General features: G+C 40.4%; 9 protein-coding genes and 3 long non-coding RNA genes across 15 annotated transcripts; 7 read left to right on the top strand and 5 right to left on the bottom strand.

Annotated features, from left to right (window-relative positions):
• The first annotated feature begins 12716 nt into the window (after window positions 1-12716).
• Window positions 12717-16090, top strand: LOC125561142. The gene is made up of 2 exons (XM_048724491.1): window positions 12717-13733; window positions 13765-16090. The coding sequence occupies exons 1-2, from the start codon at window positions 13087-13089 to the stop codon at window positions 14255-14257; spliced, it is 1140 nt and encodes a 379-aa protein (XP_048580448.1). The 5' UTR covers window positions 12717-13086; the 3' UTR covers window positions 14258-16090.
• Window positions 16091-16466: 376 nt separating this feature from the next.
• LOC125561252 lies at window positions 16467-19871 on the bottom strand. Its single transcript, XM_048725154.1, has 3 exons — window positions 19263-19871; window positions 18320-18634; window positions 16467-17782 (listed from the first exon to the last, which is right to left on the bottom strand). The coding sequence occupies exons 1-3, from the start codon at window positions 19330-19332 to the stop codon at window positions 16740-16742; spliced, it is 1428 nt and encodes a 475-aa protein (XP_048581111.1). The 5' UTR covers window positions 19333-19871; the 3' UTR covers window positions 16467-16739.
• An 11047-nt stretch (window positions 19872-30918) lies between these two features.
• On the top strand, window positions 30919-32759 carry LOC116609837. The gene is made up of 3 exons (XM_032370634.2): window positions 30919-31109; window positions 32067-32173; window positions 32278-32759. Exons 1-3 carry the CDS (start codon window positions 31061-31063, stop codon window positions 32602-32604), a joined length of 483 nt encoding a protein of 160 aa, XP_032226525.1. The 5' UTR covers window positions 30919-31060; the 3' UTR covers window positions 32605-32759.
• A 4992-nt stretch (window positions 32760-37751) lies between these two features.
• On the top strand, window positions 37752-49142 carry LOC5504145. 2 transcript variants are annotated; one of them, XM_048724927.1, is made up of 11 exons: window positions 37752-38095; window positions 39280-39492; window positions 40287-40673; window positions 40996-41147; window positions 41610-41753; window positions 42854-43013; window positions 43340-43425; window positions 45695-45911; window positions 47240-47369; window positions 48131-48173; window positions 48252-49142. In XM_048724927.1, the coding sequence occupies exons 1-11, from the start codon at window positions 38032-38034 to the stop codon at window positions 48336-48338; spliced, it is 1683 nt and encodes a 560-aa protein (XP_048580884.1). In that variant the 5' UTR covers window positions 37752-38031; the 3' UTR covers window positions 48339-49142. The 2 variants fall into 2 exon arrangements, with proteins under 2 accessions (XP_048580884.1, XP_048580885.1); XM_048724928.1 differs by lacking the exon at window positions 41610-41753 and having other exon boundaries at window positions 37753-38095.
• Window positions 49143-58209: 9067 nt separating this feature from the next.
• Window positions 58210-63826, bottom strand: LOC5504138 (probable G-protein coupled receptor 21). The gene is made up of 3 exons (XM_032372409.2): window positions 63526-63826; window positions 60324-60414; window positions 58210-59142 (listed from the first exon to the last, which is right to left on the bottom strand). The coding sequence occupies exons 2-3, from the start codon at window positions 60405-60407 to the stop codon at window positions 58210-58212; spliced, it is 1017 nt and encodes a 338-aa protein (XP_032228300.2). The 5' UTR covers window positions 60408-60414; window positions 63526-63826.
• A 5016-nt stretch (window positions 63827-68842) lies between these two features.
• On the top strand, window positions 68843-70660 carry LOC116611814. Its single transcript, XM_032372400.2, has 2 exons — window positions 68843-69771; window positions 69992-70660. Exons 1-2 carry the CDS (start codon window positions 69102-69104, stop codon window positions 70402-70404), a joined length of 1083 nt encoding a protein of 360 aa, XP_032228291.1. The 5' UTR covers window positions 68843-69101; the 3' UTR covers window positions 70405-70660.
• A 698-nt stretch (window positions 70661-71358) lies between these two features.
• LOC116611817 lies at window positions 71359-73961 on the bottom strand. Its single transcript, XR_007307408.1, has 3 exons — window positions 72448-73961; window positions 72239-72294; window positions 71359-71527 (listed from the first exon to the last, which is right to left on the bottom strand). It is a non-coding gene; the product is annotated as an uncharacterized LOC116611817 (long non-coding RNA).
• A 1382-nt stretch (window positions 73962-75343) lies between these two features.
• On the top strand, window positions 75344-100387 carry LOC116611820. Its single transcript, XM_048724605.1, has 11 exons — window positions 75344-75686; window positions 75909-76501; window positions 82953-83159; window positions 83396-83511; window positions 83756-83809; window positions 84036-84206; window positions 84588-84629; window positions 84707-84789; window positions 96846-96940; window positions 97144-97198; window positions 99123-100387. The coding sequence occupies exons 1-11, from the start codon at window positions 75500-75502 to the stop codon at window positions 99740-99742; spliced, it is 2223 nt and encodes a 740-aa protein (XP_048580562.1). The 5' UTR covers window positions 75344-75499; the 3' UTR covers window positions 99743-100387.
• LOC125561163 lies at window positions 99928-101404 on the bottom strand. The gene is made up of 2 exons (XR_007307173.1): window positions 100886-101404; window positions 99928-100206 (listed from the first exon to the last, which is right to left on the bottom strand). It is a non-coding gene; the product is annotated as an uncharacterized LOC125561163 (long non-coding RNA).
• A 134-nt stretch (window positions 101405-101538) lies between these two features.
• LOC5504143 lies at window positions 101539-128937 on the top strand. 3 transcript variants are annotated; one of them, XM_048724602.1, is made up of 29 exons: window positions 101539-101735; window positions 102845-102964; window positions 103685-103720; window positions 103877-103924; window positions 103991-104032; window positions 104173-104232; window positions 104505-104587; window positions 107374-107415; window positions 107598-107670; window positions 108069-108095; window positions 108529-109023; window positions 110092-110235; window positions 110504-110941; window positions 111470-111582; window positions 112108-112166; window positions 112259-112401; window positions 113289-113420; window positions 113747-114013; window positions 114267-114374; window positions 114692-114703; window positions 114967-114993; window positions 115407-115427; window positions 115778-115798; window positions 115875-115949; window positions 116245-116403; window positions 116753-116909; window positions 117377-117815; window positions 124482-124749; window positions 128117-128937. In XM_048724602.1, exons 1-29 carry the CDS (start codon window positions 101666-101668, stop codon window positions 128425-128427), a joined length of 3990 nt encoding a protein of 1329 aa, XP_048580559.1. In that variant the 5' UTR covers window positions 101539-101665; the 3' UTR covers window positions 128428-128937. The 3 variants fall into 3 exon arrangements, with proteins under 3 accessions (XP_048580559.1, XP_048580560.1, XP_048580561.1); XM_048724603.1 differs by lacking the exon at window positions 108069-108095; XM_048724604.1 differs by lacking the exons at window positions 108069-108095; window positions 108529-109023 and having other exon boundaries at window positions 101541-101735.
• LOC116611822 lies at window positions 105152-107038 on the bottom strand. The gene is made up of 2 exons (XR_004293677.2): window positions 106773-107038; window positions 105152-105832 (listed from the first exon to the last, which is right to left on the bottom strand). It is a non-coding gene; the product is annotated as an uncharacterized LOC116611822 (long non-coding RNA).
• Window positions 128938-136451: 7514 nt separating the features above from the next.
• LOC125561141 (uncharacterized protein DDB_G0290685-like) lies at window positions 136452-137423 on the top strand. The gene has a single exon (XM_048724490.1). It carries the CDS (start codon window positions 136452-136454, stop codon window positions 137097-137099), a length of 648 nt encoding a protein of 215 aa, XP_048580447.1. The 3' UTR covers window positions 137100-137423.
• Window positions 137424-141923: the final 4500 nt, after the last annotated feature.

Genomic DNA, 141923 nt, shown 5'->3' with positions numbered 1-141923 from the left:
TCCTCGATGAAATCTGCTCCTCTAACTCTCGAAGCTGCTCCGCTAGCGATGTCATAGCCGTGAGATGCTTCATTAGATCATCGTTTTCCTCCATTGTTGCGGCGTAAAATTTTTGTGAAAGTCTGACGATTTGAGTGACTGAGACAAATTCGAACTGGCACTGAAGTCTTTGCCACGCAACTAGTGGGTCGGTAATCGACGAGATATGGATCTGGATGTCCTTTTCCACGTTTAAAGCGATCAAAGAGTACGCCTTATCCAATCTCAATCGAAAGGCATTCCTAGCGGCTGCAGCGGCATCGTCAGCCGGCGCTATCTCCTGGTCTGGCTGCGTGAATCCCCACAGACCGCGTTCCATCAACAACAACTTCACGTTGTATTTCCATGACTGATAGTTCTTCCCGTTGAGCTTCTCGATCTTGGTTATTTCAGCCATAATGACAGATTATTTGTAAACAACTTCAGCAATTACTATTCACCAACGTCCTGGGCCCATAACCTGTTAAAATATTCTGGATATACAGAAACCTTGTAGTTTCACCGATAACTATTACTTTACTAACTCGCTCAAAGGCTACAATCAAGAAGAGTATTTACATAAGCCCACGAGGAGCTTCTATCTAAAAATCACATGATATGCATAGCACTTAATTATCCAATCATGATGCAGAGTCTTTTCTCTGATTTGCATATTATGACATCAGCATTAGTTATCATGTTTCCAACACTGTAGTTACACATAAAAAATGATTTTAATTTGGTTATTCGCAAAACAAGGTTTTATTTGTTCTACAAGCAGAATTAGGATCCTTTTTGAGTGGTACTTCATATTCTCTGTTGTACGTAGCAATTTTATTTTATTTTATTATTTTTGTTATTCTTATAATATTTATTATTATAAACTGCATTCTATGATAAATATTTGAAATGCAATTATGCTGGCTCCAGCTTTAAGCAGTGCCTACTGTAGATATATGTATTAATAATATTACCATGAAATTAGTTTTTGTTTTTTCTATTAGTAGAATACCACAAGTATTAAGTAAGGTGCTATTTAAGAGAATCTCATAAAAAAGGCAAACATCTAAAATAAGAATGGTTGGTGCAGTCCTTTTTGCAAATTCTTGAAAGAGAGCCGGGATCAGCTGATGTTGCTGCCGGGATGTAGCTCCTTGATCTTGGCATCCCCCATCACCTTTTCTCCCGGGTGTTCTGAGGTGTCTGTGCCTTTCGCTGGATGCTGTGACACTCTGGTCTTCTATTCTTTTTCCTCTTCCCCACATTGTCTCCCTGTCTCTGATTGGGGTTAGTAATATACTGTAAAAAAATGAATAATACAAGCATAACAATGAACTTTGAAATACCCAATTAAGAAAAGTGAATGATATTAAGCAATGATGTAAATAATTTCACAATCAAATAATCGCCTGTGTTTGTGAGCAACAAATTGATCTCCATATGGGCGAAAAAACTCGTGGAAGCAATCTAATGTCAACCAAGGCATACTGTATGGTGTAAATCGTAAGTCTTGTTGTCAAACCATGTATGTCGTCATGTATGCGTGCTTTTCTTTAACTCTTTAACGAAACTGTATCGTTCTCTGAGTAAAGGGACTTTGTATTTACGTATGGAACCTTATAAATACAAGACGCGTAAACAAACAACTGAATCACTTTGTATTCTGAACCTCGTGAGCGTGCTCTCACTCACGTGCCATGGCGTGACAGCGTTGTGTTACAAACGTTACAGAAACAAAACAAAAAAGTAGGGGAAACTATGACTTGAATGTTTTTTGTTTTTGCATTAAAGAAAGGCAAAACAACATCCTCTCTTGCTCAGGCTTTTTCATGTCAACTGTTGAAGGTTTCTCCAAAAGATATACTGATGCTATTAGTGCCAGTTCTTTTGTGGACTCTTTCTTTTTAAACTGCCTCAACTTGATGGATATTATGAAAAGATTGAAACCTTAGCAAGCATACTGAAGTACATGGTTGAATAATAAGTAGAGTGAAAGTGATTTGTTGCATGGCCAAAGGCTCCAAAGGTTGGTGGGACAGGTAACCAAGATATCCCACCCGTTCATAGTTTAACAGCTAGATTTTCGTTTATGGGATAGTTTCACTGGTTCCTAAAAAAACTAGCCGAAACTGGGTTCACCCTAATTGAACGATTTTGTCAATATTTACTGATGTTCACAAGGAGTGTTCGAAGATAAAAATGGAACGTGGAGCTTAACAAAGTCGCTCCTTATAAAAGCTAGCTAACAGAGAGTCCTCACACATGATTATTATGATTTGCAGCATTCCATCCATTTTTGCATATGCTGTTGTACTGATGGTACTCTTCTGTTAGTTGACAAGTACAAATGGTGGTATTAGATAACCAACTTTCAATTTCCTCTTGAACCGACTTGCTCCTACTTTTTCTTTTTTTTCGGATCTATTTCCTGCCCTTTGAGTTTTACAATTATAATAATAAGCTGACAATAGTATCTGCTTTATGTGCGTAGCATTTTTAGTGTGACAAGCAACGCCATTACTAAATGAAGGCACAGACTAGTTTCAAACCCCTATTGGGAACATAAGGGCGTCATGGCGTGAAACCATGAATACTGTTCTAGGGGTGATGAACTCAGTAGCTTCAGATGACATTGGAATAATACACTACGGCGCAACCTCTTTTTTTCTTACTTACAATACTATGAAACTGTGCTTACTTTAAAGGAGAACAAACGTAAACAACTGTACAGAAGTTATATCTGGGTGGACAAGCTGTAAATGTCTGGTGTTAAAAACAGTGACAAATAAAACAGTGACGTAGAGTGCACACGTGCTACACATATGTACATTCAAGTACACCATACTTACATGTGTACATACATACAGATATATACAAATTCTAACAGAAAAACATGTATACTATACTAACATGCGTAGATACATACATACATTTACAAATACATGTATACTATACTAACAGGTGTACATACATTTAGATATACACACAGTATACATAACATGGTGGCATGCATGGCTACCAATGGTACCATGTGTTTCGGTGACCAATTTCCTCCCTAAATCTTCTTCTGGGCTATTTGTGGATTGTGGATTGTAGAGTGGGAGAGAAATATATAAAAATGACAAGTCAAAGTGTAATCATAACAAAAGGAAAATCATTTTATCCTGCACTTAAATGTCTGGTATTGGCATGGGTTGCGGAGATGGTGTGAGCCTTCTTTCCTGTCGGGCAACAAATTTCTAAGAATAACGTTTGAATAGCTTCTTACATTCAGTTAGTCTTCGCTGCTCGAGGGTGGATAGACTTGTCAGAAGGATCCACGTTGAGTGTTTTTAAGGTCTTCTGAAAGGTACTGAAGTAGCTCAAATTGCCAGGCCCGGCAGGCTTACTCAAGAACAATTGTTGCAATGAGCATTTCAGTGTGCGCAAAGCATACAACGTTTTCCCAGCTTAAGTGCATATTTCATTGATGTGGATGTTTCAGGTAAGGTTGTAAGAAATAGTAACGCAAGGAAGCTTAAAGTGGTTTATGACCTCAGATCAATTCCAGCGAAAGAAAGGCTCGCCTGTATGGTTGTTTGTAAACAATACACACAGTAACAATGTACAAATAGCACCATTAAGCTGGGTGTAGTAATATTATTGCACACCTCCAGAATCTTAAATCGAAGTAGTATAAATCAGAGTAACTGGGGATGTGTACTGTATTCTTTCTAAAGTAACAAAAGCCTATAACTAAGACAACCTAACTAGTACTAGATGTAGTTAAAAATGGGAATGTTATAGAGCTCAATGGGGTGTATCTTTCTTGTAGAGGCTGAAAAGACGTCTTAAAGATTGGGGGATGTCAAGAAGATATCTTGAGTATGATCCAAATACCGTTAGATCTGCTATTACAGAACTTTTGGATGGACCAAATTCGATTGTTGGATATCGGTCAGTTTGGCATAATCTTCGAATGAAGGGTATACTGGTACCACGTGTAGTTGTTCAAGAAATGCTGAAAGAAATCGACCCAAATGGAGTTATTCTCTTTCTGTAAGCACGAGAAATTAGAGCCATTGTGTAAAAAAATCCACTGTTAATAGATGAGTGGTCTACAGAATGGCCAGGGAGGTTGATTACATCGTTGCGGTGTTCACCAAAACCTGTGCGGGGCATGGGACCAGTTTGTACAATGTCAATCATACCGCTATGCTCACATGAAATACAATAAATAAGATTGCTAAATGAGCAAGGAATCAAGTCTATACAGGTTCCACTCTCCATTAGATCTGGTTATGCATGTGGTAGGAGTAATGTTTTAACAAATGATACATTTCTTCCTAGTGCACTTGAAGGTGCCAGACCCTAAACCTGGTAGGACTCAAAGTGTTGCTGACAAGGAAGGTACATAAATTCTTGTCACATTGGAAAGAGAAAGGTTGTTGTTCAGGTATAATAGCTGCAGTTTCAGGGCCCTCCTGTAAATTCTTAAAGTTTTAAGAGACCAGATGTTTGATGGCTAAATCGGTAGGATGAGATGTGAGAGGAAAGGGAATTCCATCCTCCTGTTTGGGTTAGGAGGCATGTAACGCAACAGAACGGTCAATGGACATGGTTCTCTCAAGATCATCAGTGACCCCATGTGCGGGATATGCGCTGACACTGAAGAACTGACACATTTTCTCGGATTGAAAATGAAAGTCAGAATCGTCGCTGCGAAGTTCATTAAGTCAAAGAAATTGGAGTAATGGATAGAAATTTTGACATGCTGAAGGTGAGTGGATGAGTACAGTAAATAGCTGTGTAAATCGGTGGGTTTGTGGTACACTGAAGTGAATAGACGGTCGTCTTGGTTGGACAGTGAGATGCCAAGAAATGCGACTGAGGTTTCAGAAATCTTCTCATGTGAAATCTAGTTCAGGATGGAAGTTGCTAAGTTGCAGAGATCCAGATTGGAACAAGATGTTGCACAAATGAAATCACCGATATAAGAGCCGTAGAAGAGCGAGATGGGGTCTTCATATTTCTCAAAACTCTCTTCCTCAACGTATCCAACAAACAGGTTGGCGTACCATGATCCCATTTTAGCCACCAAGGCAACACCAGTGTCTTCCTTGTAAAGCCCCCTGGAAAAGAGAAACAGTTGAGCGTTACCACCAGCTCAGCTAACCTTAAAGAATAGCAGTGCTGGGCTGTTTCACACTCCTGCGATAAAAGCAATGTTTGAGGGCTTTGAGGGCCTAGCCATTAGGAATAATGGTTTGCAGAGATTTTACATTCATGGTAAATAAATCTTATGGGTGCTGCCAGGAAAGAAAGCGAAGATGCTGAAAATGTTAAGAGCATGGTTGGTGTCCTTGATATAGGAATGTAAAGACTGGACAAAAGGCGCCTTGTTCAGTCTCTACCTTCCTATATCAAGGACACCAACCATGCTCTTAACATTCTCATCAACTTTTCTTATCTGGCAGTATGTATAAGTTTTTTTTTCCCATGGACGTCAAATCTCTGTTAATTGTTATTTCTAATGTCGAGGCCCTCAAAGCTCTTAGACACTGTTTTGATCGCAGTAGTCTACAACAGCCCAGCACTGCTATTCTTTGAGGTTAACTGAGCTGGTGGTAACGCTCAACTGTTTCTCTTTTCCAGGGGGCTTCTACAATGAAGACACTGGTGTTGCCTTTGTGGCTAAAATGGGATCCAGCTACGCCAACCTGGTGTTGGATACGTTGAGGAAGAGATGATTGAGAAATATGAAGACCCCATCCCACTCTTCTACGGCTCTTATGTCGGTGATTGCATTTGTGCAACATCTTGTTCCAACGGGATCTCTGCCCCTGTTTTGGTTTTGTTAGCATCTTCCATCCTGCACTAGATTTCACATGGAAAGATTTCTGAAACCTCAGTCGCATTTCTTGGCATCTCACTGTCCAACCAAGGAGACCGTCTAGTTACTTCAGTGTACCACAAACCCACCGATTTACACAGCTATTTACTGTACTCGTCCTCTCACCTACAGCATGTCAAAACTTCTATCCATTACTCCAATTTCTTTGACTTCATGGACTTTGCACCGATGACTCTGACTGTCATTCTCAATCCGAGAAAATGTGTCAGTTCTACATTGTTCGCGCATATCCCGCAAATGTGGTCACTGATGATCTTGAGAGAGCCATGTCCATTGATCGTTTGGTTGCGTTACATTCCTCCTAACCCAAACAGGAGGATGGAATTCCCTTTCCTCTCACATCTCATCCTACCGATTTAGCCATCAAACATCTGGTCTCTTAAAACTTTAAGAATTTACAGGAGGGCCCTGAAACTGCAGCTATTATACCTGAACAACAACCTTTCTCTTTCCAATGTGACAAGAATTTATGTACCTTCCTTGTCAGCAACACTTTGAGTCCTACCAGGTTTAGGGTCTGGCACCTTCAAGTGCACTAGGAAGAAATGTATCATTTGTTAAAACATTACTCCTACCACATGCATAACCAGATCTAATGGAGAGTGGAACCTGTATAGACTTGATTACTTGCTCATTTAGCAATCTTATGTATTGTATTTCATGTAAGCATAGCGGTATGATTGACATTGTACAAACTGGTCCCATGCCCCGCACAGGTTTTGGTGAACACCGCAACGATGTAATCAACCTCCCTGGCCATTCTGTAGACCACTCATCTATTTACAGTGATTTTTGTTTACACAATGGCTCTAATTTCTCGTGGTTACAGAAAGAGAATAACTGTCCTTTGCTGAGATTATTAAGATTCCCTAAAACATGCCCAGCTCTAATTGGCTATTGATCCCTTTCAACTCGTTGTTGGCTCGCACTAGCAGGATCCGCCGACTGCCTATTGCTTGCATTCAACATTACAAGTACAAACCCCCATCCGGCCTTAGTCCCTTTTGCTCGTCTAAATACTTAGAATGTCAGCCAAACTACTCTCTTTTCACAGAGGCGTAAAACATAACGTTATTCTATATATATTCTTAACTTATTATTCTTTATTCATAACTTTATTATTTCAACGTTACGTTGATTTATTTCCCTGATGCCACCACGCCTATCACGGACACAATCTAGTAATTCTACAGCTTGTCTATATATTTTTTTTCTAATGATACCAGTTAACCAGAACACTGACACCACCAGAAAAAGATGCCGAGAGTCAAGACATTCTTCAATAATTTTCACCATGAAATCGTTTTTTTTTTAACTTTCCACCATAGCACATTAAGATAATAGTGTTAGGCTTAGCTTCCTTCGTATTCTCCAAGACTAGGTTTTCTATTGTTATTAATTTTGTAAGTCATTGTCTCAATGATAAGGTGTTCACTAAGTATTTTCGTATTATTGTTATCAATTTTACTTTCACATCCACGGTGACTCTGTTAAATAATTACACAACAAAGCATGAGCCTGCATCATCCTTTTGCGCTCCATTGTGCATACCAAGCGTCCAGGACCCAAACGCCTCTTGACGCTCTCGGCTTGCCTGTGTCCGTCCTACCATTCTAGTTTATTCTATATGTCTTAAGATATCTGAGCTTAAGGACAGGCTTTACAAATACTTCACTTACTGCACGACATGGTCATTTATCCAGCTTCCTGGTCCTACAGTTTCTACTTTTTCACCTCCCTAGTTCATGACACACTGTTGTCATTATTCCCGAGGACTTACCTCGCATTGAGTCTGAATAGTCCATTGTCAGTCAAGAGCTCAAGTTTTTCCGGTTTCCCAAGAAAAGTGATGAGTTTAAACTGCTAAAAATGACACTGGTTCTTTCCACTGACGAGTTAAGCTTGAAGCTTTCTGTCACATGAATTTGCCGATAAATATGACTTTGAAATGACAGTCGACAGAAGTCCCACTGGAAACCTAACAAGTGTCAATCCTCAGCTGTCGATTGCTTTTTGCCAGCCAGTGCTAGAAACTACGGTGGCCCACTAGGGTCACGGCAAATTAAAAAAAGCCACGGCAAATTAAAAAAAGCCACGGCAGAACAAAGCAAACGCACGGCAAAAGAAAGCGATCTCACGGCAAAATAAATCAAACTCGCGGCAGAACAAAGCATCTCACGGCAAAGAAAGCAATCCCACGGCAGAATACAACGAACTCACGGCAGAACACAACGAAAACGGCAGAACACAACTACGACCTGGCCCACAAGGGTCACGGCAAATTAAAAAAAGCAACGGCATAAAACAAAAATTTACGGCAGAACAAAGCAGACTCACGGCAATAGAGAGCAACTCCACGGCAGAACTCACGGCAGAACAAACAAAAGTAAATTGCCACGGCGGAAGTGAATTACACGGCGGAAGTGAAATACACAGTAGACCGCTGACAAAAGATTCTGGGCTCATGGTTGCGCTAAAGTCCCAGTCTTCCTCCATTTGCAAATTCAAAATGGCGGACAGCGAAAGCGAAGATCAGGAAAGAACCATCATAACACAATTATTTCACCTTGGGCATAGTTATGATGACATTGTTGGACTACTGTCGAAGTGTCATGGGATAAATATCAGCGTCAGAACGCTGAAAAGACGTCTTAAAGATTGGGGGATGTCAAGAAGATATCTTGAGTATGATCCAAATACCGTTAGATCTGCTATTACAAAACTTTTGGATGGACCAAATTCGATTGTTGGATATCGGTCAGTTTGGCATAATCTTCGAATGAAGGGTATACTGGTACCACGTGTAGTTGTTCAAGAAATGCTGAAAGAAATCGACCCAAATGGAGTTATTCTCTTTCTGTAAGCACGAGAAATTAGAGCCATTGTGTAAAAAAATCCACTGTTAATAGATGAGTGGTCTACAGAATGGCCAGGGAGGTTGATTACATCGTTGCGGTGTTCACCAAAACCTGTGCGGGGCATGGGACCAGTTTGTACAATGTCAATCATACCGCTATGCTTACATGAAATACAATAAATAAGATTGCTAAATGAGCAAGGAATCAAGTCTATACAGGTTCCACTCTCCATTAGATCTGGTTATGCATGTGGTAGGAGTAATGTTTTAACAAATGATACATTTCTTCCTAGTGCACTTGAAGGTGCCAGACCCTAAACCTGGTAGGACTCAAAGTGTTGCTGACAAGGAAGGTACATAAATTCTTGTCACATTGGAAAGAGAAAGGTTGTTGTTCAGGTATAATAGCTGCAGTTTCAGGGCCCTCCTGTAAATTCTTAAAGTTTTAAGAGACCAGATGTTTGATGGCTAAATCGGTAGGATGAGATGTGAGAGGAAAGGGAATTCCATCCTCCTGTTTGGGTTAGGAGGAATGTAACGCAACAGAACGGTCAATGGACATGGTTCTCTCAAGATCATCAGTGACCCCATGTGCGGGATATGCGCTGACACTGAAGAACTGACACATTTTCTCGGATTGAAAATGAAAGTCAGAATCGTCGCTGCGAAGTTCATTAAGTCAAAGAAATTGGAGTAATGGATAGAAATTTTGACATGCTGAAGGTGAGTGGATGAGTACAGTAAATAGCTGTGTAAATCGGTGGGTTTGTGGTACACTGAAGTGAATAGACGGTCGTCTTGGTTGGACAGTGAGATGCCAAGAAATGCGACTGAGGTTTCAGAAATCTTCTCATGTGAAATCTAGTGCAGGATGGAAGTTGCTAAGTTGCAGAGATCCAGATTGGAACAAGATGTTGCACAAATGAAATCACCGATATAAGAGCCGTAGAAGAGCGAGATGGGGTCTTCATATTTCTCAAAACTCTCTTCCTCAACGTATCCAACAAACAGGTTGGCGTACCATGATCCCATTTTAGCCACCAAGGCAACACCAGTGTCTTCCTTGTAAAGCCCCCTGGAAAAGAGAAACAGTTGAGCGTTACCACCAGCTCAGCTAACCTTAAAGAATAGCAGTGCTGGGCTGTTTCACACTCCTGCGATAAAAGCAATGTTTGAGGGCTTTGAGGGCCTAGCCATTAGGAATAATGGTTTGCAGAGATTTTACATTCATGGTAAATAAATCTTATGGGTGCTGCCAGGAAAGAAAGCGAAGATGCTGAAAATGTTAAGAGCATGGTTGGTGTCCTTGATATAGGAATGTAAAGACTGGACAAAAGGCGCCTTGTTCAGTCTCTACCTTCCTATATCAAGGACACCAACCATGCTCTTAACATTCTCATCAACTTTTCTTATCTGGCAGTATGTATAAGTTTTTTTTCCCATGGACGTCAAATCTCTGTTAATTGTTATTTCTAATGTCGAGGCCCTCAAAGCTCTTAGACACTGTTTTGATCGCAGTAGTCTACAACAGCCCAGCACTGCTATTCTTTGAGGTTAACTGAGCTGGTGGTAACGCTCAACTGTTTCTCTTTTCCAGGGGGCTTCTACAATGAAGACACTGGTGTTGCCTTTGTGGCTAAAATGGGATCCAGCTACGCCAACCTGGTGTTGGATACGTTGAGGAAGAGATGATTGAGAAAGATGAAGACCCCATCCCACTCTTCTACGGCTCTTATGTCGGTGATTGCATTTGTGCAACATCTTGTTCCAACGGGATCTCTGCCCCTGTTTTGGTTTTGTTAGCATCTTCCATCCTGCACTAGATTTCACATGGAAAGATTTCTGAAACCTCAGTCGCATTTCTTGGCATCTCACTGTCCAACCAAGGCGACCGTCTAGTTACTTCAGTGTACCACAAACCCACCGATTTACACAGCTATTTACTGTACTCGTCCTCTCACCTACAGCATGTCAAAACTTCTATCCATTACTCCAATTTCTTTGACTTCATGGACTTTGCACCGATGACTCTGACTGTCATTCTCAATCCGAGAAAATGTGTCAGTTCTACATTGTTCGCGCATATCCCGCAAATGTGGTCACTGATGATCTTGAGAGAGCCATGTCCATTGATCGTTTGGTTGCGTTACATTCCTCCTAACCCAAACAGGAGGATGGAATTCCCTTTCCTCTCACATCTCATCCTACCGATTTAGCCATCAAACATCTGGTCTCTTAAAACTTTAAGAATTTACAGGAGGGCCCTGAAACTGCAGCTATTATACCTGAACAACAACCTTTCTCTTTCCAATGTGACAAGAATTTATGTACCTTCCTTGTCAGCAACACTTTGAGTCCTACCAGGTTTAGGGTCTGGCACCTTCAAGTGCACTAGGAAGAAATGTATCATTTGTTAAAACATTACTCCTACCACATGCATAACCAGATCTAATGGAGAGTGGAACCTGTATAGACTTGATTACTTGCTCATTTAGCAATCTTATTTATTGTATTTCATGTAAGCATAGCGGTATGATTGACATTGTACAAACTGGTCCCATGCCCCGCACAGGTTTTGGTGAACACCGCAACGATGTAATCAACCTCCCTGGCCATTCTGTAGACCACTCATCTATTTACAGTGATTTTTGTTTACACAATGGCTCTAATTTCTCGTGGTTACAGAAAGAGAATAACTGTCCTTTGCTGAGATTATTAAGATTCCCTAAAACATGCCCAGCTCTAATTGGCTATTGATCCCTTTCAACTCGTTGTTGGCTCGCACTAGCAGGATCCGCCGACTGCCTATTGCTTGCATTCAACATTACAAGTACAAACCCCCATCCGGCCTTAGTCCCTTTTGCTCGTCTAAATACTTAGAATGTCAGCCAAACTACTCTCTTTTCACAGAGGCGTAAAACATAACGTTATTCTATATATATTCTTAACTTATTATTCTTTATTCATAACTTTATTATTTCAACGTTACGTTGATTTATTTCCCTGATGCCACCACGCCTATCACGGACACAATCTAGTAATTCTACAGCTTGTCTATATATTTTTTTTCTAATGATACCAGTTAACCAGAACACTGACACCACCAGAATAAGATGCCGAGAGTCAAGACATTCTTCAATAATTTTCACCATGAAATCGTTTTTTTTTAACTTTCCACCATAGCACATTAAGATAATAGTGTTAGGCTTAGCTTCCTTCGTATTCTCCAAGACTAGGTTTTCTATTGTTATTAATTTTGTAAGTCATTGTCTCAATGATAAGGTGTTCACTAAGTATTTTCGTATTATTGTTATCAATTTTACTTTCACATCCACGGTGACTCTGTTAAATAATTACACAACAAAGCATGAGCCTGCATCATCCTTTTGCGCTCCATTGTGCATACCAAGCGTCCAGAACCCAAACGCCTCTTGACGCTCTCGGCTTGCCTGTGTCCGTCCTACCATTCTTGTTTATTCTATATGTCTTAAGATATCTGAGCTTAAGGACAGGCTTTACAAATACTTCACTTACTGCACGACATGGTCATTTATCCAGCTTCCTGGTCCTACAGTTTCTACTTTTTCACCTCCCTAGTTCATGACACACTGTTGTCATTATTCCCGAGGACTTACCTCGCGTTGAGTCTGAATAGTCCATTGTCAGTCAAGAGCTCAAGTTTTTCCGGTTTCCCAAGAAAAGTGATGAGTTTAAACTGCTAAAAATGACACTGGTTCTTTCCACTGACGAGTTAAGCTTGAAGCTTTCTGTCACATGAATTTGCCGATAAATATGACTTTGAAATGACAGTCGACAGAAGTCCCACTGGAAACCTAACAAGTGTCAATCCTCAGCTGTCGATTGCTTTTTGCCAGCCAGTGCTAGAAACTACGGTGGCCCACTAGGGTCACGGCAAATTAAAAAAAGCCACGGCAAATTAAAAAAAGCCACGGCAGAACAAAGCAAACCACGGCAAAAGAAAGCGATCTCACGGCAAAATAAATCAAACTCGCGGCAGAACAAAGCATCTCACGGCAAAGAAAGCAATCCCACGGCAGAATACAACGAACTCACGGCAGAACACAACGAACACGGCAGAACACAACTACGACCTGGCCCACAAGGGTCACGGCAAATTAAAAAAAGCCACGGCATAAAACAAAAAATTACGGCAGAACAAAGCAGACTCACGGCAAAAGAAAGCAACTCCACGGCAGAACTCACGGCAGAACAAACAAAAGTAAATTGCCACGGCGGAAGTGAATTACACGGCGGAAGTGAAATACACAGTAGACCGCTGACAAAAGATTCTGGGCTCATGGTTGCGCTAAAGTCCCAGTCTTCCTCCATTTGCAAATTCAAAATGGCGGACAGCGAAAGCGAAGATCAGGAAAGAACCATCATAACACAATTATTTCACCTTGGGCATAGTTATGATGACATTGTTGGACTACTGTCGAAGTGTCATGGGATAAATATCAGCGTCAGAACGCTGAAAAGACGTCTTAAAGATTGGGGGATGTCAAGAAGATATCTTGAGTATGATCCAAATACCGTTAGATCTGCTATTACAGAACTTTTGGATGGACCAAATTCGATTGTTGGATATCGGTCAGTTTGGCATAATCTTCGAATGAAGGGTATACTGGTACCACGTGTAGTTGTTCAAGAAATGCTGAAAGAAATCGACCCAAATGGAGTTGAATTGAGAAAGGCCCATAAGCTGAAAAGAAGAGTTTATCGTAGCTTAGGGCCAAATAGTACTTGGCATGCTGATGGCTACGATAAACTTAAGCCATACGGCTTTCCTATGCATGCGTGTATCGATGGTTTCAGTCGCAAAGTCATTTGGTTGTATGTAACTCGATCTAATAATTATCCTGACAACATTGCTTCCTATTATCTGGACGCCGTCAAACAACTTGGTGGCTGTCCCAGAGAATGGTACTATGGCCGGTATACATTCTTTTTTTTTGGATGATCCCAACTCTCATAGATATGTTGCATCTCCACGAAATCAAAGAATTGAATGCTGGTGGAGCTTTCTTAGAAAAAATTGGTCAACATGGTGGATGAATCTTTTCAAAGACATGATAGAGAAAGCAGTACTCAACACAGCAGACAAGCTTCATTTAGAGTGTCTTTGGTTTTGTTTTGCTGAACTACTTCAAAACGATCTGAAAAGAGTGGGTGATTCATGGAATACTCACTATATAAGGAAATCCCGCCATGATACTGTAGCAGGAAGACCTGATGCAATTTTCCACCTTCCTGAAAGTTACGGGGGTATTGATAATTTACTTGTACCAGTTTCACAACATGATATGAGTTATGCTTACACTCATCTTGTACAACAGGACGAAGATGATGAATACCAAGAATATTTTCGTTATGTTCTTCACAGTCTCAATAAGAAGAAACCTGAACACTGGAGAGAAGCATTACAGATGTATGAAGAGTTGTTGCACATTGCAGTTAATGGTTGTTAAGTTACATTATTTTATAAGGAACGATTGAGAAACAACTTTCAAAAACTCATTAATTATTCATGAGGTATTCAACCAATCCCTGTTTGTAATTTGTACCACGTGAAGTAACTTGAAACCAGAGGTAGTACTCGTACCATTGTCGGCCTTTAAACATTACGTAAAACAAGGTCGAACCCCTCCTTCCCAGTCCCCTCCATAAAGGAAACAATTCAGTAAAAACCCACTTGCAAGATTCAACCAGTTGATTAAAAAGCACTAGGCCAGAAAAAGAATTATAAGTCACTGAGGTTCTCATATAAAGGGTGTCAAGATCAAGTTGACTGTAAATGAAACATTAGGTTATGTTAGCAAAAGGAAAACATGCCTATTTCAAAAATGGTTGTCAGAGGAGATTGCATAACCAAAAGGTTACAACCACTTAAAAGCTGTTCGACACACAAATTTGAGCTTCTTGAAATTGCACGAAAATGAACACTAAAAAGAGGTTAAGGTTAACCACATACTATCTTGTCATTATTTCATAGAAATGACTGCTTTTAACCATGCAATCACCATGTGACAATTGCCATTTTATCTTGCAGCTTTTTTGAAAATAGGTATATACTGTCACATGATTTACAATTTAAAGGTTACTGTTCACAAATGTGACATCAAGGCCTTGCAACACTGAATAATTCCCATGATTTAAAAATCTGTTTATAAGTTAATGCCTTAATCAGAATGGCACCAGCCTCAACACTATTATTGTGCATGTGTCAAAAAGGTTATGATTTCTTATAATACTTCATGAATTACAGATAATGGATAATGAAATAGACAAGTATTACTAAAAACAATATTCTTTTATTCTTAAAAATCTAATCAGCACTATTTTAGCTGTAATCAGTACTATGTGTTTCATGGATGGAGTATGCCCACTCTAATCAAATATCATTACAACTAAATCATAATTTGCAACTTCTAAATTAAGAACAGGAACAAACAACAATAACAGATAAAGCATTCATCAAGGCTCATCAAATTAGCTCATATATCTTTCTGTGCACAATCTATATAAACAAGGCCAAATACAGGGGTGCCGGAACCGGGGTTGGGGGTGCTAGAGCTGCCTCAATAAGTTTTGATTTCTTCTGAATTACTTTAAGATTTAAAAAGAAAAATACAGATAAAAAGCAAAATATAGCTAAACATATATAGAAAAACTACAAATGCATAGCTTAGCCCACACCCTCGCCCCCAATCAAAAAAATGCTCCGGCATCCCTGAAATAGCCTAAGTGTCCTGTATATGCACTTGTTTATTAAAGATAATTATAAAGGAAATACTGATTAGGCAGTGTCGCAAGACAGTACTTAGCTGTTAACTTTCATATTGAAGCATTATGAAATCACAAAATCAATTTGTTCAGTAAATCTGTTCAGTGTAACTACCCAAATTTCAATATGGCCAGGACCAATTTTTACATTATGTTTCAGCTGGTGTTTCACCGCTAAACAAATGAGGTTTTGAACCAGGTCCCCCTTACCTCCTCGCATTTTCGACCTTTCTGCTTGAGTGAGCACTGATATACTTGAACCAAATTCAACTTCGATAGAGTGAACGCAATGAACCCGTGAAATACATATTTGACTATTTATTACTTTTCTTTTGTGTCTATTTGACTATTACAGTATTAACTTTTACTTCACAGGTTCAATGCATTCACTCTAAACAATACCATCTACCAATAACTTGAGCATAATAATTTGGCTGGTGAGAACACAACCATAAAATGACATTGTAATTATGTCTTACTAGTCAAAACTAATGGAAATAAAAGCCATGAACATTAAACTGAAAACTAGAAATGAGAATGAGAGTACCAGTGTCCATTTTGAAAAAATATGTTTTAAGATTTTGAAAATGCCTGGCCCTTACAAAAAGCTAATAAAAAGTTTTGCTTAAAAGTATCTAACGATGCCATGTGGGCAACTGGAAGGGTTATCTCCCTCCCACATGCCCCAACAAGGGGAAAGCAAACTGTGTGCTTTGGGTTCCTCTTAAGGCAATCATGGTCAAACCTTACATGAATTGGAGAGATTTCCTTGCTGAGATTTCGGTGCTTTTGGCCAGTTAACCAGCCCATAACTGCACTTGGGCTCAGATCAACTACATTGAACCGTTCACCATCATCAGTATTGTGGTCTTCATTTTCATCATCATCGATATCTTTTCTATCAGCACCATAGGCTTTCCATGCCATCGCCTCTTGGTAGCTACAGACTTGTGATTTATCCTCAAGGCTGAATATGAAGTCTTGGAAGTTGTCCATTACTGACTCTTCTACGGTCCGACGAGAGCTTCCCACAGCTGAATACTGCGGTTTCATGAGAGAAAATAAGTAATTCCCGTCGACTTCCTCTTGGTGGCCCATAACAAACAGACCTTTGCATTTCTTTGGGTGCTTGGTGACTATGTCAGCCAATCCATACAGCTCCATTCCCTACTTTAGTTCTTTTAACATCAACTCCCGTCTGCTGAGCATACTGACAGTAACAGCAGCAAGAATAGAGTCAGCACATGCATCGGTTATGGGCCCTGTGTAGCCATGGTCAATTATAATATCAGTGCTACTGGCAATATCCTGCCTGATATTTTTCAACAGCTTACATTCTGTTTCAGTCAAATGTTTTTGAAGATCTTTGCTGTTGGAGTAGTCAAGATCTCCAAGTGACACCAGCGTGTCAAACACACAGGGGGCCAGAAAGTTTGGGGCTGGGCCTCCCTGGCCCAAGCTAGCTGCAACAATTTCCCCAATTGTTCTATAAGTGGCAATGTCATTGGTAGAATAAGCAGGACTTCCATCTGGGAAGAATTTTTTCGCTATATCGGGAATGATACATGAAAAAAACTCACGTGCCAAAGCACCATCATCGATTCCGTCTTCTCCTACAAACTTCACACGACACACATGAACAGGATTAACTTTCTTAGCTGCTCTTTGCCACAATGTGATAGCCCTGGTTACTGGTGTACCCCTTCTAATGATCATGAACATGGATATTTTCCCATCAGAGATGACCTTTTCTTGCAATAGTTCAATAACACCAGCTTCGCTTTCTGGGATAGGCGATTTTGTTTTGTTGTTGCTTGGTGGAGGGCTGTCATCATTGCCATAAAGACGTTCAATTTCATCATAGTAAAACCAGTCAGAACCACTGTTAATACTTATGCCTGAAGGTCCTGGATGATTGTTGGTTGGATGATTTGTTGTTAGTTTCTTGGCTGGTGGCTCTGTTGCTATGCAGGCATCACTTTCGTTGCTCCTCTTTACTGGACAAGAAGCTTCAGGTTCAGAACTGTCACTATCCCTTTCCTCTTTCCTAAATTCTTCTATGTCATTGACCGTACATAGATATAACGTTATGCGCTTGTAGTCCTTTAATGCTGCTTGCTCATACTTTTCCAAGGTGAAAAACTCTTTGGACGTTCCAGGAAGGAACAAAGCCTCTTGGCCGTCTTCGTAAAGTAGGACATATTCAGTTCCTTGAAATTAATTAATTTCATATATTTTAGTATTATTGTTTATATTTTAGTAATTTCATATACAGCAATATGCAGAAATTCTGATCTTGACTATCAAAGTATGTAACTATACAACTGTATGTGGGGTGCATCATGGGAAATGGACGTGCAGTTTGAGCAAATTGACCAAAAGTAATAATAATAATAATAATAATAATAATAATAATAATAATAATAATAATAATAATAATAATAATAATAATAATAATAATAATAATAATAATAATAATAATAATAATAATAATTTATTACTTACATGTCACAAATTCACATGAGAATATAATCAAATGGGCCGTGTGTTGTCATGTATGAGCATGTCCTGTGAGTTATATACTTTGCTAGATCAGAATTTCTGCATATTGCTGTATATACATTATTTAAACTTTTTTCTGTATATTTTAGTGTAATATTAATAGTCGAGTTAGTTTTTCTTAAATGTAAGAGCATTGAGACATCGTGCAATGCTCCAAAAACATTATTATTATTATTTATTATTACCTTCGGAATACAGGTTTCTCTGAAAGTCGGCCCATTTCGATTTCGCTTGTTCGAGCAATTCCTTATAGGATGCATGCTTGTTCACTTTTATTGCCAACTTCTTTCCTCTTTTATCCTTGAGCTCTTCCTCACTAAATACTTTCAACCCAATGTTAATGATTACATCATTAGCCTCCTCAGGTTTATTCTTGTCTTTTAACTGTTTCTTTGTCGGCTTGCCATCTTTTCCCTTCTTAAAACCAACGAATGATTTTATTGTAGATACATGTGAAGCAGGTCTACCAAATGGTTTGTTTTCAACTGCTTTGGAGAGTTCTAGAGAAATCAATAAAAACAAAAGAAATCTTATGATTAAAATGAAACTAAATGATCTTTGCCTTTTCAAAAAATTATCTAAAATATCTCATAATAATAATTATTATTTGAAAATTATTAAAAAAAATGATCATGAACAGTATAATTTAAAATGTTTTACATGTAGTTACTTAACTTCTTGTGGAAATAAAAGAAATAGACAATATGCAGTTTGTTTTGGAATAATATGGAAGATAGCTTGCTTGAGTTGGACTGAATTAAGCTTATAAATTATGAATTAAGCTTATAAGCTATTTACAACTATTTACTATACACTCAGTCACAAAATAGTGCAAATACAGTGTCTATGTCCATTAAACAAAATCTTCATGCCCCTCCCCTCCCCCCCCCCCCCCGACCACTTTTCCAATGGTCGATCCCTAAGTGAACTTTAAGGTTTTGCTTTAAGCTTATATCATCATTTGTTCTAACTTAAATGAGTCAGACTTTTCCAATTAGTTTTAATTCTCTTTAACGATCCTTTTTAAAGCGAGCTCTTAGAATTATTGGTCCAAAGCAGAGCTTAACTCTGTCCAAAGTGACCTGACGGCTGTGCAAGAAATTCCACACTTACACACACTGCTCTTACCTTTTCCGCAGAAAACACAAAACGTAGATCCATCATCGCCTAGCTTGCGACCACAATGAGAGCAAAACATACTTCTAGAGGTATTCTGCGACAAGGATTGTAAAAGCAACTAAATTTGCACACGAAGCAAGCGATTCGAGCGAGAACGAACGAATGCACGTGGTCCGTACATTGGTAACTGTCCAAAAAAATCGCGGGCTCGAGATCAGAATTAAAACAGCTTGGTCTTCCTGTGTTTAAAATGAAAGCTCACTTCCGCCGTGGCTTGGATTCTGTCGTTGTGTTCTGCCGTGAGTTCGTTGTATTCTGCCGTGGAGTTGCTTTCTTTTGCCGTGAGTCTGCTTTGTTCTGCCGTAATTTTTTGTTTTATGCCGTGGCTTTTTTTAATTTGCCGTGACCCTTGTGGGCCAGGTCGTAGTTGTGTTCTGCCGTGTTCGTTGTGTTCTGCCGTGAGTTCGTTGTATTCTGCCGTGGGATTGCTTTCTTTGCCGTGAGATGCTTTGTTCTGCCGCGAGTTTGATTTATTTTGCCGTGAGATCGCTTTCTTTTGCCGTGCGTTTGCTTTGTTCTGCCGTGGCTTTTTTTAATTTGCCGTGACCCTAGTGGGCCACCGTAAGAAACAGATTTTTTGAGGTGATGGCGAAATTTTCTAAAAATCTATTTCCAGCACTAGCTTAAAGTGGCTCTTTCACTTCTATAGACACCTGAATAGCCTTAAAATATAATTATTGATCTCATATCCATCGAAAAAATTACTGAAATCCATCAAAATATCTTTTTTTGGTGATTTTTCAAAATTCCCGCTTCTTTACACTTTTTTGCTACACCCTATCCGCTATCCGACAGCATGTAAATCGGCTCAATACAATTAGCCAATCATAGCGAGGTAAAAACAATAGGCTTTCCATCCACTTTCGGTTGTGACGTCAAAACAGGAACCCAAAATCTCACACTTCCAAGCAGTTCTTAGTTACTAGCAGTACGGATAGCTTTGAGCTAGAGAAAAATAAGATACGATCTCCTTAAAAACGTGCTATTTTTATCGCAAACGATGTCAACTGATGATGATGATTCGTCCACTGCATCATCATCTGCTTATAAACCGAGTTCCCAATCAGATACGCATGAGTTTGAGCCGGGCGCTGGACCTTGGAATCAGATAGAAAGTGACTCGGAATCGGAAGAGAACGGATACGCTGGTGAGCCATTAGCCGATCCAGAATGGCTGCTCACCTACAAAACTGAACAGGAACAAAAGAGAGAGATGGAAGAAGATCTCAATAAACGACTCACAAAAGCACGAGATGGCGAATGGTACGAACTACGCGGTAGTTGGAATCTCATACCTCGTTGCCTTTGACCAGTTAGGTCGCTGAGTTGTGATACCAATATTTACCTATCTTTTTTCGCTAGGTGTAAATACGAAAATTGTAACACGGAATTCGTAAGAAATATTAACGTACAGTGTGGCTTTTCAAATAGATTATTATCTTACTAGATTACACAATATTCATTGCTTACCTGTAAAAAACGATCAGAAACAGGGAGAAAGCCAGATTTCTTCACGATTTCATAACTTGTCCTTGTTTCACAACTCCGACAAATAGTGCTCACTTGTCCAATGTCTAGACTCCGTGTTCCAGTGTATCGTGGTAGTCTCTCCAGGTTTATTTATTTTTATTTCCAAAGTTTCTTTAATTTGATACCATTTAGTTTGAAAATTAAGAAATTAGTCTTTTTATATTTTCTACATAGCACGCTCTACATTTTATTTCTAAAAGAAAACGGCCCCGCGCGAGTTTATTGCTGTAATAAATCAAATACTAGCCGAATAAATCAAATACTAGTTCTTTATCTCCAACTAACATCGCAGATGGTTTCTCAGGACATTCGATAGTATTTCTTGTGGATTGATATCTGCTAGTTATCTCTTTCTTGAGAAAATTCCATTGTCAGGCGGCCCTGTGTTTTCGGGTTGCATCTTGCTAGAACCAATAGCCCTCTCAATATCTCTTATAACACATGGGAAAAAGTTTACCTGTATACCAGTGAACTAATTATATTTGTAGCATCGCGTTTAGAGATGCCAAGCCTGTACATTGGCCTTAAAAGGGTGGCCTATTTTTACAAGGCTTATATTTTCCGAGCGTTTATTCATTCTTAAGGCAATTTTCTCATCAATAATTATTATAGAAAAAAATAATCAATTACGTAATAATGATAAAAATCATTTCTTCATCTGATCTTCTCGTGTCTTGTGAATCAGATAAGAGACATTTCTTCATCTGATCTTCTCGTGTCTTGTGAATCAGATAAGAGACAATGAATGGGTGATCCTTGTAAATTTGTAAATTATGTCTCGTCTGTTTCTGCCCTGTGTAAAGCAATCAAACGATTCAAGGAAAATATATAAAAAAAAAATAAGACTGCCAATGGTGAATTGCTCTGCCTTTACTGCTTGGTAGGATGTTACTGTTGTTATCATTCGTTCTCCCCCCCCCCCCCCCCCTTTCACTGGGTTTGGACTGGATTATTTTCTCAATCTATGTTTATTATTTTTTAGACTAAAGATTTCAGCTTTTCGAAGGATCTTTGAGTTGGGATGTTCAGATTATGTGTTAATGAGAGGGGGCGTAGTAGTGCGTGACAACAGCCATGTAAACTGAGGAGACCCTCACCCACGACTACATGCCATATTTTCTTTTTTGGGCTTGTTTGACTGGGTATTGCTGAAGATTTGCCACCCATCTAGTATTACCTGGTGCTCTGCCTTGGATGCCATAAAAGAGTTTGCAGGCATGTGGTCCCTCGGGTCAAAAAATTTCGGCATCACAATCTGATTGTCCTGCTTAGCCTTAACCGGGGGAGTATCCAGTCCCGACCAGAAACGTCAACAAGCGGTCTAGTACCGCTTGATATTTTGGACTTCTCTGTTTGCTATAAAGTAGGACACGCTACGAAGAGGCAAGTGAGAGACGAGAAATCAGTCTCAAATACTTTGGACTTCTCTGTTTGCTATAATGTAACACACGCCACGAAGAGGCAAGTGAGAGTCGAGAAATCAGTCTCAAATACTTTGGACTTCTCTGTTTGCTATAATGTAGCACACGCCCCGAAGAGGCAAGTGAGAGACGAGAAATCAGTCTCAAATACTTTGGACTTTTCTGTTTGCTATAATGTAGCACACGCCACGAAGAGGCAAGTGAGAGACGAGAAATCAGTCTCAAATACTTTGGACTTCTCTGTTTGCTATAATGTAGCACACGCCACGAAGAGGCAAGTGAGAGTCGAGAAATTAGTCTAAGGGGGTGGGACTCGATCCTTAGCGAGCGCTGTCAGACTCTTCTCTAAATATGTCTAAATGAAATTCAAAAAGATTTTTAAATATTTTGATGTTTTAAGTTCGTTTCCGTCCCTATCCTTCATTTTCAACTAGCATCGCAGATGGTTTCTCAGCACATTTCACAGTATTTTTTTTGTAGATTGATATCTGCTAGTTGTTTATCTCATTATCTTTGGGGTGTTTAATTGTTAGGCGGCCCTGTATTTTCGTGTTGCGTTTTGCTGGAACCAATAGTCATCTGAAAATCGATAATTACACAAGAGCAAAATATTACTTTTATCTTAGTGAACTCAATTATATTTGTGGCATCGCGCTTGAAGATTCCAAGCCTGTAAATTGGCCTTAAAAGCGTTCCCTATTTGTACAAGACTTATACTTGCTGAGCTATTATTTCTTCCTAAAGTAATTCTCTTTTAAGTTATAATGATAAAAATCATTTCTTCATCTCATCTTCTCGTGTCTTGTGAATCAGATCAGAGACAATAAATGGGTGATCCTTTGTAAATTATGTGTCGTCTGTTTATGCCCTGAACAAAGCAATCAAACGATTGAGAGAACATGTAAAAAAAAAACTGGGAATGGTGAATTGCTCTGCCTTAACTGCTTGGTAGGATGTTACTGTTGTTATCATTCGTTCTCCTCCTGTTTTTTTTTTCACTGGATTTGGACTGGAGTATTTGCTCAGCCTATGTTTATTATTTTTTTATCCTGAAGATTTTAACTTTTCCAAGGTACCTGGGATATTTTGAGTTGGGATGTTTAGATTATGTGTTAATGAGAGGGGGAAAGCTACTTACCAAGGGTATAAATTTTCCAGCAGAAGAAATTCTCTATGGGCGAACGGACAGGGTTCAGGGGCCACACATTCCCCTTGTTCCCCAAAATACAGTACACCACCTGGGGTGACCTTGAACGGTCACAAGAAGTTTTGTCGACTGTATGGAAATAAGTTATTCCAAAAGCCAAAGTGACTCGCTTTCAAACTAAATCCGGGGGGTGTTAGACCACACCCCTTATTTTGGCGAGTATATGCCTCTAAACCTTGCAAAAACTGGGTGAAACATTGACTGCCTTCCTGCTCGTGGCCTTTTACCAATCTTCTTCATATTGTATGCGAGCGATATTTGTCACATTGTTAATGTACTTCCTGAGTTTTCTAACTTTCTGATAAAATCACGTTGCTGCAAACATTAGGTAATTAGTATCTGTATGGCGTGATTTTCGGTTAGGGTCAAATATACGATTTTCATTTGCACATATCTCCGATGTGCAACTTTTGTTTACGGAATAAAAGCTATCGTCTGAAAGCCCGTTTATCATTCTATCAAAATATGCAAAAAACATTTCCGGGCCTTGCTTGCACGTGTTCGTGACCACTCCCACGTATAAGCTCAGTTGAAAATGACGGAAAAAGTGAGATGAAAATCGATCGAATTTCTAATTCTTATTAAGAAATGAAATGCTAAATGTCAATTGTACTTGTTGCCTGACCAAAATTTGCGAATTTTAGGGTACCACCAATGTGCGTTTGAGTATTTACCACCATTGGGTCTGTTTCTTCAAGACTCTTACTAAAGATATCTTCTTTAACACTATACTTAACTCTATCACTTATTTGCTTTACGAAAAAAAAGGACCATTTTTCGGGCGGCGGTCACCACAGGGCTCCCGCCCTTAGAAATAGCAATAGAATTACATAATAATAAAAAAAATCATTCATTCACTGTGAACAAGCTGATTCTTTAAAAGTGAAGTCATATGGTGAAAATTTTTATTTATTTTTAGCCATTTTAGGTATCTTACTATCAATCAATTTTAAACCGTGGTTTAAACAGGCTTTTTCGTAAGAAAAAGAGGCTCGTAAGAAAATTCTGGCCGTGCAAAAACTGGACTTTTTTTCTCCCCGATCTCGCGCGACCAATACAAAAGAATGTGGCGGCCGCTACTCGAAGATTCGCATGAAAGACATCGGTCAAAGGCCTGCTTGAGTTGTCCCTGAACTTGGCAACGGTTATTCTTTATATCTTTATATCTCTACATCACGGAGCCACTCTGTCTTACTAAATAACTTTTTGCCGTCTTCGCCTCGTGCCGTTTTCATCTTCATGGCGACATCAGTAGCACTTGTCTTCATCTCAGTCTCCTCGCCATGTAAGAAGAGCTCCTTCAGATGATTTCTGACTTTCTCTGAGAAACGGGTATTCCGTTTTGATTTCTTGGTAGCCCATCCTTGCTCCATACTTGTTTCGTCAGTGGTTTTACTACCATGTTTTGCTGAGAATTCGCTCGTGGACGATTGGTAGGTCCCAGAGATATTTCTACATGTATCTGCCAACTGACGGCGGATCTGGTCATATTGATATTCACGCTCGGCTCGATGAGGTTTTTGCCGACATCAAGATGGCGCTCCAGAGCTTTAAAAGACTGATAAACCTTGATGCAGCCATTTTCGGGACTACAAATGTCAGGGGGTTTGTCGTAATCTGCGATGGTGGTGTCTTGTTTATTGGAATCAGGGTAGACCATGGTAGCTGGTACAGTTTCATCAGTAGACGTTGCACCACCAGATCTAGAACTCACCAAGACACCAGTCCTCACAGTGGGAGTACTGAAGGCCAGAACAGTACGCATCTCTGTCGGCCCTTGTGGAGACGCAAATCGCTTAAGTTGCTCTGCAGTGTATAGCTTTCCAGGACCGACGTTGCAAGCTTTCCATACCCTTATCGAACCATCGGGCCCAAAGCTGAAATTGTTGATCGATTGTATGCCACTCAGGGTGTGCTTGCTCATCGTCTGATGCGTTGGCTGGATCTGAACAACTGCGGAAAAACACCCGTTAACGTCACCATAAGAGTCTTCCGCGTCTCTGATGTTATTTCCCTCATTTACATAACGACGCATATAGCTCTTAATCGCCGTGATACGCCTGTCGCAGACATTTTTGCCTGCTCAAGGATCACTGAAGTCATACCGCTTTATCCTTATTCCGACCACGCGTATAAAAGTCAAAGCTTTTTACCCCATCCATCATCCCAGCCCCTCTTGTTGCAAACAAAATGGCTATGCAGCAGCCCGCACGAGATCCTAATGGTTGCGGATCGCGAGTAGTCTTTTTACCAGGTCCTTTATAAACGAGCCCGCACCTTCTTCCCGCTACCTTAGGCACACGCGTTATGCGCCCAGAGAATGAGGAGAAAGCAAATTGAGTCGTTTGTGTTTTTACCTCATATTCTCCCAAAGCATTTCTTGTGATGGCTACCGACATGCCATGGCTTGCCCTTCTTTCCGAAACAGTCACGCTGTGTTTACCTGAAGCTGACGTGAAAAAAATTCATCGCCCAGTCTATTATCATCATTACTTGATGAGGGGCCAGGCATTGAAGTATTCTACTCTTTCATCGCCCAGTCTATTATCATCATTACTTGATGAGGGGCCAGGCATTGAAGTATTCTGCTCTTTCATCGCCCAGTCTATTATCATCATTACTTGATGAGGGGCCAGGCATTGAAGTATTCTACTCTTTCATCGCCCAGTCTATTATCATCATTACTTGATGAGGGGCCAGGCATTGAAGTATTCTGCTCTTTCATCGCCCAGTCTATTATCATCATTACTTGATGAGGGGCCAGGCATTGAAGTATTCTACTCTTTCAAGCATCTCGATGTGCAGTTCGGAGAATGTGTGCTGTTCAGCTATCGACGTTAGAGACCGCGCTATCAACTTCATGTTGCTTCACTTCATCTCTTCGCGCTCATCTGAACAGCTAAAATAAAAATCATCCACATCATGTTTGCTTTAATATAACCATGTTATACTTTGATGCACACATTTATCTTTTGTTCTAATTCATTTACGCTTACCTATATCTGACTTGTTCGGAGTCTAAGGCTAGTTGGACATCGAAGATGGCGTTTCTGGCCTCCTCGCATCTATCGCACAGGAGTTTATGTCGATGATTACAGAGAACCTGAAACTCTGCATCCGAAGAGCTAAGGGCATACACACTGCAGTGGTCCACACATGGATCACTTGTGCTGATGTGCATCTTGAAGTCAGTCTTGAACTGCTGCTTGGCACTTTTGAGACGACTCATCATCTCAGTAGCGTTTTGTTTGCTGAGCCCTGTGAAATCATAACGTATATTTTATCGGTTATTATGTTTGTTTTGACGTAAAGTTCTGACCCTTTTATCCTTACCAATTTTACAAAGCTGTTCTGTCGCATTTTGCAGTGCCGCAAAAGCTAAGACACCATCTGTCTGCGTGTGCCAGCCAAAGACTTCTTCTGAGACGCTGCACACACCTAACGCAAATGTGAAAGTAATACGTCATCATCATCATCTTCACCATTATGAATTTACTTTACCTTTAGAATGTTAAATAGGGTTTACTTGCCTAATGGTGTGAATTCTAGTTCTTTGCAAAATGCCTGGTACAGCTATGGACCAGTCTTGAGGATATGACAGTGCGGACAACGTTAGGTATCTTTAAAGTGTCTCCGGTTGTTAGTTTTATCCTCTTTGTACCAAATGCAACATCTTGAAGAAACGCAGGACTCGATAAAAAATCGAGGAAATGTTCGACCTTGGCGGGATCCATCCGGGCTCTTCGCAAAGGCGTAGGCTCAATTGCTTTTACGGGATAAGCTACAAAGGCATGTTGACTCGCATCGTCTATCCTTCACTTTGTCAGCCCGGGGATAAGCGAGAGCAGTTCAGCTTTCGTGAAATCCTGAACAAAGATAGAAAGTATCTGCCGTCTCGTATGTGGGGATGTTGATTCTTTGTATAGCCTAATAAGCGTGGTTACCAGTGAGCTGCCTGGCCCTTTTTGATCTTCTTTACTGTAGTTATCCCTTACACAGTGAAACAACCAATCTGAATTTCCAGCTGCCATAGTTACCAGCACTGTCTTTACAACTTGGACAGCTTTTCGGGTGTAGTGCTGCTTTGTTCGTGTTGGAATGTCTTGAGTGTCGCTGCCTAGCTGCGAGGTCACAGGACGTATGCGCCCACCAGCGGTTCATAGGATGTTATTCAGCGACTCCAGTGCACGGTTGCGTTGAGGGGTAGGTGACCAGAATTCATGAGAGGTTTCTGCCTCAGGTATGTCTATACAACTGCTTTAGTCGAGAGCGACTGATGATGAGCTTGATTCACTAGCTATGTCATCTGCGAACTGCACAACTTTAGGATGGGTTGGGGGTAAATGATATTCCTAACAAAACAAAAAATGAAATAATAGCTTTGATAAAGCAGAAGCGCATGGTCTGAAGAAAACAGCTATAGCAGAAACTTGCGTGAGCGCACAACATCGCCCAGAATAAAACACCTGTCCTCTGCAAGGAAATAGTCTGACCGCTAATACAATCCACGGCCTTCTCGAAATTACCGGTGATACGCCTGACTCTAGAAGAGCCCTCTCATCTGAAGGTCCGGCATGTTGCAACAGTGCGTCCTCACTTTGGTCCTTCAGGCACTCCTCCGGTGCTATAGCCTTTATGGAAACGGCATGGTCGCTTCTACACACTTTACAAACCCCTAAGACGAATTATTTATTATTTAATAAATGGAGGAGAATGGCCCAGCACTCAACCCCCCTCCTCCCCCTCCAAAAAACAATAGTTCATGGTTATCTTTGTGTCACACCAACACAAGTATTACTAGAAGGGGGTCTCGAGGGTTTTTTGTGCTTGTTTTTTTATAATAGTACTTAATAGTACCGTTCTTATTTTTGGGACAAAATATATTCTTGATATGTTCTTAACGATGTTCTTAATATTTTGGTGTGGTATATAATACCACCCAATGAATTATTAGGAAGAGAATAATACTAATAAGCAATAGCAATAATAAGGTTGCTACTATGAGCACAATTTGATTCTGAATTTCAGAACGCATCAGGACTAAAAAAGAAAACAAAATCTAATAGAAAAAATATATATAATCTATAAATCTAAAATCTGATATGTTTCGTGTTTTTGCTTAGCTAATTTGCATTTGAATAGCACAATTTGATTCTGCATTTCAGAACGCATCAGGACTAAAAAAGAAAACAAAATCTAATAGAAAAAATATATATAATCTATAAATCTAAAATCTGATATGTTTCGTGTTTTTGCTTAGCTAATTTGCATTTGAATAGCACTTGTTTTCACTCATGCGAGTATAGACTTCAAATTATTTCCCCACTTCTGAAAAACCAAAATAGTGAAGCGAAAACATTTCTCTAGAATATTTGACAAGACCTTCACCAACTGGAACCAGGACATTCCACTTCGTCATGATCTCCTTGTTCATTTTCAGGCTCACTCCTCTGTCAGGTTTTCGTTTGCTACCTTTACTGTGCAATGGATGTTTACATTTTGTCTAGCCCTAAGGTTGCCAAAATGTTCCAAGTTCACCGCGATGCTTGGGACAAATAGTAAAGATACTGGATTTGCTGCGGTCGAATATTCCGACCCGAGAGAGCAAAAGATCCATCTCTGGAGTTTGCGTGACTTTGACCTTTCTCAAATGTGGCTTGATATCCGACTTGCATGACACTAGCGTGAAAAACTCTCGCCTATTGCGATATCTTGACGACGTTCCGCAACTGTTTTCGCAAAATGGTGCAAATGAGCAGCTGGATAACATGTCGCCGAATAATAAAAAAGGGGAAGATGAGTGCTCTCATGAAATGATACGTAAAAGCAATGTCATGATGCTTTTCAGACGCGTTCCCAGGATTGGCGAGGGGGGGGGGGTGCGTAGTCATAGGTATCATATAGGTATATAGTAGTTGAAGATTCCTTAATAAGAAATGACCCACTTTTCGGCCGCGAGGGAAGGTGCGCGCTCAGCCTGTGCACCCCCTGTGTACGCGCCTGTTTTTCATTACCTTATTTAGTAAACAAGTTACCTACTAAAGTTGGCATATCCAAGGGAATAATGTTCTTCATTTTTTCAATCATTTCATGCCGTTATTAGGTTGTTATAGAAAGTACGTATTATACAATTTTTGCGAAAAAGGCAAATAAAATATTGTCTCCTTTAGGGAATAAACAAGAAACGGAAAGTGCAAAACAAAATAAAAATAGATATCTATTGTTTGAGCTGATCACGGGTCTCAATAAAGTGTGCAAAATTGTTACTTTGCACTCGTGTAACTCCTAGATTAGATGAAACATGTCACAATATAAATGCATCAAAACTCGGCTTGAAGCGGATACCTGTTTTAGACATTGACGAAAAAGCCGTTAGGGATTTGCTAAAAAAAAAATCATTCCAATTGCCCAAAAAATGAGATGAAAAAAAATACTTATTATAAGATATACGATACCGAGGATGTCCGTTGCGCTTATAGATAGAATTGATTGCAAACAAGGAAAGAAATATAAACAAACAAATACATAAATAGATTAATGATAGATAGACAGATTTTATTTCGACATTTTCTATAAGTTGGGTGGTAATTAGGTTTGGAGGGACGTCGGTAAAGACTCAGAGATACAAGGCAAGGTCAAACTGATGCTAAGCACCCTACCCCGGCTGGTAAAATTTGGCATGGCGTGTATTGTCTTTTTCTCCACGAACGGCCCATCGAGCGTCGCTATGACGAATATTTTCAAATTCAAAAGAAAGATTCTCGCCGCTCAAACGGCAAAATGGGGATGAATAGACGATTAAAAGGTATGGCTGGAAAGATAAATATGTGTGCTATGATTCTGCGAGGTTTATTTTCCGTGCGAGTCTGGATTTTAAAAGGATCGGTGGATTTGTTGAGCACTTTGGAATTTGGAATTTTATATGCTGAAGGCGACGGGAAAAATTCGCAGCGGCTAAAACAGCAAAATGGCAAATAATGGCGGGTTTGAGTAGCAGCAACGTCAAGCTACTGTTTTATTTCCAAATCAGTATATTTATTTCAACGAGATTTGTTCGCTCATACAAACTCTGTACGCTCATACAAACTCTGTAATGAACCTACACTCGCCGTGAGCCTGGGCTACCTGTGCCATCAGCACACTAAAATCTGGACTACTGTGCAGCCATGTTACCATCGCGTGATTACACACTTGGCGACGACCCTTGACTTGAGTCCTTAATCGCTATCAAAAACATTAGCAAGCCTTAGTATCGCGTTACACACTTGGCGACGACCCTTGACTTGAGTCCTTAATCGCGATATCAAAAACATTAGCAAGCCTTAGTATCGCGTTACACACTTGGCGACGACCCTTGACTTGAGTCCTTAATCGCGATATCAAAAACATTAGCAAGCCTTAGGTGCGTGATGTGCATGCAATGGATACACTTGCGATGCCGCTAGACCAGTATCGCGTTACTGCTCACACGGCTTCACGGTGGTGACGACACGAACCTTTCCCTAATGGCTGGCACAAAAACACCATCTTCTCCGACATAAATACTTTAAATCGGTTTTCAAAAGCGCTTTGAGCCGCTTTAGTTGACGATGAACAAGCTGTTGCGTCTCGTGTGTCTCTTTGGGTTTTACAGTACCGGTAAGTGTGTACTTGTTTACGAGTTATCGCAATCGATCGCGGGTTTGGATGTATTCTTAACCTTTCTTGTTTTCGTCACTTCTCTGTGGTTTATGAGCGGTGATCCTTATCGTAATAATACAACACTGCTAACGTAAAGGAGTAATGTCGTGAAAAACTCATAAACGATTAACTGATTTGTCTTTTTGGTGGTTATTAGAAGTGTAAGTCTTCTGAGTCTTGAGGAGATCAGCGACTAATTATCCGAAAGCTTTTATATCGCAATGTACACGCATGTCGCACTTCGGAAGTCCTTTTAGAAATTACGAAGTATGCGCCATTGTGTTTGTTACCAACTATGAGCCTCAACTTTCTCTTCCTACAGAAAAAATTAGATAAATCTACATTATTTGTGATGTGTTTGAGAAATAACGACAAGAAAGGAAAGGCATAATGTAGAGCAAACTTCTTTCATTTAAACGTCAAGCACCTAAGTAAGTAAATAGAGAGAATATTTTGATCCAAGATGTTTTATAGATTTGTTCATTTATAAAACCAATATAGAAAAACAGTCGTGGCCGTACGAACCTTACACTTGACACTCTTAAACCACGCTTACACCTTTGTAAATGAAATGGAAAATTTCTTCGCTCTCAAAGGCCCGTATCCAGAGGGGGAGGGGGGGGGGGTTCTGGAGGATCTCGACTGGATGATCCGCTCTAAGAAAGAAAAGTTGAATACGCGAGCCAAGGCAAGTAAGTTACCTAAGAAAAACTGGTCGGCTATGTAGGTAAACCAACTCCCCCTCCCCGCTCAAAAACCTTGAAAAAAGAATTCGAAATTGTGGGTTTGTTCGTTATATAGAGCTAAGGTATCCGGAATATGGAGGTTTCACTGTGTATATTTCAGAACTATGAAGAACGGGCGAGTCAGCCCTTCATCGCCATTATTTCTGTTGATTAGCGCGTATCTTTGTAGTTGTGAGCCTGCAGTGCTTTACGTGTTACTCATCTGACTCGTGGGACGACTGCCATCGACGCATGAGCATTGTGACGTGCGGGTCGCGTCAGGACCGCTGCATCAAGGTACAACGCATGCGTGATAAAGCATTAGTATTTTAATATTCTAAGGTACACGTATTAACAAAACGTCGTGAAAGAAAGACTCAAGAGTGTTTCTATATTCTAAGGTACAACGCACCATGCTCGCCGCCAACAACGAGCGCTTTACTGTCCTCTCTAAATCGTGCTTCCATCACACCTCGTGTACCCTGGAAGCATGCATGAACCACAGTAATAGGTGGAAAGACGCCGAATGCTCGTTTGAATGCTGTAACACAACGCTGTGTAACGTCGGTTCCACAAAGCATGTGTCACGCATCACGCAACCTGTGACGAGTTGGCCTGTTACACAGCAAGTAGAGCGAGCTACATCTAAAAGTGTCATGTTTTTCATAGGAAATACTGAAATATTTATTTCATTTACAGTTTTAATGGTGATGCACCTTTGTGAGTAAAGTCATTAGCATAAATGATAAATGCCAATTTCAAATACCGTTGCACTCGAAAATCCAATTGGCGTGTATCGCAGTGATTCATGGGTAAATGACAGAATTCTAGCCTCTGAGGACCATGGGAATGTTTAAAGGAATATAAATAAGAATGCTAATAATTTCCAACCCTTGATTTTGCGAATACGTCATGGATTCTCACAACTGTACACAAGTACAGGCTTCCCAACCGCGCCAGTGAGGGATTTCTAAGGACATACCACAGGCTACCCACCAACGTTAGCGAAGGATTACTAAGTAAATACCACATACCGCGTCAGTGAAAGATTTCTACACTTACGAGCCGCACGCTCTTAATAGCAACGAAAAACAGAAAATTTGACCGAAGCCCCTGTGGAGATCGATGCTTTTTGAGCATAAAATTCTTCTAAAAAAAAACTCATTTACGGTATTCTAGTGTGACTCCGAAAAAATAATTACAAATTTCCTTGCTAACCTTTCCTTTATTCCCAATAGCCTCCATTAATGGGCCCCTGCTATTTTTACTATACATTGACGACATTCTAAATTGCTCCAAACTTTTAACGCAGTGGCTATATGCTTGAAAATCGGTCCTCAATTGACTAAATGCCTGACAGTTTGCACTTTATTCCAATAAGCCAGTAAATTATCAGCCTAGTGAGTTCAAAGTTACCTATATTTGGTTAGAAAGGGCAAGCGATTCTATATTGAGCTTTTTTAATAATCAAAACTGTAACAAAAACATGCGTTTAGGTCCGCATTGGTCGCGCTCCTGCCGTGTCGAATCTATTTGTATCGACACAAAATACATTCAACGTTGATTCAGACGTCGCACTGAATAAGTCGCGCTCAATAGGTTGTAGGTAGTAAAAGTTGACTCGATGCGGAGTTTCTGTTGCACTAAATGAAAAACAAATTGGTATTTGATTCTGCACATCAGAGGCTCGACGTTTGAATCGGTGTCATGCTTTTGCCATGCAGCACGAATGGTGCAGCCGCTTAGTTCCATGCCCAACGCAACTCAGTTCATAGATCCGACATGTCAATCACGCGCGCACGAATAGCCAATCAGGAAAGAGATGATGCAATAACAGCCATGTGGTCCCACAAATGTCCCACAAAAAGTCGGCAATCGACGGCAAAAAGATTGGTGTGATATTATCCTAGGTTACTTCAATTACATATAAGAATGATGAGACTGTCGTTTGTATTATTGCTGTAAATCTTGACGATATCTTGCGATAAAACTTGTAGTTACTTAAAAGTCAGGCGTAAACAGCGAATTCGGCATTCTCTTCTACTATTCCCCGCACTTAATTCACTGCAAGTTGACAAAATTAGCTTTGAAAGCACATAAACACATAGTACCTACCGAATAGAGCACCGCTTTATTTTATCATTTCCAAGTTTTGTATTTCGAGCTGGATTCGGGTAGTTTCCATTCAACAACGAAACTTAGTAGTTATCTATCCCTATGCTTCTCTACAAGTTTTTCACCAAACTTGGACAACAAATCAATTTCTATCATGTTAGGTGACCGTCTTTTATTTCCCAAGTCGCAGGAAAACCCCTATAAACGTCTATATTTTAGATAAACCCAAGCAGGATTCACAGACCCCATCCGACATTTTGTACAATTTGTGGGACATTTGCTGCTTTCTGATTGGTTATTCGTGCGCTCGTCGGATCTATGAATTCTGCCGTGCCCATTGATTCAGACTTCGAACGCGACGTATGAATCGGGCCTTAGAATCCTATAGTCAAATTCTTACGCGTGCTTTCATTTTTTGTGGAATTCAATAGTTGAAAAGTGTAATTCAATGAAAGCACAGGTGTATCGCGAAATTTTTCCCAACGCGAATCATATCTTTCAAACTTACGCTTAGCTAAGAAAATCAAAGTTCTCATAAAACTTATTCTGGTATGGAGAAATGGATTTAATTAGGAAAAAACTTTAGCTCTGAGATAAGTCTGAATTTGCCAGTAGTTGAGAAACTTTCTCAGCTCTTAACTCCTGCGAGTATGAAGCCGCGACGAGTCAAAACAAAACCCCAAATGTTTACTCCATCCGGAGAAAGTCATGATTCTAAATTTCTTTTTTGATTTGTAGTTTCTCAGGCTAGAACATCCAATCCTCACAGATTTGGTGGCGATTACTTCTTTAAGCGTTTGTGCTCAATCCGATATAAATCCAGCTATTAATTGTACCATCGAGTATAAAGATGTCTTCATAAAACCGTCGTCTCTTTTACTTGAGAACAAAATGGATTCAACTTGCTAAACGTGATGGATCGCATGTAAAAACACTAATAAAAAACTCTTTGACCATTTGATTCAAGAACGCGACTCGGTATGCGACTTGGTTTTTGTGGTCATCGCGCGGGTACCCTGTGTGTCACAATCCAGTAATCCAGCCGCGCAACTCCCAGGCCCCAATCAGTCTACATAATTTTTCTCATTAACATAACATAATAACTTACTGGCCTACCTCTACTAGTGTCCAGTTATTATCATTCCTATTCCATATTATTCTTATTATTATGTCTGGTGTTGTGTATCAATTTAATTTTTATTTGTATAAAAGAAAACCTACGAGAGAAGAAGAACTATGTTCAGAGAAGCAGTAGACTTTGTTACTTTGTGTAAATCGAGCCCCCAAAAATGTTTTGTTTGGTCTCAAAGGCTGTCCCCTGAAAAAAATAGAAAACCAAAAAAGGAGTTGACAGAGATACACAAAACTTTATTTTTCAGGGGACAGCCTTTGAGACCAAACAAAACATTTTTGGGGGCTCGATTTACACAAAGTAACAAAGTTTTGTGTATCTCTGTCAACTCCTTTTTTGGTTTTCTATTTTTTTCTCTAAAACATCACACTGCAAAATGACCTAATGCCCCTTTTTGTCCTCTGAGCTGGAGTAAGTTTTAGTGATTTTTATGTGGATCAAATTTAGTGGTTTTTTTACGCCCCTTACTTTGCTTGCTGTATTACAAATAAACCTAAGGGGAGATATGAGAGCAGGTGTAGGTAAAAAAAATATGCCGAAACCCTCGTACACAATACTCAGTTTGCAACATTGTTTTGTAAAAAAACGCATGAGAGGAAAATAGCTTGGCAGACATGTTTCCCAAAAGGTATTTAAAAAACACAAGGTATTTAAATAATTATAACTCTTGGTTGAATAATAAAAGTAATTTTTCCTGGCTTGTAGGTTGGTCTGAGTAAGGATGTTTCGGTTTAGAATAGGCTTACCATGGCCAAGGTATTTTTCCAAATACAGCACCCAAGCTTGTACTTTCATAAAAAAAACTATAAATGTAGCCAAATACATCAATATATAGATTTAGGCACTGCCTAAAACCGGAGCCAGCTTTATTACCATATGTTCATATGGAGAATCTTTGTGCAATTTAAGGGAATGACTCCCTGAAGAATAGCTTCTGGACTAGAATTTCTTTGAGAATAAAAATGAGATCCATAATAACAACATTCACCTCAGTCTATATGCTATATAAAGACTCAAGTGCTGTATGCTTTATATCCCCCCACCTTTCCATACATATATAATAATCCCTTTAACAGAAGACAAATTCTTACAAAAACATCCAAACTAAATCGACATAACAAATTATAACACGGTCAGCTAAATTAACGAGTCCTCCAGGTGAAATAAGCCAATCGAAAAATATGTTTTTCGTGCCTGTTTAAATGGCTCACGGCCTTTTTTGTTCCTAATTAGCTCGGGTAGCGAGTTCCACGCAGAAGGCGCAGCATGGGCAAAGGCCCTGTCGCCAAAGGTTTTGCATCTCGTGCGTGGTACTACAAGTACCAGGCCTTTGTTTGAAATGCAGCTTTCCATCGCTTTTTTAGCGTTATCTTGTGCACAGGGATTAGATGGTTTAAAAGAAAGGTACAGTTTCTCAAAACTCCCGGTAATAACCGGGCCCGTTATGGTACCGGGAGAGTTTTCGGGATACTTTTCCGGGCGAGGAAGAGCGTTTCTCAAAGCTAGCGGTAGCGTCCCGGTTGTTTAAGGGTTCCCGATAAGCAAATTATAAGAGCTTTTGAATAAATTTTTGAATATCAATAAAAATCGTAGATTTGTCTGTAGACAACTGGTACCCCAAACACTGCTGTGGCATCGACACTTTTCGAGAAAAAGACAAAGAACAAAAAGATAAAGTCTCATTTTGTAGCAAAACTTCCAATAACTTCGCAAAATTGTTTACAATTTTTTTAGGTGCACGGTGACAGATAAAGGTTCACATATGGACGTAAGCGCAAGCGGAACGCACGTAGTTTTCCGATTCTCACTAGAACATAAGCGCAAGCGGAAACGCAAGAGAACGCAACTGCTTGATTTTCTTGCGCTTGTGCTTGCGCTTGTGTTTGACCGATTCTCACTTGTGTTGCGCTTCCGCTTGCACTTGCGTCCTAGAGAGAACCCGCGGTATAAAAGGCGCAATGGCTTTAGTTTTCAGTAGACCTCCGAGCTGTGCGGAGAATGTTTGTAAATATCAATAGGGACAAATAAAGAGCTTGGGCTACCTGTGGTTGGGAGAATCGAGTCTGCCCCGTCGCGTATGGAATCGCAAATCTTTCCACGATGAAATACGGGGTTAAAATTCCTAATTGAGTATGACTTACAGCGATGGCATTATAGATAGCAAAGCCTTAATTCCATTCGCAGTAATTAAATAGCCAGTCTTGCCTTTTCCCAGTAATTATTACTGCCACGGAACATTTTGAAATGCTTTTATAGAAGATGTCACTGGCAAATCAACATCATTAAATGGATTTAAATTTAAATTTATTTATTTTATGTTTAATGCACTTACATTTAAAAATGGTTATCACCAGCTAACGACATCATTAGGCAATGCTGGCAGGAGCGCTTAATTTTCCCGTTTCCGAAAAAGAAAGCACCTGGTATTAAAAACCATTGGTTTAAAAAAAAGAAAAGAAAGAAAAAAGTAACCGGGAACGAATCCTCCGTCAAAACCCGAAAAATACGCTCTGCATACCCGAAAAGATTAGGATAGATCGCTAAGATGGGGGTAGATGAGGGGGATGCAGTCGCGGATTTACGGGGTGGTCATGGGGGCTTAGTGTCTTTTATAGTGTCATACATGGAGTACCAAGCTTGTGCCGTATTCTAAATATGGCGTCTGTTCGCGTTCTCTTCGTGTTGGGAAAATTAACACGTAAAGGTAGACATTGTACGGGTTACCCATCCACGTAAAACCCTAAAATCCATCATGTACCTCTTCTTCGCTCCTAAGTATTGCCCTTCGCATAGATTTTCAACTTTCCTTCATTAATTAATTTAAGTATGATGCAAATGAGTACAAATTTCCTGGAAGTCGGAGGGAAAACATTCCCCGAAATCTGTAGCATCTGATTGAAGGATCACAATGTGGCAAATACTGTACCTCGCCCTTATTTACGTCCTTTTGGATACTGTATCTTCACTGAATGGTAAGTTTTACGCGATTTTTTTTGTAGATTTGTTTTAAAAACGAACGAAGTTAACTCGTTTCACAAGACTCTCACGATAAGTAGTGTTTTAAGTTATTCCGTGTTTATAATAAAAACGTTTGTTTTCGACTTGCTTTAAAATTGCAGAGGATAAAATTCTCTAAGCTTTTAAAGCAATAAAGCAAGGTTATTACAAACATTTATTGCTTTCTTGTATTCTATGCCCTATTCTATTCTATGTCTTTCTTGTATACTATGCCTACTTTCTTGTGTGAGTAATTACTGTATTATACTAGAGCTTGGGGAAGGGGTCCTCATATCCTTGTTCCATCATATCTTTGATACCCCCTTTCCAGCCCCATTCCCTCCCTCACGCAAATCCTGCCTCTGCAGGATTAAACCTATAAACTTTGTTGTCAACCGGCTTCTACGCCCATACCTAGCCATCACATCTAAGCTAAGTTGTGATGGCTAATATATGCAGCGAGGCGCTTCAGTTGTTTTTACATGCAGGCTTGTCGTGTAGTAGCGAATCCAGTTGACAACAATCTTTTGTTAATTGACTGTATGCCATAGAGAAAAGCAGTTGTTCATGTGTTGGTTTTGGCATTCCACTTTGCCCCGGGTATACCTCTGAAAATGCAAATGTACCTGTTTACTCTCTTTCTATATTGCACAAAGGAATTATTACTAATCTACATAATTACTGTCTTTCTATAATGCACAAAGGAAATATTACAAGTGTGCTTGTTTACTGTCTTTCTATAATTCACAGAGGAAAAATTTCTAATATACCTGTTTACTGTCTTTCTATAACGCACAAAGGAAATATTACTAATGTACCTTTTTACTGTCTTTCTATAATGAACAAAGGAAATTATTACTAATGTACCTGTTTACTGTCTTTCTATAATTCACAAAGAAAATATTACTAATGTATCTGTTTACTGTCTTTCTATAATTTACAAAGGAAATACAACAAATCTACCAGTTTACTGTCTTTCTATACTGCACAAAGGAAATATTACAAATGTACCTGTTACTGTCTTTCTATAATGCACAAACGGAGATATTACAAATGTACCTGTTTACTGTCTTTCTATAATGCACAAAGGAGATATTACAAATGTACCTGTTTACTGTATTTCTATTATAATGCTTGTTATTCCCCATGGTTTCTATAGTGACTGTGAGGACTGGCTCAAGTCTCCTACTGAACTGTTCAATAACAAATGGGTCATGGTGGTTTCATGGAAAAGAAATTTCTTCTGCTTTTATAAGGTTACAAGATGGTCGTAGTCTGCTAAAACTGTATAATGTTACTGAGAATTCTCAAGGAGTATACACATGCAGCTTACCAGGCCAGCAGGGATATAATGTTGGTGTTACTGTTGTAGGTATGGCAACAGTTCAGTCTTATCTTTTCTGGTTTACCATGTAATAGAAAATTTAACTCCACACTTCAGTTTCTAGATTAAGTAAAGCTTTAGTAAGGGTTACATAATGGCTGCAACCGTGCTATTGGATTTAGGACACAAATTAGCAAAACAAATATGTGCGCTTAGAAAATTGCAGTTGAAACCTCCAAGTTCATTTATGTGATTTAGCCTAAAATGGTTCTTATTCAATGGAAAGTTCCCACTTCAACAAATAGGATTATTTCATAGCTTTGCAGCTTCACGACTAGAATATTGTGTTTAAAAATATAAGAACCTGTCTTTTGTTTACTAGGCTAATTTTTTTCCCAGTTAAAACACAAAGTTTACTCTACAGTAGTTATGATAATCCGTAGTTGTAAACACAATTTACTTTTTTTTTCTCTCGGATGTGAATCAGTAGAGCATTTTGAATAACGGACATTTACAGATTAGCATTCCCTAATGCAACTTAGGAAATACAGTACTAATCACTAAAAAGATAACCACTAACTACTGTCTTCATTCCCACTAATTCCCTATTGTTTAATGCCCTCACCCCTTGACACCTTAATTACTATGAGATTTAGGGGGTTCAAGGAGGGTTTTTTTTAAAAAAATAATGTATAAATAGAAATAATTGGAGTCAGGCTTTGCTTGGATTTTAGGTGACACTTACCATGTATTGACCATTTCGCATGTTTTTCCCAATCTATGCAGTTCTACAACTTAATATGTGCTTGATTTTTTTACAAGGGTGCAACTTTTTTTTCCAGCCCCACCCTCTCCGCCTAGAAATCTTGGGACGAGCATTATTGACAATAGAACAATTCTCAAGTGGAGTCCATCACTTTCAGTTGGCTTGTCTTTGCAGTACAGAGTCTGTAAACAGTGTCTTCATGTAACACATGAACAGCAGAAATGTGTGTTTAATGGTAACATCATGATGTGCAAATATAGCAATTGTACCTATGATGGCTATGATGCACAGATAGTGCAAGGGTGTAACAACATTTTTCATGTGCCTGGCAAACTAATGTATGAATGTGAAGTCCATTTGACTCCATTTAGAATGTTTAGCGTGTATGTGGAAGCCAGAAACTCTGCTGGTGTTGCTAAAAGTGAACAGCTTGTTTTAACTGGACCAGTTTTTCCTGAACAAAGTAAGTATGATTTGTTACTTTATGAGAAAGGGCAGAGGCCACACTCACACTGAGCTAAAGGCGTATAGACCAAGGGCATCTCCAGGAGTTTCTGTTTGTTTTTTTTTTAAGCAGAGAGAGGGGCAAAGCAAGAATTTTGATTATGATTAATAGCTGTTTTTTATACAGTAAATGTAATGTTAGATTGTGCAAGAAGGTTTGGTTGCTAACATGTCTTATATCTGATTATGGTCGTTTCTTAGGCATCTTAGGTACTAACATTTCTTGTAATATGATTATGATATATTTGTGCTGAATAACCTATTCTGAACATTCTTACCAGTGAACCCTGGGCCTCCAAAGGATTTGCATGCAGTGAGTCAAGGTGGAGGTGAGGTCCTGCTGAAATGGATTCCTAGAGACCTTTGGCAGAGCTACACCATGAAATACCAGATAACCTTCTATGCTGAGGGCATTATTCAGTCATTGAATCAGGTAAGTTTTTTTTTTCATTTTATTTCAAGAAAATTGAGGATGACCAGTGATCGCTGTTGGCTTGAGTGTTTAAAGTCCATTAAACTGACTCATGACTGTTTCTTGTTGACTTTCATCATTTGGAAATTTATTCTGTACCTTTCCTGCATTTTGATATTTGTATAAAAGATATTGAGCTGTTTTTATTGGATTGAATTTTACAGTGATTCAAGCAGATTGAGATCACAATAACTACAGTACTGACAGAAAGTAATGCAACCGAAAACTGACGAATTTCGCCGAAAATTTGTCTATTGTTTTAATCCGAAATTTCGGGTATCTTCGCCGAAAATTCGGCTATAGTTTTTTCGGCAGTTTGCGCCATCCGAAATTTCAGCATCCGAAATTTTGGCGAAGTTAAGGGTTATTGTTTTCGACTTTCGTTGTAAATGAACTCTTTTTCTGTACACTGTACTTTCTCAGGACAGACATTTACAGAGTTATCGAAAGCTCTCTGTTATTACGGCACAGACGACGCGCGATCAGCCAACAACACACGCGACGTCTGTGTTCACAATCAGTTCATGGCCGGTAAATTCTAAATCACGAAAGATAGACGAAGCCAGGGTAAGCAAATTATGAAAACACAACTTGTTCCCGTTAAAAGAATACACTTCATTTGTAAGAAAATTGTTTGGAGTTTCGCTTGCCTAATAACTTTCGTTTTGCTAATTTTACCTACACGATAGAGAGTCTCAAAAAATATATTTTACATGCAGAAATACAGTTGTTTCTAAAATTAATGTAAAGATTCTTTTGGTCTCTTTTCCAAACGGTTATTTTAAACTAAAACTCAGTACGCAAAGCCACTGATTATAAAAGTTTTTGTGGCCCGCGGAAAGCGTGTCGCCGTAGCGTGATCCAAGACAATGGAAATGTCACACATCTCTAGATTCAACTCGCCGTTCTAAAACTTCTCAATAACAATAATGGTATCTTATTCTGAAATGTTTTGCTTTTTCTTTGCCTGATAGTTCTCTTATGCAGCTCGGTCATAGTAAAGTGCGTTGTTATTATTATACGGGAATTCCCGGGATTGACTGTTGTTATGATGGTCACGTCACGGCGCGTCATGTCGCGTCATCTAAACATCGAGTATTCAGATAAATCAAATCGCAATCTTGAGCAACACACTACATTTCCGAAAAATAATAATTTACAGGATGTTTATTTTATTCAAAGTTCCTTTAAATGACTTACTTGTTGGTCGATATTTTGCGTAGAGGTGTCTTGGAGAGGAGCAATCGAAGTTTTCGTACGCACAAGTTTTAGAGACGACGGCGGCATTGGAGAGTAACAAGTTGTGTGACTATGTATTATGTGCTTTGGTTCCCCTTAAAACTTTGCTTTCGTATTAAACTATGATAAGAGAATCGAAGTTTGAGATTCCGATCAAGAAGAATCCTCTGCCTCTAGAAAAATAAAATTAAATGCTCTGCGAAATCGCTTAGCCAACCTTTAGCAGATTAGTGTCCGTACATTCTCAGGAATTTCTGCTGTATATATAAGTCTATCCGAAATTTAGAACTTTCTGTCAGTACTGTATGTAATTTAGCCTACCTATGCATCATGAAAACTAGATCAATGAATTCTGACTTCCCTTGTTTTGCAATTAATTGACCTCTAAAAGAATTCAAGTTGTGTCATTTGTATTTTTGGTTTTAAAGACATGGCCTGGCTTAGCTGGTACAACATCAGCCAGGATACGTGATCTGCAATCTGGTAACACCTACCATTTTACTGTGAGGGCTAAGATCTGTGCCTCAGAAGATTGCAGCATTTGGGGTCAACCTGCAAGTGTTTCCTACGAACCTGGAGTATTTACTGGTTTGTGCAACTTTCCTTCTTATATTGCTACAGTTGTCCTATTCATGGATCACAAGTTCAGTACTCAGAATAGCAGCCATGTGTCCTAGTTTAGCAATACCTCAATGGTGGTAAATAAAAGCTTCCTGTTGGTCACAGCTCAGCATGTCACTGTTTTGCTCACGGAAGCTCAAAACAGACCTGCCATCTCAGTGTAAACCAGTTGTCTCTCTGAATTCTCCACCAATTCTTACAAAGTTGTTTGTCAGGGTTTCTCATAATGATAAGAACTGTATGATGGATATGAATGACTTAATTAAACTAATTAAGTATTCGGCATGTGCTAGCACCGAGCCGGCCACCTTCCCAACTCAACTGCAGCCAATGGGTTTCTTATGGTGCAAACAGCAGAAATGTCACTGTTACATGGCAGGTTTGTATTGCAAGAAACCCTTCCTTTACAAGATTCAAGGCTCCACCTCGCCTGGTGTTTAGGATTGGGGGAGGGGGGAAGGGCTTGGGTGGAAATGGTAGTTATATAGTTTAACGTGGTGTTGTTGTTTAGGGCTTAGGGGTTGTTGTTTAAGGGGTGTTGGGGGTAGGTGGTGCTGCTTACAGTTTAAGGGGTTTAAGTGGTAGGGGTGTTTAGGGTTATTGGGGCTGGTAGTGGTGTTTAGGGTATTGGAGGCTGGTACTGGTGTTTAGGGTTATTGGGGCTGGTAGTGGTGTCTGAGGTTCTGGGGGCTGGGGGCTGGTAGTGGTGTCTAGGGTTCTGGGGGCTGGTAGTGGTGTTTAGGGTTCTGGGGGCTGGTAATGGTGTTTAGGGTTCTGGGGGCTGGTAGTGGTGTCTAGGGTTCTGGGGGCTGGTACTGGTGTTTAGGGTTCTGGGGGCTGGTAGTGGTGTCTAGGTTTCTGGGGGCTGGTACTGGTGTTTAGGGTTCTGGGGGCTGGTAGCGGTGTTTAGGGTTCTGGGGGCTGGTAGTGGTGTCTAGGGTTATGGGGGCTGGTACTGGTGTTTAGGGTTCTGGGGGCTGGTAGTGGTGTCTAGGTTTCTGGGGGCTGGTAGTGGTGTCTAGGGTTCTGGGGGCTGGTAGTGGTGTCTAGGTTTCTGGAGGCTGGTAGTGGTGTTTTTGGTTCTGGGGGCTGGTAGTGGTGTGTAGGGTTCTGGGGGCTGGTAGTGGTGTTTAGGGTTCTGGGGGCTGGTAGTGGTGTTTAGGGTATTGGAGGCTGGTAGTGGTGTTTAGGGTTCTGGGGGCTGGTAGTGGTGTCTAGGGTTCTGGGGGCTGGTAGTGGTGCCAAGGGTTCTGGAGGCTGGTAGTGGTGTTTTTGGTTCTGGAGGCTGGTAGTGGTGTTTTTGGTTCTGGGGGCTGGTAGTGGTGTGTAGGGTTCTGGGGGCTGGTAGTGGTGTTTAGGGTATTGGAGGCTGGTAGTGGTGTTTAGGGTTCTTGGGGCTGGTACTGGTGTTTAGGGTTTTGGGGGCTGGTACTGGTGTTTAGGGTTTTGGGGAGTGGTACTGGTGTTTAGGGTATTGGGGGCTGGTACTGGTGTTTAGGGTTCTGGTAGTGGTGTTTAGGGTTCTTGGGGCTGGTAGTGGTGTCTAGGGTTCTGGGGGCTGGTAGTGGTGTTTAGGGTTCTGGGGGCTGGTACTGGTGTTTAGGGTTCTGGGAGCTGGTAGTCGTGTTTAGGATTCTGGGGGCTGGTAGTGGTGTCTAGGGTTTTGGGGGCTGGTAGTGGTGTCTAGGGTTTTGGGGGCTGGTAGTGGTGTTTAGGGTTCTGGGGGCTGGTAGTGGTGTCTAGGGTTCTGGGTGCTGGTACTGGTGTCTAGGGTTCTGGGGGCTGGTAGTGGTGTTTAGGGTTCTGGGGGCTGGTAGTGGTGTTTAGGGTTCTTGGGGCTGGTAGTGGTGTTTAGGGTTCTGGGGCTGGTAGTGGTGTCTAGGGTTCTGGGTGCTGGTACTGGTGTCTAGGGTTCTGGGGGCTGGTAGTGGTGTTTAGGGTTCTGGGGGCTGGTAGTGGTGTTTAGGGTTCTTGGGGCTGGTAGTGGTGTTTAGGGTTCTGGGGCTGGTAGTGGTGTCTAGGGTTCTGGGGGCTGGTAGTGGTGTTTAGTGTTCTGGGGGCTGGTAGTGGTGTTTAGGGTTATGGTGGCTGGTAGTGGTGTCTAGGGTATTGGGGGCTGGTAGTGGTGTCTAGGGTTCTGGGGGCTGGTAGTGGTGTTTAGGGTTCTGGGGGCTGGTAGTGGTGTCCAGGGTTCTGGAGGTTGGTAGTGGTGTTTAGGGTTCTGGGGGCTGGTAATGGTGCCCAGGGTTCTGGGGGCTGGTAGTGGTGTTTAGGGTTTTTGGGAGTTTTGTTGGTTTTTGGTTGTGCTTATGTTTATTTGGGAGATGGTTGGTTGGTTGTGCTTGGTGTCACAGGGGTAGTGGCTGATTCACCCTTATCGAATGCCAAGTAAAATGTATCATACCGTTACGAGAATTTTGCTTTCAATTGTAGATTCAGGATAGGTCCAGAGGCTACTTGTCCTCCTTAAAAGATTTATGGGAGCTGAAATCCATCCATTTACCTCCTGCCAAAAGCTTTATGTACTGGAACCAGTGTCTCCCCCTTTAGAATGGTGCCTTTGCCCTCCCACCCCCTTTGAGAAATCATGGATTCACCCATGTGTTCGTAGGATGCTCTCTCTCACTGATTAATCAACAAATCAACAGGCACCTGCAAGGAAATACCAGAATGGTGACCTGACCCAGTACTTACTGACCTGGTCATACAGGGGAGACTCGTCCAACATGAGCCAAACTCTTCTTGTCAACGCATCCCAGCTCTTTGCTGAGTTGACCCACTTAAAGCAGGACAGAGCTGTTGAGATTCGAGTGAAGGCGTGCAATGACTTTGACTGTGGGGGCATCTCTAGCTGTGAGACTCCAGGTAAGGCATGGTTCCCACTAGATTTGCTGTGGACTTAAACGTTGTCAAAGAGCGCTATGCCGCACGCTCCCATACCACGAGGTAGTATGGGTGATATAAGTTGTTTCAAGCTGTGCCATCCTTCACCGCCGACACGAACTTCGTTGCACGCTATCAGAATGGAAGTACAGTCTGATAATTTTCTAAATAAATATCTGCGCGTCCTGAAACAAGGAAACAAGAGCAGGTTTGGCACCTATCCCGTAAGAGGTGTCAAACGGAGACTCCGTAGTTACACTAAAAGAAAACCTGTTGGCAAAGTGCCTGAACGAAATAGCAAAGACGACGGCGACCGACTGCAGGGAGAACCCAAAAAGCTTTCATACTTTGCGCTCAATTTTAAACTAGTTTAGATAAAATTGTCACTCGTGGCTCATGGCTTACTTGTGACTCGTGACTTGGGCTCATTGCTTACTCCATGGCTCATGCCTCATGGCTCATGGGTTACTCGTGGTTTATTGGTTACTCGTGACTCGTGGCCCATGTGTTACTCGTGACTCGTGGCCCATGTGTTACTCGTGACTTGTGGGATGCTCGTGACTCGTGGCCCATGTGTTACTCGTGACTTGTTGGATACTCGTGACTCGTGGCCCATGTGTTACTCGTGACTTGTGGGATACTCGTGACTCGTGGCCCATGTGTTACTCGTGACTTGTGGGATACTCGTGACTCGTGGCCCATGTGTTACTCGTGACTTGTGGGATACTCGTGACTCGTGGCCCATGTGTTACTCGTGACTTGTGGGATACTCGTGACTCGTGGCCCATGTGTTACTCGTGACTTGTGGGATACTCGTGACTCGTGGCCCATGTGTTACTCGTGACTTGTGGGATACTCGTGACTCGTGGCCCATGTGTTACTCGTGACTTGTGGGATACTCGTGACTCGTGGCCCATGTGTTACTCGTGACTTGTGGGATACTCGTGACTCGTGGCCCATGTGTTACTCGTGACTTGTGGGATACTTGTGGTTCATGTTTTACTAGTGGCTATTGGGTGACTCGTGGCTCATGGGTTACTCGTGGCTCATTAAATACACGTGACTCACGGCTCAGGAGATACTTGTGACTCGTGGCTATTGGGTTACTCCTGCCTTGTGGTCCATGAGTTACCCTTGGTTTATGGGTTACTCATGTGGTCCATGAGTTACTCGTGGTTTATGGGTTACTCATGTCTCGTGGTTTATTCCTCTTTGCTCAACAAAGGCAAACTCGCAAATAAAACACTGACCCATCTTCTCAGTAGTAGCATATACACAACTGCAACTGCATATGATCTTTTCCATTTCAGCTTCGTTAAACCTTATTAAGGAACCTGGAGAAAGCAAAGACTTAATAATAGCTGTCGGGACTTTAGTGCCCATTTCTATTATTGTGGCAATTGGTGTTGGCGTGTATTATTACTCGACAAAGAGAAGAAGGCAAGTTTATCATGAAAATTTTATATTATCATTCCTTCACAACACATAATGACCACTAATAGTAGCAGTCCCCTTATATTATCGTTCCTTCACATCACGTGACCACAAATAGTAGCAGTCCCCTTATATTATCGTTCCTTCACATCACGTGACCACAAATAGTAGCAGTCCCCTTGCACTCCCTAATGATAAGAAAAGTAGCACCGACTACTGAAATAAACCACAATTTAAAACACCTTGACCATTTAGAATTGTTAGGTTATTTTTTTTTGTCTAAAACTAGTTTGGTATTTTGATGTCACGCCTTCCTGGGCGTTGTATTGTTTAGTATTTTGATGTCACGCCTTCCTGGCCGTTGTATTGTTTGGTATTTTGATGTCACGCCTCCCTGGGTGTGTCACGCCTCTCTGGGCGTTGTTTTGTTTGGCATTTTGATGTCACGCCTTCCTGGACGTGTCACGCCTCCCTGGGCGTTGTATTGTTTGGTATTTTGATGTCACGCCTTCCTGGACGTGTCACGCTTTCCTAGGCGTAGTGGTCCCCATATGTGCAGCACAAATTTCCCAAAAGATGGCTCAAGAATTGTGACCTCTATTATATAGGGTTTTGGGTATAAGGTTTTGACCTTTTTACAATGCCTTCATCAGGATTAACGGATAATATACTGTTTCGTAAATTGCTTCTCTAGAAATGCCTTTGCTACACGTTACCTTCTTACAAAAAATTGCATAGATAGTAATTCCTTTGTTTTTTCATAACAGAGAGAAGATCGAACGAAGACCTTCGTTGCCTCCTATTGACGAGGTAGTATGTAGATCCAAGTTAGAAATTTCGTATGAATCCTTGCATGTTTTTATTTAACTCTCTTCCTTTCTATCACAGCCACCCTACCACACCCTGTACAATGATCTTCTACCGAGATCAGACGATGAAAACGAATATGACGAAGCTAGAGTGGCCAGCCTGTAAACTATGTTGAGTTTCGTCGGAATGTAATAACCCCCTCACACTGCTAGGTCTTATTTTCCCACCCCTAGCATACTTGAGTTTGAGCAGGATTTTCCCCACGCGAGCGAAAGGACGAGAGGTAGACAGCGGCGTAGCCGAAAAGGCCCTTTCAAGTCATTTTCTCCTGTATTTTAGATAATGTCTTATACATTTACTGTATTTTTGGCTGCTAGAAGGGGGTCCCGGGCCCCCTTGGCCACCCCCCTGGCTACAACCCCTGTTAGAATTTAGTACGGGTTGACGCTGAGAACAGTTAAGTGAAAAGATAAACTATAGTAGTACCGCCATTATACAAGCGCTGCACTAGAAATCACTTGATATGCATATTTATAGGGCCACAGTTTATTGGATTGTATGTCTCCAATTTTCTCTTTAGATTACTCTAAACAACACACGAATACCTATGCTGTCAAGGAAATCACTTATCTTACCGCGTAACTGAAATCGCACTCAGAATAAACTACAAAATCCTTATAGTGAAAAAAATGGAAATGGTGCAACATTGTTCAAAATTGTGGAACATTTATAAAATTTGATACAGTAATCGTGGAATCATGGAATAGAATCGTGCACTGAGCAATTCTAGATATGGACCCAACCCCCAAAGTTATATAATCACAGTTTTATACAAAATAGAATACATTATCCTTAATCCCTCAAAAACAACGAATACTTTCCAAGCTACGGTCACAAACCTTTACCAAGTGATAGATATTAACATTACCTTCAGTGTTAGGGAAAAAAAATAAACCAACCCTCCTGGGACTTTCTTCTGGCAAGGTTGATATAAGTTAAAGGTTTTAAGAACTTTAAACAAAATAATGGATTTCATCCCTGAAATAGTGCGAACCTGAGTGCTACTGGTGGCTTTGTGAATGTTCCTGTGCATCGTATTGAGTGAAAATTGATTTCGTCTTCGCCTTGCAGATTTTGTTATTTAGCTCCGGCAAGCGCTCCAACAACCATCCCCAAGGAAGTCGCCAAACGATTTTCAATATTTAAGTCTGTCACACGAGCTCAGCTTACACAATAACAACTTTAAATGGGAGTCATCAAAGCATAACATAATCAAATTACTTCCCGCGCCAGTGGACCGGTCAAACCTTTATACGCGATCTAAGTCGAGCTATCTGGTTTTGCTGTTTGTGTTGGCCGAAGACACACATCAACTAGAGTCCCGGCCCCTGCAAATTTCCATGTGGTTTCTGCAGTAAGGCTGTAAAAGAAAATCAGCCTGGGATTGAATGCGAAGAGTGCCTTCTATGGTATCACAAGTGTATTTTTATGCCAACACGATCATATACCAGATCATATACCAGATATACCAGACAATTCTAATTTGGTGTGGATATGCCGGGAATGCCAATTTCCTAATTTCTCAACATCTTATTTTGAGGGGTCATCCAGCTATCTGGAAACTTTAAATGACTTCTCGGTTCTAAGTAAATCCACAGAGGAACCCGGATTTACTTACTATAACATCAACTCCTGAGCGCTGCGATACGCGACGCGGGGTCAGCAACAGGAATGTTAAATTGATCACGTGACACGAAACCACCCTAGGGACAATCAGCCTTATATTCTCGTGTTAGGGGATTTTAACTTTAGGAAAACCGACTGGTCGAGTTGCCTGAATAAGAACGGAGCCGATCTCACACCATCTGACGGTCTCGCTCTTGTTGATATCCCCCGTGATTTCTATATAGAACAGCTTGTTGACTTTCCCACACGCGGACACAACACCCTTGATCTCATAATAACCAAAAGAACCGGCCTCGCGTTTGATGTGACCTCTCCGGCAGTTTAGCGACCATCACGCCGTGAGCTGTTCTATCACTGCGTCCATCAAGTTGCAGTATAAAGCCAGTATAAGTATAAACTTTGAAAAAATCCGAGCAGACCTGTCTATGCTACATCAGACTCTACCTCAACTCGATCCTGACCTTCGGTCAGTAAATGATGATTGGATCTCCTTTAATGCTGCCCTATCCAAATCAGTTGAAGAGAACGTACCCTCCAAGATGGTCAGTGGCAAAGATAAACTACCTTGGATTTCTCCTCGGCTGCGACGCCTAGTGATACGTAAAAGCAGACTTCAGGCGAAGTTTAAAGCGACCGGGTCCGGAACACTGCGTACCTTGTGGAGGCACATGCGAAAAAAGGTTACTCGAGCCTGCGTACCGCGCGTAATGAGTACGCAAACAACATCATCGGGGATATAAAGACCAACCCCAAACCTATTTGGAAATTCATCAGGTCCCAGAGGAAGGACAACCAATCAATGCCACCTCTGAAAACGCCTTCTGGAACACTCGCAGAGTCAGATAAGGAGAAAGCTGAAATCCTTAACCACCAGTTTCAGAGGAACTTCTCGACAGAAGATACTAATGCCATCCCTCTTCTACGCCCCCGCTTCCCTTCCAAACCCGACATCATTGTCACCGATGCAGGCGTGCTCAAGTTATTAGACTTAAAAACAACAAAAGCGGCAGGGCCGGATGATATCCGGCCTTAAAGAGGTTGCGCCGGTCGCTGCACCCTTCCTACGCTCAATGTTTCAGAGGTCGCTTGACACAGGTGAAATTCCACGGGATTTGCTCATAGCTAACATATGTCCTATCCACAAAAAGGGCAACAGATAAGATGCTGGGAACTATCGTCCTGTGTCACTAACTTGCAACGTCTGTAAGTTGCTGGAACATATTGTGTACTCCAAATTGTGATGCTCCACCTTGATACCTATAACATACTTACAGACCGACAACACGCTTTTAGAGCATCACTTAGTTGTGTGACCTAGTTATGCCATGTTGTCAAAGATTGGGCCCTCGCTCTGGATCGCGGTCTCCAGACGGACGCGGTCATACTTGATTTCGCTAAAGCATTCGATTGTGTGCCACACGAGCGCATAAAGGTCAAGTTACGTGGCTGCGGAATATCTGGTGCAACTCTCCAATGGCTTGACTCTTTTCTTTCGCATCGTTATCAAAGGGTAGTCGTCAATGGAGCCAAAAGCAACTGGCTAACGGTGAAGTCAGGCGTTCCTCAAGGGACAGTGCTGAGTCCTGTTCTGTTTAGTTTATTCATCAACGATATTGTAAAGGACATCGACTCAGAGATCCCCCTGTTTGCAGACGATTGCATCTGTTACCGTACTATTCGCACGAATACGGATTGTGATTTGCTGCAAAGAGACAACAAAGCTTGGGTCATGGGCTAAACAGTGGTCGATGAAATTCGAGCCCAGCAAATGCAAGATAATTTGTGTATCCCGCAGAATGCGCCACAATACACCGTTCTTGTACTATCTTGATGACACCTCATTGGAAACTGTGAGAGAGGTTAAATATCTGGGGGTGACATTAACTCACGACCTAAAATGGAATCGGCATATAGCGGACATCACAAAACATGCCAACAGGGTGCTTGGGCTACTTAGGAGGAACCTTTCAAACTGCCATCGCGAGCTCAGAGAGACAGCCTACAACAGCCTGGTAAGACCACTCCTTGAATATTTTATTTATAATCGACCGGGACTTCGCGTACTTTTTTCTAACTCTGAAGGTGTTCGAGGTTTGTGCTAATAGAGTTCTAAATGGAACAGATTTGTTGTAGTCTAAAACTTTTACCATTATCTTCTTCGGTTGGAATGGTTGGGTAAATTTGGCCACCTCTCGCTGGCGGTTTTGCTTCGTACATGTTGTCCATTATATTATATGGTTAGATAATCTCGATGTACGTTTCTTGTTTTTGGCTTATGTATTCGACAACGCCGGATAGTTCTTCGCATATCACGTTGCTAGTAAAAAGCGCAGGGTTAGCGCCTGTCTCGGTGTTGATGTGTAGGACGTTTCCATTAGCACCCCATACGTAAAGCATGTACCTCACAGCTGAAAGTGTCTGGGGGTTATCAAATACTACACCAGTGCTCGTGTGTAGGTGGTTTTTCGGCATGATCACACCCCAAGAGGAGCCTACTTGGTTACTAGACACTAGAATGTTCAGCCTAATGAATTGATAAGAGGCGCCCCCAACGCTCCGCTTCCAAGCGAAGTAGAACCTCGGGTCGGTGGACACACCAGTGATCTCCGTGCAATGTAGGGCTAAATTCGCGGTTAGTTTGAGTATTTTTTGGCTTTTCTTCAATCCTAGGCTGATGTTAAAACCAGTTACCTCTCTCCAACCATCATTGCTGAGTAATATTTGGGGTTGGTGTATATGTTTTGCTCTTTATGAGGCTATACGGACACTGTTCCCTATGTCGTCAGCGACTGACTCACTTACTTGATAGTTCGCCGCTGTCTCACCCTCGATGCCGAAGGCATACACCTGGATTTTTTGGGGGCTTGGTGAGTTATGTGAGACGGTGAAAGTTATAGTACCTATGAAGTTACCTGTGTCGATTACAGCCTCAGTGAATTGGTAGCCTGGCTTCCCATCCATGGCGCCTCCCTAAATGCTATCCCCACGGAAGCCCCACACAGCCGTTTGGATGTTGATGGTCCCCATCGTAAGCATCACATTTGGGTCTATGCAGTAGCACTCAATTCGAATGGTGTAGCCTCTAGATGCTGTCCGTTCGGTAGTGCTATCGATAGGTAGAGAGATGGGCGTTGATTTGTTGGGATGTTAGATTATCGTATGTTAGTGTATCACCTTTTACTCCCTGTGCGCCCTGGTCTCCTTTATCACCTTTTTCATCCTTGACCCCTTGCATGCCTTGGTCGCCTTTATCATCTTTATCGCCCTTATCACCCTTTGGTCCCTGTAGACTAGCGTGGTAACTGGACACCTCGACCACTTTGATATTGGCACTGCCGACGCTGTTTGCTACGAAGTTGAGCACGACGCCCTTTCCTACCGTTTCCAGCTCGAAGGTTACATGCTGGGTCGGGTTGTAGGTTATTATGTACCTATTTTTTAACGACACTCCATTGAAAGAGTGTCTGTAGTCGTGCCATACCCCAGAGGAGTCCTTGAGTTGTGTGTCGACGAAGAAGAGCCTCCCCAAAAGTCGGATCGGTTGGGTTGTAAGTCAGTAGCTTCCCATTCCCCACGTCTGTATTTAGCGCCGTCATGCTGGTCTTAGCGCTTTGAAACCTCAACCAACTGTCGTCGCCCCTGTCTCCCCTCACACCTGCTGCCCCAGGTGCTCCTGGCGGCCCTCGCTCGCCCTTAGGACCTTGCAAGCCTTGTTTAAAAGTGAACTTCCCAATAAATCGTAGTTTAATTGTCACGTTTGATAGCGTCTGTGTGAAGTTGTAGCCGGTATCAGTTGGTTCGAATTTACCAATTTTTGTGGCGAAGGGTATGTTTTTTGTGTTTGGGAACTGTACCATGAACGACCCATAGTTGTCGGTGCTTGGTTGGACATACACCACAATCCATTCGGTTAGACTGTTAAACTTGTGGTTACATTGACCGCCTGATATGGTAGTGTCATAGTCGGTTGACTCTACCTTTTGGTCTATCAGTGGGATACCAACCTCGCCGAACTTGAGCCCTTGCACCTTAATCAGTCTATTGTCTTGGCTTACGTTGTTCTCTCTAATCTCTAGGCTTGTGGTGGATGTGACCTACAGTCTGATCTTGTAACTAGGATTTTGTGCCTGCTCGACATGCTATAGAACTCTAGTGTTTGACCGACTGATATGATCGTTGCCGTCCGGGTTGCATATCGTGTCTCTGATACTGAGTTTATCAACTTAACCCATTTGAAAGTAAAGATAACAAGATCACATTTTGTCATGTCAAAGCCTATATTGATGGCACCACTCACACTCCAAACATCTGTATCGACCTGACCGACGACGATGGGTTTGTTACTTCCTGAGCTCCCGTCCCTACCAGGTGCACCTTGCGGCCCTTGCTCGCCCCGAGGGCCTTGGACACCAAGATTCAAATCTTGTGCATTGAATACCCTCATTATAGTAATAAGTTATACTAAACTCGGCCGTAGAAGTTTCTGGCTATCTTCTTGTCTGGTTTACTCACGTACAAAAACGAGTATGGTTTACTCACTGATTTACTGTATTGTTCCTTGCTAACGCCGGCGTATTATAGTTAATCATATAGATGAGATATGGTGTTCTGATTTAGTTGAGATGCAACAGTTTAGCAAATGGAATGAAGGGTTCCGATATCTACTCATGGTTTTAGACGTATTTAGTAAATATGGTTGGATCATACATCTAAAAGATAAAAAAGGTGAAACTGTATTTACAATATTCAAGGAAAGAAGAAAACCAAACACCTGAAAGACCTGTTACAGAAAAATGGTATACAAATGTATTCAACTGAAACGAAGAAAAGAGTAGCGTTTGCGAACGATGGAATAGAACAGTTAAAACTAAAATGTGGAGACAGTTTACTGTTCAAGGTAACACACAATATTTAGAAATGCTACCTAAGATTCTGAAGCAGTATAACAACACCAAACACTCAAGCATTAAGATGACGCCTGTAGAAGCTAGCAAAAAGAAGAATGAAGGTTTAGTATATTTCAATTTATACGATGATATGGAAACATCAAAACAAAAACCTCAATTCAAAATAAGTGATAAGGTTAGGATAAGTAAATATAAACGAAATGTGTTCGACAAGGGTTATACACCTAATTGGACCGAGGAAGTTATTATAGTCAATAAAATACAATACACTAATCCTATTACATAAAAAATCAAGGATCTAAATAATGAAGACATACAAGGTAGTTTTTATGAACCTGAACTATTAAGAGCCAAGCAGGATGTTTTCCGCACTGATAAAGTCATTCGGAGAAATTATAAAAAGAAGCAAGCTTTGGTGAAGTGTGAGGGGTACAATGAAGAATTTAATAGTTGGATACCATTTGGGGATTTAAGGAATATGTGAAACGTTTTAAACAGATACTATCTAATATATATAATATATATTGTATCAATCGATACAGTATATATACTATTACTGTCGCTTATGGTAACCAAAAATATGACCGTAACCAAAAATATGACATTTTAGATTATGTAAATACTTACTGCCATTCTTCATTACTTTGTCGCACTCTGGACACTTGCCTACACTCTGTGTTTCTTTTTGTCCTCGTCAGATGCTCTCCTTGGACGTTTATTCACTTGATTTGATATATTCAAACGTAATATATAGATTTAGGCACTGCCTAAAAGCCGAGCCAGCTTTATTACCATATATGTTCATATGGAGAATCTTTGTGCAATTTAAGGGAATGACTCCCACTTTTTCATACATGTAACTTGTTTGAAATGCACGGTCCAAGCTGGATTTTATTTTATCTCAGCTATTTCTCCCACCGTAATGAAATGCTGGACCTTCTCCCAATCACCACTTCTTTTGCAGCTTAACAAAAAAAAATATTGCTGATATTTTAGTTTTATTTATTAACAGTGCTCTGTGTAGCTTCATTTGATAGACAACTGATACTGAACAGATATTTCCTATTTTACAGTTCTATGATCAAATAATCTAACATATATGTGCCTTGCCATGTACAGCATTACTCAGTTTTTTTTGTTGAGTACAACTTAGAAGATCAAGAGACTTCAGCAGATGTTTGCGGCAAGAGAGCCCAACATTTTGCACCCAAAAATACCTATGTAAAATTTTCAGCCATTTTTAAAACAGTACAGGTACAGGTACCAAATTGCTGGAAGATGCAACTACAAATCTTTGTAAATACAAATATTTCAATTCACTATCCTTTTCCTACTTCAGTCTAACAGCACCCTTAAAAAGGAAAAAGAAATCACAGTTTTGTTTATTTTAATTGCTAAAATTTTAGGGCAATATCAACCAAACATCAAAAATATTTTTCGAAGGGGAAGAATGCAGATTGATTAAAAGGGAAAAACATATTTTAAAGGGAAGAAAGGAAAGCTAAATATTTTGCTAAATATGCTGCTCATCATCCATGTCTTCATAAAGTCTCACATCATGGCTTTTGGGTATTAACAGTTTACCTGAATCAGAAAAAAATCGTTCGTTGTTATTTCAATTTTCTAATTTTCTTAAAACATGAGAACAAACATAGAGGAAAACAAATGATTAGATTAGTATCCTTACCAAACAGAAACAGACAACAGATCAATATTGGCTTTATATGAGAACGAAAGAGATACATTTTGACGTTTTTGTGTATTTAACATAAAATTTGTGTATTTAACATAAAAACAGCATGGGACAGGAGATAAGAAAAGAGAAAGACTTTGCAAGAATGATTGCGAAATGCTTTTTGTTTTTCCTCACACATTTGCCAATAAATTGCAAATGAATTCTCAATTAAATAAGCTTAATGATACAGAGTTTTACCAACACAACTGTGAATACATGAGTCATCAAGGTCGTTCTTACCTGAGCTAGATAGATAAGTCTTGATTTGTAGATGTATTTTTCTTATTTGTATTGAGGAAAAGTTTCTTTTACGATTATAACAGAACTGGGAAGCCGTTTTAGTGCGCGCCAAAATAGCATCAAATCAGCGTTCAAGAAATTGATCTCTCAGCCAATAAAAAACACAGTGGAAGCAAGATGATTAAATAGTGACACCGGGAAAATCAGAGAAGTTGTAAAACGACGAAAATCGTTTTGTTTGAGGATTATTATCAGAAATATTTGCAAACAAAAAGAATTACATTTAAAAGGAATACGACAGGAGTTACGTTTTGATTCATATATTTTATTCACACTATTTTGAATTGAAATTTTCGTCCGGAACTCACCTTGACTGTCCATGTTGTTTGCCTTGTGGTGTTTGCTCGTTTAGGAGAACAATTCCGTATTTTAGCTATCACAAATAAAGCTATCGAGTTGGCAAAACAACAACACGCAACCCGCGGGGGAGTAGGACAAAATAAAAGGAGCAAATCTTTACGCGCAGTGGTGGGGTGGTGGTTACTAAAAAAAGCCTGATTGGGAATCGACATGGCGCGCGAGTAATACCAAAGTGTCCCTCTCTTATCTTATGCTCTCTTGGTCCGATATAAAAAAAACGCTACTTGTGGACGACCTGGCTACGCACAGCCAAATTGTTTATAAACTAGAAATATCTCCTAACACAACAGCAAGTTAAGAGAGAGGATCACTCGTGGATCAACGTCGTTTATTCGAACGCTATTTAACACCTCAAGTGTTGTTCCATCATATATACATCATATAATAAGTTCTGAAAAATTGGCCCGAAAAACCGACTATTGTATGATCTCAAGTGATTGTCGAGAGGCTGATTTTCAGTGAGGTCAAAGGATTCAAGATAAAATGACAAATAGAAAGTCGGTTTTCGATTCATTATTATTTCGAGCATCGTGAGCGGGCCGATATCGCGGGGTCCGGGTCGTAGGATACCGGACCTCACGAGAGCCAATAACAGCGAGAAGAGAAAATGTTTTTTACAAGGTAAAATACATTTCCAACAGATTCTTTTTTTTTCAAAAAAATTGCTACAATTCTTTATCGAGCTTGCAGCGGCAGTGCCGAAAAGCACTTTGCAACTTTTTAATATTATTAGACTAATCCTTAACTCCTACTTCTTACAGATTAATTTCTATAAAAAAAATTGAATACATACAATCTTTAACCATCTATTTTTTGCTAGTTTCTTGAAAGAAGTTGTTTAAAACAGAATATTGAAAGAACTCGCTTATTTTAGCTTACCCTATAGGTGTCTAGATGATACTTCTAATGCAAAATGTATCAAAGAGACGATCAAAGTTATTTACATTAATCTTATACTCTTTTTAACTGGTTTGCCAAAAAGAATATGATCCTCTAATTGTCCTTATCAAGTTTGTTGGGATAAGTAAGTTCTTGCCAGTGGAATAACTTAATCGCAACTACCGGCCACGTTGCGTGAGCTGCTGTTGGAGGCAAATGTCTTTCTTGCGCTCGCCTCTATTTGTAACTCGCTGCCTTCCGTGCAGGACCTTGTCCCAGTCTCTGCCGGAAGATTTTGTTGGCGATAGAGACTAGGTGTGATTCTTGCGACGCCCCGCTTAAACTCCGGCATTCTGAACATATATATGACGACATTGATTCCCGAGTTGAGAAACCGCAGCCAATTAAGCGCAAGGTATAAATCCCTCGCGTATGTCTCTTTCTTACAGTCCATACAGTAATACAATACTGTCACGTAAACACCAAACGGCACCCACGTGATCAAGGACAAAAGCGTGACAATCAGAAGCGTGATAGCCAGCTTCCTGTCACGCAATATTTGCCGGCTGCTGACCGACAACACGCGACTGCCATACTTAAGTTTCACAGTGAGCGCGGTGCAGCAGATGAAGATGATGAGGAGCGAGACTGGGATCGTGATTCTTGTGTACGTTACAACAACTGGTGGTAGCGCCCGCGCATTGACCGCCAAAATGTACAGCGTGACAACTACTACCGCGCATGCCCATGGGATACCTATCATTGCGACGTATAGTGATTTCCCAGATGAGCGGTAGTAAAGAGGGAAGACCGTGACGATAAAGCGCTCTATGGAAATCGTCGCGAGCGTGTAAATAGAGGCGGGGCTGGCGAGGAAATTAATTACGCTCGCTGTATTGTTATTCTCTTCGGCGACTCCGTAGTACGTCATGACGATGATCTTCTCAACGAGGCTAATGCCGACCAGTGCGTCCGCGATGCTGAGACTGACCAGCAGGTAGTAGGCCCTCTTCCTCCTCATCTGAGGAGTGCGCAGGAATACCACCAGACACAGCAGGTTACCCGCTATGATCAGCACAGACACCGCGATGTAGCTGATCACCTGATAGAAAAATGATGGAGGTCAGCTGATTGAGAAAACAAGGCTGAGCACCTGATGGGGAAAATAAGGAGGATCACCTGATAGGAAAATAAGGGAGATCACCTGATAGGAAAATAAGGGAGATCACCTGATAGGAAAATAAAGATGATCACATGATGTGCAAAATAAGTGTTTAGAATAAGAATTTATTTTCTGTGACCACCCTTGCTCAGGTAAAATACCCGGCCTGGTGGAGTTGTGGTCTGGTGGAGTCGTGGTCTGGTGGAGTTGTGATCTGGTGGATTTGTGGTCTGGTGGAGTCGTGGTCTGGTGGAGTCGTGGTCTGGTGTAGTTGTGGCCTGGTGTAGTTGTGGTCTGGTGTAGTTGTGGTCTGGTGTAGTTGTGGTCTGGTGCAGTTGTGGTCTAATGGAGTCGTGGTCTGGTGGAGTCGTGGTCTGGTGGAGTCGTGGTCTGGTGGAGTTGTTGGTCTGGTGGTGTCGTGGTCTGGTGGAGTTGTGGTCTGGTGTAGTTGTGGTCTGGTTGAGTCGTGGCCTGGTGTAGTTGTGGTCTGGTGGAGTCGTGGTCTGGTGTAGTTGTGGTCTGGTGTAGTTGTGGTCTGGTGTAGTTGTGGTCTGGTGTAGTTGTGGTCTGGTGGAGTCGTGTTCTGGTGGAGTCGTGGTCTGGTGTAGTTGTGGTCTGCTGGAGTTGTGGTCTGCTGGAGTTGTGGTCTGGTGGAGTCGTGGTCTGGTGTAGTTGTGGTCTGGTGTAGTTGTGGTCTGGTGGAGTCGTGGTCTGGTGGAGTTGTGGTCTGGTGGAGTCGTGTTCTGGTGGAGTCGTGGTCTGGTGGAGTCGTGGTCTGGTGGAGTCGTGGTCTGGTGTAGTTGTGGTCTGCTGGAGTTGTGGTCTGGTGGAGTCGTGGTCTGGTGTAGTTGTGGTCTGGTGTAGTTGTGGTCTGGTGGAGTCGTGGTCTGGTGGAGTTGTGGTCTGGTGGAGTCGTGGTCTGGTGGAGTCGTGGTCTGGTGGAGTCGTGGTCTGGTGGAGTCGTGGTCTGGTGGAGTCGTGGTCTGGTGGAGTCGTGGTCTGGTGGAGTCGTGGTCTGGTGGAGTCGTGGTCTGGTGGAGTTGTGGTCTAGTGTAGTTGTGGTCTGGTGTAGTTGTGGTCTGGTGGAGTTGTGGTGTTGATTGGGTGATCACGTGACATACCTTTGTCAGGTAGAATGCCTGGTCGCGTGTCACGTGACTTGTTGTCGGGACAATTGCGGGATCCACTGTCGGCGTACTTGACATCTCTCAACTGAAACCAGAAAAAAAGTTCCAATCGTGGGAAAAGAGGTGACTCCAGCACATATTAAATAACTTTTGTTTACTATAATAGCAACTGTTTTGTAGAGGCTTATTATTTGTAAGAATCTATTTTTGATTAGGTTATTCTTCCCGTGATGCATTGCTCTGGAGAAATTTTTTAATTAAAAAATTTACTAAAATTCAAGCGGATTTCAAAACCTTTATGGAATTTGTTAGCAGCTTTATGTATGACATTTCTCAGCCTGAAAATGAAAAGGCCTTCAAAATTCCGTATCTCCTAAATATACACTATTCGGACAACCTACGCAAAGTATGACATCAAACGAAGTTTGGAGATTCACCATATTTGATTAGTCGTGTTCGTGTTTTGCACATAGGCACCACCTTAAGACTAATTTACCATAGGGGAAAATGCTAGTTGTACTGAAACAATCTAGAAGCCTACTTTCTCTTATATGCCTTTTCTATTATTGAGATGAGCCAATTTTAATTAAAAACGTTTGAAATATAAGACTTCAAATATCATTTTATTTGATTGGGCATAAAGATTTTGAGTTAGAAGGCGTTGATTTATCAGTTACACTGCATGTGTCTCTTATTATTTGTTTTACTTTTATAAAGATTTTGAGTTAGAAGGCGTTGATTTATCAGTTACACTGCATGTGTCTCTTATTATTTGTTTTACTTTTTTATTAAGTCTTTCATTACTATTACGCCCTGAGACGCCTGTAAAATATAGGCCCAACTCCAAAACGTCAGAAATGCAAACTAAACATCACCAGACCCGGATACTTATGGATTCCTCCAAGGCATAAACGACCTTGCATCCAAGCAATGTAACGGAATTGACTCTTTTGTCAAAATATCAGCCTTGATTTCTGACTAATTCAGAAACATTTTTTACCAAAAAAGACACAAAATAGAGACTACAAATAGAGACAAGCAAACACAGATCAAGTCACAAATAGATACCTTTATTGCGCTGCGTCAGGTCCCATTTTACAGCAATCGGTCACAATAATCAATGCTTAACCTCAATTAGAAGCGAGTCTATTTTGCATGCCTGCACTGCATCATGGGAGTCTCGGAAACACCTTGACAGACAGGTGGGCAATCTCCTCCCCCAGAATCATAACAGTTTTTTTTATAAGTCTCTTTGCCCCGAAGCCAAACAAAACATTTCCAGGTCCAAGGAACCCAGAATAAGCCTGAAAACAATTTTTTAATAAGGTTGGGTAGCAAAGATGGCCCACATTGGAGAAGCCCAGACAAGGAATTATCCCATTGAATCAACCTCAGCGTGCAAACATCCATAAGCACAGCATTAATTATGCCCAACATATATATGTACCCGGACATCGCGTCACAACAATTCAAGTCGATGGGTTACCATTTTTTGCTACCAATTTTTCTTGTATACCACTTTTTCTTTCAAATTAAAACCTTTGAACATAATCTGCACCCTCTCATCCATAAAAAAGCCGGGTTTCCCCTCAAAGAGCATGTGCTTTACGTACTGACAAACAATATGGTTACAGAAGCCAACCCAAAATTTGATTTTGTTATTTCTGGCCTGCTTTAAAGGCACAAATACGTGCCTACAACGCGAATACCGATGTGCAGAAAATGTGCTTGTTTTAAATGTATTGGTCGGTGATTATTATATTTCCCTAGCTACGCCCAGAAGCATTTATTGTATTTCAAAATGCAAGCTCGCACGGCGAGAACTTTCATTAATAATGAAATCTTAAACTGTCACTGGCAATGGATTATTTCTTGCAAATTCCACAAAAGTATGAAATTAATTACTTAACAAGTATTAACCAGTTATCAAATTGATTTTGGTTCAAGTTCGGTTCGACATATGCCTCTAACCTATAAAAAGGGTAGTTCATCCAGTTTTTACAACAGAAGTTAATATTTCTTTTCAGGGATATTGCACCGTGGCTAACCACGCTAATAATTATTAGCTTGGCTAACCAAGCTAATAATAAAGCCAAACAAACGATAAAGTAACACATTATAGGGGGAAATAGAATTTAATAAATTGTGTACAAAATGATAAAACACGTTTCAATTAAAACTGGCTCAATGACTCCCGTGTGCCCATAATGGCTAATACTACACGCATGCGCATGGCAAGTAGCGTAATCTAAATTGTTTCATATCCATTCTTAGGCGGATCCATGTTAAACCGCGGGGGGGGGGGGGGGGGGGGGTTGGCGTTGGTGACTTGCCACACAGCTAACAATACAACAGTATATAATGCAGTATTTACCCGCTTATAAGAACCTAGAATTTAAGAACCTGTTAGCTTAAAAATACCAATTAAGAACCCCGTCTAAATTAAAGGGTCTTGACCACACATTGTACGAAGGCCGGTATTGACATTTCATTAATCTAGATACCGCACTTCTACAGCCTTTAGTATATTAATTTTTCTTTAAAATTAAGAACCTGTTTAAGAACCTAAGTAGCCTAAAATTAAAAATAGTACCCGTTAAATAAAAACCTGTTTAGGCTAACCTGGGAAAACCTAGGTTCTCATAAGCGGGTAAGTACTGTAACGACATTGCAGTTGAGTAACACCTTCTAGACTATTACTGAGGACGTAGGGACATAAAGATGTTACGGTCCTTATTTTTGCGCTCACTATAGAACAGCTGCTAAGACCTCAAATGTATGATCAACGCTAAATAATCCGAGACTATTGAAAAAACGATTACAAGAAATTCTGAGAAAAAAAATAACAAATTTAGATATTTGTAATATTTTTTACCGGTACTAAAATAATTCACACACATCCAAAGTCTTTAATATTTTGTGGCAATAGAAGAGTTACAATTAAGAACTACTTGAACAATATTGATCTAGGCTACTCCTTAAAGGAAAACATAGATTAAAAGCATCCCTTTGACCAGTGCAATTTTTATAGGAAATAAATACTACGGTTGCAAATATTTGAACTGAAAAGCGAAATTTCATAAAATAAGAAGAAAATTATTCTTCTCCGGTGTTTTTCGCAAGAAAATAATGCAAAAACGCCAATTTTGTGCATGCGCTTGCTTGCTTTATAGCCCCTTAGTGTTGTTTTTCTCACCTGTTTTCACTCGGCTTAACACCACTTTCGATGAGAGAAGTACGATTTTTAATTTTTTTTTTCGCTCCTTCTCACTCGCAAAGTCGTTCAGCATTCGAAACCTGGTAGACTATCCATCCATGTCAACAATAACAACAGAAGAAAGCCGATGTATGTGGTAGAAAACCGAATATCAAGGGGCATCTGTCAATAATATCGATGGTCATGCTGGTTAGTTTTCAATGGCGTGTGTCAGGTACGGCTTCGCACTATCAACACGCCGAACATATGCCGAATATGCCAATGACCAAGTCACTCATGTACAACGTTCAATTACAAATAAATATTTCATAAAGCGACTAACGGCGACTTTTTATTAAATATCTGGCGAATAGAATTAAAACTTAAACGAGCACATCTGTCATGAAAGAATGTGAAAGAAATAAAAAAAGTTCGATTTCTTACCTCAATTGATCTCGGCAAACTTCAATTACATATTTTATAATACGTGTTTATTATATGGCTATGATGGAACGCGCGCTCTGATTGGCTTTTGAGCGGGCTGGAATCCTACGATATTGATAATTTTTGGCAGCGGGCTTTGTTTTATATAGCCGAGTAAGTTTGCGAAAACAAAATCTACCAAAAAAACAAAATTAACCAACAACAAACAAACAGGTCTTAGAAGTTAAAAGAATTGGGCGACGATAAGCACTTTGAGTCGGAGTTTTATTATCCTGACAAGATTGTAAAAGAACATTTTGACAAGAAGAAAAACAATCTGAAGAGCCGGCGAGCTTGTTTTCCCGCCTTTTTGATATCGATCGATAAAGGGTTAACTGGGATACCTGATGGGTTACCTGTGTATATATATGACAATATTTTTGGCCATAATAATACCGCCTGGATATACTAAAAACATTTGTGTAAAATCTTGAGTTATTATAAATGCCATATCATAACACTGATTGGGGCAAGAATGGTAAGGAGCACCAACTCACCAGGTTTGATTGGGGGGGGGGGGGGGGGGGCTCACCATGAAAGTGGACACGACTGATTGTCCTATCTTTTACACAGTGTAAATTTCTACCAAATGCTATCATACAGCAGTGCAGAGAGCATACACTAACATACACATAAACTACATAGAAAGAGATATATATAAAGATATATAATCCACAGCAGAGCACTGTTAGAAAATGTGTTTGAAAATTGTTATAAGTGATAGCACATTTGGGGGGGGGGGGTCAAAACAGTTTTTAGGATATAGCAATTTTCAAACAAATAATCTGGAAAGTCAAAAGATACATTTAGTCCACCAAGTTGTTTTCCAACAGCTACTCTTGTGAGACAATGAGCTGGCCCTATATTTCTGGTGCTGTTTGAATTACTCCTTCAGGAAAGACTACGCCTATCTGGTTAACTTCTAGAATACCATGGATGTAACAAGGAGGGCTATGGCTAAACATCCCTTGGGTGTATTTGCTTTGAAATTTAAAAAAATACAAAAACAGATGTGAAGACAGATATATAGACACGAATGGGAGCTGCTTCTTCCTTTCTTGGAACTCCGGTCTCCCACTGGAGACCTTGCTATTTTCTAACTAAAAGGGTTTGTAATAAAATCTGAATACTAAGCAAAAAATGTTTTAAGATATTAGCATATTCATGGCGAATTTTAGAGCATCACTTAGGAAGCAGCAGCATTGGGGGAACAATAATAATGAGAAATATTACAAAAAAAACAAACTCTCTTTTTTTTTTAAATTAAGTAGCAGTAAGTATTGTAATAAACCAGTACTTACATATCATTGTTTAATTCATTGTTCCAATAAACCCGCGATTATTAGCCACAATTTATTTTGGGTCTCAACAGCATTTCCTGCATTCCCTTGTTGACAATATCAGCCGTTTTCCCACCAAAATACAAAATGACATAAGAAATAAATGTAATTAACTTTACTTCATTCCTGAGTGTATAAAGCTAAAGCACCTCAAATTTTGGCCTTGAAGAAAGCTCCCGAACACTTGTTTCTTTCTCTACGGCCCTACGGGTCGGGTCTTCGACTAATCGTATCATGAATCGACGAAGGAAATACGCGGTAATAATTCAAATTGACATGAATTTCCACAATAGCATTATAGATAGAAAAGCTTTGATTGCATTTGCAATAATATAATAGATGGTGTTTGGTGTTTGTGGTCATCGCGCGGGTCACGCCAAGTCAAGTCAGCCGCGCAACTCCCAGACCCAACACTTTGTATTTTAGAACGCAGGAGAATTTGTATAGTGATGAAAAAAAAAGGAAAATTAAAGAAAATAGACTATCTCACGTTATTCATGTTGGGTGGGTGAAAGGGAAACGAGTGAGTAAAATGGGCCCATAATAGTCAGAAGAGATCCCAAAGAGACAAAAATGAAGTGAGTCCATCATGAAGTCTATTTTCTTTAATTTTCCATTTTTTCATCATGGAGTTTTACGGAGTCTTTCAAAGGAATCATATGTAAGTCATAATAACTTATTAGCCTATCAGTTTTGATTTAGATTAGCACTAGATTTCTTCCCTTCGATTTGTGATCATTGTATGTTTGTCGTAGTTTTTACAACATAATAATATAGCATATAATAATAACAACATCAGTACAGTAATATCTCCCTCTTTATTTTCTCACTTTTACAAAAGCTCAGGTACTTCAGCTTGCTGGCTTTGATCATCACAAAAATGCATCCCCTCGCTACAAGGATAGTTTTATTAAATGTATTATTCTTGGATTCCTTCTCAATTTACCGGAATATTAAAAAAAATCAATATCATATCTAATATCTAACTAAAAGTTGGTTCTCACTAGGATGTAAGCGCAAGCGTAAGCGAAAACGGAAGCGCAACACAAGTGTGAATCGGTCAAACAGAAGCGCAAGCGCAACAAAATCACGCAGTTGCGTTCTCTTGCGCTTATGTTCTAGCAGTGCAGCACATTACGATTTTTGGTAATATCGATTTACCTACTTATAATGCAAATATTCAAAATGGCCGCGCGGAGTTTGAAACTTGAATTTGTTTTGTTAGCAAGACGTCTCATTGCGAAAAGTGACCAAAACAGCAAAATGTCCTGCTCTGTACCAAGTTTTAATTTGATTGATGAATTCCTGTGTTCGAAAGTTAAATATCGTTTGGGAAACCTTTTCAAATTGAGCGCTTTTATTTGAGACTGCCGTAAAATCACATTACTCACATACTCTTTTCGTAATGTTTACGTTTAGAAAAAGAGGAATATGAGTGTGATGGACCAAATTCTTCGGCTTAGAACCTTAACAGGATTAAACTAGGATAAATGAGGATCATGGCATACTAAAACAATCTTCACCACAAGCCGAAATGAGTGCCCACAAGGTATGGTGAAAGTTGAGGAGAGCGGAGGTTGAATTGTGAAAACGAAAGTGCGAATCTAGGCCCAACGTCTATACTTCAACAGGGAAAAAAAGCCGAAGAATAAGTATGAAAATCCGTGTAAACATTTAGCCGAAAAGCATTTTACCATTCCCTTGTCTCTGGGGTCCACTTCTTCTCATTCTTTACCAAAATGTCTTGCCCTTCGACCACCACAATAACAAACTCCAAGGATAAATACCCCCCCCCCCCCTTTCCCCCAAATATGTAACCCAAACACGAGTTCTACTCCTAAAACATACAATAGCTTGAAACTTGCCAGTCCCGTAAAAATTACTATAGATGAAGCTTTAGAAGGAAAATTCGCTTATCAATTTTTATTTATTTATTCCCTTTTATAAAAAAAAACTCTATCCTTCTCACCTCCAAGGCCCTGCGTCAGCACACTCTATGTGACATGCCCTCAGTCATCACAACCTAACTCCCCTTACCGTTCATTTCTCAACCTTTAATTTTACACCCCATGCCTTTTCCTAATTGTCTGCACACACCATAAAATAGCCCTCATTGATTAAGCGCATTACATAGCCACTCAAACCAGTGCCTCCCTCTAAAATCTAATGCTAGCTAGAGGTGCATAAATATGTTAAAATAAGCATTTGCGATAAGAACTTTTTGATAAATTAGCCCCCCTCCCTGCCCATCCTCAAAAATACCCAAACCTGAGTTCTATACATAAAATAAACCAAACATAGAAACTTACTACACAAACAAATACCCAAACCTAAATTCTATAGCCCAAGCATACAAAATCTTGCTATAAGGGAGCTTTAACTCTCAGATTTGCTTATTAAATCAAATCAATGTTATTCCATTTTTATAAAAAAGACAACAAACTCTGTGCAAAAGGCACTGAGGAAAAATGGGCCTGAAGTATCACCAAATATAAATATTTATTTTTCAAACAGTATGATACCTATGACTGCACCCCCATACTCCTAGAATCTTCAAGGCCTAGTAATCAAACCTGGTACAAGAGGGGTAAAAAGAAGGGCATAATATGCTAAAATAAGCATTTGCAATAAGGACTTTTTGTCAAATTAGCCCCTCCCCCCCCTAAAAAAAAACCTGAGTTCTATACATAAAATATACCAAGCATAGAAACTTACCTCCCAAACAAATACCAAAACCTAGTTCTATAACCCAAACATATAAATTCTTACTATCACTATAGTTTTAGAAGGGAGCTTCAACACTCAGACTTGCCTATCAAATCAAATTAATCTAATTCCCTTTTTTATAAAAAAAAAACTCTTTGCACATATAATAGAGACTGATGAGAAAAAAATTGGGCCTGAAGTCACCAAATATGAATAGATATTTTCCATATGATATCTTCTCTAGTGAAGCTTGGAGCCTCTGGTACCCATGGTATGACTACACTCCCATTCTCCTATAATCTTCCTCATTGAGTAAGCGCATGGCATAGCCACTTAAACCAGTGCACCCTCTAGAATCTAATGGCAGAGGGGCATAATATGAAAATAAACATTTGAAATAAGAACTTTTTGATAAATTAGCCCCCCTTCCTGCTCATCCTCAAAAATACCAAAACCTGAGTTCTATACATAAAATATACCAAGCATAGAAGCTCACCTCCCAAACAAATACCCAAACCTTAATTCTATAGGCCAAAGATACAAAATCTTGCTATTTGGGAGCTTCAACTCTCAGATTTCCTTATTAAATCAAATCAATTTTATTCCATTTTTATAAAAAAGACAACAAACAAACTCTGTGCAATAGGCACTGAGAAAAAATGGGCCAGAAGTATCACCAAATATAAATATTTCTTTTCCATACAGTATGATATCTATGACTGCACCCCCATACTTCTAGAATCTCCAAGGCCTAGTAATCAAACCTGGTACAAGAGGGGTAAAAAGAAGGGCATAATATGCTAAAATAAGCATTTGGTCAAATTAGCTCCCCCCCAAAAAAAACAAAATACCCACATCTGAGTTCTATACATAAAATAGGGACTTTAAGAACCGAAAACGCAGCGACGTGGAAAACCCCAGGACCGTCGGAGGCATGGAGCGAGGACCGCGTCTCAAACGCGGGAAACTTGAAGTTTAGATGCAACAGGCGACGCGCCCGCTACTTTACATGTCAACAAAAAGCTGCTTTTCCGGTAGCTTCAAAAAATGTCAAAAAACTCGTTTAAAGCTGTACAAGAATCTTTGCTCTTCTCCCTGGAAGAACGAATTATAGACAAAGAGGAATTTGCTGTCCTTTTCGAAGAATACACGCCGCAAAACCTGCCTTTTTGCCACTGGGACTACGAAGAATTTTGTCTGGAAAATAAAGATCCCGCTGAGTGCAAGGCCGACTTTAGATTTGAAAAGAGAGATATTCCTTTGCTCGTAGATGCTTTACAAATGCCAGATACGTTTACATGTGTTAACGGCACGGTTTGTGATGCAACAGAAGGGCTGTGTGTCGTGCTGAAGCGGTTTGCTTATCCTTGCAGATTGTCAGACATGATTTCCATATTCGGTAGATCAGTGCCAGAGCTCAGCATGATTTGCAATGAAGTGACTGAATGGATCTACAATGCTCACCACCACCGTACAACAGAGTGGAACAACTTTATCCTGTCCCCCAATTCATTGCAAACATATGCTGATGCAATTCACAACAAAGGTGCAGCCTTGGATAATTGCTTTGGCTTTGTAGATGGGACAGTTCGCCCAATAACAAGACCAGGATTGAATCAGAGAGTTGTTTACAACGGACACAAGCGTGTACACGCTCTCAAATACCAGTCTGTTGCATTGCCCAATGGGCTCATCGGCCAACTATTTAGACCAGTAGGTGAGATATTTATCCGTATGTTTTATCAGTGAATGGTATATCAAGTTTAGAAAAAAACACAGCACAAAAACCAAGAACCCACCCACTCCCTTTTTACAAAAACTTTGGAGGGGGTGGATACAGGGGTGTTTGATGTCCAATCCTCTGTTTTTAGAGGGTAAAGGGTGATTTATGCATTCATAAGTATGCAGTTTACTAATGTTAACTTTTCTTTTTTTAGAGGGAAGGATGCATGATGCAAGAATGTTGGCAGTCTCAGGATTGTACGACAGCTTGGCACAACATGCTTTTTCTCCAGCTGGTCAAGAAATGTGCATCTATGGGGATCCAGCATACCCCCTACACAACCATCTGCAAGCGCCTTTTAGAATGGGTGTACTCAATGGGCCAATGCAAGACTTCAACGAATCCATGAGTTCAGTCCGTATTTCAGTTGAATGGCTCTTTGCTGACATTATAAACTATTTCAAATTTCTTGACTTCAAGAAAAATCTCAAGATTGGACTCAGTGATGTTGGAAAGATGTACATGGTCTGTGCCCTTCTGAGAAATGGCTTAACATGCCTTTACTCCAACACAACCTCTGAATATTTTGGACTTGATCCTCCTACACTGGTTGACTATTTCAACTAAAGAAAATAAACAATCAAATTGAGTTTGTATAATGCAGGTAGTACAGTGACAAACTATTTAAACAAGTGATGGGTGGGGCAACAAAACAACACAACAAAAATGTGCACATCACTTTTAGAATGGTGCATATGTAATTGTTAACAGTGAAAAATAGAAACATTTGCTGTAAAATATACTATGTTTTATACAAAATGTATTTAAAGATATATAATCTTGTATGATAATAAAAATTTTAACTTTTGTTTTTAAATAAAAATAACATTTTTGTGCAAATCAAGCACAAATAGACACTATACTGTACAGTAGTTCCCCGCGCATAAGAACCTGAATTTTTCAATTTAGCCTAAATAGTTTTTTTTTTATAATTCAAGAAAATTTAAGCTACCAAGGTTTCTCAAAATAGGTTCTTGTATCTTGATATTTGACTCAGATGAATAAATTAAATTTGCAAAAAATATGTCTAAATATCACCTTCTCATACAATACAGTGCATTTATTGTAAAACAGGTAACTATGCTCTTGTAAAATTTAAAAACTAGAAAGTAAACAGTTTCTTCATGTCATATATCAAATACTTATTTGTTCAACATTTTCCCCATTACTCCTATGAACTGTTGCATCATGAGCATTTGTTGCTGCTGGAGTTGCTGCTGCTGGAGTTGTTGCTGCTGGAGTTGCTGCTGCTGGAGTTGTTGCTGCTGGGGTTGTTGCTGCTGGGGTTGTTGCTGCTGTTGTTGTTGCTGTTGGGGTTGTTGCTGCTGGAGTTGTTGCTGCTGTTGTTGTTGCTGCTGGAGTTGCTGCTGCTGGAGTTGTTGCTGCTGGAGTTGTTGCTGCTGGGGTTGTTGCTGCTGGGGTTGTTGCTGCTGTTGTTGTTGCTGTTGCTGTACCATAGCTTGCATCATTTCTGTATTCTTTTGCTGCAATTGTAGTTGTTGTTGTTGCATTTCCTTTTTCATGTTGAGCTCCTTTTCTCTAAGTTCACTGTTTTTGTCAGCTCTCTCTTTCAAAAACTCAATTGCATCTCCTCCCTTCCTTCTTTGTCGCTTAGGTTTTACATCCACATCACCCTCTCTGAAATCTCTCTTCTTTGTCTGTGACAGTCGACCAGTACATGATCACATTGCTGTGTAAAAAAAATTGTTATTGCAACATGCACACCATTATATCCCTGATAGAATGTTTTTAAACATTATCATTTTATTCAATATTTAAAAACAAAAAATATTCAAAAAATATTTAAAAACATCATTTTATTCAATATTTTAAAATATTGAATAAAAAGCCCTACAGCGAACTTGTGTGACTTTCCAAACACAATCAAATATGACTGAGAAAAATGAAAACAAAGTTTGCAAGACAATAAAGATAGATCTAAATACATATTTAAGCTTTCAATTAATGTGGGCCATGATGATAAAATTTAGATAATTAAATAAAAGCAAAATAAAGTGTAAACTTTTTTGTCCAATCTATCAGTGTTGCACATGAGTGTTGACAACATGCTTGAACCTTTTTTTACAAATTATTGACAAATTGAATCAAGGTAAAACAACAAAATCAGAACCCAAAACTTCAGTACATTCACGTATAAATAGAAGTTATTTTCCGATAAAATTAGTCTGGTAGACCCGATAAAAAATTTACTTTACTTAAGTTAATTAAACTTTAAAATATCTTACTTATAAAAAAAGGATGGCTTTTCAAATGGGTATTTTACGCTCCGTTATGTAATAAGCTAAACAGTATAACCTACGTTAATTAGAAATCCACGAGAAGTTATGACAGAAGAACATAGAAAATACACTATAGATTCAAAGATAATGAGATGACATACTTTAAAGATTTGTCCTTTGCATCTCGCACGTTTGATGCCATGGTTGAACACACCTGCTAAGAAAAAAAACGTTCATTTTTAATCAAAAATCGATTCCCTTGACTTCTGTAAAACCTCTACCTCTAGAAAAAGCAATAAACTTCACATACATAATGAAAAAATATTTGGAATACGCTTCCTTTCTATTAAAAGTATCGCTGAATACTCACGTTTTCTACAGCACTTCAAAACTCGATTCGTCGCGTTCCCGCCAAGAAGAGAGAACTTCATGCGCATGCGCTGTTGGGCAAAATGTGAAAAAAACACTTCCGGTCGCGTCCTAGACCCGCCGCGTTCTCGGTTCTTAAAGTCCCTAATATACCAAGCATAGAAACTTACCTCCCAAACAAATACCCAAACCTAATTCTATACCCCAAACATATAAATTCTTACTATCACTATAGTCTTAAAAGGGAACTTCAACTCTCAGACTTGCCTATCAAATCAAATTAATTCAATTCAATTCTTAAAAAAAGACTCTTTGCACATATAATAGAGACTGATGAGAAAAAAGTGGGCCTGAAGTATCACCAAATATGAAAAAATAGATATTTTCCATATGATATCTGCTCTAGTAAAGCTTGGAGCATCTGGTACCCAGGATATGACTACACTCCCATTCTCCTATAATCTCCAAGGCCTGGTAATCAAACCTGGTACAAGTCTACTTTGTCTTCACAACCTGTGTCAGCACCCTTACCATGCCTTTTCCTCATCCTAGTTTATAGGCTTTGCCTTCCATTTGCCTGCACACACAATGAAATACCCCCTTAATGGCTCTACCTTGGTGTTAAAACCTGTGTATTGTGCACGATTTGTGTCACAAAACTTCTATTGTTTGATAAAAAGAATCATGATGAAAACAGAGCTGAATACAATGAAGTCCTTTGGAGAGGGTTCTAACACCGAGGTATACATACACCCCTCATTGAATAAGCACATTAGATAGCCTCTCAAACAAGTGCCCCCTCTAAAATCCATGTTTAAAAAGCCATAATGTGAGCATTTGTGGTAATGACTTTTTTTACAACGAGTAATAGCAAACTAATGCAGCAATGTATAATGACTGCCATCCCTGAGATTTACAGATCATAGCAAATCTATTGATTCCAGGATCAAATATAAACATTTAAACATAGTACTTTCATGTAGTGTCTTTTAATTGCATACAACAAACAGTGACTCGCGGCCATATACGATTTAGCTTTATTTTTTAATGAGACTCGCTGCCATTCTGTATAAGATTCATTTTAGTTTCAATATCCCAGCTAATTTTTTTTCTTGGAGTGTCTTCATTTCGAGTGTGAAAGCAAGATAAATCCAGGGAAATTCTGTGCAGTTGTATGACTCGATGAAACGTACAACTAAATAAGTGGCGATCAATCATATACCCTGCTAGCAGTGGCTTACCCTTCCGCGTTCATTACAGTACGATTCGGTGAAGTCGTAAAAATAACCCTGCAAATGAGGTCTCTTGCCGATGAGAAACAACACAAATAGGATATATCTGACGCACTGAGTCAGTGAAATCCCTGCTTAAACAGATAAGACTAAATCACTGCTAGCAGAGAGTTAAAAAGCGGCGTTCAACATGATTTTCCCGATTCGACGGAACCACCATTTTGTTTTCTTGTCCGCGTGAGACTGGGCATAGGAATACTCATCTCTGATTGGTTAATCAGATTGTTTATCAAATATAACCAAAAATGGTAATGTTCCAAACTGTCTAGTGAGAATCGGAAAACTATGTGCGTTCCGCTTGCGCTTACGTCCGAGTGAGAACCAACCTTTACAGAATTCGTTTGACCATTAGGAAGATAAATGTTGAGAAACCACGAAGAAGCAGCAAGTTAGAGCGAAAACGGTGTTTGAAGCACTAGGTTTTCCGCTCTTGATTTTGAATGTTTCGTTTCGTTTTTGAAATCTTGCAATCCTTGAAGTACTACTATATCCCCTTAATAAACCGCAACTGCCCGTATTCTTGATGCGAGAATGAAATTTTCGATGGTATTTGTGCAAATAGGTTTTTTTTTTCGGTTTCAAACAGCGGCAAACAACAAGATTTAAATGCAAAAGCGCGGGGGTAGGGTGAGTAAAAATGCTCACGCGCAGTGGTGGGGTGGTGGTTACTAAAAATAGCCAGATTCGGAATCGACATGGCGCGCGGGTAATACCAAAGTGTCCCTCTCTTATCTTTATGCTCCCTTGTTTATAACTATTAGCAGATGTCAGTCTTCGAACTGAATTTTGCTTTTTGCCATTCCCCGTTTGAGCTTACAGCGTTTTTTTTTTTATTCTAATAGGAAAATTTGTACATAAACCTCACGTATCATCGCAAAGGTCACCAAAAACCTTTTCGAATTAGCGAGAACTAAGCGCCATTAAAATATTCCCTATGAGCGCTAGCACACGCCCGCACTGCTTTTCTAACGCAAGGCCATAATAAAATTCGGCGATAGCGAGTGGCTGGGGAAGTGCGCGCCATTGCGCCCACTGAAAATTCCGGAGGCCTTCCTCGATAATGCTACTAAAACTGACATCTAATTCTACTAGAAGTTCTCGCATATAGCCAAAAAAATGCTAAAATAATGCCTGATTTGTTTAAAAAATACTACTTTTTATTTCAATCAATACGTATAAACTCTTTAATATGCTCATATCAACAACAGATAATTATTGTTTATTAATAAAACAGAATTCAATATTATTCTTTCGTCGTTCTTTGGCGATTCGAGCGTAGTCAATTCTGTGTTTATTTTGTTTGAACTTGTCACCCAAAAACGTCAAGTGATCTCTTAGGGGTCGAGTTACTCATTTACCAGGTGACGGCGGTTAGACAGCGCGTCGTTTGAAAGGTCGAAAGCGCGTGGGACAGAGCTCGCTGTAGGGGCGAAACCAAGGCAAATAAATCCAGTTGAAGTAGGGATACGTGCTTTATTCAGCACTAAAAAGACATTAGACTTTATTTTGGAGTCAAATTATCCTATAGCCCGTGGTATATTGCACCAAAATATGCAATTAAGCGTTTTGAAAACGTTTGACGAGGGAGACTGGGACGAGCTCAATATGTGTCAGCGGATAGTCGTGAACAAGAGAAGTTTTCCTTCAACAACAAGCGCCAAAATTTTTACAAAGTCCACAGTTTTTCGTCTAGATAACGTTTACACAGTGGTATAACATGTAGCTTTGGTATATTGATTAACGTGTTTGAACTATTTTGCAATGAGGACTCGCTTCCGGCCTAATGTGGCGCCTAGAGGTAGGTCAAATAGGAGCAGTGGTTCGTCGAATTCTAGGTCAACACCTTCCACACGAAGTACTAACAGTTCGACGGCTAGCGAGCAAAATAATGAAAGCGACGAAAGATCCAACGATGCAAATAAATGCTCAAGCACAGCAGAGAGCCAAGGTACCGTACACTGTGATAAAATGAACATTTACTAACTTTACGGGGACACTTTGGGTATTAGAATAAAGCCAATATGTTTAATAACTTTTGAAGTTTTTTTTTACACTTACTTCCTAAGTTAAGTAAGGCATTTAAACGGAAAGAAGATAAAGATTCTCTGGAAAATCATTAATATTAAATTAATCTAAGATTTAACATATGAACGATTTCACTGTATTTCAGATGATGCTGGCATAATAACCTCAAATGAAGGCTCAACTAAGGCTATTCCTACAACAACCAATGACTGTAAACCAGGGAGACGGACGAGAATAAAACCAGCCGTGACAGTACGACCTCGAGCCAGTGATAGGGGAGGCAAACAAAGCGCAAATAAACCACTAAGTAAAACAAGTGAAAATATTACTGCAAGTAAAATCCACTCAGTTGAACTGGTTATAAGAACATGTGACAGGAATGACCTTGAGAGTGAACTATTGGTAAACAACAAGCAAACAGAAGACCATGTTGCTGATTCACCAGAACATGTTCCTTTTATACCTAATAGAGTCAAGGCTGCTAATACACCTGTCGGAATTGCACGAACAAATGTCATATCTATACACCAATCCCCACAAAACTCTGTTTTGGGACCAGATGATACAACACAGCCCTTATCTGGAAGTGGATCATTGATCAGTAGGAGAAAAAGGATGTTGCCTAATCTTGTTAGCGCTTCAAGAAGGCGCAGGGCTGGCTCTGTCTCTAAAGACTCTCTAGACCAAGGGGAATCCCCAGCAGTTGATGTCCCGGTGGCAGATGCTGTACTTGCTCAGGTAAGCATGAAGAATAATAATAATTCTAATGACAATTTTTATTCTTACTAGAAAAAAAATACATTGCTAGGAGTGCTCTACTTTACACACTACTTTACAAGTACGGGGGAAAAAAACCCAGCCGTTATAACTTTAAGGCTTACTTGTTAAGGCTAAGTTATATCTGAATGCAAGCCTATTAGCAAAGGGGTTGAGAAATCTATCAGTATTAACACGGGTCTTGGTGAGTCTTTCTACGAATTGTAATTAGTTGATATAACAACAGGAGCAATATCCCTTAGAGGGTGGTTGTGGTTACATTTGATTTTGGTGAAGATCTTAGTGTCTGTTTTCTGAAGAAGATCCATGATATTGACTTTATAAAATCTCTGTGTGTTTAACTCTGAATGACTAGCCCCATAGACTGCCAAACCATAGGTCAATTTGGGCACAACAATTCTCATAAAGACTTGATCTACAGTACTTCTGCCTGTTGGTACCCTTCCTTTCTCAGGGATCTAATAACGTATAGACAAGCGTTTGCTTCCTTCAATTTGATGTTAATATGAAAGGCAAATTTGGAGTTTGTTTGGAGCGTTATTCGTTTGTTCACTCACTTTCTTTGTAATCTGGACTTACAGTAATCCCTCATCTTGTACTGTATGTTGAGATCACTTAGAAACATGACAGATAGGTAGGGCCCAGAGACGCTCCCTTGTTTGATTCCTTGATTTACCTCTATCCAGTCCATGGTGACTCCCTTAGCACACACCCTCTGTTGTCGTCCCTTTAGGAAGCTCAAGTACTAATTGATTATGTACCTATTTATGAGCCACGTCTTTAGCTTGTGAGCCAGGATCTTGTGCTTTAGGCTGTCAAAGGCATTTGAGAAATTCATCAGAAAAGGCAAACAGCAATGTTGCTCAGGTTGTTTAAAGCCTGTAGTTATAAGTGCTATATGCGCAGAAGGGCCTTTGTGCACCTGCCCCCTGAATGATAATTGTGCTGATTCTATTTCAGGGGGGGTGCTCCGATACCAAAGGGGCGGGGATCATTGTCAGGTTTTTTTAAAACGACCCTAAAAGATACTTAAGTGGGCGTGGTCTTGTTCTATTCTGGGTACTGTATTCTCATTACGAAAATAGGAAAATCGTGAAATAAATTGTCGCAAAATATCGCCATCTCAAAATCGCGAAATTTTGACGTCGCGAAAATTAAGTGTAATAAGGTACTGTATGGCCTTATGGACTCAGGCCCATAGCCTGGATTTTGAGGGGAGGAGAGGGGTTTGTTTACCCATAAAGCGAACCATTAGGTGGCTCGTCCTACATATAGTGTACATTGCAGTGGTACTCCCTGAACCCCCCTGGCTTCGGGCCTGGGACTCCCAGTATTGTATTTGCAAAGACTTGAAATACCAAGCTCTTCCCCAAGCTACAAAGTAAGAAGAACTAGAATATCGTGTACTGTACTTCTACAGTAACAAAGCATTGACTGCAGCTCCTTGTTCAGGATTTAGGGTTGGCCTTTCAACTTGTGTAAAGCTTGGCATAAGTAGAGATGTGTTGTTGTTGCCTGCCTCCATATTGAAGTTCTGATCTTTGTCAGGATTTGTCATGTTCAGATGCTTGAGTGATTGAGTGATTAAGTGATGCTTGAGTGACCCATAGGTCAAATTCCAGATTACGCATGACCCGAAGGGTCGCAGTGTAGGATGAATTGTAAGAATAAATGGAGACACAATATAACAATGCTTTGTCTTTATTTTCTTCGCTCAAATACAGCTTTTTAAATCAAATAACAAGAAAACACTAACGTGTGGGGCCCTGTGTCGGGCCCCTTAACTCTTCACGGTCCACTCCATATCTCGTCTTTTTGATGAGCGGAACAACATGTGAAAGAACAAAATAACAATGATAAAGGGTTGGGAGGGTGGGAGCATTGTTATATTGCCTGACGTTCCAGGAGGCGGTATATCTCGGAAGGGGTGGTTCCCTTTGAATTATACCTTTCATCACTTGGCACACTGAGGGGTGTTGGACAACACATAAGCCATCCACCTTAGGACGGATCCCTGAAATAGCTGATCTATAAACGTCAATGGTGCGATACTATCTTCCATTGTCATATTGTGCAGCTAAAAAATTCTCAATGTCTTGGATAGAGGCAGAAAGGGGATTAATTTGTTGTTTAACACACCAGCTATCCCATTTGCGCCAGGCTGAGTCATAGGATTTTGAGGTTTGGCTGCGCCAGGCGGACAAGAGCAGCTGTTGAGCCTAGCCTGAAACACTGCTCGAAGCATATCGTTCCCTGAGACAAGCCAGCCTGCTAGTTGAAGGCGAGGAAGGGGATGTGGGTTCCCCTCCCTGTACACCAGTTGTGGGTTGACTGGGAGCAGGCGAGGGAAGTCTATGCTGAGTTCTAATAGCATGGGATACCACGGCTGGGTTTTCCATACTGGTGTCAGCAAGCACAGACACTGCACTCTCTGTTCCAATACTTGTGCCAGGCACCGACCTACTAGATTGAATGGTGGGAATGCATAACCCCATCTGGGACCAGTCCAGAGTGAAGGCATCCATTGCTTCCGCCTCTGGGTCTGGTCTCCAGCTCACAAACCTTGGGAGTTGGTTCGTGAGACAGGTTGCAAAGAGGTCGACCTGAAGCGGTCCCCATAACAAGTTTAGGAGTGAGAAGATTTCTGGGTCTAGTTTCCAACCGGAAGAGTCCCTGTCTACCCTGGACTGTGTCTGCGGCAACATTGTGAACAACTGGAATGTGTTGAGCACTTATACTGATTTGTCTTTCGAGACACAACTGCCATATGTCGTAAACTAGACTGGCCAGGACATGGGAGTTGCCCCCCCCAACTTGTTTATGTATGCAATGGCTGTGGTATTTTCCATTGGCAGTTTTATTTGGACAGATGTCCCTCCACCAGGTCAGCTCCTCTTGAGCTGCATGGTCTAGGGTCAACATGGTCTCGTAATCCAGACTTTTCTTTAGAGCTTAGTGTTTCGCTTTCTGCAAGAACTGCTAGTGCAGGGGGGCTGGGAAAACTGCCTGAGTGGATGCCGACAATTTTCCCAGAAGTCGTGACAAATACCGAACTGACACCCTTGGATTTTCTAGCATATTTTGGCATTCCCGTTTTATGCCTCTGATCTTGTCCCTTGGGAGGGACATGGACATTGTTTCCGACTTTACCAAGAAACTTTAGCTCCCGTGTAGGGCATAAAATGGATTTTAGAGCCAGTTCTTTGGACGCAGACATAATTAGGATGTCATCCAAGTAAATGATTAGTCGGATACCCCTTTTCCTCAAGTGTGCTACTACTGGTTTGAGGATTTTGGTAAAGACCCGAGGAGCACTTGCTAAGCCAAATGGGGGGGAAAGAAACTGCCAGAGTTGGTTTTTCCACCTGAAGCGCAGGTACTTTTGGTCCTGTTTCGAAATTGGAAATTGTCAAATAGGCATTATTTAGGTCTATTTTGTTCAAAAGATCGCCCCTTCGCAGGAGATCTTTTAACGTTGTCACCCCTTCCATCTTGAAATGTTGTTATTCTAGGAAATGATTGAAACCCTTGAGGTCTGAAACCCCCTCCTTTTTGGGGTACAGTGCATAAGGGGCTAACGAACTGGTTTTCGAAAGGGTAACTGTGGCTGAGAACCCTGATAATTTCCCCTTTTTTGTCTAGGGCAATAACCTCTGAATCTATTATCTCCATTTGCTGGGGTGTGAGATGCATGACTGGTACCGTAAGCTGGTATGGCTCCTGTACAAACTCTAATTTGTGGCCCGAGATAGACTCTAGGACCAATGGGTCGTTTGTTACGTCTAGCCAATTTGAATAAAAGTGAGCTGTTCGCCCCCCTATGACTAGGTTTTCCTGGGAAGGTGTGATAAACATACATTGACTGTTTATTGTTGGGGTGTTGACTGGGTTAAGCTGGGCATAAATCCTCTGCCCCTTCCCCTGATTGGTCTGGTTGATCTGAACTGACCCCGACCTCTGGTGCTGTACTGGCCGTACGCTGTGCCTCCCCGCTGCCATGTTCCTGATGAGGAGGCACCTCTCCGAAAAAAGGGCCTTCCTCTAGGGACGGATGAAGCTGAGAAAAGGGCCTTTGCGGTTTCTGCACGCTGCTTGAGGCGGTGCTCAAACCCTTGGCCAAATAGCTCTTTGCCATTATTTTTCCATGTTTAATTGGATAGAGAAGTATACTTTGGCCCAATCTTGGACAACACCTGTGTCCTACGCTTGGCAGACAAGTGGTTGTTGACATTACCCAGTAATTGCAGGGATTTTGTGAGGAGGCTTAGTACTTAAGACAAATTAGCTTCCTGAGGAGTGTTTTTTGCTTGACAGATATGTTCATAGGCTGCTGAGATTGGCCCTGACACATCCAGCAGTAAATCTTGAGTTTTACGCAGGGTCTTATCCTCCTGCTTGCATTTCGGCACGAGATCTGGGAGGAATGTACAGGACCCGAAATGATCCCAGGACCCGAAACGATCCCAGGACCCGAAATGATCCCCAAAAGTACCCCAACTGACCGAAACGAAACCGAGGAGTCCCCGAAATCAACCCCACGGAATTGCGGTAACGGACAAAGGGAAAGCAGAAGAAAGCACTTCCAATTCTTAAAGCATAATTAAGGATTGACAGCGAGTCTATTTCTAAATAACATGACTTAAAAAACTTAAATTCCAATACAATACTTCTATTTATTACATTGCCCTGGCGGTAAACCCATAAACAGAGTCCAAAACAAATACACAACTTTTAATTGCTACTGAAAGGAGTACAACATAAAAATAGCACAGCCAAAGCACAGCCTTGCTCAGAACAACCAAACTTTTGACCTTCGAAACATTTGCAGTTTCAACACATGACTCTGACACCAAAATCTCGTTTCCGGTAAACATCACGCCTAAAAATCTATATTCATTTGACAACCAAACGTGTTTTTCACCACGAAATCCTTGTTCACACGAGCGAATATTTACCAACAGCCGGTTAGGCCGAGAAGATGGAATGACAAAAGCACACTGAGTAATGCACTCGAATAACCCTTTTACTACAGTTGCAAAATATTAAGAGATGTGGTTTTTGTTGAAAGCAATATGTGAGTTTTGAATTTCCTTATGTAGTAGTGTGTACACCACTGCATGATTTCTCTCTATCTCTCTTTATGATAGGTCTTTCATTCACTGAACACAAACAAACATTTTCCTACGGGAAAGCAGAGGCATGTCTAATCTTTGGAGACATTCGTTTATGGCTTGTTATGTATGAATTATTTATTCACGCCTGGTTCTTCAAATTACCATCACGGGGATTTTTATTTGACCCCAATTGCTGACTCAACCAAGCTGTCGAAAGCTGTATTTCCCGCACAGTCGTATATAAAAATCTTAATACTATGGTTTTAGTTAATTCAAATTTCTGGGTAGTGACTAGCTAAAATGCTAAAATGTTTCATATGTTTTTAAAACTGAAAGCCAATCCTTCCACATTCCTTTTGTTTGTCCATTACTGCAATTCCTTGGGGTTCATTTCGGGGACTCTTGGGGATCGTTTTGGGTCCTGGGATCGTTTCGGGTCCCGGGATGAGTTGGGGTACTTTTGGGGATCATTTCGGGTCCTGGGATCGTTTCGGGTCCTGGGATCGTTTCGGGTCCTGTACAGGAATCTGTCGATCTGTGGTGTGTACACACAGTTGACATCTGGTCGTGGACAACTCCGTGTCAATTGACGCTTGTCAAAGCCTGAAAGTTGCTTAGCATAGCAGCCATGGCCTTTTGGCTGGCGTTGGACCACTTTGCATGCCTTTTTGTGACCCAGTGGCCTGTCTGGGTAAAATATCACCATTTGGTGACCCAGTGGCTGTACTGGATAAAATAGTTTCGCCTTTTTTTTAACCGGGGGCTTGACTGATGGCAGAGTTTTGCAGATTGGCATCGTCAATGAGACTCCTTTTAACCGTGTCTACCAGTGACGGGAGAAGCGAGTCTCTCAGCAATTTTACAAAATCCGCTTGTAAAATTGAAGAGGGAAGTGCCGAGGCGGCTTCCAATTGAATATTACCTGTTTGTAGTGGAGGATTTTCGTCTTTTCCGTCCAAATTTAGAGCCATCTTGTTCGACACACGTGGAGATATGGACAAGATATGGGGTGGACCGTGAAGAGTAAAGGGGCCCGGAACACAGATCCCCACACGTTAGTTTTTTTTTCTTATTTGATTTAAAAAGATGTATTTTAGCAAAGACAAATCATTGTTATACGACAGTTATGAATTGCAATTCAGCTAATCAGATGAGAGCTGACCAGCAGCCTAGCACAAGGACTCATCATCAAGAGTACAATATCTCAAGATCTGATCTCTTGAAACATATTTCAGACTGTTGAGAAATATGACCACCTCTATGTCCTGGCCCCATAACCAACATTTTGTTTTCTTTAGGATGTTGTTATTGAAAGTGAAGTTAGTGCGGGCCATTCTGAGTGCCACAAGCGTCAGCGGCGGTCATCAGAAATAGAGAACATTATGCCAGCAGAAAGCAGTGAACCGGAGCACATGAGTGTGGAAGTCTCTACTACTGAGGAAGCTGCCTCTTCAACCAAACAGGCCGGGGAAGACCACCCCCAAGTGGAACAAGCTGTGAAAAAGGTACATTTTGTGTTAGAATAGAAAAAAGTTATGTGATTTAACATTTAAAGGAATAGTGCATAATGTAAAAAGGTTTTTGTAGCCAAATGTACTGTATTAACTTAAGATTCCCATGCTTGCATTCAGTTCCTATTTCCTTGTCATTTCCATGCCTACATAACTGCAGTAACCTACTGTACTGTATATTCTTCATGAGATTTCCATTTCTGTTATAACCTTGCTCTTTTTGCATTTAGCATGAAGAACGAAGAAAGAAACCACTTAAACATTACAAGCACAAGGAACCGCTTGACCCAAGTAGAATGACTCTACAAGACTTGATCTACTTCAATCCCAAAGAAAACCCCATGAAGTATGTCACCTATCTATCTATTTAGCCTAATCATTTGGTGATTGTTGGTTATCTTAAATATTACATACTGTATTTGCATGTTTTAACCATCACATAAGAAATTATTTGACTGTACAAAGAAAGACAATTGGTCACAGCAATTGTTTGCTACCATCTACAGTAGTGCTGTACTTGTAAAATACTTTTAAAAATGAAATACAGGTAGTTTACTGTTTTGCTATTTTTTTGTGTTTTATGTACATAGGTCTTCTCTTGATACCAAAAGAAGGAGAGGATCAAAATCAGACATCATGTCAAGGTAAATATGTAATAATGTAAATATGTAAATATACTAGTCAATATGTCTATTTAAGGTACTAGTAGGGTATTGTACTAGTAAGGTTTGGTACATGTAAATACTGTATGACTCTGTGAAATTTACTGTAGTTTATTTACATACAGTAGAACAGGAATTTGACTCTCTTATCCCAAATATTAGTAATGATTTAAACCACAGTATGTAATGATATAGTTTCTGCTTTCAGTGTTGGAGATGCCAGTACTCCTCCCCAGTCCCCGTCTACTCCTGGGCCATCACAGGCAACAGATACTACCCCTGAGGGTGACACGCCCACCAAGAACAGCAGCGATGACGTGTCCCTGGCCCCCCAGGTCAAGATAGCTGAAGACGGCAGCATTATCCTTGACGAGGAAAGGTAAGAAGGATAACCACATCCTGTGCCAATATTCCCTTAATCTCAATCCCAGTGCCATTTGTCTGGGTAACATGCCTATCCCCCCTCCCCACACTCGCACACACGCCATCGACCCTAGATTTGTTATTTTGGGAAATCGTTTAGGCTAGTTAAAATTTATTTGAAATAAAGCCAAATGCAACCCAACTCCACTATGGTTGTTGTGGTTCACATTTATCAGATTGACCATTCAGATCTCTGGTAAAAACTACTGTACGCTTCAGTTAGGCTTTTCTGGCTTTTATTATATTTTAAATTGAATTGAAAGAAATGGGCTTTTTCAAGAAGTTACCTTGAAACTATCCGAAGTGGAACATTCACTTAATACGCTTTTCTTTCCAGTTTACTTATACGCACTTCACCGCAAAAGTCAGCAGAGGACAGGTAATACTGTGTTGAATGAATGAATTTGTCTTTTTTTGTCTGTGTGTGAGTTTCTCATGGATCTGGTTGTAATGCAGGGAGCTTGTGTTTGAGGACTCTAACCAGATGAACTATGCTGCCTATCTGAAGCAAAGAAAGATTGGACGGTGGGGCATCAATGGTAAGACCAATGAGCCTTGCAGAGAGACTACTATCAAAATACAATTGATCTTTTGACTGTTAAAAATGTAATATTTAGGAGGCCTGTGATTTTACACCAGAGAGCAGATCAAAGGGCATGTCTTAGCTATGAAGTATCTATACTATATATAATACGCTAAGAAATGGATAGGCTGACAGCTGTCCGTGACGTCACATCGTAACTGAGATAATTATGCGTGATGTGCGGACTCACCGGGGGTTTCCCAGCGTTCCCGCCAATTCAGAGGCGTGCGTGCGTAATTATGTTTATGGCGCAAAAAAAACATATGTTTAAAATAAAGTGATTATTACAGAAAAACAATATTCTTCGGGAAAAAAACGCGTCCCAGGTAAATAGGAAATTGCAAAATAAGTCCAAATAGATGAACCACCAAACTATGAAGTAAATATGGCTTGGAATTTGAAGTCAGTTTTTCAAACTGTTTTCTGCGCACGTGCTGACGTGCACTATAATGACGCCATGAGCGCGGGCTGTTGTGAAGTTTGTCTTTTGCGTTTGCATAGTCTTAGAAATAATTTTATAAAAGAAATAAAACATTCTTTTTGTGCATTCGTTGAGTTTTGAAAACCTCGGTGTTTGTTTGGGGAATTCTCGAGCAGATGTGAAGCACTCGACCTGCCATTTTCAACTCTTGTTGTGATAATTATGCTAATATATTTATGGACGGACTTTCGAGTGTTAAGTTTCTGATTGGCTAATCCAGACAAAGCCTTGTACCCTGCGCCCAGCCAGAAAATCATATCTGAAAAAAAAAAAATACTTGCCGTAGTTTCATTGCATAGATAGATTAATTGTATCTAAAAACACAACCGTCTTTTTATCGTTAGTTAGAAAGGCATTATTCCTACCTCGAAAAGAAAGTAGAATCCATCGCGCATAAACAAAACGGTTCGCAAAAAGAAAATACCTTTTATTTACAACTGCAAGACGTTTGACTTTTGAATAACTTCAATTCAATCTGTGCATAAACGCTTATTTAATCAAATCGAGATGGTGCACAACACTTCTTATTTTATCAGATCAATCTCGATGAAGTAAAGTACACTTCGATTTTTTTATAAAAGCAAAAGGTTTGTTCTTTACAAATAGTTGGCGGTCATTTTGTGTTTTCAGACCCACATACCTTTTATTTCACATCAATTTTCATTAAAAAGTATGGAACCGACCACTAAATAACACACTAATCCCAAAAAAAGCCAACGATGCGATTTACAAAACCCAACATTCTGTATGAACGTGTGACATGGCATGGTTTGAATTTGGTTGTCTGATTCCCGCCAAAAACATCATACACGGGGTTCCCAACACGGATATAGGAAAAGGCGGAATACTAAAAAACGGGCGGTATTTTATAGAAAGTGCCTTTTCACATTTTTATAAGGTAAATTAAATATGAGATAAATATGTTGGGGACTCAAAAGGGAGGCATTTGTTTAATTAATGTTTACGATGACTTATACTATTCCCCTAAAGCACCAGGGAGCCCAATACATTGAAGGATTGAAATAGACCTTAAAGGTTTTGTACAACAAAGAATTTCTTTTCGTTAATATTTCACGGGAAATCACTAGTTACATATATTTAACAAAATGTTGCTGTCTTGTATGTTCTCTGTTTACTATCTTTTGTCAGGAAGAAGAAATGCACACCTGTTTGGTCTCTCTTTTGTGTAAAACCACAGGCCTCCCAAGTATTGTAATTTTAACTGCGAAAAGGTCTTTAAATAAGCCTTGGGAGGGACTCCCATCAAACTACAATAAATCTCTTATTGGAGCTCATTTTAATTCTTGGTTCCAGTTATTCAAATGAGAATAAAATTAAAATTTGATCCAGATACAAAATTATTTGACTCTGCAAGTTGCCATTGTGTCATTCTAGCGAAATCCACGTGTGAGAAAGCCATTCCAGTCAAAGTTTGTGCGCTCATTACCATAGAAACCTACCTTAACTACCAGAATATAGTGCGCACATTTTTAAGCTTGCACCAAAAAGAAACGCCTGCTGCATGTCGGTAATTGAGGTAGGTTTCCATGGTGAGTGCGCCCGCATGCTTATAGCTGGAATGGCCTATTTAGTAGTTGGATGGTCATCACAATAGACTTTGAGTAGTCAGATGGTTTACCAGTAGAGTATAGATTTGAGTAGTCAGATGGTTTACCAGTAGAGTATAGATTTGAGTAGTCAGATGGTTTACCAGTAAAGTATAGATTTGAGTAGTCAGATGGTTTACCAGTAGAGTATAGATTTGAGTAGTCAGATGGTTTACCAGTAGAGTATAGATTTGAGTAGTCAGATGGTTTACCAGTAGAGTATAGATTTGAGTAGTCAGATGGTTTACCAGTAAAGTATAGATTTGAGTAGTCAGATGGTTTACCAGTAGAGTATAGATTTGAGTAGTCAGATGGTTTACCAGTAGAGTATAGATTTGAGTAGTCAGATGGTTTACCAGTAAAGTATAGATTTGAGTAGTCAGATGGTTTACCAGTAAAGTATAGATTTGAGTAGTCAGATGGTTTACCAGTAAAGTATAGATTTGAGTAGTCAGATGGTTTACCAGTAAAGTATAGATTTGAGTAGTCAGATGGTTTACCAGTAGAGTATAGATTTGAGTAGTCAGATGGTTTACCAGTAGAGTATAGATTTGAGTAGTCAGATGGTTTACCAGTAAAGTATAGATTTGAGTAGTCAGATGGTTTACCAGTAGAGTATAGATTTGAGTAGTCAGATGGTTTACCAGTAGAGTATAGATTTGAGTAGTCAGATGGTTTACCAGTAGAGTATAGATTTGAGTAGTCAGATGGTTTACCAGTAAAGTATAGATTTGAGTAGTCAGATGGTTTACCAGTAGAGTATAGATTTGAGTAGTCAGATGGTTTACCAGTAGAGTATAGATTTGAGTAGTCAGATGGTTTACCAGTAAAGTATAGATTTGAGTAGTCAGATGGTTTACCAGTAAAGTATAGATTTGAGTAGTCAGATGGTTTACCAGTAAAGTATAGATTTGAGTAGTCAGATGGTTTACCAGTAAAGTATAGATTTGAGTAGTCAGATGGTTTACCAGTAGAGTATAGATTTGAGTAGTCAGATGGTTTACCAGTAGAGTATAGATTTGAGTAGTCAGATGGTTTACCAGTAAAGTATAGATTTGAGTAGTCAGATGGTTTACCAGTAGAGTATAGATTTGAGTAGTCAGATGGTTTACCAGTAGAGTATAGATTTGAGAAGTCAGATGGTTTACCAGTAGAGTATAGATTTGAGTAGTCAGATGGTTTACCAGTAAAGTATAGATTTGAGTAGTCAGATGGTTTACCAGTAGAGTATAGATTTGAGTAGTCAGATGGTTTACCAGTAGAGTATAGATTTGAGTAGTCAGATGGTTTACCAGTAAAGTATAGATTTGAGTAGTCAGATGGTTTACCAGTAAAGTATAGATTTGAGTAGTCAGATGGTTTACCAGTAAAGTATAGATTTGAGTAGTCAGATGGTTTACCAGTAAAGTATAGATTTGAGTAGTCAGATGGTTTACCAGTAGAGTATAGATTTGAGTAGTCAGATGGTTTACCAGTAGAGTATAGATTTGAGTAGTCAGATGTTTTACCAGTAGAGTATAGATTTGAGTAGTCAGATGGTTTACCAGTAAAGTATAGATTTGAGTAGTCAGATGGTTTACCAGTAAAGTATAGATTTGAGTAGTCAGATGGTTTACCAGTAAAGTATAGATTTGAGTAGTCAGATGGTTTACCAGTAAAGTATAGATTTGAGTAGTCAGATGGTTTACCAGTAGAGTATAGATTTGAGTAGTCAGATGGTTTACCAGTAAAGTATAGATTTGAGTAGTCAGATGGTTTACCAGTAGAGTATAGATTTGAGTAGTCAGATGGTTTACCAGTAGAGTATAGATTTGAGTAGTCAGATGTTTTACCAGTAGAGTATAGATTTGAGTAGTCAGATGGTTTACCAGTAAAGTATAGATTTGAGTAGTCAGATGGTTTACCAGTAGAGTATAGATTTGAGTAGTCAGATGGTTTACCAGTAGAGTATAGATTTGAGTAGTCAGATGGTTTACCAGTAAAGTATAGATTTGAGTAGTCAGATGGTTTACCAGTAAAGTATAGATTTGAGTAGTCAGATGGTTTACCAGTAAAGTATAGATTTGAGTAGTCAGATGGTTTACCAGTAAAGTATAGATTTGAGTAGTCAGATGGTTTACCAGTAGAGTATAGATTTGAGTAGTCAGATGGTTTACCAGTAGAGTATAGATTTGAGTAGTCAGATGGTTTACCAGTAAAGTATAGATTTGAGTAGTCAGATGGTTTACCAGTAGAGTATAGATTTGAGTAGTCAGATGGTTTACCAGTAGAGTATAGATTTGAGTAGTCAGATGGTTTACCAGTAGAGTATAGATTTGAGTAGTCAGATGGTTTACCAGTAAAGTATAGATTTGAGTAGTCAGATGGTTTACCAGTAGAGTATAGATTTGAGTAGTCAGATGGTTTACCAGTAGAGTATAGATTTGAGTAGTCAGATGGTTTACCAGTAAAGTATAGATTTGAGTAGTCAGATGGTTTACCAGTAGAGTATAGATTTGAGTAGTCAGATGGTTTACCAGTAGAGTATAGATTTGAGTAGTCAGATGGTTTACCAGTAGAGTATAGATTTGAGTAGTCAGATGGTTTACCAGTAAAGTATAGATTTGAGTAGTCAGATGGTTTACCAGTAGAGTATAGATTTGAGTAGTCAGATGGTTTACCAGTAGAGTATAGATTTGAGTAGTCAGATGGTTTACCAGTAAAGTATAGATTTGAGTAGTCAGATGGTTTACCAGTAAAGTATAGATTTGAGTAGTCAGATGGTTTACCAGTAAAGTATAGATTTGAGTAGTCAGATGGTTTACCAGTAAAGTATAGATTTGAGTAGTCAGATGGTTTACCAGTAGAGTATAGATTTGAGTAGTCAGATGGTTTACCAGTAGAGTATAGATTTGAGTAGTCAGATGGTTTACCAGTAAAGTATAGATTTGAGTAGTCAGATGGTTTACCAGTAGAGTATAGATTTGAGTAGTCAGATGGTTTACCAGTAGAGTATAGATTTGAGTAGTCAGATGGTTTACCAGTAGAGTATAGATTTGAGTAGTCAGATGGTTTACCAGTAAAGTATAGATTTGAGTAGTCAGATGGTTTACCAGTAGAGTATAGATTTGAGTAGTCAGATGGTTTACCAGTAGAGTATAGATTTGAGTAGTCAGATGGTTTACCAGTAAAGTATAGATTTGAGTAGTCAGATGGTTTACCAGTAGAGTATAGATTTGAGTAGTCAGATGGTTTACCAGTAAAGTATAGATTTGAGTAGTCAGATGGTTTACCAGTAAAGTATAGATTTGAGTAGTCAGATGGTTTACCAGTAGAGTATAGATTTGAGTAGTCAGATGGTTTACCAGTAGAGTATAGATTTGAGTAGTCAGATGGTTTACATGTAAAGTATAGATTTGAGTAGTCAGATGGTTTACCAGTAAAGTATAGATTTGAGTAGTCAGATGGTTTACCAGTAAAGTATAGATTTGAGTAGTCAGATGGTTTACCAGTAAAGTATAGATTTGAGTAGTCAGATGGTTTACCAGTAAAGTATAGATTTGAGTAGTCAGATGGTTTACCAGTAGAGTATAGATTTGAGTAGTCAGATGGTTTACCAGTAAAGTATAGATTTGAGTAGTCAGATGGTTTACCAGTAGAGTATAGATTTGAGTAGTCAGATGGTTTACCAGTAGAGTATAGATTTGAGTAGTCAGATGTTTTACCAGTAGAGTATAGATTTGAGTAGTCAGATGGTTTACCAGTAAAGTATAGATTTGAGTAGTCAGATGGTTTACCAGTAGAGTATAGATTTGAGTAGTCAGATGGTTTACCAGTAGAGTATAGATTTGAGTAGTCAGATGGTTTACCAGTAAAGTATAGATTTGAGTAGTCAGATGGTTTACCAGTAAAGTATAGATTTGAGTAGTCAGATGGTTTACCAGTAAAGTATAGATTTGAGTAGTCAGATGGTTTACCAGTAAAGTATAGATTTGAGTAGTCAGATGGTTTACCAGTAGAGTATAGATTTGAGTAGTCAGATGGTTTACCAGTAGAGTATAGATTTGAGTAGTCAGATGGTTTACCAGTAAAGTATAGATTTGAGTAGTCAGATGGTTTACCAGTAGAGTATAGATTTGAGTAGTCAGATGGTTTACCAGTAGAGTATAGATTTGAGTAGTCAGATGGTTTACCAGTAGAGTATAGATTTGAGTAGTCAGATGGTTTACCAGTAAAGTATAGATTTGAGTAGTCAGATGGTTTACCAGTAGAGTATAGATTTGAGTAGTCAGATGGTTTACCAGTAGAGTATAGATTTGAGTAGTCAGATGGTTTACCAGTAAAGTATAGATTTGAGTAGTCAGATGGTTTACCAGTAAAGTATAGATTTGAGTAGTCAGATGGTTTACCAGTAAAGTATAGATTTGAGTAGTCAGATGGTTTACCAGTAAAGTATAGATTTGAGTAGTCAGATGGTTTACCAGTAGAGTATAGATTTGAGTAGTCAGATGGTTTACCAGTAGAGTATAGATTTGAGTAGTCAGATGGTTTACCAGTAAAGTATAGATTTGAGTAGTCAGATGGTTTACCAGTAAAGTATAGATTTGAGTAGTCAGATGGTTTACCAGTAAAGTATAGATTTGAGTAGTCAGATGGTTTACCAGTAAAGTATAGATTTGAGTAGTCAGATGGTTTACCAGTAAAGTATAGATTTGAGTAGTCAGATGGTTTACCAGTAGAGTATAGATTTGAGTAGTCAGATGGTTTACCAGTAAAGTATAGATTTGAGTAGTCAGATGGTTTACCAGTAAAGTATAGATTTGAGTAGTCAGATGGTCTACCAGTAAAGTATAGATTTGAGTAGTCAGATGGTTTACCAGTAAAGTATAGATTTGAGTAGTCAGATGGTTTACCAGTAAAGTATAGATTTGAGTAGTCAGATGGTTTACCAGTAAAGTATAGATTTGAGTAGTCAGATGCTTTACCAGTAAAGTATAGATTTGAGTAGTCAGATGGTTTACCAGTAAAGTATAGATTTGAGTAGTCAGATGGTTTACCAGTAAAGTATAGATTTGAGTAGTCAGATGGTTTACCAGTAGAGTATAGATTTGAGTAGTCAGATGGTTTACCAGTAGAGTATAGATTTGAGTAGTCAGATGTTTTACCAGTAGAGTATAGATTTGAGTAGTCAGATGGTTTACCAGTAAAGTATAGATTTGAGTAGTCAGATGGTTTACCAGTAGAGTATAGATTTGAGTAGTCAGATGGTTTACCAGTAGAGTATAGATTTGAGTAGTCAGATGGTTTACCAGTAAAGTATAGATTTGAGTAGTCAGATGGTTTACCAGTAAAGTATAGATTTGAGTAGTCAGATGGTTTACCAGTAAAGTATAGATTTGAGTAGTCAGATGGTTTACCAGTAAAGTATAGATTTGAGTAGTCAGATGGTTTACCAGTAGAGTATAGATTTGAGTAGTCAGATGGTTTACCAGTAGAGTATAGATTTGAGTAGTCAGATGGTTTACCAGTAAAGTATAGATTTGAGTAGTCAGATGGTTTACCAGTAGAGTATAGATTTGAGTAGTCAGATGGTTTACCAGTAGAGTATAGATTTGAGTAGTCAGATGGTTTACCAGTAGAGTATAGATTTGAGTAGTCAGATGGTTTACCAGTAAAGTATAGATTTGAGTAGTCAGATGGTTTACCAGTAGAGTATAGATTTGAGTAGTCAGATGGTTTACCAGTAGAGTATAGATTTGAGTAGTCAGATGGTTTACCAGTAAAGTATAGATTTGAGTAGTCAGATGGTTTACCAGTAGAGTATAGATTTGAGTAGTCAGATGGTTTACCAGTAGAGTATAGATTTGAGTAGTCAGATGGTTTACCAGTAGAGTATAGATTTGAGTAGTCAGATGGTTTACCAGTAAAGTATAGATTTGAGTAGTCAGATGGTTTACCAGTAGAGTATAGATTTGAGTAGTCAGATGGTTTACCAGTAGAGTATAGATTTGAGTAGTCAGATGGTTTACCAGTAAAGTATAGATTTGAGTAGTCAGATGGTTTACCAGTAAAGTATAGATTTGAGTAGTCAGATGGTTTACCAGTAAAGTATAGATTTGAGTAGTCAGATGGTTTACCAGTAAAGTATAGATTTGAGTAGTCAGATGGTTTACCAGTAGAGTATAGATTTGAGTAGTCAGATGGTTTACCAGTAGAGTATAGATTTGAGTAGTCAGATGGTTTACCAGTAAAGTATAGATTTGAGTAGTCAGATGGTTTACCAGTAGAGTATAGATTTGAGTAGTCAGATGGTTTACCAGTAGAGTATAGATTTGAGTAGTCAGATGGTTTACCAGTAGAGTATAGATTTGAGTAGTCAGATGGTTTACCAGTAAAGTATAGATTTGAGTAGTCAGATGGTTTACCAGTAGAGTATAGATTTGAGTAGTCAGATGGTTTACCAGTAGAGTATAGATTTGAGTAGTCAGATGGTTTACCAGTAAAGTATAGATTTGAGTAGTCAGATGGTTTACCAGTAGAGTATAGATTTGAGTAGTCAGATGGTTTACCAGTAAAGTATAGATTTGAGTAGTCAGATGGTTTACCAGTAAAGTATAGATTTGAGTAGTCAGATGGTTTACCAGTAGAGTATAGATTTGAGTAGTCAGATGGTTTACCAGTAGAGTATAGATTTGAGTAGTCAGATGGTTTACATGTAAAGTATAGATTTGAGTAGTCAGATGGTTTACCAGTAAAGTATAGATTTGAGTAGTCAGATGGTTTACCAGTAAAGTATAGATTTGAGTAGTCAGATGGTTTACCAGTAAAGTATAGATTTGAGTAGTCAGATGGTTTACCAGTAAAGTATAGATTTGAGTAGTCAGATGGTTTACCAGTAGAGTATAGATTTGAGTAGTCAGATGGTTTACCAGTAAAGTATAGATTTGAGTAGTCAGATGGTTTACCAGTAGAGTATAGATTTGAGTAGTCAGATGGTTTACCAGTAGAGTATAGATTTGAGTAGTCAGATGTTTTACCAGTAGAGTATAGATTTGAGTAGTCAGATGGTTTACCAGTAAAGTATAGATTTGAGTAGTCAGATGGTTTACCAGTAGAGTATAGATTTGAGTAGTCAGATGGTTTACCAGTAGAGTATAGATTTGAGTAGTCAGATGGTTTACCAGTAAAGTATAGATTTGAGTAGTCAGATGGTTTACCAGTAAAGTATAGATTTGAGTAGTCAGATGGTTTACCAGTAAAGTATAGATTTGAGTAGTCAGATGGTTTACCAGTAAAGTATAGATTTGAGTAGTCAGATGGTTTACCAGTAGAGTATAGATTTGAGTAGTCAGATGGTTTACCAGTAGAGTATAGATTTGAGTAGTCAGATGGTTTACCAGTAAAGTATAGATTTGAGTAGTCAGATGGTTTACCAGTAGAGTATAGATTTGAGTAGTCAGATGGTTTACCAGTAGAGTATAGATTTGAGTAGTCAGATGGTTTACCAGTAGAGTATAGATTTGAGTAGTCAGATGGTTTACCAGTAAAGTATAGATTTGAGTAGTCAGATGGTTTACCAGTAGAGTATAGATTTGAGTAGTCAGATGGTTTACCAGTAGAGTATAGATTTGAGTAGTCAGATGGTTTACCAGTAAAGTATAGATTTGAGTAGTCAGATGGTTTACCAGTAAAGTATAGATTTGAGTAGTCAGATGGTTTACCAGTAAAGTATAGATTTGAGTAGTCAGATGGTTTACCAGTAAAGTATAGATTTGAGTAGTCAGATGGTTTACCAGTAGAGTATAGATTTGAGTAGTCAGATGGTTTACCAGTAGAGTATAGATTTGAGTAGTCAGATGGTTTACCAGTAAAGTATAGATTTGAGTAGTCAGATGGTTTACCAGTAAAGTATAGATTTGAGTAGTCAGATGGTTTACCAGTAAAGTATAGATTTGAGTAGTCAGATGGTTTACCAGTAAAGTATAGATTTGAGTAGTCAGATGGTTTACCAGTAAAGTATAGATTTGAGTAGTCAGATGGTTTACCAGTAGAGTATAGATTTGAGTAGTCAGATGGTTTACCAGTAAAGTATAGATTTGAGTAGTCAGATGGTTTACCAGTAAAGTATAGATTTGAGTAGTCAGATGGTCTACCAGTAAAGTATAGATTTGAGTAGTCAGATGGTTTACCAGTAAAGTATAGATTTGAGTAGTCAGATGGTTTACCAGTAAAGTATAGATTTGAGTAGTCAGATGGTTTACCAGTAAAGTATAGATTTGAGTAGTCAGATGCTTTACCAGTAAAGTATAGATTTGAGTAGTCAGATGGTTTACCAGTAAAGTATAGATTTGAGTAGTCAGATGGTTTACCAGTAAAGTATAGATTTGAGTAGTCAGATGGTTTACCAGTAGAGTATAGATTTGAGTAGTCAGATGGTTTACCAGTAAAGTATAGATTTGAGTAGTCAGATGGTTTACCAGTAAAGTATAGATTTGAGTAATCAGATGGTCTACCAGTAAAGTATAGATTTGAGTAGTCAGATGGTCTACCAGTAAAGTATAGATTTGAGTAGTCAGATGGTTTACCAGTAAAGTATAGATTTGAGTAGTCAGATGGTTTACCAGTAAAGTATAGATTTAGTAGTCAGATGGTTTACCAGTAAAGTATAGATTTGAGTAGTCAGATGGTTTACCAGTAAAGTATAGATTTGAGTAGTCAGATGGTTTACCAGTAAAGTATAGATTTGAGTAGTCAGATGGTTTACCAGTAAAGTATAGATTTGAGTAGTCAGATGGTTTACCAGTAGAGTATAGATTTGAGTAGTCAGATGGTTCACCAGTAGAGTATAGATTTGAGTAGTCAGATGGTTTACCAGTAAAGTATAGATTTGAGTAGTCAGATGGTTTACCAGTAAAGTATAGATTTGAGTAGTCAGATGGTTCACCAGTAGAGTATAGATTTGAGTAGTCAGATGGTTTACCAGTAGAGTATAGATTTGAGTAGTCAGATGGTTTACCAGTAGAGTATAGATTTGAGTAGTCAGATGGTTTACCAGTAAAGTATAGATTTGAGTAGTCAGATGGTTTACCAGTAAAGTATAGATTTGAGTGGTCAGATGGTTTACCAGTAAAGTATAGATTTCAGTAGTCAGATGGTCTACCAGTAAAGTGTAGATTTGAGTAGTCAGATGGTTTACCAGTAAAGTATAGATTTGAGTAGTCAGATGGTTTACCAGTAAAGTATAGATTTGAGTAGTCAGATGGTTTACCAGTAAAGTATAGATTTAGTAGTCAGATGGTTTACCAGTAAAGTATAGATTTGAGTAGTCAGATGGTTTACCAGTAAAGTATAGATTTGAGTAGTCAGATGCTTTACCAGTAAAGTATAGATTTGAGTAGTCAGATGGTTTACCAGTAGAGTATAGATTTGAGTAGTCAGAAGGTTTACCAGTAAAGTATAGATTTGAGTAGTCAGATGGTTTACCAGTAGAGTATAGATTTGAGTAGTCAGATGGTTTACCAGTAAAGTATAGATTTGAGTAGTCAGATGGTTTACCAGTAAGGTATAGATTTGAGTAGTCAGATGCTTTACCAGTAAAGTATAGATTTGAGTAGTCAGATGGTTTACCAGTAGAGTATAGATTTGAGTAGTCAGATGGTTTACCAGTAAAATATAGATTTGAGTAGTCAGATGGTTTACCAGTAAAGTATAGATTTGAGTAGTCAGATGGTTTACCAGTAAAGTATAGATTTGAGTAGTCAGATGGTTTACTAGTAGAGTATAGATTTAAGTAGTCAGATGGTCTACCAGTAAAGTATTTGAGTAGTCAGATGGTTTACCAGTAAAGTAAATCTTCAAATAGATATGTCGATCTTTAAACATTAAGTCAAAGCCGACATGTGAATATTGTCAGTGACAATACCAGTGCCTGTATTTTTTTTTCAGAGACGTTGAAATTCTACAAAGCTCTCAGCCAAGTCGGTACTGACTTCAGTTTGATGATGCCTCTGTTTCCAAAACGTACACGAAAAGAATTAAAGGTAATTAAAACAAAGCCAACCTCATTTGTTCTTTCATGGTGGGCTTAGTTTGGGTATTGGTTATGAGATTGGGTATTGCTTATGAGCTGGAGTTTCGAAGAAAATAAAAATAAAAAGAAGACTTGACAAAAAACAGAAGCTTTTATAAAACAAAAAAAATTAGACATAGGCCCTTAAAGTTCAATTGTTGTCTTTGTTTCCAGGCGAAGTTCAAACGTGAGGAAAAGCTGCACCGAGATATTATCGACAAAGCGCTACGTAAGTACCGATACATTATCTAAAAAGAGCAAAGTAAATACCGAGACATTATTGAAAAAGCGAGAAGTAAATACCGAGACATTATCGACAAAGCGCAAAATAAATACCGAGACATCGACAAAGCGCAAAGTAAATACCGAGACATCGACAAAGCGCAAAGTAAATACCGAGACATTATCGAAAAATCGAGAAGTAAATACCGAGACATTATCGACAAAGCGCAAAGTAAATACCGAGACATTATCGACAAAGCGCAAAGTAAATACCGAGACATCGACAAAGCGCAAAGTAAATACCGAGACATTATCGACAAAGCGCAAAGTAAATACCGAGACATTATCGAAAAAGCGCAAAGTAAATACCGAGACATTATCGACAAAGCGCAAAGTAAATACCGAGACATCGACAAAGCGTAAAGTAAATACCGAGACATCGACAAAGCGCAAAGTAAATACCGAGACATCGACAAAGCGCAAAGTAAATACCGAGACATTATCGACAAAGCGCAAAATAAATACCGAGACATCGACAAAGCGCAAAGTAAATACCGAGACATTATCGAAAAAGCGCAAAGCAAATAATGAGACATCGACAAAGCGCAAAGTAAATACCGAGACATTATCGACGAAGCGCTGAGTAAATGCCGAGACATTATCGACAAAGCGCAAAGTAAATACCGAGACATTATCGACAAAGCGCAAAGTAAATACCGAGACATTATCGACAAAGCGCAAAGTAAATACCGAGACATTATCGACAAAGCGCAAAGTAATTACCGAGACATTATCGACAAAGCGCAAAGTAATTACCGAGACATTATCGACAAAGCGCAAAGTAAATACCGAGACATTATCGACAAAGCGCAAAGTAAATACCGAGACATCGACAAAGCACAAAGTAAATACCGAGACATTATCGACAAAGAGCAAAGTAAATACCGAGACATCGACAAAGCGCAAAGTAATTACCGAGACATTATCGACAAAGCGCAAAGTAAATATCGAGACATAATCGAAAAAGCGCAAAGTAAATACCGATAAATTATCGAAAATGCGCAAACTAATTACCGAGACATCGACAAAGCACTAAGTAAATACCGAGACAATATCGACAAAGCGCAAAGTAAACACCGAGACATTATCGACGAAGCGCAAAGAAAACATCGAGACATTATCGACGAAGAGCTAAGTAAATACCGAGACATCGTCGACGAAGCGCAAAGTAAATAACTAGACATTATCGAGAATGCGCAAACTAATTACCGAGACATCGACAAAGCACTAAGTAAATTCCGAGACAATATCGACAAAGCGTTAAGTAATCACCGAGACATTATCGACGAAGCGCTAAGTAAATACCGAGACATCGTCGACGAAGCGCAAAGTAAATAACGAGACATTATCGAAAATGCGCAAACTAATTACCGAGACATCGATAAATCACTAAGTAAATACCGAGACAATATCGACAAAGCGTTAAATAAACACCGAGACATTATCGACGAAGCGCTAAGTAAATACCGAGACATCGTCGACGAAGCGCAAAGTAAATAACGAGACATTATCGACTAAGCGCGAACTAATTCCCGAGACATCGACAAAGCACTAAGTAAATACCGAGACAATATCGACGAAGCGCAAAGTTAACACCGAGACATTATCGACGAAGCGCAAAGAAAACATCGAGACATTATCGACGAAGCGCCAAATAAATACCGAGACGTCGTCGACGAAGCGCAAAGTAAATACCGAGACATTATCGACGAAGCGCTGAGTAAATGCCGAGACATTATCGACGAATCATACTGTGTTTTATCGCAGTCATTAAATTGTGCGGGACAGTGTTTCGTGGCGGATTAGGAGGAGGGCGGGATCTTTGGTCGCGCCCTTCTTTTTTCCACAGTAAACCATGTCTTTTCTCTCAGAGACACGCCAGCCAATAGACATTGCGCAGTTTGCTGGGGTTGACGAGACAGACGAACAAGAAGACTCGGATCTTATAAGTGTGCTCAGTGAGATAGAGCCACAGACATCTACTATTGGCAACACCGAAATACGCGAATCAGACGCGTCCATTCCTCAAGGTGGGTCCATTTCTCAATGTGCAGCCAACCCCCATCAAACGGAGGAGCAAACCTCAAAAAGCAAGGCAGAAGACGCGTACAACCGCAATGAGTCGCATGAAATGGACGCGTCTAGTCGCGAACTTCCACAAAAAGAGGGCCATGAAAGCCCAGAGCTGGAGATTCGCAACAAATCATCGCTAAAGGAAGGCGTACACAATCGCCAGAGCACACAGGGCGCATTCAGCCCTGAAAGTCTACCGGAGTTAAAGACTCGCAAAACGCCACTAAAAGAGGACGCGTTAAACCGCAGGAGTGCTCAAATTGCAGGCGCGGCCAAAAGTCAACAGCAAACACCAGCGCAGAACCGTAAAGGAGCACAACAACGGTCGAGCACATTGAGAAGGAAAATAGTCCCGACAGCGAACACGCGCGTCTCACGGCGCACAACAAGGAACTCTGATTCAGCCACTAATGGTTGATGACTTTATCCGACAACAAAGAACTCTGATTCAACCACTAATGGTTGATGACTTTATCCGCACAACAAAGAACTCTGATTCAACCACTAATTGTTGATAACTATATCCGCACAACAAAGAACTCTGATTCAACCACTAATTGTTGATAACTATATCCGCACAACAAAGAACTCTGATTCAGCCACTAATGGTTGATGACTTTATCCGCACAACAAAGAACTCTGATTCAGCCACTAATTGTTGATGGCTGTACCTCTTAGTAAAATGAGTAAAACAAGCAGGGCCTCTGACGCCCAGTGTAGGGATGCAGGGGTTGTAGCGAATGCGCGGCCTTGCTTGGCCTTTCTGACGTATCTACCATTTATATTCTTGTTCACGTTCTATATTCAATATTCACGTCTCCGTCCTGTGATGGGCCAGTTTAAACTTCTTCCCTAGCCTTGGGTCTGTTTCTGTTAGCGATTCTGAAACGTATAGTTATTCAAATTATTGTAAATATTCCACAACAAGGTATTTATCATTCTCTCGCTAGTAGTTTTCAAGAGCAGTAATAGAGGTGTTTAATATGATGTATATGTGTATGGAAATCCTATATTTAAAAAGTAGAACATTCAGATTGAAATTAAATCACAAGGACTGCCTTAATTTTTTAATTTGTAACGTGTGTATCACCGCTTAATGTAATAACTGCCGCAACAAGTTTGGTTGTAGTTTTATTCAAACCCAAACATAAAATGAAGGTTAAAAACAGAAGCGAGATTTTGCCAACGTTTCGGACTTCAGAGGGACTCAATAAAGTCCGAAAAGTTGTCAAAATCACGCTTCTGTTTTTGTCCTTCATTTTATTAATTGTCATTTCCTCCACGGAGAACTGCCTCCACTTTGGATCCAGAAACGTCGCTGTTTGGTCTTTTTTATAAACACAATTAATTTATTACATTAAGCGTTGATTTGTTTACAGCGTTAGTATTACATTAAGCGTTGATTTGTTCACAGCGTTAGTATTACATTAAGCGGCAAATTGTATAATATCAAGCGTTAGCGTTACATTAAGCGTAGATACACTCCGAATCCTTTGGAAATATTAACCTGTCAAGTGCACGAGAAGAGACCTCCAGATTACCCACGATTTGCAGTATATACCTTAATGTCTCAAGCCTAGCATGAGAATCAAACAATATGAATATTCACTTCTTCGTGCGTAAAATCAAGAGCAGCGACGTCAAAAAGTGCGATGTGTGCGCTATGTGAATCCCACTTCCGCCGGAAAGTGCACGTGATTTCTTGTAATACAGGTGGTTATTTCCGTGACAAACAAACACCTGTAGAATAGAAACAAATGTTGGTCAAAGCAGGAAAAGCACAAATTTTCGTTGAAATCATCCGGAAACCTTCGTTTGAACGGTATTCTTTAAAAGTTAAATAAATAATATTAATACAATGTCGATTTTCCATTAAAAAGATCAAATAACAAAAGCACACGTGATTTGTTGCTATGAAAGCACATGTTTCAAAATAGCTAGCATTTATGGCCCCTGGTCGATGCTGCTTATATTGATTTTCCCTTTCACAGAAAATTCTACCATTCTCTTTTTACTAGAACTCAAGAATCGGGACATTCCCGTTTTGAACGGTGAAAATTCAAAACAGAAGAAAATCGACAATCCCGGATTAGCAGCCGATCACGTCATATTTACTGCTTGACTTGATTACATCATTGATGCTGACCAATCAGCGTTCAGTACCTGTCTCCCACCGCAGTTCTGACTCGTCAATATTGATAAACAAATCGGTTTCCTGGTGTTTGGACCAATCAAATCACAGCATGCACTCGACTGGTATCCGAAGGAGCACCTCTGATGGCTGAAGCCCGAATTTTTATGTAGTTCCTCGAGTAATAGGTTTTTTTATACAAATTGTACTATGCGTTTGTTGCTGGGCATTTTAGCCCTAGGGTTTTTGGGAGCTGTGTGCTTCGCAAGGCCTTCTGATCGTAAGTAATATAAGTTAGTATTTAGCAAGTTAGTAGTGCGAAACAACGCGAGTCCCTTAAGGACGATGAGCTAATCGCACTACTTTCATCTCAAATCTAAATCTCGCATCGAACTTGTCTGTTCCACCGCATATCACTGTAATACTTCTGTATGTGGCACCGTGTGTTTCGTATAGTAATATGGAGTTGGTTGGAAATGTGCGGCGAGTCTTAGTTTTGCGGTGATCGGCCGCCTAGTTACCTGTTAAGTGTATATGCGTGAATAATCACAAATGTCAAACGCTAAATGTATAAAAAAAATAAGGACTCTCCCTACAATTGAGCCGTTTATATTGCTTTTTAATTGTACTTTAGTGTTTTATTTGTTATAACAGAAATCAAGGTTGTTAGCGCGTCTATATGGCGACCAAAGCGCAAAAAAAAACTGAGATCACACCCATTTGCAGTCATCAGTGGTGATCTTATGACCTTAGTTACCAAAAAAGGGTATAAATGTTTTATTTTTATCATTTTGTTTCAGATGAAGACTGACAATGTTATATTTTGAGCAAGTAAATCAAACGGAATGATAACGCTCACTCTAACAAGTCCTTACTGCTTGTTTTTCGTAATGTGCTCTATTTCGCCGATTTATGGTACAAAAAAGAATGAAAAGGGGAACACTCGGTAAAGAAGGGGAAGTAAGATTAGAAATAAACTCGTGCATCAAAAATATAGCTAAAATCATAGGTTAAGCACGTCGCGTCACTCGCTCCAGTAAACTAAAAGTTTATGTTTGTCTATGTTTAAACTATTGAATGAATTGTTTAACACTCCACAAACAAGAGAGCGTAGATAATAGAGGGCTATACTGAGTATAAACTCGCAAAGCCAGATATTGTTCTAGAAAGAAAAAATTCTACTATTAAAGTTTTCAGTATATTGTGCTAAGCTCTTTTTTCAGTATTACCAACGAAAGAAGATAGGAGAAGTGTGACTTATATTATTAGTGACTTATCTTGCCGTGTTGAGACTTTCATCTCCATAAACGGTATTGATTTGTTGATTCGAGAATTATTTAAAGTGTCGCAAAAAACATTCATCAAATATTTTTAACCTTTTTCCATTAGATTTCCGACACTCGCTTAAAGACGACTCAGAAAAGACTCTGATTCGTGTTTTACGCTCAGACTTGGAGGAGGAGGAGCCAGCAAGACATAAAAGAGTGCACAAGAAGCGGTCATCCGATGGTAAGCCTCTCACGCGCGACAACCTGCCGCACCGCGCTCTCTCGCGCGCGCAAACATTTTCCCCTTCCTGATCACAGCTGGCTGGGTGCTGGCTAGTTTGCTCTGCACCTTACAAAAACAAAGGACTCAAACCCCTAGAAAGAGTATCAGAATAACAGGGAAAACTAAATATTTACAAATAATAACAAAATGATTTGCTGTTCTGGTTTATTATTGTAGATTCTGTTCAACTTTTGTACTCAGGGAAAGTTCATTTATTTTCCCGAGGGGGTGGGGGAGGATTTTTATGAAAGTAAACTTCTTACGTCCCCCCTCCTTATGCTTCCCCCATATTTTCGGTGCCCCTCCCTATCCCCCACCCGTCCAGAAAACCGAAGAAAGAAGGAGCAAAGGAAGGAACGCAAACGACAATGTCGAAGGAACGCGAGCAAGAGATTAGCTGCAAGGTGGTCAGAAAGTGGACGGGAAAAATCTGCTGAAATATTGATTCGGTGAAGGCACAGATGATATATATGATGCAAAAAGGCTTTTCGATGACGAAAAATGAGCGCTTATAGCATTAGAAAGTTTTCTTACTAATTTTAAATAAAAGACATAGGCACCCAAAGAAATAAGTGACCACCCTTTTTAAAATCCATACACTTTCGAAGCCCCCCCCCCTCCCCCTTTACACCTCGGAAATTTCTCGAGGTCCCACGGCTTCCTCCCCTTTTTTTTTAGAAAAATTCCAAAGAAAAAGAAGAGCTGCGGAGGAAGGTGAGGCCGCTTTGTGTTTGATCTTCGTCGTCTGTAGCTTATCCGTGTCTTGTTTGATCGTGCCCTCGTCGCTTGTAGCTTTTCCGTGTCGTTATCCGTGTCGTGTTTGATCGTGTCCTCGTCGCCTGTAGCTCATCCGTGTTGTTTTTGCCACAGACGAGTTCTTTCAAGCTCTTTTGTCGCGCTCTGGCAAAACAAAATCCGGTAAGATATTTAAGTCATAAAAACACTTCCACTCTCCGATTTCAAACAATTTTCCTGTTTCCACAGAGCAAAAGAGATCTTACGATGATAAAGGCGCCGATAACAAAGGTACTGTCATGTGATACCCACTTGATTGTCAGAAGTAGTTGTAGAAAAATCATACATCTACACAATTAAATAATAACCACATCACATATTAGGCGAGAATAAATGCAGGATACAGGTTGATTTTTTCCCTTTTACTAAAGGTTTTATCATTCGTGACGATTGGAAGGGAGATTCCAAGATATCCGACGCTGATCGTGCAGGTAGCATCCTTTTCATAAATCTGCCTTCTTCCTGCCAACCACCCCCCCCCCCTCCCCGCCCTCTCCACCATTTTCGTTACCTCTCTCATACCCGACCACCACTCCCCGAGCGATCGATTAAAAAGAACAGATAAGTCATCAAACTAACTGAAGACAATAACCTTTTATCTCTTCTTCTTCTCTCTTACCATTGACTGCTTTTCGTGCATCAGACTCCCTTTGCCTTCTCTGAATATGTGATATCGTTTGTTATATGTCCGTTTGTGTTTTAGAGCTAGAAAACCTGTTTAGCGCAATAAACTCTCCCCAAGAAGAAGAGAAAGAAAAAATTGAAGAGAAACGAAGCCCAAAAGACGTGAGTAAGACCTCGAGTTATTTAATGCTTTCCAAATGGAAAAATGATGACTCCCTTTAAAGGTACCGCGTAATCAGTTACGCGTCTAGTTTGCGCCTGCGATTTTAACTTTCCCGTGGCCCGCGCTCAAGGATCGAATCTCTATGATTTTTCCGAGCGTGTAACCAAGAGAACCATAAAGATTCCTGTGATGTATTCCAGGCTAGCTAGCCTCTCCTATATTGGCGGGTTGTCGAGTACACCGTGGCCCTCAGAGTATTCATGATTTAGCCGCAACCCGATTAGCATTTCTAACGTAACAAAAGAAGCAGCATTAGCAGTATCCTTATTTTAAGTGGGTAACACTTAAAAGTGCGATACACTTACAAGCTTGTGGCCCTCCGTAAAACAACAACAACCAAATTACAATAATTAATATATAGATTTAGGCACTGCCTAAAAGCGGAGCCAGCATTTCTTCCCTTCCCCCTGAAGACCATAATTTACGAACAAAGATATAAAAACAAAGGTCTTAAACAACATTCTACATACACGTGTATGTATCCCCCCTACAAAAAGGCACACTAACGTTAGTAGGTATTTATTGACAATACTCAGGATATCATTAACTAACTATAGAGAAAAGGGAGTTGTTATGTATCATTGTATATAGATAACTGATACAGCAAAATAACTAAGCAAAATACATCTATGCTTTCATTGGGTTTGAAGGGAGGAAATATTTATTACAAAATTAGAACCTCACAGAAGTTCCTCACAGAAAAATGGGTGCTTTTCTATTATCTTCAAAATTTAAAACAATAAATAAACACCACAAAATATTCTAAATATGATCTTCTGGAAAATAAAGGAGACCTATTTATGTTATAATTAACTAATCTACATCAATTACTCTACCAGTCATTGTTATAATATCTTCATATAAAATCAAGAGCCTATTTATGAACCCAAATAGCCTTAATGTCTTAAAGCACACATTATACAAGAACCTGTCAGGCTAACATTATACAAGAACCTGTCAGGCTAATATTATACAAGAACCTGTCAGGCTAACTTGGAAAAAAGTTATTGTATGCAGGTATCTACTATTTTTTTAACAATTTTTCCATTTGTAAAACTTTTTATTTATTCTTTTTATTACTTTTGTTTATTTTTGGTGAGCTACATTAATACCTTATGTACATCCCTCCCTGGGTCATGCCTTCGAGTCTGCAGCTTGTTTTCACAATCTTGGCTGAGATTAACCTGAAAACGTTTGTAGAAAACTGTAAAATTTCCTGAGGATAAAAAATTCATACATAACCTAATTTTATAAACCTGAAAATAAAAAAACATTAAATTTCCTAAAATGGTATCCATAACAGAGAATGGATGTATGAACTCTGCTGTTTTATTAGATTTATAAGCTGATGAGCCAGAGGTTGATAAGGCTTTTAAAGGGAAAGCAGTAGAAGGGAAAAAAGTATAGCTTTTGAGCAAATTGCTCCTCTACAAAAAACCTAAATGTGAAATCTAAATTTTACTTTGAGGCCAAATAACATAATTATGGAGATATGTGACAGTTGAGAAAACAAAACGTTTTGAGGTTTTTGTAAGAAAACATTGAGGTACTGAGGGTTATGCAAAGTATTGTCAGGTGGTACTGTATATTGGAAAAAAATGAAACATAATTTTCAATAAGGCACAATTTTTAGGTAATAACAGATCCTCAAGGTTCTAGTTCTAGTCTATATATGCACCTATTTCTAGAATCAAACCAGATTTCAAAGACATTTAATTTAAATTTTAAAATAGCGCATAGTCGATTTAAGTGTTTTCAAATTCACTAATAACTAATACTTAGGGTTTTAGGAAACCAGTTCTCAATTTCTTTCTATTTCTTTCTGTTCATATTTATGAGAATTTGGTCACATTCATTGAATGAATGACTGGTTTTATCTCTATTATACAGTATTCATTTTATTCATGAATCGTTATTATTTTCCTATATTGGTGAATGGCACTAATGGCGGATTATAGAGAACTTAATAAATACAGCCTCTTACAAGTATGCGTATTCCCTCAGCCTGGGGTATTAATTAACTTAAACAATAAAAAGGTGATCAAAGTTTGAAAACAAAAAAACTCCGACAGCTCGTTTCGCTAGTACCTAAATACGGTACTTTAAAACACTATGCCAACTTACCTGCGTCCGCCAGCTCAACAACAAACCATAGGAGCATTTGTCTCTATCTTTGTGCCTTTCTTATATTCCAGCTGACTTGACTCGAGGACTCTACTCTTTTAAAACTTTAAAAATCATTTAATACCACGCTTTTTAGACATAACTAGAAAGGTCATTTTCGTGGTTAACATCTCTAAGAATGAATCTTTTTAATAGTACTTCTTTTTGACAATTTTCAGCTTGTTCGCAGTCGGGTTTTGTGGGGTTTTTTTAGGGCAGGAATACGCTCTGGAGGCCTGGGGCGAGGGGCAGATAGCGGCTGGGGCTTGTGACGGAAATGACGTCACGAAAATGACGTCATTGACCACCAAAACTGAGTCGCCTAGACCATTTCTCTATACCTTTGGGGCCTAGACCATTTCTCTATACCTATGTGGCTACGCGCTAGCTCCTCTATAATGAGCTATAACAAAAAAGATAATATTTATAGTCAAATTGAAAACAAAAATGGTCCGAGGTTTCACATTAACTTTTTATATTTGCCTGGTGAATTTCCTTGATGTCTTTGGAGGCTGATGCTTGTTATATTGACTTTGCCATTTTATTGACTTTGCCATTTCAGGATAAAATGAAAAATCTCGTCGAGTGGCTCGTCAGCCAGCCAGTAAGTTGCATTGGTCCTCTTGGTGCTGATTGGTCGAGAGCGCTGATAAGTTGCATTAAGTCCCGTGTGCTGATTGGTTTAGAACCCAAAGTTTTCGCGCCAATTTGTTCTGTCTTGTTCTAGCTAGTCATATGCAGGAGTAGTAAATTGTCAAGTTAAGGAGAATCTGTCTTTCGCTTCAGCCAAAGCAGTTCGAGAAAAGCTTGGACCACATGGTAGACTTCGAGAACTATGTTACCAAACAGATATTCAATGGTAAGTCAAAGCCTGAGTAGATTTATACAGAAGTCAGTAACAAATAGTTGTCCCGTAACCCATCATGCTCGAGGATCTAGCGTACTTGACCGGCGCTCCCAAAGGTACATACTCGGTACCTTTGTGAGCGCCCGCACCTATTCGGGTTACGCAATCAAACTAAAAGAAATAAAACCAAAACCTTGTAACCTCTGATAGGCGCCAAACAATGGTTTTCTTTAATGAAAACCCGCCAGATTTAAGTCATTTTCCTAGACACCATACTCAGCAAACCTGTCTACAAGTCTGTATGCTATTTTTAAAAGCCTATGACTAAACTGAAAATGCAACTAAATAGAAACTAAAAGAATATTAACACTACTAACCACTGCACTTTAAAATTGTCGCGCTGTTGCTAGGCGATGAAGGAGGGATGAAACTATCAGGTTAGTTAACGCTTTGCTGATGTAACAACTTGATGAACTGCGCGCCCCTATTTTTGATGATATGGATAGAACATTAGCTTGATACAAATACGCACAAAAAAATAAGAAACTTTTGGGATTAAGTGATTAAGGTCAAGCTTTTCAAGCGGTCCCCTTTTAACTAATTTTAAATACAATGGTTGGTTTAAACTGCACTGTTTCAGATAACTGATTTAAGCGCGTTTGTTTGTGCTTATTCTGGGCGCACAGTTTTAATAACACTGATCAATCTCGTTCCCAGAGCCCACGTACCTTTGTGTCAGCGGCAAGCAAGCTGCTGGCATAAAGGTAGTGGGCTCTTGGAACGAGATTGAATAACACTAATTTTTTCACGCTTGCGCAAATGCATTCTAACCGCTGCCATACCACCAATTGCAAATGCTCGACTGCTCAGACAGTGCTCCCGCCCCGACGAATAAAAGCGAGAAACAAAGCGATGATGCCCTGTCCGATGCCGCAGCCAAGAACAAGTTCTACGAAACTCGCTGCTACGATATTAACGTCGCAGGCATCAACTGCCGCATCATCTCCCACCCTCCGAAAATCGATACAACGGGAGGCATGCAAATGGCGCAACAGCTATCATACCCTCCATATACCGGGCAGGTTCCCTGCTTGCCTTCCTCGTGCACGCCCCAGAACCCCTGCAGTCCGCCTGGGTGCACCCCGCAGTACTCGACATCCGGGTACCCACAAGCTCCAGGATACCCACAATCCTATGGGAGCATCCTCCCACCTCAGAATATCTATCCTTGGCAGTACCCAGGGGCAGTTAACCCCATGGAAAGACCACGCCCTATGAGTAATCTCCGACACCACCAACATGGGGCACACCATGGCCTTAAACACGATACCGAGAATGACGCGTCCGGCAGTGGCATGCGTGAACGTAAGCCTAACCACGCCCAACTCCTTGACTTATTACGTATCAATAACGTAAGCCTAACCACGCCCAACTCCTTGACGTATTACGTAACAATAACGTAAGCCTAACCACGCCCTAACTCCTTGATTAATAACATAACAATTACTTTTTGTTGACATTTGTCGTTTGTGCGCTGACCTGAATGATGTGCGACTATTGAGCTCGGGGTATGCTCGGAACTAGCACTGAGGTTATGCGTTATTTGTTAGTGTGTACCGAATGTTTTCGAGTATGTACCGAGTTTGTACCGAGTATGTGCCGATTGTTTACCGAGTGTGTGCCGAGTGTGTACCCTCAGGGGCTCATAAGTACTAACGAGCCCCTGGTACCAAGTAATAAGGCACGCCATAGATAGAATGGAAAGTTGCACAAAATGATTCTTCCGGATTCGTCTTTTCTTCTTTTCTATATTTGCTTTCTGTTATATACCTATATGTACTATTAATTACGGTATCTCCATCATCAACCATCCTCGATAAAATACACAGAACCGAAGACCTGATGCCTTATTCGATGTTCCCACGAATTAAGGCTGTGCAAGCAAATTATAAATTGAACAAGACCTAGAAGTGAAAAGCTCGTGGTTTTCCTCGGTCCTGAGCGCTAACCTCAGGCTACACCAATCCGCGAGCAGGATTTTCCGTTCGACAGCGAAGCTTGAAATTTATCGGCCTTTTTCAACGGCGAAAACACAAAGATCTGAGAGAGATCATATACGGCAGCAAACGAGTTGTTTAATCCAAAAATATAATGGACGGATACATAACAGCGTTTCTAGGAATGTGGGAAATGTTTTATATTATGTTATGATCGTCACAAATTGTATCTTATTACTTAACCTAAGTTCCCTAAGAGCCATAAAGAGAGCCGCCATACAATTCAAAGTTGAAATGGTCAAGTAAAATATTCTAAATTATATAATGTCAGCTATAGCTCTAGCTATCGAGTTATATTGTGCGAAACGTATCGAGTGACACTGTTGAAATGCTAGATTTATTTATTTATTTACTTCATTTATTCCGCTTCGCGCAGTCACCAAACAGAGAGATCCCATCGATCCCACCGAGATCGACCACGAGTATGTGTACGAGGGGCCTGGGTCCGAGAAAGCGGTTGAGTACGAGCATCCTCACTGGATGCACCACAGGAAGACCGCCAATGGTCCCGACGGTGTAGGTATGTTAAGATGTTACGTTACGCTATCATTTGCGCATCTAGTTCGCGCCTAAAATTTGTGAGAAAAATTCCAGTTTAAAATATAATACAGCCTTCATCAATTGGCGCCTTTTAAATGTTTTTTTTTCTTCCTTTCAAATTACCGTAACCCCCTTTCGCCAAGCGCTTGAGTTCTTTGGCTGGCATTCATGCACTGGGCTCGAAAGTCCAGTGAAGTGGTAGCTAAAAGAAACAGCTCCTCGCTTATTTAAAGAGCCATTTTTTGCAGGTTTCGAAGGAGAAGGCATGGAGCCTAGCTCTGGAGGCAAATTCGTCAAAGGTAAAAAGGGAAAAGGAAAAGGGTTTCCCGGAGTGAAAATGGAAACCGCAAAGAACGGTGAAGCTTACGGCCCAGTGACACTCAACACTCTTGGCGCAACCGTCCACATCACGCCATTCAGCTTCAGTTCCCCTGGGGGTCCTCAGATGACTCCTGCGCATATCGGCATCTCAGCACCGCAGCCCTCAATAGCGCAGGCTCCCCTGCTACCACAGGCACCCCAGTATCCTCAGATAAACCCGTACGCCTTGTCACCACTCCCCTCTCAGTCTGATGAAGAAGCCACCCTCGACCAGCAGCCACAAGTTAAAAATTTCGAGCCGCTTCCAAGCGACTGTGAGGGGTACGCTGAGGAGAGGTGCAAGGTCTTCCTCGACTGGCCCACAGGTGGTAGTCTTTCTTCTCTAAAGTACTATTCTGGCTTTTAAGGCCTTATTACTCAAGCTAAGGAAGCGGAGACTACAGATGCTTATAGCCCGTGTATAAATTAGTGCGATGAAGATAGGTATAGACGCTTGCGTTTATTATATGAGAGCGCGTTAGCTCTTGCGTCTACACTTTCTTGTCCGTCTTCGCTTTCTTTTCGTCCCCCTTTTCTTGTACGTCTCCGCTCTCTTTTCGTTTCCGTTTTCTAGTGCGTCTCCGTTTTCTTGTTCTTTTCCGTTTTCTTGTCCGTCTCCGTTTTCTTTATTTTTTGAAAAGCCAGCTTTGGGGATGTTTCTGCCTCTAAGATTTTCAAGCGCTAACGTTATCCTAGTTCGATTTAGCTCGGTTATAACGTCATAGAGACTTTTCATTCTACTTTTTTAAAAATCCATATACCTCCAAATACGCGATAACATTGGTAAAAAAACATATATATTATTTTATTGATAGCCCTGATGCTAGCATTTATATGTGCTCTGGTACCCACAGATGAAAATAACGAAATCAAAGCTTCTCTGCGCTTCAAGCAAAATTGGCATCCGGACTACCGCAAGCGTGGCTCAACCAAGTATAAGATCATAAAAGCCGAGGTTGAAAAGGCGGTAAGTCAAACGTCAGGTATTGGTCACTTCCACAAGTAAACGTTGTGGATTATTAGCTATTATTCACTTCCCCACAAGCAAACGTTGTGGATTAACAGGAATTACTCACTTCCCCAAGCAAACGTTGTGGATTATCAGGTATTACTCACCCCACAAGCAAACGCTGTGGATTATCAGGTATTACTCACTTCCCCACAAACAAACACTGTGTATTATCAGGTATTAGTTACTTCCACAAACAAACGTTGTGGATTATCAGGTATTACTCACCCCACAAGCAAACGCTGTGGATTATCAGGTATTACTCACTTCCCCACAAACAAACACTGTGTATTATCAGGTATTAGTTACTTCCACAAACAAACGTTGTGGATTTTCAGGTATTGCTCACTTCCCCACAAACAAACGCTGTGGATTATCGGCTCTTACTTTCCCAAAAGTAAACCTTGTGAGCTATCGAGTTTTACTCACTTCACCACAAGTTAACCTTGTGAATTATTGTCATACAAACCTTATTTTTTTTAGCTGAAAGATGTCTACAGCTCCGACCCCAACTTTGTGAAAGCCAAGATCACCGGATTCAGGTTGGATCCATGTTCTTTTGACTACAAAAACGTTATACCAAGAGGCACCCAATCAATTGAGATCATGGTTGAACTGGATCTCTCTTTTGTAGCGAGGAAGACATGAAGACCACAGCCAGCTTTACACTCAAGTTCACGCAAGCAGAGAACGGTGCGTTGCGTTACCTGTCACGCGCTATCAATGCCAACTACCTACAAAGCATGCCGGTCTACAGCTCCACCCTTCTCAGAGATGGTACGTAAACAATGGATGACGTCACTCTTCAATTATTAATTTACATCGCTCTCTCTCTCATCATTACCTTTACGACACTCTCTCTAATTATTACCTTTACGCCACTCTCTCTAATTATTAACTTTATGCCACTCTCTCTAATCATTACCTTTACGCCACCCTCTCTAATCATTACCTTTACGCCACCCTCTCTAATCATTACCTTTACGACACTCTCTCTAATCATTACCTTTACGTCACTCTCTCTAATCATTACCTTTATGTCACACTCTCTAATCATTACCTTTACGTCACTCTCTCTAATCATTACCTTTACGCCACCCTCTATAATCATTACCTCTACTTCACTCTCTCTAATCATTACCTTTAAGTCACTCTCTCTAATCATTACCTTTACGTCACTCTCTCTAATCATTACCTTTACGCCACCCTCTCTAATCATTACCTTTACGTCACTTTCTCTAATCATCACCTTTACGTCACTCTCTCTAATCATTACTTTTACTTCAATCTCTCTAATCATTACCTTTACGCCACTCTCTCTAATCATTACCTTTATGTCACTCTCTCTAATCATTTCCTTTACGTCACTTTCTCTAATCATTACCTTTACGTCACTCTCTCTAATCATACCTTTACGTCACTCTCTCTAATTATTACCTTTATGTCACTCTCTCTAATCATTTCCTTTACGTCACTTTCTCTTATCATTACCTTTACGCCACCCTTTCTAATCATTACCTCTACGTCACTCTCTCAAATCATTACCTTTACGTGACTCTCTCTAATTATTACCTTTACGTCACTCTCTCTAATTATTAACTTTATGCCCCTCTCTCTAATCATTACCTTTATGCCATTAATCTTTATTCGTTGTGTGTTTTCAGGACTGAAGCACACCCATCGTAACATCATCCCGAGCCAGAAGGAGCTTGACACCCTGCCTTCGCCAGTGGCCGAAGAGAAAAAGCCTTCCAAGAAGCAGAGCAAGCACAAACTTCTGGACGAGACCTCACCAGGTAATGCCTGTCACCATGATATTTTTTCTCCATGGTAACACGTTTCTATGGTAACCAACCGCAAGTTGGATCAGCAAAAGACTAGTTTAACCAAGAACAATGTTATAAGTATCCATACAGTATACATTACCTTTTTTTTTCTGCGAGAATATGGTGTACGATTCAAACATCACCTCATTACCCTAATTGCCCCTCTTTTCTCGCCCTAGAGCTGTTGCCTTATTTCCATGTTCGTCTCGTAACGTTTCAGGGTTTCTACCCTTATTTCCTTGCTCGTCTCCCCATGGATTGTTACAAAGACGCTTATTTCCTTGCTCGTTTCTCAGCATTCCAGGGTTGCTACAGGGACCGCATGCCCGACCGTGATTTGCCTGTGCGCTTCTCCAAGTTCGACATGACCCCTGAATGGTGTGTCGGTCGGTGCAAGCTCGCAGGGTACAAGTTTGCTGGTCTCCAGTACGCCTACCTCTGCTTCTGTGGTAACAGGTTCGGCAATTACGGCGCTGCTAGCATAACAAAGTGCTCCAGCCGCTGCTACGGAGACAAGAACAGACACTGTGGGGCTTTCTGGCATAACTCTATCTACTCTATCGGTATGTCGGGGGAAATAATTGTCCTCGGCGCTCTGTTTGGGATTCCTGTGGTCAGCCGTGATACTAGATGGACTGGAAAAATGGAGCCACAGGAAACCCAATACACCTTTGATAACCTGAAAAGAAACGCCGTGGACTTGATTTAATAATAATGTATGTTATCTTTTTCAGCAACACTTTCTATACAGTCGCGATCAGCTTTTTATAAGACTGTTCCTTGTGGCCTATGGATTGAGTATTGTTTCTTTTTAAGATGGCCAAAAGCACCAACTAGCCGAGTTTGCCAACCAGCCTGATGATGACGATGATGACGACGACGATGATGATTCTGGTGAGCAGGATGCCGTCAAGAAGCTTAACGGTGAGCGAGATAGTGGGGGATAATGATGGTGGCAGCGTTGATTATGAATGAGGTTGAATTGGCGATGGTGATGATTATGATGAGGTTTTTGTTATTGTTGTTGATGATGATGATGGCGATGATAATGACAAAGTGCTGATGATATTGATCATGATAATGACGACAAAGTGTTGATGATACAAATGATCATGAGGCTAATGATGGTGATGACCGTGTAAGAGACTACATGTAGACAATGTGTGACTCCCTCCTATCTGTGCTCATGTCTAACGCTTTTACTTTTTTGCTATTATCCACATTCACATCAACTTATTCAGGACCCGGACATGGTAAGTATTACAAATACCTCTTGTGCACGCCATTTATGTGCTAGTATCTGTTAGGGGGGAGGAAAGATTGAGATAGAGGCCGGTAACACCACCATTACAAATACTTTGTTCACAACATGTACGTGCGTGTCTGGAGGGGAGGGGAGGAAGTGTAAGAATAGGCCCTACATAAGGGCTTTCCATGCAAGCTATATGTTATCCTATAATAACATATACTATACTAACTATGAACTAACTGATAATCGGTCCTTCTACCTACCCAGCTGATGTAGCTAACCATCTCATGAAAGGTAACTATTTTTGCTTTATACAGGCCCTTACCCAGGAGGGATGCAGGGGGTTTGCACTCCCCCCCCCCCCCCCAAAAAAAAAGGCAAAAAGTCCAATTTCGGTTCTCAATAGACGTGCTATTTTTAGATAAAACTATAAAGCATAAGCGAATTATGTCAAACGGTTTTTGAAACGGAATAAAAAAATCCATCCCCTTATTGTTCTTTAGAGGGTGGTCAGATCTTTATCAGAAAACTCACGCCCTCACCCCCCCCCCCCTCCCCCGGAAAAAATAGGTCAACTTTTTCGGATTACGCACCCCCCTCACCCAAAGAAAAATCCTGGGTACGGGCCTGTTTACGAATGGTGTTCCGTTGATTATTTAAAGAGTCTCTCTCCGGTTATATTATAATACATGTTCGCTTTGTTTCAGCTGCCGAGGCCGCACTGAAAGGTACGTAATTGAATAAATGTTACTAGGATATTCCATGTGCATATCATGTGAGTAACTGTAACTACGATATTCCACGTGAATATCACGTGAGTAACTGTAACTAGGATATTCCACGTGTATATCATGTGAGTAACTGTAACTAGGATATTCCACGTGTATATCATGTGAGTAACTGTAACTAGGATATTCCACTTGTATATCACGTGAACAAGTATAACTAGGATATTCCACGTGTATATCACGTGAGTAAGTATAACTAGGATATTCCACGTGTATATCACGTGAGTAACTATAACTAGGATATTCCACGTGTATATAACCTTACCAAAACATTTCACTTGTGTTTTCAGCTGCTAAGAAGCTTCTACCACGTGAGTATCTTTTTGACGTAACTTGGTTGCACTTTAACTGTATGACCCCTGCTGAACATGGTCACTCTGTGCGCAGAGGGCAGGAAGAGCAAGAGAATGGTGGACTCCGAGCTCGAAAAAGACAAATCTGATGCAGTGGCCGCACTTGGAGGTGAGCCACTATATTGCTGTTCTACCCTGGTTTGTGCAAACAATTATGTATAAGTTCAGTAGTGGATACAGGTGGGAAGGGTGGGGGCTTAGGACGAATACAGGGGTTACCCACCCATCCCCTTTTATTTTTTTCTGAAAAAAGAGAAAATTGAAAGCCAGTCTAGTTATTTTGAATAACAAAACATCATGTCCGGCATCCTTTATCAACTCCCATCCCCCTACCCCCCGCCACAGGGGGTCTGCCTTTTTGTGTTTTGTACTTAGCACTTCATACTTTTTCACTCTCTGTCTAGCTGCACAAGAGCTGATGAACGGAGAAAAGGAGCGAGACATCCAGAAGCGAGAGGCAGAGGCGGATGAGGGACGAAATCTACTGGTCGCTTTCCTCGGGAACGTCGGGGGCTATGACAGGAAGTGGAGGCGTGATGTGGACAGCCAAGAGGATGACAAGAGTAAGTCAAGAACAGCAGGGGAGGGGTCGGGGAGGAGTGCCTAGGTGGACAAGCCGGTAGCAGGGGGAAGGAGAGGGGCGGGGGCTTCGTGTAGGTGGAAAAAGCCGGTAGCATTGAAGCAGGTCATGATCACCGAGAAAATAATTAATAAATAACGAGTAATGTTAAATTTTATGTGGCTTACTAAAACAACCGTTTGTGCGTATTGGCTTTTTTTTCTAGAGACCACACTAATTTTCACGAACAATTCGAAAATCAAACAACCACACACTTTTTTTGATTAGTTGCTTTACATAATTCTTTAGATTTTTTACGCTTATATAAATTCTAATCGATGGTATACCGCTAGGCAATGCGCGCAAGTTCGAGTACCGCCGCATGGTGATTGACGAGTCTGGCGATGGCGAGTTTGTGGAGAAGGAGGAGAAAGAGCAGGACCGCCGTAAGCGAGACATCGTCTCCTGGGACAAGGAAGAGTTTGATGGACCCAGAAACATGGCGGCCAGGTGCGGCTCATAATAACAATAATTCTATCAGTTATGTACCTTATTTGCGAAAGAAGAAAAAAGACAGTCGCCGTTAGTTTGCTCTAATCCCTTGATGGCAAACAGAGCACGGAGGGTGGGGGAAGGGGGAAGCCGCAGAAAATAAATCGTAAAAGAAGTATGGACTGTAAATCTTTCTCGAGTAAGTGTTAAACAACTTTGCTTAGAATATTTTTGTCACTGTACATTTGCTTACTGTGCGAAATTTATTGTTAGAATGAAAAAATTACATCAGAATTAAAGCAATACCAATAATGGTTGCCTAGTATATTCGAAGCTAGAGTGTACGTATTTTTCATGATAATTAATATGCATTAGTTTACAACGCACAATCAATAGAAAAAATCAGTAATACCTCATAATACTTAATTTTATTTATGATTTATATATAATTTAAAGTTTTATATAATACCATACTTCAAATACAGATCGGTTGAGACACCAGCTTCCATTCGTCGCGAGAAAATCGCCAAAAAAGCCTCAGATAACAAACCTCAGGAGGTAACCCAGCAAGTGGGTGATTCAAAGAACGACAAACCCCAGGAAACACGGTCCACGGTTAAGACTGTGAAACCCGCAGTAACTGAGGATAAACCCAAGAAAAAGAAAGAAAAGTCCGCTGTAAAGGAAGACAAAGTTACAAAAAAGGGAAGGAACCCCGTTTCTAAGGCTGATAAACCCAAGGAAAAGGCAACAATAGCCACGAAAAAGGCTGACAAGGGAAAGAAAACTGTGGAGCGAAAGACACGCTCCATTCCCGAGGGAGATGTGGTGCTCAGGAGAAGAGCACGTGACGTTGAGGATGATGAAGAAGAAAAAACCAAAACTGAAAGGAAGAAGCGACACGTACAAGAACCTGCACAGAAGGTTAATATTTAATCATAGATTCTCGTGGATATTTTTAATCATATATTCTCGTGGATATTTTTAATCATAGATTCTCGTGGATATTTTTAATCATAGATTCTCGTGGATATTTTATCATAGATTCTCGTGGTTATTTCTTCAAGTTAGATCACATTTTGACAGAAAAGACATTGGTGTTCCTATACTCCTCTGTATCTGTCTCTTTCTTAATGTTATGCTATCTGGCCCTTTCTTCATGTTGTGTTATCTGTTCCTTTCTTCATTTTGTGGTATCTGTCCCTTTCTTCATGTTGTGGTATCTGTCCCTTTCATCATGCTGTGGTATCTATCCCTTTCTTCATGTTGTGTTTATCTGTCCCTTTCTTGATGTTGTGGTATCTATCCCTTTCTTCGTGTTGTGGTATCTGTCCCTTTCTTCATGTTGTGGTATCTATCCCTTTCATCATGCTGTGGTATCTATCCCTTTCTTCATGCGGTGTTTATCTGTCCCTTTCTTCATGTTGTGGTATCTGTCCCTTTCTTCATGTTGTGGTATCTGTCCCTTTCTTCGTGTTGTGGATCTGTCCCTTTCTTCGTGTTGTGGTATCTGCCCCTTTCTTCGTGTTGTGGTATCTGTCCCTTTCTTCATGTTGTGGTATCTGTCCCTTTCTTCGTGTTTTGGTATCTGTCCCTTTCTTCGTGTTGTGGTATCTGTCCCTTTCTTCATGTTGTGGTATCTGTCCCTTTCTTCGTGTTGTGTTTATCTGTCCCTTTCTTCATGTTGTGGTATCTGTCCCTTTCTTCATTTTGTGGTATCTATCCCTTTCTACATGTTGTGGTATCTGTCCTTTTCTTCATGTTGTGGTATCTGTCCCTTTCTTCATTTTGTGGTATCTGTCCCTTTCTTCGTGTTGTGGTATCTGTGCCTTTCTTCGTGCTGTGGTATCTATCCCTTTCTTCATGTTTTGGTATCTATCCCTTTCTTCATGTTGTGGTATCTGTCCCTTTCTTCGTGTTGTGGATCTGTCCCTTTCTCCGTGTTGTGGTATCTGCCCCTTTCTTCATGTTGTGGTATCTGTCCCTTTCTTTATGTTGTGGTATCTGTCCCTTTCTTCGTGTTGTGGATCTGTCCCTTTCTCCGTGTTGTGGTATCTGCCCCTTTCTTCGTGTTGTGGTATCTGTCCCTTTCTTCATGTTGTGGTATCTGTCCCTTTCTTCGTGTTTTGGTATCTGTCCCTTTCTTCGTGTTGTGGTATCTGTCCCTTTCTTCATGTTGTGGTATCTGTCCCTTTCTTCGTGTTGTGTTTATCTGTCCCTTTCTTCATGTTGTGGTATCTGTCCCTTTCTTCATTTTGTGGTATATCTATCCCTTTCTACATGTTGTGGTATCTGTCCTTTTCTTCATGTTGTGGTATCTGTCCCTTTCTTCATTTTGTGGTATCTGTCCCTTTCTTTGTGTTGTGGTATCTGTGCCTTTCTTCGTGCTGTGGTATCTATCCCTTTCTTCATGTTTTGGTATCTATCCCTTTCTTCATGTTGTGTTTATCTGTCCCTTTCTTAATGTTGTGGTATCTGTCCTTTTCTTCATGTTTTGGTATCTATCCCTTGCTTCATTTTGTGGTATCTATCCCTTTCTTCATGTTGTGGTATCTGTCCTTTTCTTCATGTTGTGGTATCTGTCTCTTTCTCCGTGTTGTGTTTATCTGTCCCTTTCTTCATGTTGTGGTATCTATCCCTTTCTTCATGTTGTGGTATCTGTCCCTTTCTTCATGGTTGTGGTATCTGTCCCTTTCTTCGTGTTGTGGTATCTATCCCTTTCTTCATGTTGTGGTATCTGTCCCTATCTTCATTTTGTGGTATCTGTCCCTTTCTCCGTGTTGTGGTATCTGTCCCTTTCTTCATGTTGTGGTATCTGTCCCTTTCTTCGTGTTGTTTTATCTGTCCCTTTCTCCGTGTTGTGGTATCTGTCCCTTCCATTATGCTGTGGTATCTATCCCTTTCTTCATGTTTTGGTATCTATCCCTTTCATCATGTTGTGGTATCTATCCCTTTCTTCATGTTGTGTTTATCTGTCCCTTTCTTGATGTTGTGGTATCTATCCTTTCTTCGTGTTGTGGTATCTGTCCCTTTCATCATGTTGTGTTTATCTGTCGCTTTCTTCATGTTGTGGTATCTGTCCCTTTCTTCGTGTTGTGGTATCTGTCCCTTTCTTCGTGTTGTGGTATCTGTCTCTTTCTTCGCGTTCTGGTATCTGTCCCTTTCTTCGTGTTGTGGTATCTGTCCCTTTCTTCATGTTGTGGTATATGTCACTTTCTACGTTTTTCTTCATTATTTGTCCCTTTCTTCATATTGTGTTTATCTGTCCCTTTCTTCGTGTTGTGGATCCGTCCCTTTCTTCATTTTGTGGTATCTGTTCCTTTCTTCATTTTGTGGTATCTGTCCCTTTCTTCGTGTTGTGGCATCTGTCCCTTTCTTCATTTTGTGGTATCTGTCCCTTTCTTCATTTTGTGGTATCTGTCCCTTTCTACGTTTTTCTTCATTATTTGTCCCTTTCTTCATATTGTGTTTATCTGTCCCTTTCTTCGTGTTGTGGATCCGTCCCTTTCTTCATTTTGTGGTATCTGTCCCTTTCTTCATTTTGTGGTATCTGTCCCTTTCTACGTTTTTCTTCATTATTTGTCCCTTTCTTCATATTGTGTTTATCTGTCCCTTTCTTCGTGTTGTGGATCCGTCCCTTTCTTCATTTTGTGGTATCTGTCTCTTTCTTCATTTTGTGGTATCTGTCCCTTTCTACGTTTTTCTTCATTATTTGTCCCTTTCTTCATATTGTGTTTATCTGTCCCTTTCTTCGTGTTGTGGATCCGTCCCTTTCTTCATTTTGTGGTATCTGTCCCTTTCTTCATTTTTCTTCATTATCTGTCCCTTTCTTTATATTGTGTTTATCTGTCCCTTTCTTCGTGTTGTGGTATCTGTCCCTTTCTTTGTGTTGTGGTATCTGTCCATTTCTTCATGTTGTGGTATCTGTCCCTTTTTCCGTTTTGTGGTATCTGTCCCTTTCTTTGTGTTGTGGTAATCTGTCCCTTTCTTTCTTCATGTTGTGGTATCTGTCCCTTTCTTCATGTTGTGGTATCTGTCCCTTTCTTCATGTTGTGGTATATGTCCATTTTTTCATGTTGTGTTATCTGTTCCTTTCTTCATTTTGTGGTATCTGTCCCTATCTTCATTTTGTGGTATCTGTCCCTTTCTCCGTGTTGTGGTATCTGTCCCTTCCATTATGCTGTGGTATCTATCCCTTTCTTCATGTTTTGGTATCTATCCCTTTCATCATGTTGTGGTATCTATCCCTTTCTTCATGTTGTGTTTATCTGTCCCTTTCTTGATGTTGTGGTATCTGTCCCTTTCGTCGTGTTGTGGTATCTGTCCCTTTCATCATGTTGTGTTTATCTGTCCCTTTCTTGATGTTGTGGTATCTATCCTTTCTTCGTGTTGTGGTATCTGTCCCTTTCATCATGTTGTGTTTATCTGTCGCTTTCTTCATGTTGTGGTATCTGTCCCTTTCCTCGTGTTGTGGTATCTGTCCCTTTCTTCGTGTTGTGGTATCTGTCTCTTTCTTCGCGTTCTGGTATCTGTCCCTTTCTTCGTGTTCTGGTATCTGTCCCTTTCTTCATGTTGTGGTATGTTTTTTCCGTGTTGTGGTATCTGTTCTTTTCTTCATGTTGTGGTATCTGTTTCTTTCTTTATGTTGTGGCATCTGTCTCTTTCTCCGTGTTGTGGTATCTGTCCCTTTCTTCGTGTTGTGGTATCTGTTCCTTTCTTCATGTTTTGGTATCTATCCCTTTCATCATGTTGTGTTTATCTGTCGCTTTCTTCATGTTGTGTTTATCTGTCGCTTTCTTCATGTTGTGTTTATCTGTCCCTTTCTTCATGTTGTGGTATCTGTCCCTTTCTTCGTGTTGTGGTATCTGTCCTTTTCTTCGTGTTGTGTTTATCTATCCCTTTCTTCGTGTTGTGGTATCTGTCCCTTTCTTCGTGTTGTGGTATCTGTCCCTTTCTTCGTGTTTTGGTATCTATCCCTTTCATCATGTTGTGTTTATCTGTCGCTTTCTTCATGTTGTGTTTATCTGTCGCTTTCTTCATGTTGTGTTTATCTGTCGCTTTCTTCATGTTGTGGTATCTGTCCCTTTCTTCGTGTTGTGGTATCTGTCCCTTTCTTCGTTTTGTGGTATCTGTCCCTTTCTTCTTGTTGTGGCATTTGTCCCTTTCTTCATGTTGTGTTTATCTGTCCCTTTCTTCATGTTGTTGTATCTGTCCCTTTCTTTATGTTGTGGTATCTGTCCTTTTCTTCGTGTTGTGGTATCTGTCCCTTTCTTCGTGTTGTGGTATCTGTCCCTTTCTTCGTGTTGTGTTTATCTGTCCCTTTCTTCATGTTGTGGTATCTGTCCTTTTCTTCGTGTTGTGTTTATCTATCCCTTTCTTCGTGTTGTGGTATCTGTCCCTTTCTTCGTGTTGTGGTATCTGTCCCTTTCTTCGTGTTGTGTTTATCTATCCCTTTCTTCATGTTGTGGTATCTGTCCCTTTCTTCGTGTTGTGGTATCTGTCTCTTTCTTCGCGTTCTGGTATCTGTCCCTTTCTTCGTGTTCTGGTATCTGTCCCTTTCTTCATGTTGTGGTATGTTTTTTCCGTGTTGTGGTATCTGTTCTTTTCTTCATGTTGTGGTATCTGTTTCTTTCTTTATGTTGTGGCATCTGTCTCTTTCTCCGTGTTGTGGTATCTGTCCCTTTCTTCGTGTTGTGGTATCTGTTCCTTTCTTCATGTTTTGGTATCTATCCCTTTCATCATGTTGTGTTTATCTGTCGCTTTCTTCATGTTGTGTTTATCTGTCCCTTTCTTCATGTTGTGGTATCTGTCCCTTTCTTCGTGTTCTGGTATCTGTCCCTTTCTTCATGTTGTGGTATGTTTTTTCCGTGTTGTGGTATCTGTTCTTTTCTTCATGTTGTGGTATCTGTTTCTTTCTTTATGTTGTGGCATCTGTCTCTTTCTCCGTGTTGTGGTATCTGTCCCTTTCTTCGTGTTGTGGTATCTGTCCCTTTCTTCGTGTTCTGGTATCTGTCCCTTTCTTCATGTTGTGTTTATCTGTCGCTTTCTTCATGTTGTGTTTATCTGTCCCTTTCTTCATGTTGTGGTATCTGTCCCTTTCTTCGTGTTGTGGTATCTATCCCTTTCTTCATGTTTTGGTATCTATCCCTTTCATCATGTTGTGGTATCTATCCCTTTCTTCATGTTGTGTTTATCTGTCCCTTTCTTCATGTTGTTGTATCTGTCCCTTTCTTTATGTTGTGGTATCTGTCCTTTTCTTCGTGTTGTGGTATCTGTCCCTTTCTTCGTGTTGTGGTATCTGTCCCTTTCTTCGTGTTGTGTTTATCTGTCCCTTTCTTCATGTTATGGTATCTGTCCCTTTCTTCGTGTTGTGGTATCTGTCCCTTTCTTCGTGTTGTGTTTATCTGTCCCTTTCTTCATGTTATGGTATCTGTCCTTTTCTTCGTGTTGTGTTTATCTATCCCTTTCTTCGTGTTGTGGTATCTGTCCCTTTCTTCGTGTTGTGGTATCTGTCCCTTTCTTCGTGTTTTGGTATCTATCCCTTTCATCATGTTGTGTTTATCTGTCGCTTTCTTCATGTTGTGTTTATCTGTCGCTTTCTTCATGTTGTGTTTATCTGTCCCTTTCTTCATGTTGTGGTATCTGTCCCTTTCTTCGTGTTGTGGTATCTGTCCCTTTCTTCGTTTTGTGGTATCTGTCCCTTTCTTCTTGTTGTGGCATCTGTCCCTTTCTTCATGTTGTGTTTATCTGTCCCTTTCTTCATGTTGTTGTATCTGTCCCTTTCTTTATGTTGTGGTATCTGTCCTTTTCTTCGTGTTGTGGTATCTGTCCCTTTCTTCGTGTTGTGGTATCTGTCCCTTTCTTCGTGTTGTGTTTATCTGTCCCTTTCTTCATGTTGTGGTATCTGTCCTTTTCTTCGTGTTGTGTTTATCTATCCCTTTCTTCGTGTTGTGGTATCTGTCCCTTTCTTCGTGTTGTGGTATCTGTCCCTTTCTTCGTGTTTTGGTATCTATCCCTTTCATCATGTTGTAGTATCTGTCCCTTTCTTCGTGTTGTGTTTATCTATCCCTTTCTTCATGTTGTGGTATCTGTCCCTTTCTTCGTGTTGTGGTATCTGTCCCTTTCTTCGTTTTGTGGTATCTGTCCCTTTCTTCTTGTTGTGGTATCTGTCCCTCTCTTCATGTTGTGTTTATCTGTCCTTTTCTTCATATTGTGTTTATCTGTCCCTTTCTTCGTGTTGTGATATCTGTCCCTTTCTTCGTGTTGTGGTATCTGTCCCTTTCTTCGTGTTTTGGTATCTATCCCTTTCATCATGTTGTAGTATCTGTCCCTTTCTTCGTGTTGTGTTTATCTATCCCTTTCTTCATGTTGTGGTATCTGTCCCTTTCTTCGTGTTGTGGTATCTGTCCCTTTCTTCGTTTTGTGGTATCTGTCCCTTTCTTCTTGTTGTGGTATCTGTCCCTCTCTTCATGTTGTGTTTATCTGTCCTTTTCTTCATATTGTGTTTATCTGTCCCTTTCTTCGTGTTGTGATATCTGTCCCTTTCTTCGTGTTGTGGTAATGGGATAACAAACAATTGGTTATTTGCAGAGAAACATCTGGCTAGATGACAGCAAAGTGGATTCCATCAAGGAAAACACCGAGGCAAATGTCAAAAAGACGGTGGACGATGATATGATCTTTATCTTGAAGAGTGAAAAGCCGTTTGGGGCTCTTCGCGACTCGATGATCGCACTGAAGGAAAAGACCATAAAAAAGTTAGAGGAACCAGACAATAAACTACCAGCTAATCAACTACCAGAGGCGGAGGTGAAGGTCAGAAAGATCATCGAAGACACATTAAAGACCGAAATCAAACGTAAGTTTTTCTAAACGTAAATAAGTCTTTCGGTGCTAGACCTGCTAAACACAAGTTGCTATCCCTAAGGGGTGCTCAAATTGTCTGCTGCCTTTTTGGCTGTCCCTTTGTACCAGGCAAAAATCTGCTATCCCATAAGGGGGATAGAAGACCCTCTAAAGAAAAGGGGGGATGTAGCTGGGAAAAGTCAATAATCCCTTAGGGGTCGGATGGGCTGTTATCCTTTAGTGGTCTGTAATCCTCTATGCATTGTGGAGGGTATGTAATCATTTAGGGGTTCATGAGGGTCTGTTATCCTTTAGGGGTTGAGGAGGATCTCTTATTCTTCAGGGGTTGAGAAGGATCTCATCCTTAAAGTGTTGAGTAGGATCTCTTATCCGTTAGGGGTTGACGAGGATCTCTTATCCTATAGGAATTGAAGAGGGTCTGTTATCCTTTAGGGGTTGAGGAGGGTCTGTTATCCTTAAGTGGTTGAAGAGGGTCTGTTATCCTTAAGGGGTTGAGGAGGGTCTCTGATCCTTAAGGTTATGAGGAGGATCTCTTATCCTATAGGAATTGAGGAGGGTCTGTTATCCTTAAGGGGTTGAGGAGGGTCTGTTATCCTTAAGGGGTTGAGGAGGGTCTGTTATCGTTAAGGGGTTGAGGAGGGTCTGTTATCGTTAAGGGGTTGCGGAGGGTCTGTTATCCTTAAGGGGTTGAGGAGGGTCTCTTATCCTTAAGGTTATGAGGAGGATCTCTTATCCTATAGGGATTGAGGAGGGTCTGTTATCGTTAAGGGGTTGAGGAGGGTCTGCTATCCTTAAGGGGTTGAGGAGGGTCTGTTATCCTTAAGGGGTTGAGGAGGGTCTGTTATCGTTAAGGGGTTGAGGAGGGTCTGTTATCGTTAAGGGGTTGAGGAGGGTCTGTTATCCTTAAGGGGTTGAGGAGGGTCTCTTATCCTTAAGGTTATGAGGAGGATCTCTTATCCTGTGGGGATTGAGGAGGGTCTGTTATCCTTAAGGGGTTGAGGAGGGTCTCTTATCCTAAAGGTTATGAGTAGGATCTCTTATCCTATAGGGATTGAGGAGGGTCTGTTATCGTTAAGGGGTTGAGGAGGGTCTGCTATCCTTAAAGGGTTGAGGAGGGTCTGTTATCCTTAAGGGGTTGAGGAGGGTCTGTTATCGTAAGGGGTTGAGGAGGGTCTGTTATCGTTAAGGGGTTGAGGAGGGTCTGTTATCCTTAAGGGGTTGAGGAGGGTCTCTTATCCTTAAGGTTATGAGGAGGATCTCTTATCCTGTGGGGATTGAGGAGGGTCTGTTATCCTTAAGGGGTTGAGGAGGGTCTGTTATCCTTAAGGGGTTGAAGAGGGTCTGTTATCCTTAAGGGGTTGAGGAGGGTCTGTTATTCTTAAGGGGTTGAGGAGGGTCTGTTATCCTTTAGGGGTTGAGGAAGGTCTGTTATCCTTTAGGGGTTGAGGAGGGTCTATTATCCTTCAGGGGTTTGGGAGGATCTGTTATCCTTAAGGGGTTGAGGAGGGTCTCTGATCCTTAAGGTTATGAGGAGGATCTCTTATCCTATAGGAATTGAGGAGGGTCTGTTATCCTTAAGGGGTTGAGGAGGGTCTGTTATCCTTAAGGGGTTGAGGAGGGTCTGTTATCGTTAAGGGGTTGAGGAGGGTCTGTTATCGTTAAGGGGTTGCGGAGGGTCTGTTATCCTTAAGGGGTTGAGGAGGGTCTCTTATCCTTAAGGTTATGAGGAGGATCTCTTATCCTATAGGGATTGAGGAGGGTCTGTTATCGTTAAGGGGTTGAGGAGGGTCTGCTATCCTTAAGGGGTTGAGGAGGGTCTGTTATCCTTAAGGGGTTGAGGAGGGTCTGTTATCGTTAAGGGGTTGAGGAGGGTCTGTTATCGTTAAGGGGTTGAGGAGGGTCTGTTATCCTTAAGGGGTTGAGGAGGGTCTCTTATCCTTAAGGTTATGAGGAGGATCTCTTATCCTGTGGGGATTGAGGAGGGTCTGTTATCCTTAAGGGGTTGAGGAGGGTCTCTTATCCTAAAGGTTATGAGTAGGATCTCTTATCCTATAGGGATTGAGGAGGGTCTGTTATCGTTAAGGGGTTGAGGAGGGTCTGCTATCCTTAAAGGGTTGAGGAGGGTCTGTTATCCTTAAGGGGTTGAGGAGGGTCTGTTATCGTAAGGGGTTGAGGAGGGTCTGTTATCGTTAAGGGGTTGAGGAGGGTCTGTTATCCTTAAGGGGTTGAGGAGGGTCTCTTATCCTTAAGGTTATGAGGAGGATCTCTTATCCTGTGGGGATTGAGGAGGGTCTGTTATCCTTAAGGGGTTGAGGAGGGTCTGTTATCCTTAAGGGGTTGAAGAGGGTCTGTTATCCTTAAGGGGTTGAGGAGGGTCTGTTATTCTTAAGGGGTTGAGGAGGGTCTGTTATCCTTTAGGGGTTGAGGAAGGTCTGTTATCCTTTAGGGGTTGAGGAGGGTCTATTATCCTTCAGGGGTTTGGGAGGATCTGTTATCCTTAAGGGGTTGAGGTGGGTCTGTTATCCTTTAAGAGTTGAGGAGGGTCTGTTATCCTTCAGGGGTTGAGGAGGGTCTGTTATCCTTCAGGGATTGAGGAGGGTCTGTTATCCTTTTAGAGTTGAGGAGGGTCTGTTATCCCTTAGCGGTTGAGGAGGGTCTGTTATTCTTAAGGGGTTTAGGAGGGTCTGTTATCTTTTAAGGGTTGAGGAGGCTCTTTTTTCCTTAAGGGGTTGAAAAGGGTTTGTTATCTTTTAGGGGTTTAAAAGGGTTTGTTATCTTTTAGGGGTTGAGGAGGGTTTGTTATCCTTTAGCGGTTGAGGAGGGGCAGCTATCCCTTAGCGGTTGAGGAGGGGCAGTTATCCCTTAGCGGTTGAGGAGGGGCAGTTATCCCTTAGCGGTTGAGGAGGGGCAGTCATCCCTTAGCGGTTGAAGAGGGGCAGTCATCCCTTAGCGGTTGAGGAGGGGCAGTCATCCCTTAACGGTTGAGGAGGGGCAGTCATCCCTTAGCGGTTGAGGAGGGGCAGTTATCCCTTAGCGGTTGATAAGGGGCAGTTATCCCTTAGCGGTTGAGAAGGGTCAGTTATCCCTTAGCGGTTGAAGAGGGGCAGTCATCCCTTAACGGTTGAGGAGGGGCAGTCATCCCTTAACGGTTGAGGAGGGGCAGTTATCGCTTAACGGTTGAGGAGGGGCAGTTATCCCTTAGCGGTTGAGGAGGGGCAGTTATCCCTTTGCTGTTGAGGAGGGGCAGTTATCCTTCTGTAAGTGGGCAGGTAGGGCTGTTATCCTTGAGCATGTTGCTGTTGTCCTTGTTGACTTTTATTGCAAAAAAAGTTTTGAACCTGCAATTCTGCACTCGACAGAGTTCTTTAAGACCCTCAAGGGTGTGTTAAGTGAGTACGGACAATCGCACGCCGCAGTCGCTCCCCAGGCCAGCGAAGCGGAGAAAGCCATCCTAGATATTCCAGTCACTCTAAGCGACGTCCAAAAAGTCAAGGCACATCTCAGAAAGAGACGCGAAGTCATAGAGGCCGAGGCAAAGGCTGAGGTCGAAAGCCTGCCTAGTATCTTGAAAGAACACTTCAAGAGGAATACAGACGTGCAAGAGGGACACAAGAAAAAAAGACGCAGCTTACACAAGCAGACAAAGAAACACTCCAGGAAATCGCACTGAACAGGACGAAATTATGCTGAGAGATGATGCATTTATTTGGCCCAAGGCAACCCAACCCATCTTAGATGTGGAGGGCATTGCGGAACTGAATATATAGATCAGCAGCACGGAGGGATCTGCAATCATGGACGTTATTTGAATTTCAAAGATTTTCAGCTTTCCAAGTAAAGTGCTACTTTTGACTACAACAAGGGGCTAATTTATTCCTTTAGCCCGGCGACTCCAGCTCTAGGGGGATTTGACATTTTTAACGAGAAAATCCTGGCATCATTTATGATCGCAGCGATTTCTATTTGTAAGTGTTAAGTGTTGGTTTGTTCCTTAGCATGTACATTATATTAGCTGCTGAAATGTGTATGGGTAACCATAGCAACACAGGTACAGTATGACTCCATGGTAACGAGGTTACCATAGTGACAGGTAGACTGGTTCCCAGCACTTGTAAAGCATTCAATGATTTCCTCACTTGTATTATATAAGAGAAACAGCAATAAATCGATTGTCAACTTGCTTTTATGATTTTTTTGTAAACTAACGAGCTCAAGCAGAAAAGTGGTGACTAGTTACCGCCTCGCTGATATCACGTATGCAAGGCATTACGGGTAGGATGGGTGGGCCTCTTTAAATGAAGATTCCATATCTTGAGTAGACTAGTGACCGCTTCCCGGATATCACGTATTCGTAGGCAATAAATCCAAGGGTTAACCATGGATCCCAAACACACGATGGTAGCGCCAATGTCTGTGGCCACCTTAACTGGGGTGGTGTACCCGTGCTTAAAGTAAGGCATTAAGCCTAGGAGAAAAGGCATACAGCTTACGTAAAACACCATGACTATGACAAACATCGTACAACTCTTTCTTTTCTGTCTAGCGGTGTTGAAATGGTTAACTGTTTCACTATGCAGACTCTTGGAGATTTGTTCCTGGCATTGAATTCTACCTCGGTGAAATTGCAAAACTCTAAAAACTTTGAAGTAACTTGTAGTGGTTACAATTAAGCAAAAAGATGTCGACGCAAAAAACAATGCCCAGAACGTCATCGGCTCCAGCCAAAGACGCGAGGCGGCGAGGAGCGCACAATAACACCACACAAGAATGGCAGCGAACAACACTCGGCGCTCTCTGATGATGTCATGGTAACGAAGGTGGAAATACACGGCAAGATACCTCTCGATGCTGACACCTGTCATAGTTACCATGGAAACGTGTGGAGCAGCCTGAGAGAATCCCTCCAGTACACCTTTCGATAAACAACTCAGGGGTTCGTTCCGCGTGATCTCCCCGTACTTGTAGAGAATAAAAGCAGGTTGTGCTACCAAGCCGGTTAAAAGATCGGAAAGTGTTAGACTGGCGAGTAGAATGTTGGAGGAGGTGTGGAGAGAAGTAGTCTTGCATATTGCGATTAAAATGAGAGTGTTCCCAAGAACGCAGAAAATAGCCGAGAGTCCATTTATGAAGCACACCGATATGTTCACCACGAAAACGTAGAAGGGTTGATTAAAGTTAAATTCAAAAAAATGATTACAACCAATTGTGATGTTTATGGAGCTATTAACACCACTTCCAGTCATCCTGTTCCTGTAATAAAATAAATCCCACGGGTTTGGTGTAATGTTCGCTCCTGTGAGGTTCTCTGAAAAAGGCTCAAGCCAGAACTGACGCTTCACGTTGTGGCCCCGGATATACTCAAATACGAAATGCAGCTGTTTAAACTCGCATCGCATACGAACCCAACTCTTATTGACAGTACTCCAATGTTTCTAAATTACAGTTCATTCTTTTTCCTCTATTCTGACGCTGATGAACAGGGTGATAGATTGTTCTGGCGGAATTGTCTTGACGAATTACTTCCAGTTTCTAGCTATTTTTTTTTTATTTTATCTTATATATAATTCGTAATATTGCATTAAGATAAAACAAATACTGATAATCCTCCTTTAGAGAGAAACGTTTGTTTGCAAATGTGGGCCCGTTATCAATAAAGTTAATTTCATTTGTCTTTTCTTGTCCGTAAATGTGTCTTTTAAATTATCGAGTCCAACATCTTGCGAACATGCAGCAAAGGTCACAGCGCACAACCTGCACAGCGTCAAGAGAAATAGAAAGTCAGTGAACAGTTTAAAGGGATCACAATTCAGAATCTGGCTTAATTAAGAATATCACTTATTTTTAATTACTTCAATACAACAAGAACAGATTGCATTGCAAAATGATCTTTTGTCTGCATCATTTTACCTTATTTATAACTTTGGAAAAACTTCTGTTGTTTATGAAGGTATAATAGATCAAGGAAAATTGAAGAATTGAAACTAAATTATAGTTTCTTACAACAAAAATGGGTGCTCTCTATATTCTCTGCAGATAATAAAACCGGTTTGCAATAATTCTTATTTTCCTTATCCATCTCGATATACTGGGGAGGGGGAATGGGGCCTAGTTCTGGTACATTCGTTGTTCTATCCCACAATTTTTTATGCTGAATCTTTCATCTTCTATATCTGTGACTAGATCCTGTGTGTATGTCGACCATAACATTAATCCCTACAATAATTTCACTGACTGTCTACATAACGTTCACTTTTTGGCATTTACTGGCATACAATAAACTAGATTTTCTAGGAAGTCGCTCTCTTCAAACAAAGTCTGTTTTGACTTAATGAGTTTATATTTATGTGGGAGAAAGAGAAAGCGTTGTTTCCGTTGTAAAGTACTCGGTGAACTAAAAAAACATACAATCTTCTCCAACAAACACCCGCGCGTGAAAGCACTTTGTTTGCTAGAAATTTTATAAAAGAAGATTTTAATTTCATTCTATATGACTCATTCGATACTTATACTTATCATTTATCAAGTTAGTTAGCTTTTCAGGCGAAGAAAGATGTGTAGTTCCAGCAAATATCCATACCCCCCCCCCCCCCCCATTGAGGGGATTGTCAATTCCGGGGGTGGGGGCTCAAACGCCCATGAATTTCCAGAGGGGAGGGGGAGGGGTAAAATGCCCTTCTTCCTTAACAGTTACTGTATTAATTTTTTCCAGGGGGCTGAAAATTCCAGAGGGGTGCGGGGTCACACCTCCGACCCCTCAATTTGGGGATATGGATATTTTTTTGGAACTACACAATGTGAACATATCGATATACAGGTGTTTCCATACATTGACGACTTCCAAGTAATAACTGTTACACGAGGTCTCAGTCATCACCTTCTCCCGGATGACATAAAGGTTCCGTGCAAGCGACTTGGATCAACAGATGAAGGGGGTGGAGCTAGCTTGTCAATTAAACAGAATGTTTTTAGAAGTATAGTTAGAGAACTTCCGTTGAAAAAAAAAGAAAACACTTTCTCTTGTAACGATCGTTTCTCTTTTTTCTCGAATTGTAGCCCCCAAAAAGATACGAAAAATGTCCATCATTGCTACTTAATACTTTGCTTTCGTAGACACATGTATGGTCGTAAGAAGGAACATACATATACATACTATCATACGTCCATAGCAAACTTCACGACAAATTGACAGAGAAAAACCGGAAGTGTGGTGGCCGCGCGTACAGCTTTTTCAATCAAAGCGATATTGGGGACTGTGCAATAGTTATCTGGAGGGTTGGGGAGGGGCTGTAAAACCAGAGGGGGGGCACTAAGTTAAAATGTTGCCAAGATAAGGGGGTCAGCCTTTCACATAGAAGGGGGGTTTACCTTAAATGACATCAAAATGTTCGTTTTGTATCCAGATTTATCAAAATTTCGGCGTGCATCATCTTTTCCTTTAAACACAAAACCGATGCAAACTTTAAGAACCTTTTTGCAGTAGTCTCACTAAGGACCGCTCCTGTGAGTTTCTCTGAAAAAGGCTCAAGCCAGAACTGACGCTTCACGTTGTGGCCCCGGATATACTCAAATACGAAATGCAGCTGTTTAAACTCGCATCGCATACGAACCCAACTCTTATTGACAGTACTCCAATGTTTCTAAATTACAGTTCATTCCTTTTCCTCTATTCTGACGCTGATGAACAGGGTGATAGATTGTTCTGGCGGAATTGTCTTGACGAATTACTTCCAGTTTCTAGCTATTTTTTTTTATTTTATTTTATATATAATTCGTAATATTGCATTAAGATAAAACAAATACTGATAATCCTCCTTTAGAGAGAAACGTTTGTTTGCAAATGTGGGCCCGTTATCAATAAAGTTAATTTCATTTGTCTTTTCTTGTCCGTAAATGTGTCTTTTAAATTATCGAGTCCAACATCTTGCGAACATGCAGCAAAGGTCACAGCGCACAACCTGCACAGCGTCAAGAGAAATAGAAAGTCAGTGAACAGTTTAAAGGGATCACAATTCAGAATCTGGCTTAATTAAGAATATCACTTATTTTTAATTACTTCAATACAACAAGAACAGATTGCATTGCAAAATGACCTTTTGTCTGCATCATTTTACCCTATTTATTACTAACAGTAACGCGTTTCCAGTACTAGAATACAATACTAAAAATGAAAACCTGGTAGCCTCTTCAATGAGTTTGTATATATATTAACTAGCAGATACTTGAGATATATACTTGAGATATAGATATATATGTCTATATGTATGTTTTTTCTTTAATTTGGAAAAACTTCTGTTGTTTATAAAGGTATAATAGATCAAGGAAAATTGAAGAATTGAAACTGAATTATAGTTTCTTACAGCAAAAATGGGTGCTCTCTATATTCTCTGCAGATAATAAAACCGGTTTGCAATAATTCTTATTTTCCTTATCCATCTCGATATACTGGGGAAGGGGGATGGGACCTAGTTCTGGTACATTCTTTGTTCTATCCTACATTTTTTTATGCTGAATCTTTCATCTTCTATATCTGTGACTAGATCCTGTGTGTATGTCGACCATAACATTAATCCCTACAATAATTTCACTGACTGTCTACATAACGTTCACTTTTTGGCATTTACTGGCATACAATAAACTAGATTTTCTAGGAAGTCGCTCTCTTCAAACAAAGTCTGTTTTGACTTAATGAGTTTATATTTATGTGGGAGAAAGGGAAAGCGTTGTTTCCGTTGTAAAGTACTCGGTGAACTAAAAAACATACAATCGTCTCCAACAAACACCCGCGCGTGAAAGCACGTTGTTTGCTAGAAATTTTATAAAAGAAGATTTTAATTTCATTTTATATGACTCATTCGATACTTATACTTATCATTTATCAAGTTAGTTAGCTTTTCAGGCGAAGAAAAATGTGTAGTTCCAGCAAATATCCATACCCCCTCCCCCCACCCATTGAGGGGATTGTCAATTCCGGGGGTGGGGGGCTCAAACGCCCAGGAATTTTCAGAGGGGAGGGGGGGGGGGGTAAAATGACCTTCTTCCTTAACAGTAACTGTATTTAATTTTTTTCCAGGGGGTTGGAAATTCCAGAGGGGTTGTTTATAAAGGGCGTTGTTCGGCGTTGTTCGGCCTGACAATCAGTCTCAGTAAGACGGAAGTTCTCCTTCAACCCGCACCAGACAGTATCCCCCAGCAGCCATGCATAACCATCGATGGCACACAGCTGAAGGATGTCGACTCATTCGTGTACCTGGGAAGCACCATCTCCAACGACAACACACTGGACAAAGAGATTGCGGCCAGGATCCAGAAAGCGAGCCATGCATTGGGCAAACTCCGTACCAAAGTCTTACAACATCAGGACATTCGCCTGTCAACAAAGCTGAAGGTTTATAATGCTATCGTCCTCCCGTCACTACTATACGGCTGCGAGACTTGGACCCTGTACCGTAGACATATCAAGAAGCTGGAACAATTCCACACACGCTCTCTGCGGGCAATCATGCGCATACGCTGGCAGGACCGCATTACAAACCTCGAAGTCCTAGACAGAGCTGACACCACAAGCATTGAAGCCAAAATACTCCAAGCCCAGCTTCGTTGGTCTGGTCACGTCATTCGCATGGAGGAGTCAAGAATTCCACGGCAGGTGTTTTACAGTGATCTAGCGTCTGGTTACCGCAAGAAGGGTCCCCCAAAGAAGAGGTACAAAGACAACCTCAAATGGACAAGTCTCCTGCCTCGACAGCTCGAGGCGGCGGCGTCCAATAGAACTTGCTGGCATGCCCTCACAAGTAATGCGGTGCAGTCCTTTGAGGATGACCGTCGTAGTCGCCTTACGGCTGCACGTGACCGGCGTCACCGAGCTGCTTCTGCCTCTGTCCCGACAACTGGCGTCCCATGCCCCATCTGCAACCGCATCTGTGCATCGGACTTTGGTCTGCGTAGCCACATGCGTGTCCACAAATAAGATGAGATTCAACGTATCGTCTTCCTCGGTTCGAGAGACAACCATGATGATGATGAATTTTCCAACAACTGTTTCCTGGACATTTGGCGGTTTAGTCGAACTAAGCGGTGCTGATGTTTATCCTCCGGCCGCAGTAGAATGTAGGAGGGGTGGGGGGGGGTGCTCTGTAATTTTTAAAGAACAGGAGGAGGGTCAGAGCTAAACTTGACGCTGTTGGAGGGGGGTCCTACGTAATTTTTCATTATTCGAAGCTCATTTTGCACACCCCCTCCTGATAATTATTGCACAGTCCCTTACAAAGATAGATGGAACCACCGAAGAAGCGGTTCGGTAACTAACTTTCAGAGTTGATCTAAGTACAAAAATACTCCAAAAAACACACAAAAATCGACGGAGAGAGCGATTTCAACTTTTCGTGCTTTTGTTCAAGAGGCCTGGGAAGATTCTAATTTTGAGAACGCTACAAAGAAAAAACTGAACGAAGTTTCGTTTTACGCAAACGTCAGCGTGGCACTAGCGAGACAGATTCCATTTCAATGTAAGTTTCTGTCTGCCCAGCGACATGACGGGAAAACATGACGAGACGCTTCCAATAAGCCCATTTTACATCGAATAAGAGGGAAAATTTCTCTGAGTACTTAGTAACTTATAGCAAACAAAATATCAAGTGCGACTTTTTTTAAATTAATGGGACTTTATGTAAAGTGTCATTGAAATTTGAGCTTTTCGTCAATGATGATCAAGGAAAAATTATCTTAAAAAGCCAAAATCTGGTTATGTGCACTTCGGCCTCACGTTATTTTTGTTTTAAAAATCAGTCCGTAATACAAGGAACCTATAGCCACTGAAGAAATTGTGTCTTCTCTCTCTATCTAGAATTGCAAATATTCCAGGTTTTTCTGTCATGTCCTGCCCAGCACAAATCGCGCAAACGACAAACTTCAACATTTATTCCTAGGGAGAATCCCCAAATCCCCTACAAAAAGATATGCTCTCTGGATCTGATCAAACTGCTGTACATAAAATACTTGGTGACATTTTAGTAATTATCTACCATAGTGTGGAACGCAGAACTAGGGCGGTACAGTCTTCGCGTATACCGGCTGAGCTTAATGTTGTTTAGTTCTTTAATCATAGCATGGCGTCATGTACGGCTCTCCAAATGAACTTTCCCAATAAGCACCGATGTGCCCGTCATCTGAAGACGATCCATCATCTCCTTCATCTCCGTCATCTGAAGACGATCGTCATCTACTTCGTCTCCGTCGGAGGACGAATCTATCGATGCATTTAGCAAGGAGTTAATCACAGACAAGAACTTGGTCAAGGACTACTTACAACACCTGAAAACCTTTTAAAAAAAGAGGCAAGGGTGACAGCTAACGAAAGAAAGAAGAAAAAAGCTCACGGTGACTATAATTGGCGTACGCTCTATCGCTCTGGAGATTTTGAAAAGTGTCTGACTTAGATCGCTATATTAGGCACCACAAGCTTAAATGCCTGCGAGGTGCTCTTTAACAAGACGAGATTGACATAATCACAGTACATCTCGTCAGGTCACAGAAGCACAACGTAGCACGAGGCGACAAGGAAAGCGAGGGGGAGGCAGTAGTAGAAGATGAAGAACATGAAGAGTAAGAAACAGAGGAGGAGGAAGAAGAAGGGGAATAGGACGAGGAAGAAGAAGTGGTCATTGACGGGCATTAGTAGCAGTGAAGATTTGAGTGATGAAAAGTGATGAGAGTAACGAGAGTGTTGAGAGTAACGAAAGTGATGAGAGTAACGAGAGTGATGAGAGTAACGAGAGTGATGAGAGTAACGAAAGTGATGAGAGTAACGAAAGTGATGAGAGTAACGAGAGTGATGAGAGTAACGAAAGTGATGAGAGTAACGAAAGTGATGAGAGTAACGAAAGTGATGAGAGTAACGAGAGTGATGAGAGTAACGAAAGTGATGAGAGTAACGAAAGTGATGAGAGTAACGAAAGTGATGAGAGTAACGAAAGTGATGAGAGTAACGAAAGTGATGAGAGTAACGAAAGTGATGAGAGTAACGAAAGTGATGAGAGTAACGAGAGTGATGAGAGTAACGAAAGTGATGAGAGTAACGAGAGTGATGAGAGTAACGAAAGTGATGAGAGTAACGAAAGTGATGAGAGTAACGAGAGTGATGAGAGTAACGAAAGTGATGAGAGTAACGAGAGTGATGAGAGTAACGAAAGTGATGAGAGTAACGAGAGTGATGAGAGTAACGAAAGTGATGAGAGTAACGAGAGCAATAAGAGTGGACTAGCCGTTACAGACATGCTGGTGATAACACATTCTGGAAGAACGTGTCGTACTTGGAAAGCTAGGGCGCTATACAAGGAGATATAGAAGGTTGCAGAGCCTAAGTTGTTAGATAAACCTTTTTTTTAGTTAGGGAGAGGATCCTAATTTTTGGTCACCTTTTTGGGGGATGGTCAGTATTTTTTTAGCTTAGATTTGGGGGAGGGTCGCAATTTTTTAGGTGAAAAAATATTACAAATCGTACCCCTCCCCCGATAAATAATGACTGCTCTCTCAGTACTCCCTATTTTTTTGGAATGGAACATGCACACGTCAGCAAAATACAAAAAATTATTTATCTTTTTTTAAATATTAATTATAGAATTAAAATTCCTTGTCATTTGGGTATGGAAATATCAACAAATCAATAAAAAATAATCGTCAATCAGTTGGCTAAATTTTCAATTCTGGTTCTTCGGTAAAAGTGATAGGGATGCTCGTCGGAAAATTTGAAAATACCCCTAAAAATACCTGCACGACCAAAAATGTCTACCCCCAAAAATATACCTCGGAAGCCTTATGGCCAAATTCGTTGTTGCGCGACCACGGCGAATCTAAAATCCGTGTCTCGTTTGGGTAGCGCGTAGTCAGCTTTGGGGGCGTACGGTTTGTCTGGTTTTGATTGTTTGGTTCGATTACGCGCTGTTCCCAAACAAAGAAAGGAATTTTGGATTCTGGCAGGTCGCGCAACAACGAATTTGGCTATAAAAATACCATTTCTAAGAGAAAAGCCTTTTTTCTGGGATACCCCCTTAAAACTACCCGGGGTCCGATTTTTACACCTACAAAATACGACGAGCATCCCTATCAGGTCGACATGGGAAGAACCCCCCGGGGTTGACAGATTACTCTCTGAACCAGCGGTCAACAATACATACGCCACCAGCTTGGCTTGATTATTACAGGCAGTCAACAATACCTACGTCACTAGCTTGGCTTGATTATCACAGGCAGTCTAAAACAGCGGTCAACAATACATACGTCACTAGCTTGGCTCCGTTATTACAGGCAGTCAACAATACATACGTCACTAGCTTGGCTCGGTTATCACAGGCAGTCAACAATACACACGTCACTAGCTTGGCTTGGTTATGACAGGCAGTCAACAATACACACGTCACTAGCTTGGCTCGGTTATCACAGGCAGTCAACAATACATTCGTCACTAGCTTGGCTCGGTTATCACAGGCAGTCAACAATACACACGTCACTAGCTTGGCTTGGTTATCACAGGCCTTCAACAATACATACGTCACTAGCTTGGCTCGGTTATCACAGGCAGTCAACAATACACACGTCACTAGCTTGGCTTGGTTATGACAGGCACTCAACAATACATACGTCACTAGCTTGGCTTGGTTATCACAGGCCTTCAACAATACATACGTCACTAGCTTGGCTCGGTTATCACAGGCCTTCAACAATACACACGTCACTAGCTTGGCTTGGTTATCACAGGCAGTCAACAATACATTCGTCACTAGCTTGGCTCCGTTATCACAGGCAGTCAATAATACATACGTCACTAGCTTGGCTTGGTTATCACAGGCAGTCAACAATACATTCGTCACTAGCTTGGCTCCGTTATCACAGGCAGTCAATAATACATACGTCACTAGCTTGGCTTGGTTATCACAGGCAGTCTAAAAGAGCATCCGATGTTAGGGACATCAAACTTTTGCATTTTTTTGTTCGCACCCGGTGCCCGTGTATACATATCTGGGTTCACTTTGCGACATATTCGAGTCAATTCGTGGATTTCAGGCTTTCTGCTTTTAATTTTGCGTCTGCAAATTGATTTCCCACGATGTTTATGACCAGAGGGGTCGATATTTGGCGCTTTAGCTGGATTTCGAGCTTGCATTTCTTTATGCTTTGTCCATCTCTGGCTATTTTTCCACCACTTATCTTTAGGATGGACTAAAACAGGTTTCCACCGATCTGTTGCTTCACATTCGGATCTGTCTCGCGCTGCATTCGCGTAATATTCGCTAATCCCGAGTGTTGCCGTCAACAGATTTAGCTCTTTTACGTCTTCGTCTAACAGGATAATCGTGTCGTCCGAAAGTGAACAGTGTAAGGACGGGGAAATGATGTCATCCTCCGTGAAAATGTGCTCGGTGACACCACTCGCTGTTGACCTCAATGTCTTCATCGCAGCCTGTGTGACGCGTCGTACAAGATTTGCATTACCACGCTTGTATGTGAGCGAGGGCAAATTATTTCTGGTAAAAACATCGTCTTCACTCTGATTATCTTGGCCTCTCGTCTTTCGTAGAAAGCCATTATAGCCATTTTTTATCGCTATTCCTGCCATAACTATGACTTGATGTCTTTTATGTTGCCTCGAGAGCGAAAAATGCAAGTCACAACAGACAAAATAAAGCACACCGGTATTACCTCAAACAGCTTGCCATATTAAACTCAACTTGTACTTACAACTATCGGCTCACACTTTCTGCGTTATATAAATGCCATGACTTGTAAACTAGAAAGAAAGATTTGTACGTAGCAACCGAAGTCTGAACCTCAAACAAAGCAAGCAGTGCGAGTCAACATTGAAAGCCGATATCAGCAAATGCTTGTCATAGCAGAACAAATATGCCACGGGGTTTTTGTTTCAAGGTTATTAAAGATAAAGCCGGTTTATAGGGGATGTGTAGGGTTACGTCTTTCGGACATAAAATACATTCATTGACGGACACTGTTTCAAGTAGTGAAAAGCCCTAGTGCCCACAAAACGAGATATTTACACAGGTAAATTATTTTGTTATTGCCTCCGGGCCAGCTCCCTCTAAGCGGAAAAAGTAGAAATAAAAACATAAATGGCCCAAGAGTCTTTGACTCGGAACTTAGGCACCCTGATTTGCATAGGGTTTCATAGCCTACAAAACCAAACACGAGTAGGATTAACGTACTTAAGAACTCGATGTCCATACTTGATGAGCAAGCGCTTATAAGCTTTGCCGACAACTATTATTTACTTTTATTGCCTTTATTTAATAAAGAATAATATTTTATTATCGAATAATTTTTTTTATTTTTTTTTACCCGGGTATTATTTTTTTCCAGTTTTCCGCAAAATTACGCAAAATGAAACGCTTGTGAAAAGCGCCGGCAAAGGACGATGGGTCTCCTTGCATTGGCGAAGCCACGCCGTCCGTAAATTTAGGCAAGTGTGCGCTTCGTATCCCCATACCCACCCCTCATTGACATCAGCACTTTGTCTATTGTAGCTACAAGTAATGAGGTAACGCCGCGTTCTCTCCCCTCCTGAATCCTCTCCCTTCCCCCGTCATTGACAATATATCACACACACTTTTTGAATCCCCTCCCTTCCCCCGTCATTGACAATATATCACACACACTTTTTAAATCCTCTCCCTTCCCCCGTCATTGACAATATATCACACACACTTTTTGAATCCCCTCCCTTCCCCCGTCATTGACAATATATCACACACACTTTTTGAATCCCCTCCCTTCCCCCGTCATTGACAATATATCACACACACTTTTTAAATCCTCTCCCTTCCCCCGTCATTGACAATATATCACACACACTTTTTGAATCCCCTCCCTTCCCCCGTCATTGACAATATATCACACACACTTTTTGAATCCCCCCTTCCCCCGTCATTGACATGATATCACACACACTTTTTGAATCCCCTCCCTTCCCCCGTCATTGACAATATGTCACACACGCTTTTAAAATCCCCCCTTCCCCCGTCATTGACAATATATCACACACACTTTTTAAATCCCCTCCCTTCCCCCGTCATTGACAATATATCACACACACTTTTTAAATCCCCTCCCTTCCCCCGTCATTGACAATATATCACACACACTTTTTGAATCCCCTCCCTTCCCCCGTCATTGACAATATATCACACACACTTTTTGAATCCCCTCCCTTCCCCCGTCATTGACAATATATCACACACACTTTTTAAATCCCCTCCCTTCCCCCGTCATTGACAATATATCACACACACTTTTTGAATCCCCCCTTCCCCCGTCATTGACAATATATCACACACACTTTTTAAATCCCCTCCCTTCCCCCGTCATTGACAATATATCACACACACTTTTTGAATCCCCCCTTCCCCCGTCATTGACAATATATCACACACACTTTTTGAATCCCCCCTTCCCCCGTCATTGACAATATATCACACACACTTTTTGAATCCCCTCCCTTCCCCCGTCATTGACAATATATCACACACACTTTTTAAATCCCCTCCCTTCCCCCGTCATTGACAATATATCACACACACTTTTTAAATCCCCTCCCTTCCCCCGTCATTGACAATATATCACACACACTTTTTGAATCCCCCCTTCCCCCGTCATTGACAATATATCACACACACTTTTTAAATCCCCTCCCTTCCCCCGTCATTGACAATATATCACACACACTTTTTGAATCCCCTCCCTTCCCCCGTCATTGACAATATATCACACACACTTTTTAAATCCCCTCCCTTCCCCCGTCATTGACAATATATCACACACACTTTTTAAATCCCCTCCCTTCCCCCCGTCATTGACAATATATCACACACACTTTTTGAATCCCCCTTCCCCCGTCATTGACAATATATCACACCCACTTTTTAAATCCCCTCCCTTCCCCCGTCATTGACAATATATCACACACACTTTTTGAATCCCCCCTTCCCCCGTCATTGACAATATATCACACACACTTTTTGAATCCTCTCCCTTCCCCCGTCCTTGACAATATATCACACACACATTTTAAATCCCCTCCCTTCCCCCCGTCATTGACAATATATCACACACACTTTTTGAATCCCCTCCCTTCCCCCGTCATTGACAATATATCACGCACAC

Source organism: Nematostella vectensis, chromosome 3, assembly GCF_932526225.1.
Source record: "Nematostella vectensis chromosome 3, jaNemVect1.1, whole genome shotgun sequence".
In the NCBI taxonomy this organism is placed as follows: Eukaryota; Metazoa; Cnidaria; class Anthozoa; order Actiniaria; family Edwardsiidae; genus Nematostella; species Nematostella vectensis.
The sequence above is the reverse complement of the archived record's forward strand: the minus strand, read 5'-3'. Positions and strand labels throughout refer to the sequence as shown.

What these genes read in the sequence shown, in the direction of transcription:
- LOC125561142 (XM_048724491.1), top strand. Translation starts at nt 13,087, where the DNA reads ATGGTTGCGCTAAAGTCCCAGTCTTCCTCCATTTGCAAATTCAAAATG. An exon ending in TACTATGGCCGGTATACATT is followed by an intron (nt 13,734 to 13,764) that starts CTTTTTTTTTGG and finishes CAACTCTCATAG; the next exon opens with ATATGTTGCATCTCCACGAA.
- LOC125561252 (XM_048725154.1), bottom strand. Translation starts at nt 19,332, where the DNA reads ATGTTTTGCTCTCATTGTGGTCGCAAGCTAGGCGATGATGGATCTACG. An exon ending in TTGTGTTTTCTGCGGAAAAG is followed by an intron (nt 18,635 to 19,262) that starts GTAAGAGCAGTG and finishes TGATTTCTCTAG; the next exon opens with AACTCTCCAAAGCAGTTGAA. An exon ending in GAGAAACCTGTATTCCGAAG is followed by an intron (nt 17,783 to 18,319) that starts GTAATAATAAAT and finishes ATTAATTTCAAG; the next exon opens with GAACTGAATATGTCCTACTT.
- LOC116609837 (XM_032370634.2), top strand. Translation starts at nt 31,061, where the DNA reads ATGAACAAGCTGTTGCGTCTCGTGTGTCTCTTTGGGTTTTACAGTACC. An exon ending in CTTTGGGTTTTACAGTACCG is followed by an intron (nt 31,110 to 32,066) that starts GTAAGTGTGTAC and finishes GTATCTTTGTAG; the next exon opens with TTGTGAGCCTGCAGTGCTTT. An exon ending in GTCAGGACCGCTGCATCAAG is followed by an intron (nt 32,174 to 32,277) that starts GTACAACGCATG and finishes CTATATTCTAAG; the next exon opens with GTACAACGCACCATGCTCGC.
- LOC5504145 (XM_048724927.1), top strand. Translation starts at nt 38,032, where the DNA reads ATGTGGCAAATACTGTACCTCGCCCTTATTTACGTCCTTTTGGATACT. An exon ending in TACTGTATCTTCACTGAATG is followed by an intron (nt 38,096 to 39,279) that starts GTAAGTTTTACG and finishes TGGTTTCTATAG; the next exon opens with TGACTGTGAGGACTGGCTCA. An exon ending in ATGTCACTGTTACATGGCAG is followed by an intron (nt 43,426 to 45,694) that starts GTTTGTATTGCA and finishes ACAAATCAACAG; the next exon opens with GCACCTGCAAGGAAATACCA.
- LOC5504138 (XM_032372409.2), bottom strand. Translation starts at nt 60,407, where the DNA reads ATGTCAAGTACGCCGACAGTGGATCCCGCAATTGTCCCGACAACAAGT. An exon ending in AGGCATTCTACCTGACAAAG is followed by an intron (nt 59,143 to 60,323) that starts GTATGTCACGTG and finishes TTTTTCTATCAG; the next exon opens with GTGATCAGCTACATCGCGGT.
- LOC116611814 (XM_032372400.2), top strand. Translation starts at nt 69,102, where the DNA reads ATGTCAAAAAACTCGTTTAAAGCTGTACAAGAATCTTTGCTCTTCTCC. An exon ending in CCAACTATTTAGACCAGTAG is followed by an intron (nt 69,772 to 69,991) that starts GTGAGATATTTA and finishes TTCTTTTTTTAG; the next exon opens with AGGGAAGGATGCATGATGCA.
- LOC116611820 (XM_048724605.1), top strand. Translation starts at nt 75,500, where the DNA reads ATGAGGACTCGCTTCCGGCCTAATGTGGCGCCTAGAGGTAGGTCAAAT. An exon ending in ATTATCCTTGACGAGGAAAG is followed by an intron (nt 84,207 to 84,587) that starts GTAAGAAGGATA and finishes TTTTCTTTCCAG; the next exon opens with TTTACTTATACGCACTTCAC. An exon ending in CAAAAGTCAGCAGAGGACAG is followed by an intron (nt 84,630 to 84,706) that starts GTAATACTGTGT and finishes GTTGTAATGCAG; the next exon opens with GGAGCTTGTGTTTGAGGACT.
- LOC5504143 (XM_048724602.1), top strand. Translation starts at nt 101,666, where the DNA reads ATGCGTTTGTTGCTGGGCATTTTAGCCCTAGGGTTTTTGGGAGCTGTG. An exon ending in TCTGGACGAGACCTCACCAG is followed by an intron (nt 113,421 to 113,746) that starts GTAATGCCTGTC and finishes CTCGTTTCTCAG; the next exon opens with CATTCCAGGGTTGCTACAGG. An exon ending in ATTAAAGACCGAAATCAAAC is followed by an intron (nt 124,750 to 128,116) that starts GTAAGTTTTTCT and finishes TGCACTCGACAG; the next exon opens with AGTTCTTTAAGACCCTCAAG.
- LOC125561141 (XM_048724490.1), top strand. Translation starts at nt 136,452, where the DNA reads ATGAAAAGTGATGAGAGTAACGAGAGTGTTGAGAGTAACGAAAGTGAT.